The sequence below is a fragment of the Varroa destructor genome, unplaced genomic scaffold, assembly GCF_002443255.2.
Source record: "Varroa destructor unplaced genomic scaffold, Vdes_3.0 BEIS01000003.1, whole genome shotgun sequence".
Lineage (NCBI taxonomy): Eukaryota > Metazoa > Arthropoda > Arachnida > Mesostigmata > Varroidae > Varroa > Varroa destructor.
Genome location: NW_019211456.1, coordinates 7,692,606 through 7,814,501, shown reverse-complemented (window position 1 = coordinate 7,814,501; position 121,896 = coordinate 7,692,606). Strand labels below are relative to the sequence as shown.

At 44.7% G+C, this 121,896-nt stretch overlaps 1 protein-coding gene and 1 long non-coding RNA gene across 2 annotated transcripts; both read right to left on the bottom strand.

The window, feature by feature from the left end:
• Positions 1-2,254: 2,254 nt before the first annotated feature.
• LOC111247844 (homeobox protein SIX6-like) lies at positions 2,255-71,769 on the bottom strand. The gene is made up of 2 exons (XM_022799298.2): positions 68,681-71,769; positions 2,255-2,555 (listed from the first exon to the last, which is right to left on the bottom strand). The coding sequence occupies exons 1-2, from the start codon at positions 69,730-69,732 to the stop codon at positions 2,267-2,269; spliced, it is 1,341 nt and encodes a 446-aa protein (XP_022655033.1). The 5' UTR covers positions 69,733-71,769; the 3' UTR covers positions 2,255-2,266.
• Positions 71,770-80,005: 8,236 nt separating this feature from the next.
• LOC147756463 (uncharacterized) lies at positions 80,006-81,639 on the bottom strand. The gene is made up of 2 exons (XR_015324941.1): positions 81,218-81,639; positions 80,006-80,882 (listed from the first exon to the last, which is right to left on the bottom strand). It is a non-coding gene; the product is annotated as an uncharacterized LOC147756463 (long non-coding RNA).
• Between the last annotated feature and the right edge of the window lie 40,257 nt (positions 81,640-121,896).

Sequence of the window (121,896 nt, the reverse complement as noted above, 5' to 3'; positions counted from 1 at the left end):
CATAGTATACCATATGTGAATGTTTGAATGAATGTTTGGATGCATAACGGGTTGAAGAGTGCCTGAATTTTTTCGTCTCCGTGTCCGGCGTCCGTCGTCTGCTTTGCACACCCAATCGCTCAAGTCCACTCAACATTTTTTCTTCGCATGATGTTGAGACCTGATATGTACAACTAGAATACGTGTGTGTGTATATATATGTATATATACACATAATGCATTATATGCTTTGTCCAAGCGTGTGTGTTTTGCTTACTTGATTTCGTGTTTCCACTTCGACTTTTCATATAATAATGTATTCTCATCTTTCTTTGTGTGTATTTATATGCAGATGGTTACTTCCTGTGAAAAGTGCCCATGCGAGCCATTTAAAGATTATGCGACTAGAAAGTAAAACCAGAGATGTGGCCATTTTATTCACTTTATATATATATATATATATGTATTGGCATCATCACCATCACTCATTATATTTTATCATCGTTTAATATATTTGTCTCCATATAGCTTGTAATGTAATAAGCACAATTCTTTGTATCATAATAGCCATGATACAATACACACACACACACACATATATATATATTACCAATTAATGATTGACCAATCATTGAAGTACTCCATAAGAATATGCTACAGGATATTTACATTGGTGTGGCTTGATCACGCGTTTCCCTTGTATTACTTAATAATAATGTTATGATAAAGGGAGGCGCTCCGAACTTGAGTCCCTCTTGCCAACAGGATCTTTGTGTACGTCGTGGTGGATTCATTATCAACGAAAGTGTGTCGTTATTCGGTGCTAAACTGGATAACGCTCCACATCATGTCGACTACTTTTGTTGCTCCATATTGTTCTTATCAAAGAGTTACCCAAGCGGCACTTCATTTCTGTTCGGCGGCTGTCGAAGCTCTTACAGCCTTCCACGTAACACGCAAGGATAGGTTGTGCACTGGCAGAGGACTTGTTGTCGTGAAATCGTAGATTTTTCGGAGACCGTCCGTGGACTGCTGACCAGTGAAATGGACGTTGTTTACAAGGAAGCCCCGGAGGCCATCTAAACATCTTGCCCATCACTTTTCCCCGGTCTCATAGGTTTTTTTCGGCCTTCATTCAACGATGCCCCCTTCTTTGATAGAGAAAGTCTATACGCCAGATGGGTCCAGTTCGTCAAATTCTTTCTTTGGCGTTCGTACATCACATTCGCGCTGGTATCCATTGTATAGCGGAGCGAACGGTGAGTGGAAGAAGGCTTCTGTTTACATACTGGCCACTCGCGGCATGCCCTACTAGCTCTCTATGTGGCACGCGAACACGTTGCAATGAAATGCGGCGTCGTCTAATCGATTCTATATAAAGTCCACCCTATTTTAATTCGTTTTATTATTATTTCGAGCCACTTATTAATCATTACGTATGTGTGTTTATGTCCTTGAAAACAGAAACACACTACTGGAGAAGCCGATATTTATACATATGTCGAAACGAGAATGTGTGACAAAAACGAGAGTAATGAGATGGGTTAAATAAGCTGAACCGGGCCTCACTGCCCGAGTTGCATGGAATCCTTTTTGGCCAGAAACTTAGTAGTCCAACTTCGTAGCACATGTTTTCTCTTTTTCATATCTCTCATGTTACAGCATTTCGCAGCCGCGTTTGTCTCATACTCATTGCTTCGATTAAGTTCTATTGCACAATCGTTTCAGTGTCCTCCACTTTGGTAGTTTCCGAGGGCAGGACGGTCGTCTGTGGAGGGTTTGTCGAGTCTGGCGAATGCACATCCGACGATTCTGTCTTGTATTCCGTTTTGTTTGGTAGTCCCGATAGCGGACCGCCGTGGTTGACGGGCGTGATCGAGAGTGAGCTGGGCAGGAATTTGGGCGCGGGAAGGCCATGCAGGCTGTGGCCGTTGACAGCGACTGCCGCGTTGAGGCTGGTCGCTGCTGCCGTCACAGGGTGTACAGTGCCGGGGGGCATTGCGGACGGGACTGGCATACCGCCGGGTGGCGGCGGCAGTTGCATGAAGAGGTATTGCAGATATTGCTCGAACGACGGAACAAGCGAGGACGCCTCTGACGGGTTTGGGGCTGTGACCGCCCCGAAGGGTGACAGGCCCGATGGGAAGCGGGGCGTAGGTGCGAATGGGAGGCCAAGAGGCTGACCCGATAGGGAGGACAATGAACTCGGCAGAGACAGGCCGGGATGGGTGGCAGCAGGCCCAGAGGCGGGAAGACCCTGCGCAGCCGACGCAGGGCTCCCGGACCGTCAGGTGATCGGAGGCCCTCCGCCTGGATTCGGGCTAGGGCTGCGGGACGGGGCGGGCGACCCGCTCGAGCTGCTTAGCGCTCCGCACGGCGATGTTGGCCGCGACGTTGCATCGTCCATCGAACCGTCGCCCTCGCAAGAAGATAAAGCATCGTCCGCGAGAGAGGTTGCGCCGGGCAGGCCGAGGGATTCCGCCGGCGATCTTTTATTCAGCCCATTCGACGACCTCGAACCCGGACCACCGGGTAGAGAGTTGATTTGATGTTGCGAGATCTGCTGCTGGAGTAGTCTGAAAGGGTAGACCAATGGCACAATAGAATGAAAAAAAAAAAAGAGTCAAATTAGTTTGTATTTAGGTAGGCCGTACGACAAACATACCGATATGTTAAACACACGGTGTATATATATACGGATATATTAAATATAGATATATGCACACTAAACCTATGTAAACGCGTCACGCAGCTGAAGCATTAACTTCAAGTAACGTAGAAAGGGTATCACAAATGCAATATAGAAGGTTAGTAATATTCGAACTTTTCAATGCTTTTATTACCGAACCATTTATTCACTAATATCAATAGTTGATTGTTGACTAAATCACCTTCTAAACGTACAAATTCAATGTTTTTCAAACGTTTTTGACCATTGACAAACAGGTTACACATATTTCGACTTCCACTGCTGAAGTATAGAGGCTAACACCTGTGTTCGGTCAACGATCATCATAATATTTAGAGTGATTTAGTTCGTCCGTCAGAAGTAATTCGTGGCTAGAGATCATTCTTCGACTACATAAGCATAGAGCGATGCTGATACAATCAAGATTTCGATGGTCAGCCGTGTTCTTTTCTCGACCATCGAATAGCAGCAGCGTCTCACGGCGAAGTATATGCCAATAGGTCGATGCTAGAGCATCCATATAATCATTGCAACGTTTCAGCGTCAGCATCGGCAGTGACAAGACATGAAATAGGTTGCATATCTGATGATATGGCGGGGGAGTGCTGTGCTGCCGGCGTCACATCCTGCACAATCTAAATTGGACACGGCAAAAGAACAAAAAAAAAAAAAAAAAAATGGCGTCAGCAACAGCGATAACTCTACTGATTTGATGCAGTTCGTTTCTGCCATTAAAACTACTGTATATCTCAGAACACGCGAAATTGCTACGCGTTTTTGCGGCAAGCTCAGCTGATCTTTTGAATGATCTTACACACATCATGCCACTTACAACTCGGCCAGTTGTTATTACTCCTGCAGCTCTGTTGTTCGCCACTTTTTTGCGTCACTGCCTGCGTGTTTTCCGGCCCAACGTTGTCTGTTCAGTAATTGCGGCTCTAGGCCACATGAAACGCACATGTGGCGTAGTTGGTATTGCTCATTCAACTCCATACCGGTTTCGTGTAGGAAAAAAATTTTGACCTGATACCGCTGATGACTCGACCGACGGAGAAGAACACGTCGCATGGCTAACACAAAACTTTGAAGCGCAAAGATCTTTGATTGATGGATAGGATACCTCTTGTTGTAGCCTTTTTGCTGCTGCTGGGGGGGGGGGGGGGGGTGGTGCCGGTTTTCAAGAACGAACAAAAGCAGGAAAATGGAAGGGGAATTCTATGGTTATCGATTTTTCGTTTGTTGTGTTTCCCTTTTTTTTGTGAAGCTCGTTCTTTTGGACGACACATTTTTCCATTTCAGGTTTGATGGTCAACGACTCCATCCGCCATCTGATACTCGATTCAGCCAGCTTTAACTTGATCTAACAGTCTGCATAGATCAAGCCTCTACTGTTGCTGCATCAACTTATTCGTACGCAATTACCAACAAGCACGAGCGCCGCTGCTAACAAACGGCAAACGCAGATCCTCGAAATCAGTTACATATGGAGGAGGACTAGACGGGAGCAAAAAACGCGAAGCGACATCAGTGATTGCGAGACCCCCTGAACGAGGCATGTAGCGGCAGGAGTCAGTGACCCCATCCAGAGACCGCTGTTCATCTGCTTCTTTAGCGAAAAAGGAAATCCAGACCGGGACGACCCCCTAGTCTACGCAACTGTTGCAATGCTAAGCTTACCAACCTACCATTGCAAGTACCTTTACATTGCCTGCATTGACATGTATAAAACCTCGCAGAAATGCCGAAGTAACAAATTGCTAAATTAACACCATGAAGCATGGTAGATAGTGGCCGAATGCGAATCGCCAATGTGGAGCATTTACGCCAGCCCAGACACGTTTGTGGAATGAGTTTTCACAAAAGCGGCGAAAAGACACGACCAGTATTACCCCCCCCCCCCCTCTCTCTCTCTCTTTTTCTCGTACTCTTCTCGTACTCATTGCGATATGTAGCTATTTAATTATATCTAAAACGATGGCTGGCGAAATTTCCGTTGGCAGTTGTTGACTAGTTTATGTAGATTGCTACTGAAACGTTCGCGGTCAGACGATGCGTCCTACGATTGCTGCTTTGCAACCACTGACGACTGACGCTAACGTTTATGCGGGCTGGTCTTGTTCTTTCTCTACGATAACAAAGACGCCGGAACTTCATAATACATTCTCATGTTGCCACCGCCGCGTTCGACGGATTCAGTGTTTCGACTGATGTGACTATAGCTGATTGCTTGGTCATGTGAAACAGTTGGATGATGTCTCTGGACTTCCTCTTCGAAGTCGCGGACCACTCTCTTTTGCTTGCTTCATCTTGCAGTCTCCATCTCGCCGAAGGACTGACAGCACCAGCACGGCCACGGGAATCAGCGATAACAAAACGAAACAACGCTAGGCGGAGTTTCCTGGCGATTTCTGACAAACCTCTATGTACTATATAATAGCATGGACATAAAGATATGCTCAAATGTACATGAGTGTTCGTGTATGACATACTTGATAATAATAACACATTCTATTTACAAGTTCGCAAATATAAGACTGCATAAATTATCGAGCATGTAAGGTTACTTAATATTGTTCCGTTTCAGAGTTTCGACAGTGGCTTTTTGCTCTTTTCTTTCTACCACAGCTCCACAGGGTTTTGCTGGAAGACCGAAAGTTCTGAGTACGTATGCGGTAAACACACGCATACATACATACATATCTGTGTATCCATGAGGATCTATGTACAGTTGTGTGCGTGTATAATACTGTAGGTGGCCGCTGCTGATATAGAAAATATTGGCCATATAGTCCTTTAGTGAAGGCAATAGTCAACGGTCGTCGGTGCGGGCTACGGAATGCCAGACTCAGCTGCATTTGTAACAATCCAGTTCGATCAAATGGCAATTGCATATCAATGGTACGCGTAACGTTCGCAATTTGCCTAATGTACATATACCTTTCTATAAGTGCCCCTTCTGTGTCCGCTAAAGAAGAGGACGTCACTCCACTATATGATAACGGACAAGGACACGCGGAATTGCCGAATAACGTAGTGAGTCAGCGATCTGAACGTTTGCGTACAAGAAGCTTTCATCTCCGAAGCAAGCAAGATTGCTCCTGTTCGATAATCAGGTGGAGAACGCTACGCAGCCCCCCACATTATCAACGTTGGCTTACGAAACACCTACCGTTCTTCGCTGGGTTTGACTTGCGTTTCTATACAAAAGTAATGTCCTTTACATAAACGTCGCTCTGACGCTCCTGTTGGTTATGATAACGATCCCTGGTAAAACACTAGATAAATCCATAATACAGGTAGGCTCAAACAACGTACAGGCATATGGCAACCTGCCAGCATTGGATTATACGATCAATCTCAGTGGCACTCGTAGTTCGTGAGAAAATATTCCATTTGAGATTTTCTACATGGAACAGCAAAGGTAATCATGTGTAACTATTGCACAAAAAAGGTGGAGAATATTATTACATTCGTTTTATATACATTTCTTTGAAGAAGCAACATGGTAATAATCGATAATATATTACTACTGAGTGATCATAATTTTTTGAGCGAAGTGTTCCCGAACTATCGAAAATACAAATATGATTTCGCTGGCCCACTTAAACTAAACGTGATTAACTTAGACAAACATGCAATCTTTCAAACGCACAGCTAGTTACCTGCCAACGTTTCCATACCTGTGCTAGCAGTAACCAACAAAAACCTTTGTCACTCATCCCTACCACAAGGGTCGCCGGTTCAAATAAACAGCATGTGTCTATATGAACCATTTATACTCGTTCATTGACTCATCAAATACTGGTCATGGAGCGTAAGTTGCTTGTGGGCATTTCGGTTCCGAGAAGTAATCCTTCACCGACGCCCTCGTTCGGTACTTCGCCAATGGGATAGACATCGCTGCCAAAGTAAAAAGAGACAGTACGAAAGCTCTCATCTAGCCACCGCTATGAGTTCTAGAGAGGCAAGCTCTTCCATACGCATAGCACAAACGTATCCAACTTCATCATCGTCATTTCTATTCATCCCGGTCGGCTCCTCAATCCTGACCCGTTCGTGCTTCACCCCTCTCGTTTCGCGGACCACTTCTTCACCACCACGAGCAAACTCCCACGCGGGACTCTCCCGTTCGTTCACTCGCCTTCCCGACCGCTTGCCCGCCCGTTCTCTATGTGTAATATGTTCTTGAGTGTCGCTCTGCGGTATCGGCTAAACCGCAAGAAGCAAATCTGCCACGACTTGAACAATACAATATACTGTTATAAGCAATCGATTGAGCTTGCTAGTCTACCATAGCCATGCGGTATTGAACTTAGTTCGGTGTGGTCTTTTGCCTTTTGATAGCAGCAAATCCGATGTGCTCCATCTAGTGAGGTAGTCTTGAAATTTTCTCATATGAGTGATGACCCCTCGCTTCCCGATAGAGAAGACGAAGCGCAGGACTTACCTCAAGAAAAAATAACCACCTATATCACTCTCCTATATATTATCTCTAACCAATGTAACTGTCGCTCATCATGACAGCGAAACCGGAACGAAGTAACTTGTAGGTAATGAGCGAACAAAAGAAACACTGCTATCTATACGCTCACATGCAAACTCTGAAACATAGCAGAGCCCCAAATGTGCAATGGCCAGTCACCTATAAAAATACCGTAATACCCGGCGATCACGGTTTCCGTAATTCCGTACGCACTCATCGAGTAGAAGTCCAAATGTAGAAGGGCAAATGATGTACATTGAAAATCAGGGGCGATTAGAGCTAAAATAACAAACTAATTTATCGCCAGTGTTGCTGTGCAATCAATTTGATCGACTAAAAACCATTATCCACAAATCAAGCTACCGCTTTCGATCATGCTATCCGTATCAGCCCCTTTGACAATCGTCAGTACCGCCATTCGGCTGTTTTTTTGTCGTATATGTATCACTGAGTAGAAAGTGGGTACGAACTCGTTTGTTGGTATTTCATCGCACTATCTACAATGTGATGAGTTGTATTTAGTGCAGTTTAGATGCTAAGTTGAAGCAGTAAATCCTAACAGCGGACACAGCGTCCATGCAATGGTTGAGTCTTTGAGGGGGATTTTAAGGGATCAGGCGGCTGCATCCTTCCTCTGTCTCTCTCCGTCTTGCTAAGAGTGTTGTTCGCTTGTCGACGTTACTTTAGCCCGGCCTCACAACCTGAGCCTGACCCAGCAGCGAACGGTCAGTGCAGGAACGGATCATTTCCGTTTCCGCTTTTCACGCTTCCGCCGTTTTGAAATAGTGCGCACAATAGCGCGATCTTCGCACCCTTCAAGAGCCCTTTCCTGCTTACTGTCTACCAAGCAGAGAACCTCGGTTGATTTTCCTTTAACTAACTATAGCTCTTAGCTATAACTGTTTTTAAGATTGTTGAGCTGCTTGGATTTATTTTTCGTCAGTTTTTTTAATACAACATCGTAAAACTAAACTTGCCTCGAAGTATAAAGCGCTCTTGCGTAATGCAGTCGCTTTGACATGTTCCAGATGATGCTGGAAGGAATGGCAAATTCCTCGTCTTTACATCATCTGCCTGTTTGTTCACTCTTAGATGACTCATTACAATCCCAAATATGTACTGTCACGGTCGCTTTAGCATAAGCCCCTGTCTTTGTATACTATACACATATGTTTATTTGTTTATATTCATACGCAACTGTGTCGATGGACTCTGAGGTTTTTGTTTCCATCTTACATTCTCAGTTTTCCTCGGTCTTTATCTTCATAAAGGCATTTAGTTTTCCTTGTTTCTAGGTGGTAACAGAAGTCACCCCCGCGTCCGAGATGCTCGGGCCCCAAAACGCTAGGCCCAATTTCACACCAGCGACCTATCTTGCTATATATAATATGTGCTTAGCATTGGGCACCAGCCTTTGTGAGGGTGGGCCAAATTCACTAGTATGTCGTACGTATGCTTCGAGTACTTCTCTGATTCTGGGCGTCCGGACGTTTTGTGTGTAATTTTATAGATAAGCCGCGGCCGCCGTCGTCGTTGTTGTTTCGGGTCCAGGTGCCGTCGCCGACGCAGCTGCAGTGTCAGACTATTTTATATAGCATACAACGTAAAGACTACAGCTCCTGAAAGATGTGCACGCTACATCATTGTTGTTTAGCTCGTGCAGAAGCACGTGAAGCTATACTCCTTTGTTGGAGGTTACAACTACATTCAGGTACGATCAGTTCTTTCTCAGGGAGCTGCCCGGCTGACCAGTCGGTAGCGCGAGCTCGCGCATTACTCGAAGAACTGACGATAACGACGGGACAGACAACAGCCACAACAACAACAACAACAACTGCGACAGTCACAAGCGGCCGATAGAACGGCCCTTTAAATCATTACGCTGGGAAAAGAGCCACCTGGGTAGGCCCCGCCCTCCTCAAGCTCTCTCTTAGGTTGGGAGCGGGGATCTGTGCTGTACTTGAGTTTCGCGCGATTCACAAACTGTAAGACCACAAGCACAGATCGACAGAGCTGTACCATCAGTGGGTCAGATAAACGGGGAGCAAGACCGCAGCAAAACCGATTGGGAATCAAAGAACCCACACCGACGCCTGCCGCGCTATTCTTCCCTTCGTCCGCTACGCGTTCCGAGGTGGCTAAATAAGTTTGGCGCTCTTCACTCATATATATATATATATATATATATATATATATATATATATATATATATATATGAGTGGAGATGGGAGAAAGAACCGACATCTAGACGTAGCTAGGTTCGTCCTAGCTGCGATGGCTTATCTGCCTGACGGAGTGCTTATTCGGGGCACCGCATGCGCTTGCCGCAGATAAAGGCGGTGATTACGCTGGTGGCAACGACAGCAGTGGAAACTAGATACTTAATCGCCAATTAGAAGAAGGCGTGGTATTGCGCGATCGTTGTGTTACAGATCGTATGCGCTGGGGTTGAAGAAGCACCTGGCGCTTCAGCAGTCCTCGGCGGTGATCGACATTGTTTTCCATTTGGCAGAATTGGTTTCATCAATTTGATCCCTTCAAATCATTTTGCCCCTCGGAACCCTGTTGTATTTACACGCCGCATACAAACAAAATGTATTGCTGCTATTGAAATGGCGGGTATTTTTGCCGGTGAGCGAATTTACGTTGTACAACGCGGAAAAGAAGTCTGGGACACGGACGATATTTGCCGATATTTTGAATGGGTATTTCATCATAAAAATAAATTTGTACCATTGCGCCACTGTGGAATCAAGTCCGGAACGCGTGCCTTTCCTGATCACTGGCGTTTTCTCCGGTAGATTGCGATAAGTAGCAATTCATATATATATACACCTATCAACAATTAAGCACTAATACAAAGTGTTTTGAGAGCGTTATCGTACTGTATAGGAAGATAGTGTAGCGGCTTAAGACGAATCTATTTGAAACTTCAATTCGGATACGAGCATACTTCAAACTCGATTGCACGATGGCACACTTCCTGACCTGGACATCGTAGATTTGCTTCCCTTCCCGCTCGTCCTGTCTCTTATCGTCAGTCGAAGGTGGACGCATCGATTTACCAGCGAGAAGTACATCGACTTGGTAGACCTAAGCAACTATGTAATCATACGACAATCAACGGGGAAAGGTGAGCAACGAACGCTTTCATTTAGGTGCCACGCTATCGACTTCGATGGGAGCAGATTATTGGCGGTAGTTGCTCGCCCAGCTCAAATCGATCCTTCGAACGAACTCGAATTGACTTGTAGCGAGCAGGAGTAACAATCGGCACTCTTTGCTAGCGATCTCTGGTCCACTCACGTTTAGCAAAGACGATCTAAATATTATATACGCTGCGGCTAAGTGACACGTTCCGCTATGTTCCCAACGAGCATCTCTCGCACTGTCACATTAGTTTACAATTTACCTATAATACCCGATACACGGTGCAGCCCCTATGGCAGCGCGTAGAAACGCGACCTGCGCGCCACCTGCTCATTCAATCGGATAACACTTGCCCCTCTGACATAAGCTAAGTAAGTACCAACTGACAACTCATCGTAGCCGAAATGTATGACGAAAGTTGATTAGTCTGAACTCTCAGGCCACTTGTTCATGCTTTGAAAGTAGGTGTGCAGGTACACCATACACCGTATTACATACGCATGGATACACAGATGGTGACTGGCAGGTGTTGGAGGTAACACTAAACAGAATATCCATCAGAGGGCCGTTTTCCATCCTGTCGCTACTGGCTACATACATATGCTACACGAAGCGATATGAAGAGGTGCGAAGCTCTCCATTGTTAAGACAGCTTTACAGATCTGAATGTGACGCTTGAGAAATGCTAAGATGTGGCGAGGACCAGTATATTCTTTATTTATTCATTTATTGGCAGTAAAGAAGCCATATTTAGGTCATTAAAACCTGATGTTTAAGGCTATTCGATCGATGTCGATGAAAACAGCGTCGTTCCGAAACAGCCGCTGAAGAGTATAACAGTGACAATTTGGCACGAGTACATACACGAGCAGACACGAAAAACAGCGACCGATCTTAGCATCGTGTTATTATTTCATCGCATTACGGTCGAACGCTCAGACTAAACAACTGCCTCGTAATTGGAGTCGGCATGGGGCATTTCTATTAAGTGATTAATCATACCATCTAAAAGATTTTCTCTAGCCGTACTGATCATGCCATAAACTTCACCTGTGACATTTACATCATTGATGGAATCTCGTAACGTTAGTCAGTGCCGGAATTCGTATATGTGTACGTGAAATGCACGTATATTTAGCTACAAGCAATCACGATTAAGTCCCTTTGCCCCTTACACCATATTTTTTCCCCTCGTCACCAACGTCTATTCACCGAGATATAGGTTAGGCTCGTAATCTCTAGAAGAAGCCCACAGCTAGCTAATCCTCGCACCCAGCGCCCTCGTGCCTAGTTGCATTCGTGCATTACAACTACTCATACAGCGGCCGAGCTGATATTGCAGAGATCTGTGATCCGCGACTACCATCCGCGATGCGATGGGAAAGGAACTGCGCTCGTTCCCTCCGTGTGTTCTATATCTATACGGAGCTGTGTTGCAGTGCGCACACACTCCACATGACAATGGAACGGACGCACATATTTGCTATTGACTTCGCGTAGTGATGTGCCCTTCTCCACATGTAGGCGCGTTTGAGGGCGCGAACGACACTCGAGGTCACGAATGGGATGGAACGCATTGCTCATGAGAAGCCATCATCCCTAACCTCATATCCACGCGTATGTCTTAGCTCTTGATCCTGCGCAACTGTGGCCGGGCGACCCTGCGCGACGTCCACACATGACTACGACTCATTGAACTTGCACGCGCACACAAAGAGAGGGCATCTTGTCTAAGAGGCCAGCTACAAATATCATAGACAGGCAGGAGTGAGAAGATTGATATATGGATTCGTCTCCGGAGCGTCGCAGCAGATCATCCAGATAACATCACAGTAATGCTTCTGCAATAAGCCGCAGGTTATTTTGTTCGACGGGCTCACTGGATCGCGAGCACCATTGAACCCTGCGCAAGTAAGACTCACTGCACGCTGTAGGATATGACAGCGCAAGGGACTCAGATCTTAGAATCCCAGATTTGATAGAAATCGAATTCACGAGGTACCAGCCGGTGGGAGATGTCACGTGACAGAGGATTTTTTGGCCAAAAAAAAAAGTCTAATTTCGATATTTGTACTTTTTTGCAGAATCTATAGCGTTCAGACAGTGTTTGACTAGCTGCAAAGTAATGTTGCAGTAGGCGATACGTTTCGCATGTGGTTTGCCCCCGTGCTGATCCCACTGCTGTGGTTGGCCAGCCTCTTTTTCTCGAGTACAGCGAGTTCTGCGTACGCACGTTGACCGGTAATCCACTCGGTGAGGCACGGCTAGACTTGGCGTTATGTATCGACTTCCTTATTATTTTTATTGGTCCCGGGTTATAGCTTTGCATACATAGTCGTTGGTTTATAACAGAGCAGCATATACGCCCACCGTCTGTCATTCTAGGCTTGGCTATTGGCATACGGTTGCTTCTCGCAATTCGCCCGGGCAGTTAGTTACTGGCCAAACCACCCACTGTTGCAACTTAACTACAATATCATTCCTTCCAACTGCTCAAGCTACCGTTACACGTGCTTTTCACAGTCTGCGTCTCGAAAAAGAGATAATTGTATGGCAAAAAAACAGGGAGAAGCAAGAACAAACGTATAATATGGGCAGCACGACCTATAATAGTATTATGACAACTCAACTAACCCGAGATTATCGGAGCCCTGATTTACCTTCTCTCGCCCCTGCTACCACGTCCACCGCCGCTCCATGCAGTCACTGGAGATTGTGATTTAGTTATTCCATGTATTCGTCCATTATTTGCTAATACGCTCACGGTTGACTCTTAATATATATGTTGCAATGATTTATCGCCCTATACTTATTTCAAAGACGGCCGTAGTTAAAAGTTATCTGGGCCATATACGCAATAAATAACACGGTTGCTGCGTGCATAATCAGCCACTATATAACAAGAAAATTTTATTCTATCGTAGCTGCTCATTTTGTCGTCTTCTTTTCAACATAGCATATTTAATCCATAGCATTTTGTACGTATATTCCCGGATCATGCAATGGTAACGTATTTGCCTACTAATATTAGGGATGGATTAGGACATTGGTTCGAATCCATGCGTAGACAGGCTTCATTCCGTGCTAGGAGTCAGAGGTCTGGAGCAATGACTAGCGGTTTCATAACCCGATGTAACATTTATTTACTTTGTAAATATAGTTTTTCATTATAGATTGTCGAAACACCTCCGTCACAACCGAGACGGAGGAAATGGAGCTCACGAGTCAGCAACAGATTCACGTTGCATCAGCGCTTCCTCATAAGATAAATAGAAGCACTATCCTCAACCGAAGTACGACCGTCGCAGATATGCAAATGATTCAGGCCCTTTCGAGATCGCGTTTGATAATCTCATTGTCACATCTAAGTCAGAAATTCGTTGCAACTGAAAGATTTCCCCGAAAAGGCGGTTCAAGCATACTCAGCTCGCTTATTTCATAGGTAACTTCCTGCGTTGTGTTGTCTAGGCCCATCTTGTCTCAAGACTCTAAACTCGTACGTTACCGCGATCTTTACGGTAAGTGGTAAGGGTGACTGATTAGTGTCGAGAAATCTGGGTCCGCTTCTGGAAGTATCAGATAGAAAGTGCGAACGCAAAAATAGTGCACCATGCACACAGAGGCATTGTTCAGTATTTGCTCTCATAATAAGTACAGGAAGCATCCATACCAGTCTTTACCCCAGACGATATAGCTCAATTCATAATCTACCGATGCAATACGCTGACGAATGGCAAATGTGTGTATCGTCATGAAAAGTAGAAACAAAAAAAACCGGCTATCACTTCACGAAAACCGGTAACGATTATGCAAAAAGGTTGTATATTTTCGATTTTCTAGAGAAGTCATCTTTTTGCTAAAAGTGGATCTAAACAACAACTGACCTAATATGGTCATCCATAGCTTAAAATATGATTTTGCGATAAGCGCCACGATTTACAGAGGAAGTCTGTCGTCCGTTTGCCCCGTCCAATCACGATCGTCGACAGAGAGGCTTATGGCAGCTTGATAATAGTCCATAGCATCTGAAAAGCGTGTAACAGCGTCCTCGCCAATGAGTACGATACAGGGCCTATACAAAGTGGTACCCAGCTCGTTTCGTATAACACCAATAGAACAAGATTTAGTGGGCGGGCCTTTCGCGGCTTTCGGCAAGTGTAGCCCCCGTACAAACGATGGCTGCCATTGTTGTTCTATAGACGATAATCGAGATGACATAAAAGGCGTAAATACACGATTTGGCATGAACAACACCCGTAGGTACGCGTAACTGACGAAAGATCGACAACTCGCTACTGCCGGTACTTTACAATCGTCAACAGCACAACTACAGGCGACAAAGGCTCAAAGAAGTCGTCCACAATGGCGAAAAAGGTGCGAATAGGACCAACGGGCATAGTAGCGCATTAGGTCGAGCGACAGAACACCCACGTACATCGAACTAGTGTTCACACACACGCCCACTTATGTATGTAACTATCTGTGCATAAACACTGAAAAGGCTACTGATTTCACTAACCCAAAAATAATCAGAAGTGGCAGTCACGTCCTGATACATTATAAAAAAAGCTCTGAATGTTACGGTGAATCTAATTCATTTTGGTTGAATGGCCCGCATTTTCAATCGCCGTAAACGGTATTTTTTTCTTAGTAAGGGCTAACAATTTTTCCTCTGTTGTATTTGTTTTCCAGGTAGTCTCTTCTAGCGTTAGGGAAAACTATATTATAACCAAAGGTGTCATTTCTCTATTCCCAATGTATCGTAAGAAACTACCTGCTAGCCTGCTTTAGTAAGTAACTCCGTCAGCCATCGATAAAAGGCAATAGCCCATCGATAACTATACGTGATGGTGGTAACAGTAGATGGTAGACCATACTGGGCGACCTAAAGCAGGTGAACGGTGTTGATACACATTATTTTGTCACAATGATTTTGGTACATTCATTTATACAATGACATCAGCGATGATGAATAGATATATGCGTCGAATAGGACTGTCTCATGGGGCACGGGCGACAGTATGCCTCGGTCAGAAAGAAGCATTCGCTCACGCCACATAACAGCGGCGGCGGCAGCGTCGAGTCAAGAGATAATAGAAGGCTGGTCACATCACGACAGACGCTTGCCGCGGATATCTTATCTATGATATCTACGTATACTGTAGCCAGTCGTGCGTTATGAAACCGCCAGCCCCCCTGAGCGAAGGCTTCCGTACGAAACGGGATGGCGGAACGAAGTGTGCGTATTGCACCGAAGAGGATGATAATTATGAAAATTGTGTAAGCACATCCATTAGACGGACTTCCTCGCATACATAGACAGACGAACGGCCAGATATAATAATAATAATACATAGGACAATTTGATTCGGGCGCCGTGCCCACTGTGCAGTATGGAAGGCACTGCGCTAGTCCAGCAGTAACCGATTGGTCAATGTTCCGTCTGCGGCGTCACGCCTCTTCCGGACCGCCACATGCGTTTCTTCGTCGGGGGTCCACCACTAGCGGCAGTTAGTGGTGGCTTACGTTTGATAGAAGATTATTATGGATGGCAGTAATGATGACGGCGATAGCCGCTAGCGTATATAACTAGCATACCATTATTGATAACGATTTTATGTGGAGCGTCCATAACACAATACGTTGTTAGATTAACAACCACAAAAGTGGTAGGTCTTGCAGCAATCCAACGTTCGTTCAATTTCATACTAGGTACTGTGATCAGTAAAAGTGCCACTTACACAAGCGACCGCGTAGCCTCCGATTATTGACGAAAATAATCAGACAGACAAATAAGTGAAGATAAACTTTTTCAAATTTTGCCGTCATTTCGACTAATTACTATGTAGCGTACGCTCCCGTTAGCATTATTTCGTCTTCCTTTTGTCAACGTTTGACAATAGCAATGTTCCCTAAAAGCTTAGAACATTGTTCGGAAGTGCCGACACCGCATACAATTTGTTTTTCCTGCGGCCGATATATGTTTGCTAGCTGTTGCGACTATTAACCATTGTTAAGTAATAGTTTACCCAATCAGGCAACGCATGGACTGCCTATAACGCACGAAACAAGCATCTAGTATCCAGCCTCACCAGCGTCTCAGGACTGAACCATTGCAGAACCGCGTCGTTCCTCGTTTCAGTCACATCGACTTGTCGAGACTGCGGGGCCAAGCGTATCTGTCGACGGGATATATGCAGAAACGTCAGCATGAAGATTTTGGCGGCATTTACGCGTCGCTGCGCCAGATGAAAAGGCAGCAAACTTGAGTATCGTCGGTGCTATCAGAAAGAAATGGGTCGTAACAGAAGCGTTACTATACTTCACTATACGTAGTTTTCTATGGAACGTTCACTGAGATCAACTAGTTACGACAAGCGAGAACAGATGAGTTGCGATTGGCGCGCATGCACCAATAGACAGCGGGTACATATTTATACGCACGTACGTATAGAGCAGTAGTTATAACAGTACGAGACATTGGTGAATCACAGGCAGGTTAACGAAGACGCTGCAGGCCTCGTTCGCGACGACGCCGACCACAATGAACCAGCCGTCAGCGCACCGGGCGGAGGACAACGAGATGCATATCGCACTAAGTGCTCCTGAGCACGCATGCCGTTCCTGATGTTGCGATGAGTGACGCAGAAGACATGGTGGCAGTGGCAGCAGCCGTTAGCGCCGCCGCTTCAGGCCTGAACGAATATGGTGAAGCTCTGACGCACTGAAAACCAGGCAGATTCGTCGCTCTTAGCAGCATAGAGCCAAAAGTTCGCTGTAGCATGGAAGCACTTATAAGGGATACGCATACTGACGGCACACACGGGCAACGGACCAACATCCAGATCGGCCACAGCCAAAACGACAGCAATCGCATTAGTCGGAACGGACGAAAGATAATACGATATGGTAAAGGAAAAGCAACAGCCTGAGAAAAAGAAGAACGACACGACCAACAGTGATTTGCAGGGTGCAGCTGGAGTTCGATGTCTGCCAAAATAGTCTGCCTTCAGGCTGGTACAAACCTAAAAGGTTGCTCAATGGAAAAGAGGACCTGTTAAGTGGTCGTTTGCTGTCATAAGATGAAGCTCGGTGACGCTGCTTCTACTGCTCAAGTAAACGCTGACGTCCCCAACATTTTCAGTCTCCCTGCGTTTAGAAAACCTGGGTGGCCTCAACGATCTGATCTCGATTGTACAACAAGCCACCGATCGACAGGAAGAACGGTTAGATGGAAGCCTCCTGAAGCGAAGGCAGTGTGTGATTGTGATCTCCAGATTGCTGAGGCTCAAAGACGATGTACCGCCAATGACACCCTAGCTAGATAATCTCGCAAGATTTCAAGGAAATATTCTGCTTGATTTTAAGCAACGATGGACTCATAGACACCCTACATTACTGCACTTGCGCAGGTTATTTTCTTCATGTTTGATATTGATACGCTAAAAAAAAACTAAGAGAAGACTGAAGAACTCTCACCTTACTTTGCAGATTTTATATCGATTAACTCGCTTAATGCTAAATTTTTCTCGGCGGTCATGCGCTGGTTAGACAATGACTCTATGTGATTTTTGCTCTATTTCTTTTACCATACTCTCAGCTTTATTGGCTATGCGTATTATATGAATATCTGCTGTGTTTTTTCAAGCACTACATGATCGGTTTATTTACTACACGGTTTGATTTCTGCTCATGATCACTAGCACACTGACGCTGTGATTCTGGGGAAGCCCGAAGCACCCCCTCTACATTCACATTATGGGGCATAGTGGACGGTCCAACAAACAGATAACAACTTGAACAGAACGCTTTCGAAAGTTCCGCTTACCAGTCCGCTTGCTCGTTCTATGCGCTTTTCGACGAATTACTGGACCCGCTTGTAGCTATTATTGTTGAATTGCTAGCAGCTGATTCAGGTTACCGTAATAATTCTAGCGCTATGATAGTTTGCTCCTACTGCTAAGGCGCAATATCTATGTAGGGCCTAGTACCGCTCACTTATATTGCCGGTAATCGCCGAAATGATCTTTGATGAATTTTTTTGATCAAAAGGTTCACAAGCCATTCCTCTCTTCTGACGCTGGCACTTATAGCCACAATGGCGTCTCGGACATCGTGTGTGACTGTATCGTCATCAGCGTCATAGAAAAAAAAAAAAAGGGAGATGCGCTTCGCTTGTTGACGAGCATTGCGTTGATTCAGATTCAGTCCAGAACCCCACTACCTTTACTCTAGTCCCGTTTTCCCCTCTCTCGCCCTTTACGCAGTACTTCTACATTATTACCTTATGTTAAATGGAATGATCCTTTACATTGGAATGCTAATTAATACCATTATGTTTATTATTATGAGCATTGTAAATGAATTATGTATCAGTGCAGACATGCTTAAGTAATAATAATAGTACTTTATAATGATAATGTTGGCTTAAGTGTCGCTTCCGCTATATAAATTCAAAGAAAGAGTGTTATGCACACTTTATATGCTGCGTATACATGAAGTAATACCCTATCATGAAAGCGCGCTGGTCACGATCAATTCCTTGTGATTCCTTCTCTCAGAATTTCCTCGTCTGATATTAGTAAGAATGCTGGTACTGCTAGATACTGATCATCTCCAAAGTGAGCATCTAAAAGGGCGTCGATTTGCAACACCAACAACTTCGCGCTGCATTAAATCATTTCACCTTCATGGCGTATATGGAAGCACCGATCACTCCCGCCCTACCTGGCGTGTCGTTTTCCCTCGTCTTCCTTTGTTATTAGCCTAGTTCACGCGTCCATATACTCTACTGTACTATATACGAGCGTATATGTATATTGCCTGTTTTAATCCCTCGTCCCTTCTTTTCCTGTCTACGAAACTCATTTGTATCGCGGTCGAAGAAACGAGCTTGTCGTTCATTCGCTGGCTCGCTTACTCGTTCTTATACCTATCGCATAGTTATAGTATAGTATACATACATGTATCTATGTACGTATGTGTGTGTGCGGCTATATGTGTGAGTCCGTGTACAGTTCTCACAACGGCAAGAACATTTATTCTCGATGATGGCCTTCCTTGATCGTTCGAGTACCCGTCAGATACGCCCCCCCCCCCCCCCCCCCCCAGCATTCAGGGCAATGCACGGTGTTTCCTCATATACTCTAGTTTTGCCTCAACGAAAGGAAAACAAAGAAAGGGAGGTATCGTTTCAGATAGCGTTTAGCACGAGATCGCTACAATTTCACGACCCGCCTGCCAGTTCGTAGGAAATCGCTCCTTGAAATATAGTGGGCATATCGGGTGCTATGTGCACCTATAAAGCTTGGCCCGACGCTGGACGTCCGTTGACTAAGCAAGCTCGCTTTCTCCCTCGAACGAATGGTTTCAGTGGACGGAACTGCTGTCAAGCTCTTCTCAAGACCATTGCTGGCGGGACCGAAGGCGTGCATACTCTATATAGAATGTGCGTGTGTCAATGTTCGTATAGAGTTCGTTCCTTGCGGCTAAGTCCGCCGCCTATTTCTACCCTGCGAGCGTCATATGAGCAGCAAAGGCGCCATGAAGATACCCTGTATGTCGGCCTGTACGTTAGTCGAACAACATGGTTCATGTCCAACAACAATTATCTTGCCGGAGGCGAAGAATTGGTGAAGGTGTTCAGTGACTTTTTTTCCTATCGCTGCAGAACATCTCGGGCATTTCGAAAAGTAAAGAATCGCACAATTTCTACAAGCCAGTATGGCTCCTCTCTAACTACTCTGACGTTAGGTACAGGCAAAAAAAGTTCCAAATGAATGTAGCATGATATGTTAATTATGGTTACATAGTCGTTACGGCTATCTTGGCCAGTGGCCAGTTGCGAAGGCGGCGGCGGCGGCGGCGGCGGCTCCTTAAATTAGTCCTACCATATACGACTAATGGGATATGATCGCACGAAGGCTTTTGTATGGTTTAAGGGTTTTAGTTGTAGCTGGTTGTCCGTCGCTTCTTTAGTCATACATAGCTAGAGCTTGTGATCGCGCCCCGAACATACGCCTGCAAACAGTTATCAATCAGCGACAGCTGGCTTCATTATTTAGAATCGTCCACAGATCAGATTTAACTTATCGTTTACAGTCTGTTAGGTTACCCATAGTTATTGATAACTACGTATGTAGTCAATTTTAACTTATTTGGCCAGCGTATGATAACGACAGGCTAAAATCAGGACAAAAGCGCACTGAACATGCGGCTAAAAAAGCAGCAACGAAAACCTATAGAAGCGACATGGTTGTTTGGCGTTCCTCCTTTCAGCTAAATACCCTGACAACACCTCTTTGCTGTTCTGAATAAAGGGTATCCACATTGTATTACATGTAAACAATAATTTTCTGATCATTTCGAATGTCGCAAAGCCGATAGTAAGTTTTGCCTTAAGCGTTCAATGGGTTTGATACTATCGAAAAGCTCAGTCAAGCATCGCCAGAAAGTATGACGAAACTATACATATATTATGAACGAACTAAATATGTAATGCCTTTATCATCAAAGACCAACGGCGTGTGTTGATTTGATGAAGAGATTTGTCGGGACTGTAACAATAAAATGAAAAAGGTATTGAACGTGGCCGGACACTGCACCGTCCTCTAGCTCCAACTGTTTCCAACTGTTAGATTTGTCAGGGGACTTCGATAATTTGACTGAGATTCCTTTACTAATTTATTCAAGTGCCTAGAATCAATTAGGGGGGTCCATGTTGAGTCGCCCAGAAACATGTCTACTTATTTACTTGGTTGTTTACATAAGATTAGCATCTGATAGCGTTTGTTTTTGCCGTTTACGCCATAGGCGTTATAAGACATTTATAGTCTTTGCGGGACTGTCCAGGTGTGAGGACAGACTCCGTTATATACGATTACGTAAGCGCCGCCCATTTGTATAAGCAACATGTTTAGGACTTCAGGCCAAAGGTATTTGTCCGCACTCGACCGCCCGCATCACGTGACGCTTGGCCGGCTATTCACTCGCCACTGGGCATTCGTACCCCTGCCGCTACGGATTTCGTTGGCAGTATTTGTGAATGCCGCCACTGCCTGCATGTCCTCCGAGCGAATGCATAGATTAAAAATGTCGCCAAACACAAATACTACGATACAACCACAAGGCACACAATATGTCCGCAAGAATGAGTAGCTATAGCAGTAGTTAAACATTGAAATAAAATAAAAGTGGGTAGAAGAAAACAATCAGTGAAAGAAAAAAACGAAGGGAAGTCGTTGCGTTGGTACGTTACAAAGTGAAACCTTTAAATATGCACGGTGACAAGCACCATGTGAGGTGAGGATAAGACGCCTATACCCGCATCGTACTTCTACCGGCACAATCGCATCCTCTGTCGGCGCGACTGTTTATGTCCCTTCAGCATCAGCAGCTACTAAACGCTTCCATTGATAGATAATATGAGCTACCATGGGAAGCCGTGGGTAGGGGGTAGATGCTTCAAATTATACATACTCTTCTTGTTCATCGTGTTCTTTTCGCGCCTCGATCTGCCTTCCTTCGCTATCCTTCCTTGCTGTTTCAATCGTCACCATCCTTGTTGCTTTCCCCTACTAAGTCAATATACACAATCAACAACACACATAGACACCCAGAACACTTACTATAAGGGCATTGTGTTCATGTACTTACACTTCGCTTAACAACGAGCCGAGAATCTTTCCGTGCGTGGTGCGCCGTGATTATTTTTACCGACGATAAAAGCTATGACGAGCTGCTGCGTATCAGAGTATACTTTATAGGAAGCTTCATTTGCAACTGCTGGCTCATAGTGTAACCTGTATGTGTCACTCGTACTGGATGCAGGAAACTCTTCCAAACAATAGCAAAATCAGCGTCTTCAGACACCTCGGACGATCGTCCATCGTGTCGTCACGCGAAACAAATTTTGCGTGCGTTGAAGGTAAGGCATCTGTTTTTTCGCGGTTAGATCCAAAACAAGGAACGCATCGATAATACGGCTAATGATCGAGCGACACTAGCGGGCAGGTACCCAAAGTAGTACCTGTGAAGACTGCATTAATAGGTCACCCGACCAATCAAGATGGCGATTTTAACGAAATTGCTTGTATCAGTTGATGATTTAACAACAGCGACGATGGTGATCCAGGGACGTGATAACAGATCCGAACATGTGCTTGTGTGTTTGCCTAGCACCATGCTACTGATAGACCGCTGATAATCGAAGCTGAAAGGTGTTCAACGATGTTCCGAGTACTCGGGGGTGCTGAACTATGTACGCGGGGGTTTCGATGTGTTCTCTAACATGATTTAAGGACGTCCGCCGAGGGTGGCCAGTTGACGTACATGTCCTTTTAATGATCTTTGTCACTATGGGCATTATCATAGTCATCATTCTTTGTTTGATTAACATCACTCACTCGCTCAGCTACTCGATCATAGGGCCGCACAGATGCCTTTGAGCGGAGCTGCAAATGCTAAAATGAATAATTGCTTCGTCGAATGTGAAGTGCTGTCTTGCTTTAACTGGCGGTCGGCAGTAGCAGGTGAGATGAGGTCAACCGAAGTCGAAGAAGTGAGAATCGGCTATGAGGGCTTATCACACGTAACCTTCAAAAGGACCACCGAAGACGTTGTTTACGCAAATCTAGCACACACATTAGACAATATTCAAATAAATATGGACGAACAATTTGAATATCCTTCGTTAATAATCCTAACTTGAGGCCAGAATCTAACTTCGATTCAACTCGTAGGAAAATATAAGCTAAAATTTGCTGGTCGTAGTAATAAAGTGAAGGGCTCAACAGCGATATAACTAATAAACCTTGTTCCCATATCAAATGTGCTAGCATTTACGTTTTCTATGTATTTCTGCTAATATTACAGACCAGGTAAACTGTGCTGATTAAATCTCGGTCCTGTACAATTTGTGTGTATCACCAGGACACATATATGTGCTATTAACACTTTCTGCTGTCTTGTTCAGTTTATCAGCTGTAGTCACATCAGTCAGCTTGCTTTTGTAGTCCTGCAGCCCTCGTTTCGACGCCACTCCCTTTTACTGTTTCTGAGCTAATGTAAATAATAGAGTAGTCTCGTCATTGCCGTTGTTGTCGCCGTTAATGCTGTTAATATAATCAGTAGAAACGGATCATTGACTTTTAATGCTGGCGCTGTCGACATGTTTGTTGCTAGTACCATTCCGTTCTTTTAGGCTTCTCTACAGTGCGATAACTTAAAACGATGGGTGGTAAAGGTAAGTGGGCACACACACCCGTTACGCTTCCAGTTACGCACTCACGGCGATGGGGGCGGCGTAAGCCTCTGCGGCCGCCGTTTGTAATGGCGGATACCAACTAATACGAGCGGGGGGCAGCATCAACGGTAGCGCCAATGGCTATGCTAGAAGTCGACAGACGGAAAGCTACGAGGTATTCCTTTTTGCCATCAACAGTAGTGGGAGCTTGTTGTTAGACTAAGCAATGTATAATGCCACACGACGTTTCTGCTGCAGCGACAACCACGATGGCTGAGTTCTTGTTCTCCGCGCCTGCAGCGCGCAATCATTCGCCACAAAAAAAACTCCTAGGAGTCGTAAAACAAGCGACATTTGTTTTACGACTTGTTTTTTGTCCTATACCGCACGTATGTCGGATAGCTGTGCGATATAGGACAGCATATGCGCAAGGAACGGCCAGCGTATCACATGTTCCGCCAAGGATTGCGTCCGACCACTATCAAACTTGTACAGTAACTAGAATTGATGCGTATTCAAATATTCTACGCTTGCCGTCTAAATAAGCGTAAAGTTCAGTGTCGGCGCACGAGAGTCTAGATGCGTATCACTATAATAGTGGCTATCATACAATACAGCCAGCTACAAGGAACGTGTGAACTAACAGCCGTTCAGTCTATAGACAATGTAACAATTAAACATGCATTCGCTGCTATTTTATCCTACAGCTAGTTAACTGGGGTGCCTACATCGACGGCAAACAGAGCTCGACGAGGACAGGAAAAATGTATTGTTATTCTAAGTGAAACTGTATAATACTCGCGCAAGGAATACGAAATAGCTAGAAACTGATAAAGGCTATTTGCAAAGAACCCTGTTATAAAATACTGTTATTTCGAAACATGGCGAGACAATTCAATGTTTACCGGACAGCACGAACTGTCATTAAATGTCCATCCGTTCTTTTTCATTGTGGGGTGCTCGCGTCACTTGCATGAGCTACCGCGGTCCTGCTAAATATAGGCTTTGCGACGATTTCACCATTGTGTTGTGATCAGACAACGATTAGCACAATCGATGATGATGGGAAGCCGTGATGTCAATGGGGCAAATAAATAATGCCTCTGTATTCGAGATCGGTTTTTTGCTGCATATATCTATGGTGTTATTGCGAATAAACAAAATTGCTCCGCACAATCATGACGCGATAAAAAATATGACCAGACGAAAAACCCCGATTAGCTTCTGATACGTTTCAATGGTTTTGCAGTATTAGCAGCCTTGTGCTCGCTCGAAGACTGCGGACGTTTTCAGTATAAAATATATTTGTTTTACCTCATCGTTTCAACACGTTTCGTATAATAAAAAAGATACGCGAATCGAACCTTGCTATTACGTACACACACATATAATTGTATTGGCATCATTAAACAGTAGCGCTGTCTTTCATTTTCTCCTATATAACGAACGGCTCGGAGTGGCGATTGAGTTTTCAGTTTCGCTCGCTGCTCAGTTGCCGATGCTGCTAACAGAATGGCAGCCAATACCGGCAAGCAGTACTGGTGAGTGTGTTAACACAGAAAAAGATACAGAAGAAGACAGCGGCGAACGAGAGACGTGCAGACGTCTACGGCAACGACGGAATGCCTGCTGCTCACGGTCCAATAACAAAGTTGTTCGACAATTGTCGAGGAACGCTCCGATCCGATGTAAAAGACGGACGCAGGAGCGCGAAATCACTTGTTAGCGTGCTCTAAGATCTCGTCTCGTTTTGCGGTGTCAATGGCGACAGTAGCGACGCTAACAGCGATCGTAGCGACGCTAACAGCGATCGTAGCGACGCTAACAGCGATCGTAGCGACTCGGGAGGTTTCACAGACGCCAGCCACAGGCTGATTCGACCAGTAGAAATGCAACCGTATTACAGTCATTATATACTACTGCAAACGTTACATCGGCTATTAGAGATGAGTAGCTATTAATAGCGCAAAGGTACAGTAAAAAGGTCGAGCGAATGCCCTTGTAGCAAGGATTGTTAACGATTAAGCATTCCACTAGAGACTACTAATCTAATATTCGCGTCCCAACATCAAATTTAGTTAACAAGGATTAAGGTGTTCAGAAAAAATAATGCTATACGAATTTTGCCTGAATCCATGTCGAATGTCACACCATTGTAGGAGATGTATATTTCATATTACGAAAGTAGCGTACTAACGATCTGTTCTAAGCTGCCTGTCCCTAATTTTCCGTTAATCATATTATCAACAAACTGCTTTTTTTAAGAACTGTCTTCTGTTCAGAGAGAAGCCATCAGATATCAATGAGGTGGTAAACACTTCTATCTGCATGTGCTCTCTGCTCTTGAAGTCGGTATTTACTACGTTTTGTTCTCCCAAGTGAGCAGATGTTTTCAAAATTTTCAGCATATGCCAAAGCTGTACAGCCCATTAAGGTACACTGTTTATAAGACGCACACGTACTTATATACAGACACTGCATGCACTACTCGTAGTTCAGAGGAAGTGGCAAGCTCGCGTCGGCAAGCAATCGCTTGTGCCATTGTGACAGCTCAAGAATTGAAGAGGGTTGAGGATAGCTTCGGCTCGCTCGGGTGCGAGAAACCGGGTTTGTAAAGGGCAGAGGCGCCTGTCGTGCCATTTCAAACATCTGACATCCGCCATCATCTCTCGCCTTCCACGCCTTCATGTCGCTCAAGTCACACAGGTTAGGTCAAGTGAAGTCCCAAAAGCTTTTCCTCTTTTCCAGCTCCCTGAAGCATCATGCTGCTCTTCAGAAAAAGAAGAGTACCAACCTTCCCTACTCAATGATCTTATCTACCCTATAGAAAAAGTCCATATTTTGACAACGTTTGAACTCTCAACCTTGGCCATTCTTGTCGGTTTGATCCCCGCTATAGCCCTCCATCTATATGCTACGGCGCTAGCTCACTAGGAATTCGATGAAGTGGTGACAGAGCCGCTATTGTAGACAATGAAGAGATAGTTGTTCCTCGCAATGTGTAATTGGTCCTTGTCGATTGAAGGATTCAGCAACCTTTTCAGCCAGCGTAGCTATTTCGCGCGTTATACGCAGTAGTTATGGAGAGAAAGAGCAATACATCTGTAGCATATGCAAGCACGCACACAAATACACACGCGCTCATTATGGGCCGGACGAATTTTGAACAGGTTGACAACCTTGCGGAGCTCCGAACTAGGTCCCTTCATGTTTTAACGATTACTGCCATCATCCTACCAACCTGTAAAAGCTAGCCTAGGATGAAGGAAGGGTCGGCTATTCAATCGTTGATCACGAGCTTCTCAAGTCTTCGCGAATTCGTCCGAAAGCAATAAAGAAAGCCGACGCAGGCAACAGAGAGGGAAGTATATGCTGTGCAAAGCGCAATAGTGGTACCACTTCGTCTTGTTTGCGGAGGGACAATGTGAGTCTGTTCCTTGGCACATCGTCCTTTCGCGACCGCGAGAGACACTTGCCATTACTCCCTCGCAAGTGTGCTTTGCAGGAAGGGAGAAGCGAATGCACGGGGCACGATGATCGCGGCAATTTGACACATTGTTACGACATCGCCACCCCACTGTTCATCATGTCGGTGTTGGGGGCTCTGCCTTAGGGAAACAACAAGAAGGAAGCTGCCTGGAGAGAGAAGATAGCCTGAACAAAACGCTTCTACCAAAGAGGAAGACGTAATGGGTAATAGCAAACGACAACCTCACTGGCCCGAGAAAACAGCGGGCCCGTGCAGTGGGGTGTCTGGGAGGGTTCAGGTATTGCGACCATAGTGGGCGCAATTGTGGACGTGACGCAGAAACAGAGACAGCCTCGCCCCTGCTAACCTCGCTAGACCTTGGCCTCCTGAAACACCCGGAAAACCTAAACGGAACACGATTTCAGTAGATGTGTCGATTGGTAACGAGTGTAAAAATGGTCAGTCAAACAAAACACTAGTCTTTCGCGTCGTATCATATTATGTTTAATATTAGAATACCGATGAAGTTCAGTAGTAATCATGTGTTTGCATCGAGTTTCACCTTTCAGATTACTGAGTTATATTTGTTGATGATATACTAGATCAAGACTATCTAGTGCAGATGCCAAGATGCCGCCATGTTACGTGCATCTTGAGCTTAGATTATCTGAAGACCGATTCTCGCATGCTACGCTCATGGACGCATATAAGTAACTGCCATAAAAAGGTAAATACAGTACCATTTTGTGTGGCCTCTCGTAAAAACGATTTCATTTCAACGACTGCAATTGTTTTTGTGGCATTTGAGGGTAATAACAATGGCAAGACCAATGTTATCGTTATAGAATTTTGCTGCATACAAATAGCAGACGATGCTTTCAGTGTATTTTGCATGCAACGCTAGAAAACTGCAACACCTTTGGACAGTGTCAATAATGTAGGCATGTTTACCAAACGACAAAAGTCCTTTGAAGGCTTTTAGACTCCTGGACTACATTCGCTGTTAAATGGAGACTCCTGAGCTCCTATAGCGATATCTAGTGAATAATCGCCCATGGGCTTGATTCAACCTGTCCTATTTCTCGTTGGCGGGCAACAGGGTCGCGGGAGGTGGCCCAATGTTCACTCCTGGCTTGTCGTGGTCGGTGCAGCGACCTGCTAGTACTTTAAGGCAACGCGGGAGCTAGATTGAAGGTTGGAGAAATTCGTGCACACGGCTGCTGCCTCGAGCGAAGCCGTTCCATGAACTGGGATGTCAAAGCCAGGGGCGATGATGTCGTCGAGTTTAAAAGGATTTCAACTAACTCGTAAGCATACGCGTCCAGACACACATACACACGCTCACACAAACTGCTAGCCGCCCTTTTGTCCGAGTCGGCAACTGCGTACCTATTTGCCTACGACACAGGTCGCTGGCACCGTCATCACGACCACCAAGGCGAGCCGCGAAATGAGAGACGAAAGCATGACACGACAACGGAACATCAACCAGCCTGTACACAAAGGCAGGTAACTTGTCCGCTCTCTATCGCTTCTCATTAAAATTCATTCGTTCCTCATCCATAAGATGAGGTCGACATTACATGCGCCAGCGGCGGCGACAGACCCAAATTGGTCTGACCTCCCCTCGAACAGGGGAAGAATTGAAAGTCAGATATAGAAGGGCACGGGGCGGTCGACCGCAGATCGCACGATGCTCACCGAGAACAGGCTGTCCTCTCTTTAGCCTGTGGGGTTGTTGCAACTTGTTAGTCGGGAGTCGGAAGCGGCCAAATAGAAAGGAGGCTACCTCACATGGTTAGCGTGCACTATTTATTGTAAGCGTCTTGGGTGCACCACATACATTGTAGGTCAACAGGCGATGGAGCGGGGAGAAGTTCGTTGACAAGCGTGGACAAGCTTCGTACCCCGTTTGGCTTTATCCCAGTGCACTGCGACAACTACCCGGTGACACGGTGGAATAATAATCTTAATATACTTTTAATATACAGAGTCCGTAAATTGAGTTAGTAGAGTCGAAAATCCGTATGCCCCAGGTACGATCGACCTATAACAGTACGAAATACAGATACGCTTGTACCTATTGAAAACCAAAGAAGGCCATGGAATATACCGTATAATATTAAAACCTTATACATGGCCAGTATCATGTCAGAGATAGTTTTCCAAGAAATTGGCATTTTGTATTTGGTTCCCCTATTTTGGCTGCGTACAATAAAAAATGTAGTTACTATACGTTTTCGTTCGCCTAAAACAAAATATATAGTTCCATCATTATAACCCGGCATCACCCATGCCGACTCGGTTTAAGGTGATCTGATATCAGACCTAAAATCCATTTATACATGCAACGAATACATAGGTGTAAAAGATATCACTTCATGGGTTATACGAATACATAAAAAATACGGTCTCATGGAAAGTAACGGACGCCAGAAAAGCCACTGGGTCATATTTATACGATACGGCGACAATATATAAGCCGAGTATACAGGTAACAGTTATTTATAAACAAACCTCCATCTTGTAAGCAAAATTTTGCGCAAGCCCACATGGTGACATGTACAACCACTCACCTTTGTTTCCGTATCAAAAAATTATAACCTGCATCTTTTGTGGACATTTATTTGTGCCGATTCAATGGTGGTTATGTATTGTGTCTGCCTGCAGTATAAATAGCGATTCTACAAACCTTTACAACGCAAATCAGTAAAATCGTAGTAGTCTGCAATCGATCCGGTGACCAGGTGCCAATGGGGTAGCGATGGTGTGATTCACGTCGTCGGCATCATCGTCAGGGTCACTGCTACCAGCGTTGCCCCTTCAACTTAGCACTCAGGCTACAACAAACGGGCGTCTTTATGACCGTGTTTGACGCCTCGTTGCTGCAGCAGCGGAACGAGCTTTTTTGTCTGCTCTGCTCTGTATATATATATTGTATTCAACGCGGCCATGTTCATCACGCGTTGTCTATTACCAAGTCGTCTTTACTTTAGTGTTTGACAACATTGTCATTAGCGACATCTGTACTGCTCATGGTATAATGTCTTGGATAGCAGGAAAAAGATGATAGCGCCTAGTCTCTTCGTGGCGCGGATTCAACGTCTCATTCTACAGAAGATTCTCGTTTCGGTCTTCGTCGAATGAAACCGTCAGCCGCCGAAGCGAATCTTGTCCCCATCACTCACCACTATTCTTGCGGTATCTTATCGCGTACGTTGAATGCAGCCAACTATACAACTAGCAAAATCCTTATATATCGGTGACGGCCTAACTGGTGACTGTGACACTGTGCTAGAGACGGTGCGAAAAATGAATGGGAAAAATCAAGAGGAATAAAGAAGGATACCGATCACGAAAATATGGGGTGCTTTGTTCGAAGTTTGGAGGGGTTGTGCCCTTGTCTCAGTTGATTAGCTACACAGTTTTACCAGTCTATCGCGAACTAGTTAAGTGATCGCTTTTGAGCGATCAGACCCCTACAACAGCGGCCGCCGGTTGGGTCGCGTTCTTTCACCGGACACTCTTACTGCAACGCTCCTTGCCTCTGTCGAGCAGTCCGTTGGGTATTGCAGTAGGTGCAGCAGCAGCAGTAACAGCATGAACTACAATGTAGGCATTTTGTTCAACAAGGTTTGACGCTGTCAGCAACAGCAACATGTCAGATCGTTTCTCAGGTCGAGACCAGAGAGGTAAAATAGAGCCGAAAGACAACTAAAGCCAGATGGATACACCGCGTCGCCTCGTCGCGCATGCTACTATTTTGTTCGCATGTCGTTAGCCATTAGTGAAGACCGTACGCCGAAGACGCAACGATGGATACACGACGACCAAGGAAGAGAGATGCTATCGCTGTCACCGTCGCCGCCATTACGACATTTGTTCATAGTAGCCGCCCATAAGAGTTCTGCAGCAGCAGCGGGAACAGCCAGCGTCGCCATCGCCACCAGTGGTAGGACGGCGGATTTCGCGAAAGTTAAACTCAGAAACATTTCTCTGTGGATATCGCGTCTGCTGTTGCTATACGAGGCCACGAACTCTTGAGACCTCCCGCCGTCAACGAAGACCTCGTTGAAGGTAGTACAATATATGTAGCTCGGTGCCACAATAGTAGTGCTATGTAATAACTCGGTAACAGTGGTTAAGGGATGTCGCCAGTTACTATGACTATTATATAATTCATGATCCATCATTCTTCTTGCATGCGGACTAAGATTGAATAAATCAAATGGATAACGGTTCGGCCAATCATTGTCGCTGTATTTATAATCATTACATAGATTTACAGATCCTATGCTGTTGCACTTGTGTCGGGCTTAGTTTCCACAAAAAGAGAACAGAGCTCCTATTTAGAGAGCGGGTGCATGGGTGCTCGACTCTTCACCAAAACAATTAACTAATACATCTCTATTGAAGGGCTTGTTATGGCCTGCTCGAGATGCACTCCTGAGCTCGTTCGAAAAATTCATCGACTAACGTAAACAACTCGTATCGAGTTGTGTAAGGATCGCTGGATTGATTCAAAGTCACCGCAGGCAACTACTATTTAAAAAATCCAATAAATATCTAAACAGGTGCTTACAACCTCCAGTAATTATTTCTGTTTAACTAACACATATATATATATATATATATATATATATATATATATAGTTTGTAACGATGAAAAATGCAGCATTTAATTATAATACTTCTTCTGCTATAGATATTAGCTTGACGCAAAACTTCGGGAACGCTATGCATCGTGCCACAAACATGCAGTCATCTGCACGTGTACGCTTGTATACTTTCACAGTTTGCAGAAATACCAAGAAGTGTTCAAAGCGCCGCGCGCTACAACTGAATTGCGTTAGAACATAACAAGCTTTCCCCATCTCCAGTCAACCAAGTTGAGGTTTTAATCCCCTCGCATCAGAGAGGCGGTGATGAAATCGCAAATTTCTAATGAGAGTCAGCGCGAATGAGTACGATTCAATTCAAATCGAGTTGTACGAAGACACTTTGGTGCTGCTGGTACAACTTACAAATCACATATTGCGGATTAGCATTACCGTCATACTAAGGCTTCAGTGCAGCCTAGCATTGAGCCTAATCGCAGGCAGAGCGCAACCCTGGGTCTGCATGCGGTTTAAACATCCGTAGTGATTTTGGGCTGGTATTTTTTGCTTGACAGAGAACATGCGCCAATATTTCGTCCATATGTCAATGTAAAGTGCTCAACACATATGTAATTCAGTTGCGATTTCTTTCGCTCTCTATCACAGAAGGTAACTTAGCGCCTGAATCCAGGGCCGTCCAGGACAAGTTTCTTTCAGCTGTCCACCGCTGTGAGGCGATGCTAAATACCCATTGAGGATCTACATCAGAAGAAAAAGGTATGGCCTTTATGCGTCGTTCAAAAGCCAGTGAGCAGTTACTGTGTATTACGAACAAGGTGCTTCCTCTAAGGATGTTTATGCCTAGATTTTAATCGCAGTAAAAAACGAATTTGTCAAATCATAATTGTCATAATTATCAAATAAACAACGCCTTGTAGGACACGTCGTCGTCATACAATTGGTACAGTAAATGGTTTTACCCCATGTAACTTATTTCTTCCTTGAACACTTTAAGCATTCATCGAAATTTCATCCTCTACACACAAACTAGAAGTCTTGAATATATGAATCAAATTCAGACAGCCTTTGATAGACGCTTCATTTCGTGATCAGCCGCCGCATGGCAACACACAACAGGGTAGAGGGTCCAAGACCACGTAAAGCCGTATCGATACCAATTTCGGCGACAACAACACTTAGTAATAGCACTGGCAGCTGTTATTGCTATAGTAGGTAGGCTCTGGGACAGAAAAGGCAGTTACGGAAGCAGGCGTCAATTGAAAACTTGCGTGCCTCTCGGTGCACCCGAGTTCCTGGTGCGTCTGTAAGTGCGTGTGAGAGTTTCGGCTGCACGACCAGTTCATGTTCCATGATATCGGCTGGGAATCGGCAACATTCGCCATTTGAACTTGATGCTAAGACACACGACAGCAGAAATACCGACTAGGCCACTAAGTAGGACTGCTTCTTCAATTAACTTCCTTTTCGTCTTCGTGCTCCCCGTAGCTTCTCCGGCTGAACTTCTGCATCGGACAGCGCTACCGCCACTGTTTCAGCTACTCTTGTCTGAGTGAGTTGTTGAGGCTGAACAGGGCCTGTGTTCATAACGTTTATCGGCTCTTTGTGGCCTTACAGTCAGTCGATCGACGTAATGATGAAGACAATCGAGCACATACATATGATTTGGCAGTCGCACCTGACATATATATAAGAATGATCGTTTTGACAAATCTAAATTTGGTTATCCATGAGAAAAAAATGACCCATCTGATCGACATTGAAATGTCGTGTGTTGTCGTATTGTTGAACCGTGAATAAAGTCATCATCTTCGGCGTTAGCCTTTACAAGTGGAACTTCTGCCTTAGATAGATAGGTAGCTGTTTTTGTTTAATCGCTGAAATAAGAGATGTCCTGTTTTTAATGTCCCTACAGTCGCATTGTATCAGAATTATTAAATCTGAAACCTATTTAGTTCCTTGAGAAATTGATAGTGTGTACGAGGTCGTAATTGACTTTTAACGAATATTTTGGCGTTGGGAATTTTATATCCTACCCACCAGGTCGATTAGGTCGTCAGACCCGAGGCTTTCAACTACTGACATTTGATTTATTCAACTCGCTTTTGAAAAATCGACAGCTACAGTTTCTTAATAGAGGAACGGTGAAATAGTCAAGACGAGGTTAGAGAAAAACGTAGAGCTGGATTCGGTATCAACTTGAAGTTCGGCCGACAATGGCAAGCTCCGACCATTGTCATACCATCGTAATCGGATAGCAGTCGCTCAGCGGGTAATGCTGGCTCACCAGGCGACCAGCTAACTCGTTCGGAAATTCGAAAAGGCCGAAACCATTAGTTTTGATTCCTACCAAAAAGGAATAATTATTATTTTGGCCATTGACCAGTGTTCATTCGTTTCTTATTACAGTGCGTGCGTCACCGTACGACTTCACCGTTCCAATGCGAATGCTTCAATAATATCTCTGCTGAGATCATATAGAGCCAGTAGTGAGCAAATATAATAATCATTGATACCCCCATCAATTGGTAGTCGTGATCCGGCACGTTATCGTATGCCTATACTTCCTTATCTTATGATACGATCCCCCCGATTCGTACGGTATTTACTATGCGCTGCCAGGGCACGCTCTGGATTAACGATCGGGCGATAGGTTCAACCGGGGACATATAATAATAAACTGAGTCGTTTTGGATTTGGTTCGCGCTTCCCCTCAGCAACTGGCAGCATCAACGAAAGAAGATGGTATAGAATGATGGTTTGTTGTCCATTGACAAGAATCCCCTTGTTTTCTGGGCTGCAGGCGGAACTGCCTAACGGCCTTAGCCCAGCTGATGAATTGCCCGCCATCAAGAAGTCGCCGATCCCGTTGGCGTGCCGAAGTCAATTAGCACTCTATTTGGTTAGGACGTCTGACTGACGAGAATTCTTTCGAATTTGGTTTATTTCGGTTTGGCATACGTCGATATGAGTAAGGACCATTGCAAACGTCCAGTGATACGATAGTGCTCACGATTAGTTATTGCAGGCTCTGATTGTTATCGTCTATCCCTAGTGGACTGCGCCGGCAAATATCTACGTTTTTCTTAGACGTACACAAGAAGAACACAGAGTAACAAAGGTATAGCTTCATTGCTGTTCGCACCATCAGCTGATGTTCGTTTCTGGATTTCCCGTCGCAGTGCAACCCGGCAGAATAATTTACTTGGTCAATCTATCTGGAAGTTACCAACGGACGAACAGAGACGACAAGCTGAGAAAGGTCAAACCGCTCAAACGTTTAAAGTAAATGCATCAGATCCATCCGACCTGAACTTACATTGAGCGAAAATTTTCCTAGCTTGGTCTGTGTGTCTTCATGAAGCCCACGTTGACCATTTACCTATTCCATATGAGATGATTTCGGAAAGCGACGACCGCTTGCTGGAGACAGACAGAACATGGATGACGTCGTCAGCCAAGAACAGATTAACCAGCTGCTGCCGTTGTTCTTAGCGATGAGCCGGGATGAAGTACGGTGTCGGAATTATACCGGAGTCAGACGATGAAACAAAGTCGACACGAGATCAGGCAGCGCGATGAATGTGTAATAGACTATTGTAATTGTCAATTCGTTCGCCAGACCGCTTTCAGCCGCCGGCCAGAGAAGCGACAGCGGAGCAAGCTCGATACGCTGTTGTTGCAGTTCGAAAAGAGAGCGATGCCGTTGAACAAGCAAGTGGACCTCGCGTGCTGGGAACCGAACTGTCGAGTCGCGGTGCATAGGCGCGATTGGCGAACTTTGCGAGACGCCGCGTGCAGACGCACACAAAACAGAGTAGGGTAGAACAGTCAGTCAGTCAGTCAGTCAGTCAGTCAGTCAGTCAGTCCTGATTGCCGGGATCACACAAGTAGTCAGTCACATTCAGCAGAACAGCAACGATCAGGCTCCGTACATACATATATAATGCATAGTACAAGAAGGCAAGCAAGTCAACGAGATTGGACGGGGGACATGTAAAGGATCTGAGGTCATCTTATTTACCTCACTGTTTCAAACGGGTACTTGATGATAAAGTGACATAAGACAAGCAATAAAACGTAGTTAGCGGACCTGTCGACAGCATCGCAAGCTAGACTCAGTTGAAGATACTTGTCAGAAAAAAAACGGCTCGATATCACCGGCCAGTCACTGGAGGGATCGAAATCTACATTGTTGATGTCACTACAGCGCGGATGGGCGGATCACCAACGAGATGCTATCATTAGAAGATTAGAAGAAAATTAGGATCCGATCGTTGGTAACGGGAGACACTCGACTGCCAGGAATTTCAACTATTGCTACAATAATTACTTAATAGATCCCGTCAAACAATATTTGCATTATACTTGTTCTGTCGCACAAAACCACACCTTTGTACTGGCCAACACAGAAGCCTATTCTCGGTCTTACGTTTGACGATATGCATGTATACACAGGACGAAAAATTGCTCACTTGACCTGCGACAAGAGCCGACCCTGGTGTGGCCTAATGGTAGGAGTTCTCGTCGTTGTAAACGGAAAAGCGAATGCAAATATTATTATTGGTAGTGGACGAAACGTCTCGGACTGGCAGGTAGGGTGCATGCCATCTATGTTTCGCCTAAGAGTTGGGCGTACTCCTGACCCGGGCCTCGACAGCGCGTCTGGCCTAAGTTTTCGAGACAGCCGCGTAGTGCACACATCGAGTCTCTACTTCAGAGAGACGCGATTCACCTAAGTCGATGTCTGCTTATTTTTGGTGATCTGTGACCCAGGCTTCAAAAATCCAGGGAGCCATATTACGATGACATTGGAGAAGCCTACAACTAGGCCGTACTAGACCGAGCCGTTGATGCTGAACGAGTGACTAGACGAGAGTGGCATGGCGTACGAACGATGTGACAAAAGATATCTAGGTTCAACCTGCTTCACTACGCTGGTACATCAAACAACAATCAGCTTTCAACTTTCGCTACCGCGAGAGATCAGTAGAGTACCCTTACACTGGTAAAGAAACCTAGGGGAGACTGCTGCCACTGGCCATTGAGGTTTCAGGGACAAAAACCGTCAGGCCAAAAGCAGCGAGAAGGTGCTTCCAGAAGCAAGAAAGTAGCGCACTGTGTTTTGACAATGTGGTGAGGATTAAACGCCACCTATGGCAGGCAAGCCAGAGCTTTCAACCTGCTTGTTTTCGGTCGGGAAGAAGGTCTTGATCGATATATATCAGTGGCCGACATTCAGTCACTTCCTGACGGAACTAGCTTTGAGTTTATCCTGAGAATACAGTAAAAAGTTGGAAAAGCATAGCTTGCAACGTTCAAGGTAATTTCCAGTCAACTGATTCGATAATTACGGGGTAATTACTAATAGGAAATGTTATTATTGTTGTTGTCCTCTAGATATCGCATTTGGCCGATTTACCCAGCGCACCTTATTCGAGCGGGTAGACGAAGTGACTAAACAATTATTACGTCAAGATATAATGCCTCCATTTTGATTTTTCTTTTTTGATATTTATAGTAGTTTGCCAGTATCTGCAGACCTCTCATATATATCGATGGTGCTCTTTGTTGTACACAAACTGTATGTGTACGTTTCTATTACTAGGATACCTACAAACATTGACGATAAACACATTGTCCCTCAATCGCAGTCAATTTGCTCCTCAACAAGCGGAAGATCAACAGCGATCAGAAGGCGAGAGCTTGAGGTTCAACAGTTACCACTGACTAGTCTTAGTTCTTCTCCCGTATCGGCTGTGAATGCTACTACTTATATTCTGGCTTGATCCGTCGACGATTCGGACACATGTTCAGAGGCACGAGTGTCATCACCGTTGTGATTGCTGTTTCTAGACAAATAAGGAAGAGTAGGGTGAGATGACAGGCACATGTTAGTGCCCTTCAACACAGTCCTCTACACCGGCTGTGGGACCTATGAGAAAGGCATACGTATATAGAGATCGATGATGGAACCAGGCCAAGATACTGCCCCTTGGCGCATATAGCTAGCTGGATGTCGGATATTTTGAACTCCATAAATGTGAATGATTTACGGTGCGCAACTATTCTGTTACGGTTCTTGTATTGTTCATGCCCAAATGCATTGGCCTTCAAGACCACCCGATAGTCGAAAGACGTTCGAGACTTGCAATGGCTACCCCTATACTATACCACGTACATACCAATACGCCCTTCAGTGCATCAAGTAGCGTTTCTATAGAGCCGCACTCATCATCTACCTGAGTACATCAGCGCGCACATTTGGATAGCAATAGAAACCAGTCGCTAACAGCGGCAAAAGCAGTTGGAGAAGCATGCAGCGGGTATTTGGGTCGGAGATGGAAGAGAACGTAAAACTAAGTGGATGGAGCCCAACTGAGCGAAGCGCTCTCCAACCATTGCTAAGAGAAGATCGCCTGCGCTACTCTATACGCCACTTCAGCGTGCGGGAGCCGACACAGATACACTATTGGAGGACTGGCAGCAAGGACATCGGCTGTGCGACATCCATCACTCAATAATAGAGTTTAGCAACAGTTCAGCCACAGTACTTGATCGCAAACAGCGAATCTTCACGGGGGGACGACGACGACGACGATAAAGGGGGGTCTATGTATACAAGTTTACATGTCTGTAAAGCAGTAGTATTAGCAGCAGTGACTGTGATGGACATATTTACTTAACTTGAAACAATTATATCTTATAGCCATGTAGAAAGGACATGTAAAACAGTGACATACGGGTGGCTTTGATTGAAGCACGGCTACACGTTCAAAACTCAGAACTTCAGATAAAAACCTATGCTCCGCGGAGGCAGCCGGAATTTTAAGGATGGCCCAATTCAACCAAATTATCAATACATAAATCTCGAGACAACTATACGATTTCCATAGCGATAAGTACGACGGCGACAGTTTTCGATGGTGGCAATTTTCAGATGCAATTGTTGATATCTTTGAATAGATAACATAAACAGCTCATAAGCGCTTTTTTTTTACCTGTGAGGAAAAAAAAGGGAGAAAAAGAAAAATGTCGTTTAGGTTGAAATACTCCGTTCGTTAGACGAACATATCATACGACAAAAAAGGTAAGCCTTCTCTCAGAGAGGTGAATTTCTGGCACAGAACCGTATGGTGATTGTTGTTGGTTGAAAAGTTTAAACGAAGCCGAAAGGGAAGGTGCAGGTAATTTTTAACCTCGTGAAGACTTGCGAATAACCATAGCTGATACGTATGCCGTGGGGAAAGGTCAGTATAGCGAAGCCAGGCCCACAAATGAATTAGGCCAGAGTGTGCACTATTAGGATTCTTATGATCTATCCAACATTCGACAGTGGATGAACAAGAGCTGATTAGGTGGATAAACGGGACAATTATATTGTTATTGACAGACGGGAATAGCGTAGCGATGTCGAGAAAAAGAAAAGATGAGATAGATGCTAAAAGTATTCGTTGAAGAGAGACACCGACCACGAAGTCTTCGGGGTTTATTATGACGTATCTACATATTTACACTAGCAAATTGGAAAAACAAGCCAAATTCAAGTTCTCTAAAGCCGTCCGGCCTTTAACATACTATGCAACCGCAGTTGGTCTCTGAGTACTCCTCAGGGACCAACTGTGCTTGAGCCACACAATGCGACTGTGGATCGTTCGACCAAAAGGGTTAAAGAAGAGACTAAAGTTTTCGGAAAGCGGCCACAAGCTATCGCAGACAGAGGAGTGAAGGACAGGTACTTGATTGTAACGGGATTAAGTATACGATGCCAAACGTCGTTAAATTATCCAATACACTTTTTTTCAAAGCACCCATCTAAAAGAAAAATGCCAGTGCAATTTAAACGCACTATAGTGTTTCTCATAGTGTTTCTCACTAAAGGAGCCCTTCACAGAGCTATAAGGGGTTAAAGAAATCTAGTCGTACACTGTACCTGGCTTCCTCCATCAGAGTGACACACTTCGTGAAACTTTCGCTCATCGGTGCTGAGTTGATCGAAACATACAGCTTTGCCTCGGACGCTGGGGGCCTACCGCTGGAACTAACCGCTACAATGCAACGGCAGTACACTCCCTCGTGGGTCGTTAATCTCATTGCGACCATTCGTCTGTCTAAAAGCCCCCCACCTAGCGTCCGCCCACCCGCTCGCGCAAAGACATCAAAACTCCCACGCGGAAGCTATTCAAACATCATCTTTCTTTGGCCCCTTTAGCCAATGCTATCGTCCCAAACTATAGCATTTCTTTTGTTGATATATCTATCTACAATTATGCTGTACTTTTGCTTTGTACTGTTCAAGTGTTATGCGTTCCAGAAGCCTAAGTTACACCTTCGTAGCACCTTCCGTTTTCGAGTAACATGCTTTAAACACGACCGGCTCGATGTGCAACCGATGAAGTAGGGGCAACACGTGCTGTTGATAGACTACAACACTCTAAACCAATAAGTGAGCAATATGGGAGGTCAGTCTCACGGCCGCAACATCATGTATACGTTACATGTAGGCCGATAGAGAAGTGGTAGTAGGACGTAGATCGAAGTCAGTGAAGCTCGAAGCTGAAGAATAGACGAGGTCAGGCTACCGATGCTAAGCTCGGGATAGCCTATCATCAAGGCTGTTGAATTGTTTAGGCCAGTAGCAGTTACCAGTGTGCCTGAAGCCTGCATAGGTTCATCTGGTTCGTGCCGGCGTGTTGGGCGTTCACTTTAGTATGACATAGCCGGATAGCTAGCACAATCCCATCGATGGTGACAATGTTTTATTGTAACTTCGAACGCAAACATAGCCTTGTCTTTTTTTTAGCTTTGTTCATTGATGCTCGTTGCAGAACGAGTGTGTTCTTGGTAGAGGCAGCTCTCGACTGCGCGTTTCCGCTCTATTCTCCTGGGCCGCTGTAAAAGGGGCAGCGAGCGAGAGTTCGTCGTTACTGCTGCACAGCGAGCGGGAGGAAGGGACAATCGCGAGCGAAGTGCCCGTTTGCTTCTTTGTGACCGAAGTGAAGTAAGCCCTTATCTAGAATCGAGCAGGTCTACTTTGCTCTGGTAACCTTCGCAACGGTTACTTCTGCGCCCAGCCCAAACAACTGCCGTCTGCCCAGCGTTGACGACATTCTCTGACACTGGTTAACCAAGTTAGTCGGTAGCAACGGGGGCGGAGGCACCAGCCTGAGGTTTTCCCTCCATGTCGGTAGAGATCAATGCACAGGCTGATAAAGGTAAAGAAAGACTACATTAGAGCCATCCGCAGTCATGTCTATTTTATCATTCTGTACGATTGGTTTTCTGTGCCAATCTAGCGCCGCATAATTATATTGGCTTTCCTAAAATTGGGTTGTCCTGTTTGCACAATCCAACGAGCCGACAAAAACAAATTTACCTGCCTCGGTGTTCTTGCGCAATGGCTATTTGTTAATGCGGCGCGGTTGTTGTCGAGTCACAATTAGCTGTAAGACGAGCGATATGTACAGGAGACTAAGAGAACGAGTGGGCCAGTGCAATGATAGGTTGCACGATAACATTTCTATGTTGTTGAGTAAACGCTACACTTGCCATAGCATTAGGTTGCAACGGGAACTAGGCGTTACTGACCTCCAGCACAAAACGAATTGCTTTTGTTTCCAGTTTCTAGCGCTTAAGGTTAGTCGTTCGTATATACGTCATCTACGGACCCCCAGGGGACTTTGTTTATTGTGACAATATCAGCGTGACTGTTGGCGTTTCTCTACTCTACCTGGTTCTGCTGTACGTCTGTGTGCGTGCGTCAAGGGGAGAGGAAGAAAGAGCAGGTTCCTTTTTCGTAAAGTGCCGACGCAGCGGGTGCGGCTATGTGCATTGAATGATGAAAAATTTTCTTTGCGTTTCCTGGGATTCGGTACGCCATCAGCTACGCCGGCGACTCACAGATTTTGAAGCGACTACACCTTCGATAGCGGCAGCGTAATTTCTAATACTGATGTGACCACTTGTTGATAGCTGTCCTGAATCAAGATATACCATGTGGCGTGCGCTTATTGCTTCTGAAATAGAGACGTCACCCTAGCCATCATTGTTCCGCGATCAGGCTTATGAACCAGCGCGAGCTCTGTCGTCCCCTTTATCGACGAATCCGCCATCGTCGTACCAATCGACTGTTAGCCGCATGCAAGGAGCGCGGGAGCGACCGTGTTTGAGAAGATAACGCTGTTACGTTCAATTTCTCTTTGTCTTTCGATGTATTTTCGCATACGCCATCCTCTGTATGTATATATAGATTGACGCTGTATTCGTATTTTTGCCGTTGGCCACTTGTAACGACGACGGCGGCGGCGGCGGCGGCGGCGTCGGCAGCGGCAGCAGTCGATAGTCAGTTTCTCTATCTGTCGGTACGTTCACCTATCTGCTCAATCTATTTCTTTTCTGCTGCTGTTGCTCTATCCCCGCTTGAATTTGGAGTCAAGTGGTGACGTCGTCGCTTTGTACGCTGTTGTGGCCATACGCAGTTGACGCCAAGGTTAGCCTTCTATGACTTCTTTTTCCGTTGCTGCTGCTGCTGCCGCTGCCGCCGCCGCCGCCGCCGCCGCTGCTAGCGCCATCGTGTTCCGCAGAACCGCGCCGAAGTACTAATGGTAGTTGTTGTAGTACATAGTTGTGGCATATCTATAGTGCCCCTCTGTTTCGGTCTCGTGTTGGCGTTTATCTCTGTCTTCGAATACACTGACTGATCTACACTGACCGGTCTGCGGTTAATACTTCGCCTATACCCAGATCCAGCATTATACTCCACTCCACTTCTGTTCCACCCTACTGTTCTCTGTGTACAAATGTTTCACTCGGCCGAACTAAACCGAATTCGCCCCTCGTTTTAGCTTCATCACCGTCGGCTTCGTTGCTTATTGCTCATTCGAGATGTACTTGCTGCTGTTGCTTTTGATGCTAGCTCTCTTTCTGACGTCCAACCGCAAACGATGCCGCATAACCGGCCAGCGTGAGCTTTCTCACTCCATGTTCGAGCCTTATTATCGATATCTGTCGGTCCGGTGCCTGCCAGGGTCAGTTCAAGCCCTGATTGTATTGGGCGATCCATAGACTCGTTCGCTGACTGGCTAGCTAGCTCTACTGGATAGCTCCTCATCGCGCGCGGCTCCCTAATAATAAATCACGCCACAAGGGGTCGTACCAATCACTCCCATGACGTTTCGGCGCGCTGCCTACGATCGATCTCTTCCCATCCTCACATTCGCTTCCAACGAGAAGGACGAAGAGGTAACAAACTACCAGCACTATAACGATGACGTGCGATTCCAACTGGCCCTAGTCGTCTCTTGGACCAACAGTTACCAGCCACCTCGGTAAGTGTACCTGCTTTTGCCCAACTAATCGATGGTTCGGCAGGGCAATGGAACTGGAGCGCTTTAGACCGTGCCGGATCAGTTGACCGGGGGTTCTAGGACCTTCTTTGATGCTCATCGACGCGACTGAGCACAGTGCACGGGCGAACTTACAGCGAACGATGCCACCTCGCCCCTTGGGCGAGTTTGCCCCCTTCTTAAGAGAGAGCTAGAGCACTAGAATCTGACGTAACAACACGGGCGTTGCGGCATGCAGCAACAAGCTGTTATTGGCCGTATCGTTTCGAGCAGCAGGTAGGTAGGTAGATAGGCAGGGCTAGACAGGGAGAGAAAAGGACGATTAAGACATCCCAATGTTCTGACAGGGCCAAACAGCTTTATCAACTGCGAATTGACCAGCGCCAATAGGAGTCCTACTGAGATCATGAGTTTGCGCAGCAAGTGAAAATAGGAGTTACGTTTCGTGTTCGTTGACGCAGCCGGCCAATGGATTCCTGCCGCCGTAGCTGTGGCATTCTTTAACGGGACAACATTTCCTTGTGAGCGTTCAATGCGAGCCTAGTAATGAATAAAGCTGTTCAAAGGTCAAACATGCCCATTACCAATAACTACAGCAGAGACTCGAAAAGTTTCACAGCTTCTCATTGTACACTAAAATGGCTTAACCTCTCTATTCTATATTAACCATGTTGAGCTTGTAGGGGCTGTACACTCACTCCGAGCATGTACATAATTCAATATATGAAATCTGTTGATGGGACGTCAACCGTCATGCGAGTGAACCTTTTACCGTCTGTCTCGCCGCATGTCGCAACGAGGACCGGTAGCGGTCTCAAGTTCAAGTTTAAGGCCGTTAGGTGCGCGGTCAGCTAAAGCTAGAAGACAAGTAAAGCCATAAAAGCCTAGAAACAGGTCCAAATATTTCATCGTCACCACCATTGTAGCCATGAGCGTTTCGTCGTCATCTCCACGATCGAAACGAGAGGCTTCATATTGCACGGAGGGCACGTGGGGAAGGGGCGAGGAAGGAGGCTGTTACTCTTACAGTTTAAGACGAAACTCGAGATCGAGTTTCGTCCTTTTTTTCTTTTTTAGGAAACATCCTAAAAGCAAACCTACCTTTCTTTGTCCAATGACGACTATCTACTCAGCGATGATTCAGCAGTTCTAAGTTATTTCTTTTTAACTAGACAGAGAGAGACAGACACATATGCCTATCTATTCTACCTATATATACATATACACATACATACATATATATATATATATATGTATAGGTGCTGGCGAAGAAGTAGGAAAATGAATGGGTACTGAACAGCAGAAGCAGCAGTAATTTTTTCGGGTCTCCCAAATCGAATTAGCATTTCGTCAACGAAGATCATTCAGCAATTCAACACAAAGACTTCATCTTCTCGAATACTTCATCGTGAGTCGAAGTTGTCGTTATGATTGTGATCGGGACTAGGCAAGCGACCTGTGCCGGGAGGGATCTTTCATCGTTTCATTGCATCATTATATAAAACCATATTCTAGCCATTAGAGACATCTATTAGGAGTGAACTACTGTTGGACCGAAAGATCCTTCTGATCTGATAATATAGTTATAATATTCGCTTAATTTTTACCTCGTGTGTCGTGTTTTGGCGATACGATGTAAGTGGGATTAAAGAGTTAGTGTGATTTGGTTTATCAAATGTTCTCCATCTTCCATTAGACAATCGTCTAAAGATAAATAGCTAAAAAATCGCCGTTTTATCAACAACCTCAATAGGTTTTCACTGAATATAAGCATGTGGCACCCCTTGAATTGTCCTCTGCCTGCCTACTATTGTGGATTCGAATTTATGCCCTGGTGCATTTTCGTATCCAACGATGAAACTCGTTGCTCTTATCGATGGATGACGTTGGGACAGCTGAGACATTCTGACGTAACAGCCTTCAAAGGTACCTGCTTTCCTTAGTCTGAGGATTGCACAACGACAGAAAAACGACAATGGTTCCCGCTACTAACGGTGGGCAAGATCTACCAATAATACAATAAGAATTAAATCTGCTCTCAGAGAAAGGTCCTCAGGCAATTGCTTGCTTATTCGTTGGTTGGCTGATAACCGGGGTCTAGTAATCGATTACTCCGCTATGCCAAAGATTATGATATTGCGTTAGCGTATTGTGTAGTAATCGAACTATTGATCTCTCTCATTTCTGTCCTTAGTCCGCTTCAACATGATAATCGTCATCTTCACAACCACAAAAAAATCTGATTTTTACCAATTTCCATTTTCCTTTTACTTTGGCTCGTTTTGTTACAAAGTTTGTAGTGGTTTAGGCTGCTGCACACGGCAAAATCGAGTTTTCGTCGTATACGGAAAGATGTGCATGGCATAAACGATTGATTTAAATGGCATCATCGCAGTGAGCGCCACTCACTGAGACATATTGAGACGCGAAGGGCGTAGCTGTGCAAGTTGAATATATTTGTAGTGGCCAAAGGCGTTAGGCAGGCTTCATATGGAACTAGAGAAAGCTGACTTAGAAAAATCAGGCGCTAGCAATCGGCACGGAAACGTGCTCGCACGAAATCCCTCACATGAGATACGCGCAGTACATTACATATGTATATGTACATTGGTACAGATATATTGCTTCATTCGCTGTCCAAAGAGATTCATCTCGCTTATTACACAATAATGAAACGGCGCACTGAGAAGTTTCATTCATGTAAACGAAACGAGCGAAAGTAAAAAGCAAGAGGGGATTGGGAAAGGGGGAGTATAGACGCAAAACCTCAAGCTTTCTTTTGCGTTTCGGGTGAATCGCAATGCTTCATTCCTCACTTCTGTTCTTCAGCCTTTTTTTTTTCACTGTCAAGCAAAACACAAACAACGAATCAAACCCGCGACTGTGCTAGTGGGGAGGCCACAACGATTGGGGAAGAGTGTACATCGGCACGCTACAAACATAATCCTACCCGATAGAGTGAGGAATACGGCAGCGTCCTCATGAGACGATTTCACAACAGGTAGAATATCTAAAGTGATCCGCCATCATTCGGAGTTGGCTTCGAAACGAAAAATGGCGACGGCAGGAAAACAAAAAGAAGTTCACAGAAAGAAATAGGCGGGGTCTTTGCATCGTTATCGTCGCACTTCCCTCTGGAGCCCTGATCGGCTCAACGGCGCGAAGAAGTCGCGTCTGTCGCAGAAGCCAATAAAGCCATTGCTAGCAACGCTCTCGACATCGTCTTCTCCTATAACTATTGCTTACCATTACTAAATAGCGCTACGACAAACGTATGCGAGTGGGTCGAGAGGTGTGCGTACCGAAAAACGTAATCGAATGCTGCGTTACTCAGACGATCGGGATTCGTTGCTGGCTTCGAGTCTCGCGCCCTTGATCATTCGCCTGTCTTGTCCCGGCAAAATCTCATCGAATTCTGCCCTCATCTATCCATTGAAGACTTACACGTCGCGTAACAGATGATATTACGGTGCATGCCACTTTCACAGCTGCAGTAGTTACGCGAGTCGAATACCTTCAGTTGGCCTTCTGCCATATATATATATATATATATATATGAACGTAATCTTAATCGAAATAGTTTCATCCCCTCCCTTCCGTTCGCTCACCCCATCGGCTACATTCGCGGATCATTTTAAGCGTTCATGGCTCCCTCGTCTGCTACGCGTTAGTGACAAACTTTTCTGATGCTTGTAGTGAATGGCTCTATTCAGAATTTGGTGTGATGAAGGTTGGAGAGATATGCAAGTAATATGTGGCCAGATTTAGACCGAATATTAAGGAAAAAAAAATTAAAGGAATTGCTCGGAACGAGGACTATGTAACTGACTTGTCGAATTTTACTTGCATTTTTCATCGTTGTCACAAATAGGACCTTATAAGAGAAAAGCTTCATGACAACTTAAGCAAATAATCACAAAGTGTCGTGCCTAAAAGATCTGAATGATCTATCATTATGCCCAACGTTGGGTCAAACCGACGAAACGGCCAAAAAAGTCTGAAGTAGCTAAACTTACTTTGTCGTAACAAGTGTCGGGACTAAGTGCTGCAATGGCATAACGAATATAACAAAAAGCAGTTACTACGCGTTTCTTAATTATTTAGCGGGCACACCCCTGTCCGATAGATCGATAGTCAGATCGTTCAATACGTTTCTCTGTTTACTGGTTTTCGTGCCATCACGTTATCAAATAGCTAAAAAAACATTACTTCCACATGTCGTCATTGGGTTCACTTTCTTGTTACTGCCGATAACAGTAATAACAATGTTTTCTCCTATTTAATGGCAATGGAAGCGCAGCATCGGCAACGATAGCCGTCATTACCATGATGAGATTCTGATCACAGCCTTTTCAAGCAATTGAATTCTATTTGTACTGACTAAATCACAGATATACGCCCCCCGATAACACACGCCAGCATCCCTAGCTCAACCTAGTAGGTTTTCTCTCGTTTGCAAGGGAGATAGAGACCCGCCCTCAACTGACCATGCAGTCAAATAAGCGTTTTTCCATCGGTTTTTAACATGTACGGATGAATGTGTTTCCTATTGCAACAGCAACAGCAAAACGGCAGCGTATTCTCCGCCGTTATGCCGCTGGCGCCGAAACACCTCTTTCGATTTGGGACGACGATTACGTCAAGCATTTGACTGATGCATAGATGGATTGTTAGTTGAATATATAGATGCACGGAGCCGACGGCCAGCAGCAGCAGCAGCAGTAGTAGTAGTAGTAGTAGTACGGCCCAACGGTAAGATGCTGCCGCCAGTTATCTTCGCTCTTGCTGTTGCTAGCACAGGCGGTCGAACACCTTGTAGACGCCCACCTACTTGACTCTAATTTTTGGCTTTCATCGGTCAGCGTCGCGTCTCTGCTTCGGATAACAGGGAGGGTTGTGTTTTCGCCGATGGTGGCGACGCTGTGGTGGTGGACGGCGAAGCCCATGAAGACCGCCCACCTCTAGTTCACCTAGCGGCTGGTCATGAGTCACATTAGAACAACAGAAGGCCAAGCGCTACCAGTTGGGTTGGATTGTGCCCAGTGCAGAGACAGATAAACACATCGACTAGCTGACTACTGACTATTGTCATGAAGATGAAGGAGATGGACGGCAACAATGAAAAAAAAGGATCGAACAAATGAATACCAACATTTATACACAGATATAGCGTCGACAGGAAGGGGATTATTAAGCACTACGTGCTGCGAACCAGCCCAATAATGCTTTATGATATATATATATATATGTATAAGTATAATTGAGATGCTATTACTACCATCAGTTTAGCAAGCTGCGTGCTCCAACAGTGGTTAACAGTTTGTTACTGACGGAACGCGAGCATGTGCGTTACATTCTTACGATTAAGCACATAGAATTCATTACTTTCCCATCTGAATAATTTTATACAGTAGAAATGTTAGAAACAACTTTCACAGACAACAAACGCTTTTTGTTATTTTCAGGGCCTTCTAATAGCGCCAAGAGCAATAGAGCCTTACCTGAATTCAACACCTAATGAGATGTTTCCTCACTGATTAATGTAAAAATATTGAATATAAGGGTGAATCCAGTACGTTCGTAAAATAAATATATATCCTTTTTTTTTTTTATTGAAGCATATTACTATGCAAGCTTGTTTTATAGTGTATACGACAGTCCCTTGGCATACCCTGAGCCGTTGTTTGACAGAAAGTTGATGTAAGTCGTCATAATCATGTGCACTTTCGTCGTGCGTTCAAGTGCACGGAACATGGCGAAAGCGTCATACTTCATTTATGCATATATTTAGGCATCTTTGACTCATTCGAATTGTCCCATCTCGATGGTTCAGCCTCATTGTGGGTTAATTTAGTACTGTATTATAACCTATGTGCATAAGTTCATAGGTCTGCATGCATGTGTTGAAACCGTGACCTCCATGGACCACGTCGGTCGCCACACACCAGCGGCATGCTGCTATACAAATTGAATGGGATAAAATGCCTTCATATAAAGCAGGCATAAATATAACACAAGAATTGGTCACATTAACGGGACACGTACATATCTAGACCCGCACAAGCCCACGCTTTCGATTTATCGATCATACCTTTTTTCAGTTTGACACTAGAGACGAGGCAGGACTCGTCCCTTTGATCAACGATCCAGGATAGACCTCTTGTAGCCCTCAACGTTCAAGGTGATACTCGAAAGGGATTACTATTGATCGTTAGAAGCAATCATTTTGTCTGACCCGATCTGCTTCTGCTGCTAAAGTTGTTGACCGAAATGGCCGGCAGTGACGACCGTGTCAGTCTGCGGCATGTAGCAGGATATTCAGACCCTCAGTAAAAGTCGGCAGACGACCCTGCCACCAACAGGCCAAAAGTATTCATTTACTATTTGACGCCTCCTTTTGAATGTTAGTCAAAACATAATCTTTTTGTTGTTCGGTTGGTGCAGATAGATGTTTCACGATTATATGCCGACATCGCCTAATTATAACTTGTCCAATATATTTTGACGCAACATAAATGGGGACCTTATAACGCGATCCGCCAACGCAAGTTTAAACAAGAGCGAACAAAAGAAGAACACAAAGATGATCCAGATCATTTCTGAGTGGCGTAAGATGCGTCTAAATTTCTGATTATGAGGTATATTTGTCCCGAAACGCTAAAGTAAACCACTGCGGGGTAAATCATAGCTATTCGGCAAATTTCAATAAATAATAATGCTCTACTAAATGATCGCTCCATTATTATAGGTACCACTGTTATTATGATTTAATAAGACGTGCTACGGATGCATCAAATAAGTTTCCTAATACGTTTAGCGTTCCTGGGACACCTATAGTGTTGATTTAACTTGGAATTGCTAGATCAAAGGACGATAAGTTCGGATCGGACTCTTTGGTTCGCTTTACCCAGTTTTCGTAATGTGCACTTCGCCCAGTTCCGTTAACGGCCCAATCTCGACTCCTAGTGGTATTCAGTAGCACCGCTACTACTATCACCACTTTTACACCAGCAGTCTACTTATCGGAAGACAAATTATATTTGCTTCGCTCAGTCGGCAGCAGATTCCTTTGGTCCTTTCTCCGTCTCCTTTTTCCTCTTTTCTCCTGAAAAGATTTGTCATCTCACGAGCGTATCGTACCAAAGTGCTCTGCCAGCAATTGATCTATTTAAACCTAGGTAGGCTTTGTGACTTCACCGGTCCTGCAGAATGCTACCATTTCAATATGGCCATGACACCTTTTGTGTACGTGTACCCATCTCTTGTTACGGAGGAGGAAAAGGCCTATCCTCCCGCCCGTTGTGGAACAAAGCGCGCTACGTCTCGCTTGGTTGCATGTCCGTCTACCTGCCTAGCTAGCTCGATGTACAATAAAGGCGGGGGTGGAGGAGATAGTGGTGGTGGAAGACAGGATGGACGCAGCTGACGCGCAGTGTTCGATTCCGGTCGACCGGTCCGTAGTTGTGGATGTGCTATGCCTTAAGTGCTCCACTTCCGGCCCGCCCTTTTTTTTGATAGCAATGATATGCCCCCACGCCTCGGCTGCTTCCAGCTCTCGTAGTTCCCTGCGGAGCGCCAAACCAACTTCGCTTAAAAGTCACACGTGTGTGACCTGGCCTGTATGGCTGCTTCTTTTTGCTTGTAGGAAACGGCCGTGGAAGATGTGAGCAGCTACCAAGGCGTAGCAGCATTCGATGGCCGTGAATAGATCGATAAAGCAATAGGGATCTAGATATACTTTCTCCATGCATCCCTGCAGCCTAAGCCGATACTACACTCATATATTCGCATAACACTAGCACTTCTGTCACGGATCAAGAAACGGTCACTGATTGGAAATTAGATCTCGATGAGCCTGCAGCTTTCAGTAGGAAGTCGACTTAAAGACTACGCTTACGTTTGTTGCGTGAACTAACGTCTACGACTAACAGCTTGTATATGCACTGAACGGAATTATGAAGCTTACGTAGGCAAACATAGACAATTTAACGAGCTGAACTAGAAAAGACGCGTTGTCTTTTAAATTTTTTTTTAAGTACTAACGTAGAGATCTTGTTGGTCATCGTTTGTCGTGCTTAGTTCGACGTTGTTAGTTCGTGCGCGCATCTCGTTGGCGCCTGATTTAAGTTGTTGTCGATTTTCGTTCTCCCTCGCGGTAGCTTCGGCGAGATACGCCAGTATCACGTTATCAAAGAACAATCAACTAGTCCCGTTGACAGGAACGGTATGACCCTTTCACCGTTGTCCTAGCTCCTTGTATATATATCCAAGCATTGCGTGGCATCATGGACACAATTCGTGTAAAATGATCGAATTAGCAGAAGCTAGCTTTAATAATTACTGCTAAATCTTCAGCAATTTGGTCGCGCATTTAGCCAACGTGCTCGTCGCCCCTAGCACCTACTCGTTCCCTAAATAAAGGAGCTCTCTAATCTACTTGGCTGTAGTGAGTGTCGTTGGACATTTTCGAATCTCTCACTTGTACTGATGGCATGAGGTTTAATTTTTTAATCGAAAAGCCCCCAGATATAGTGTCGTTTCAGGACAGGGTCGACCTGTCAAAGCTAGTCTGTTGGGCCATATGGCTAGGTAGATGAATCAAAACGTTTGCCTACTTAGTATGATTATGCGCATCCCATCTCCGCATAACACATGCCACCTGCGTAGAATTACTGTTTTTCAGCATTTAGCGCCCCCTTCGGTGCCAGCCAGCGAGACTTGTCTTTGACATATGATGTTACAGCTGGCAACAGATACGACACGTCTACTCTATGCTGATACAGATGTCAGAACATGTATAGCCATATATCGCCCTGACTATTGCTTCAATAATTCGATGAATTTATGCTCCGTGGGCCGTCGCCAACTCGTTATGCCACAGCCAGCAGCATTTTCTATTTTACCGACCGATCTGGCGGTAAATGGTAGTGGTTTGGGCGGTAGATATGGGTGCGGCCGATCCCACTTCGATTGTGTTTCGTTAACTAGACGCGCGTATCGAGAGCCGACTGGCAGAAGGCAGGATCGGTTAATGTCCGTGGACGCGGGGCTACGCCAAAGGCACTGGCGAACTTCTGCTTTCTAGAGAATATAATTGGCTATAAGAACTCGACGCAGACGTTGACTGTGGCGTGCCATGATAAATTCATGCATACGTGTAATAATAGTAAATGACGAGACTGCCGTTGTCAGTCTGCACGTTTTCTGAGCCGCTGCTTACTACTCAACACCTTTCTATCTCGGTGTTCTCTGACGTAATGTTCGACGGTATCGAATTGTGTCAATATGATATAGTTACGCCTGTAAACGGTTAACGCCAATAAATTTTTGTCGGATCTTCTCTGCCCGCTAAGAGTGATTCGATGGGCCAAGCTTCTGAGACGTAAACAAACAAAAATAGCACGGCTTGTTGCGCGCATATGTGCTAGCTTTCGTCATACTGACGCTATCGAAATTCATCATGCTCTATTAGCAATTCAGGAAATCAGGAACAAGGAATATATAGTGAAATCCGCCTGTAGAAAATGCGTTTTTTTCCACTTAATTCTTTTTCGGATTAATAAATGGCACTCAAATGAACAGCTAGCGAAGAAAAAACCCAACAAAGGGATATCCAAAAAAAAAAGGTAATAACCACGAAGCCATAAAACCATACATAATATTGCTGGTCGTAGGTTACGGTATCTGCTTGGTCCTAAATGCATACGACTAAAAATGTACCCCTCCCAAAGTTCACGGATAACCTAGTCAACAATGTTTCGTGTGTCAACGGCATTGCTAGTCTGCTTGCTGCAGACACTTGGCAAGCCCTAGGCACCGACCCATCCCACCCTCGACGAAACCGATAAAATTAAAATGTTTGCCAAGAATAAAAGCTCCTTCACAAACGACATGAGCAATGACCCAGCGACGACCGGACCCCAAGACGCTGGTCGCATCATTCGAAGAAAACACGTTTTGACCGCTTTTCCAATTTCAAAATATGATGTTTATGTATATATACCGGCATGAGATAGATTAAGTGGGTAAATGGATGGTTACTGCGAATAAATGAACGTATTCAAGATATTTCAAGAGATAAACATGGTATTACTAATGCAGATGGAAGGTAATGTTCTTTTCGTATACGATTGCGGCGTAGTACTCGTGCGTGCGTCTTATTTACATGGCCTAGTTCTTCACTCATTTGTTTTTTTCTTTAGTGCTGAAGAGTAAAGTGAATTAGCACGCAGAGCCTGGATCAAAACATTCAGGCTCTGCGTGCTATATGCTGATCTTGATCTTAATCGTTCACCGCAATCATTTCTATGCACGTGAAGTCTGAGGTCGATCAGTAAATTCTTAGTTTTTGTTTGTCTATAAACAAATTCCAAGTTATATCATATAGCGTTGAAAGTTGTTACTGCACGTGAAAATATTAACAGTTCGTAATACAATAAACACAAATCACCGGGTGTTACTACTAGAATCTTCTCCGACAAGCGTATGTCATACAAACGTAAATATAAGCAATAGCAGCGTACGAATGATGACAGAGCCCGGCACGTTACGCCGACGACAGCAGTAAAAATCGGCATAAAATAAAGAGCCACAATGTGGGTATCGTACGCAGTGGTCGACTGAGTGTAAATACGTAAACGTCGTCGTACAGCTGCCGTAGCTGCAGCAAAAAAAAGCCGGATCAAGTCCCAAATGCCGAAACAAATACCTTAGACTGTACACAGCAACGCATGATTGGAGGTGCTATTGCGGTGATCAAACTGTTGTCTCTATGAGAGCCTGTTTCTTTTTCAACTCGTCGCCGGCCCCGATGCTGATGATCGTCCCGTCCAATGCGTTCGTACATTGTACGACGAACAGACACCGATCGCATTACGAGAAATAAAATAATGAAAAATTGCCGCCATTGATTTTTGTTCCAGTGCATCGTGCAAACGCCAAAAAGCCGAGACAGACGAAACATTCGGCAGAGCTAGAAACAACATCAGTGAAGATCAGAATGAATTGGGAAAAGGCCAATCGTCTGTTTGTGGCAATGGCACGTAAATGAGCATCAACAGCGGCAGCAACGACGATTCTCCTGATGTACGCGGCTGAGGGTAACCTCGGACGAGTGCACGGTCGTAATCAAAACGACTGCCTCCTCCTCTATCAGATCCTCGGCCATTTGTAATTCTTCGAAACAGTGAAGTGGTTTCCCTCCTCCGATAGTTGTGTCTAGTCTAGTAGACCATTGGGGGCTTGCCAGACAGGCGCTACATTCAATTTTCGACAGCTCACACTTAATCAAGTACCAGTCGGTCCAGGGTATTAGAAGTAACCTAGAGGGTGAGCATCGCTGAACCGTCTACCTGCGGCATTCGTTGTAAACCAGCCGTGGTACGTGTACGAAGGTCTAAATTTTCCTATGTATATATACCATTATGACGTCCGGTTCGCGGCGGACGTGGCATCACGGCAGAAATAACAAGATTAAGTGCACGTATTTGTAGTTACGCCGCCGACGATGTCCTTTCAAAGCCTTTCATATAGCGTTGGACGCGACGGATGTAAACGGTCTGTTTGTTTCCCCCAGAGCATCTCAAACATTCGACTTTATTGACTATGGCGAAGTCTAGCGGTCAACGTTGATAAGTGGCTTATAAGTCGCTGAAAAATAGCTCGTAAGCTATAAGCCGTCATCTTCGATACATGAAGGTGTCTACGTTCTCTGTTTTCTATGGCCTATATGAATCTGCTATCTTGTTCCTTAGAATATAGTGATACCAGCGCGAGCAACCCTGACGCTGCGCACTGCCGCTACCATCTCCGGCTGATTCAGTTTTGTTTTTTGGGGAGAAGGGGATTCCAAGGGAACTGACGCAATTTGCGGTGGTGGCTAGCCGCTGCGGTTTACGAGAGACCCGAATTGTGATTGATCGAATACAAGATGAATTTAAAGCTCTCCCGCAGCGTGCAGACCTGCAAGAATATACGGCCGAGAACCAGCCAGGCACAGTGATAGACAGAGAGAACGTCCTACTGAACAACATACGACTAGCAGCATGACCACCTTCATTGAATATAGCGTGACTTAGTCGCGCGAAACACTTTCAATGTGGTGTATTGAGTTTTTAAAAGCCCTCACTTAGATCCAGTACGCAGAAGTACGCTTTGAAGGGAGAACGATCAGTTCAGGAGGGGGCAGTAGAAGGCAGTTACCTCATGCATATATAGTACACCCGGTAGTAATAGGCCATAGAGGTACGATGTAGACAATAGTAGACTCATGTTGCATAAATGTACACTAACAATGTCTCTCGTGAGATACTTAATTCGTTAAGTGAATGCTTTCAACCCGCTAGCAAAGACAATGAACGATGCTGGAGTATTTCGCAGACGCTGTGATTCATTAATTTCAGGACGCCGATAGACAAACGAACCGTTCGGTGTTTGTTTCAAAAAAAGATACTTTGTCGCACTGGGGCAATTTGTGCGCTATTTCCATCAAGATTCTTGTTATTTGCTATCTTACATCTACATGTACATTTAGGGGCAGGACCTGTATGTTTCAGATAGAATTGCCAGACACGCCTGCAGCGTGTGTCTTGCAACAGTACGTGTATGCACAGATCATGTATCATCGCACACACGACTGTACGTATGCGGATAGACGATATGACTGTATATATTATAGTGCCTATCTATCTGTTTAGTTTTAGCTGCGATGATCGGTAGCAGCTTACAATCAATAACGGTTTATTGTCAGTTTGGAATAGAATCGAGTTTGTGTGGAAGCCTACTATCATTTTCAAGATCAGCTGTGCTATTTCCTCGTGTTCCTCGCCGTATCCTACGCTTTTTTTCAATGGCGTTTGTTTAGCGGCACAATTTTCTCGGCATCTGAATATCTATATCTGTCCACTTGTCAAACAGGCGTCATCATATTAACTGTACATCTAGTCCGTATTGTCGTAGTCTTTGCGTTTCATTGATATTCCCCACACCGGCAAAGTTTTGCACACATGTATAAGTCCATATGTACGTACATATATAATTGCGTCTGAAGGGTTTTCTGAAGTCACTTTGTCGATATTTCGTTATTGTGACCTTCTTCTTCTTCTTTTGCGTTTGTTCGTTGAACAGTTTTTTTAAGCTTTCAAACATAGATCTGTGAGTGTTTGTGGTTCGTGTGCGTGTGTGTGTGTGTGTGTGTGTGTGTGTGTGTGTGCGTGTGTGTGTGTGTGTACGCAGTCGTGTGTTCCTGCCTCTGTCCGTTAATCTATCTGATCTCTACATTATACTACAATCATATTTATAAACAGGCTACAAAAACTGTGACGTAAACTGAGCGGTCAATGGAAAGCGCCAAGGACTTCATTGCCATTTTGTTGACCCCTCGAAGGCTCTCGACTTTCAGGACGCATCCAACCGCTTTCCTTCAACGCTAAACACCACGGCATCCAATGTACTTGTCGGCCGGTGAAATTCACCCTTGTCGATTCGCGTAACGTCTTTTGCGTCCGTCGACGCTGTCTTGCGTTCGACAGCCGACGATTCGTTCTGTCAGTTGCTCACGTCCATACTTTTTGCATCCTGTTTTGATACAGCAGGAAGACGCCTACCGAAACATTTGAAACTTTTGTTTACTCAGGCGGCGATAGTGGCAGTGATGATTTTGGCAATGGCGAAGCTACGTTATTCGGCGGCAGCTTTAGCATCAGTATCCGCGTGTCGTTGCTCAAGTGGTGCTGCTGTTGGTTTTGAAAGTTAGCGGCATGAACGAGAGGAACATCCGTGGCAGCGGCAACGATGGCGCCGGCGGTGCCGTTGAAAGTGAAGAGTGAGTAAGTGGCATCAGATAACTCTATTTCTGTTACTTCTGAAGTACAAGATAGTCGAAATAAATAGCCCGGCACAGCAGTTTGACAAATAGACTGATGAAGGAAATTTCAGATTAGATTTAACGGAGGCGCACTCGATGGCCCATGTTTGATGGTATTGATCTACGTACGAATTTGTACCATACGTGTTTGTATACACATATGCGTTTACGTTGTAGATCCTCCCACCTTTAAGACGACGACGATGAGGGGGCTGTCAGCAGTAAAAGCAATGGTCGACCAATGGCTCGTTTTAGATTCGATTGTATATTTTGTAATAATTATTTTAATAATTTCCATAATTTGTATTACTGGACTTACGTGTCAGCAACGCTTTCATCGCGTCGCGGTCCGGCGTTTGGCATTTAGGTTCTTTTGCTGATAGCATTATTATTGTTACATTATTGGAAACAAGCGTCGACGTAGTTATAGACGGGATGAAGTTATGAACGCGCGTCCAATTAAGACAGCCATTAGAATGCAAGCAAAACGATACGTGATATCATTCTTACTGGTTAAACCGATCGTTGCTGGAGCCCCGTAATGCAGATACCGCAACAAGAACGCTCGCTTTATAGCACTGGGTATACTAGAATGACATTATCACCAGGCGCCAGTGAGTGAGTGAGTGTGCGAGCTAGCGGGCCATCATGTAAAAGAACGAGAAAGGACACGGGCGTGATTGTGAAAATGCCGATGACAGAATGAAAGTCCGTCTCGTTCGATCGTTGTCCCATTGCAGAATTAGCAATAAGGCAAGAGGCGGCAGAAAAAAGCACGCCGAAATACACAAGTACTATTGGCGTGCACAAGTGGATTGACGGCTGAACCAACGTGCAGAAGTGGCCGTCGCTGCTACTGGGAAATGGCATTGATGCCGCAAAAGTCAAAGAACAGAAAGAAGAGAGAAAAGCAAATTTGCGCCAGGAAACTGAAGGGGAATAAGATGAGGATAAAAAAAGAACGAAGGCAAATGAACGCATGAAAAAGTTTCGAAGAGCAACCAGCCGGCCAAGTGCCCGAGCGTAAGAGTTGTTACTGTCGTTGTCGATATAATATTTGAATGGTACCACTACAGCGTAATTCTGATATTTTTTTCTAATGGTGCCAGCGGCAGTTGCCGTTGGGGCTGCAGAAGCTGTAGGAGCCGAAGTACTATTTTGATTATTTTAGGGCACTAAACCCATAGCAGACGCACGCAGGAAAATGTAATGCAAGAAAGACAACGTATCCCTGCCACGATGGGGAAGAGGCCATTGATTGCAACGATAGCGTCAGTAAGCCATTACTCGGAGGACGAACAGCAGCTACTTACCCCGAAGTACCTTGGCGATTTATTGCCATTGTACTTCGGGGCGATAATTGCCCTTAGCGCATCGTATCCTTTGAACGGTCGATGTTCGACCCTGTCGGACGCTGCAGATGCTTCGTCGTTGTTGTCGTCATGACGAAGGTGTCATCGTCTTCAATCTAGAAGATGCACGTCTTCCATAGGATTTTGCGAAAAGAAATTTACGAGATTCGTCTATACCAATCCGTGCATATTTACAAATGCATACTGGCTTACGGGAATACCGCAAAATGTTACATATCGCAGCGCAACGACACCAGGGCGTCTAAGGTACACAATTATAAACGAGTTGAGACACTCGACATTCCTATGGCATGCTAACCTACGCTGAGGGAAAAAAGTGAAGAAGAGATTAAACGCTGCCTCATAAGGACTATTCCCAAAAGCCGTTTATCGGCTTACGGCGTCCTGAAGTAACGTTTTATCAATCTGTACAAGAAGTATTATTTGAGAGAAGTTGAATCTGTTAGAATATATTCCTTTGAACAACAGTAACACACGACCAAATCGATTCTGTGTTCTCCTTTGCCATGCAAACGGGTATCTTTGTTACTATAATGTCATCAGAAAAGATGGTCAACAATACCAAGACAAATCTAAAGCGGATGGATTATGTTTCTGTGTGTATTCACAGCCGACTGAGCCCCTTCTAGATGGGTGAGCAATCGGAAAATTCAGAAACGACAGAAAGATCGTAAAATTACTGTTGCATTTTGTGCGTTTCTCATCCCGGCTGAGCGATGGAACGTCATCATTTTCAGCTGATGATCGAGCTCAAACGTCAACGGTAGCTCACGCGATTTGCACCTACAAATTGTAGCAGATAAGCGTCCGAAAACTTCATTTCGTATTGTCAACAGAAGCTATAGAAGACTAGCAGAAGCATACTATGTACTTATTCGATCCGTCTAAGAGTTTTCCTAGTCAATAGCTGTGTCACACCCCTTCTTATTTCAGTCCTCCATATATTTCCCGTTGTTCCTTCAACACTAACTTGTCCATTGATCTATATTTAAGAAGCACAAAAATATGTCGAGGTCGATGATGAGCTCGATTAAGTGTGCGTGCATACGGTGTCCGCTCGGTGATATATACGCCTCCAAGTAACGCATTGCCACAGGACCTCTGCTGCACGTTTTACCCACGAAGATGTGATGTGTGCTGGTTCCCACGAGTTTCAGCGCCAACGATTTTAGCAGTACCAATAAGAATGTAAGGAGTCGTCTGTCTCAAACGAGTCCTCACATCATCCCTGCTTCGGAGGCGGGAACGAATTGAAAGATTCATTGTCGGGGCAGGAATGGCCGACCACAGCTCTTAATCTGCATACGATGCGACGAGATAATACAACGTCATTTCATTTCTTCTTCTTTATTAATATTAACGCTTAAAACACGCTGAAGGCGCCACGGCTGCCGCGGTAAGTGCGCACGCGAGCCCCTATTTGTCTGAGCTCCGATAGGACCCGAAGGCTGGGTAAGAGGCTATAGGAGTAAAACTATTAACCTATGAGGTCGCCATTTTTATGCAAAATACAGGTAATAGTATTCGGCTGAAGAGCGGTTCGAAGAGATCCTTGTTGATTTCAAAGACTCGTCCAGATACTACAGGCAAGCAAATTGTACATATTACGTAGGCGTAAATAGAGTAAATCACCATAATTGATCCCATCCGTAAACGAAATTTATCGGCGCGTTTTTTTCGACATGGATACGCATTGTGACACTATGGCTCCACGTTTGAACGCTATAGATTTTCACCTAACGGAATATCTGTATGGTAAATTGCAACGATAACAGCAGTGTCGAGCGTCAGTTTACTATGACGAGTACCTATGCCTAACCTATGGCATGTATTTGAATACGAATTGGTGTCAGCATCCGTGGCGTCGAGCTTGCATTGAACAATGAACCAGCGCCATCCGGCTTGTCCACTTCGAACGGTGGCTGCTACTGGAAACAGGTCAGACTATTTTCTCCCCTGCGATATCACGCTGACTTGTTAGTTTTAAGAGCTTTTTGGGGTTTCCACTTGAAGATTAGGAGCCACGTTGAGCTTGATTAAATCCTCGAAACAAACTGATCGCTTATGCTATTGCCGCTCGTATACGGGTCGCTTCTGCCAATTATCCTCGAGTGATGTTGAAACTACCGAAAGCTACATAGACAGAGTCATTGTCACGACTTCTATACCATTGCTATTGGTCCGGTGTTTTTACCATATAGCCATTGTTGTCGTAAGTAGCAAGGTTATTTTGTACTTCATACCTGGAAGGGTACTCGAATGGCAAGCACTCGTATACAGTCGATGATCGCCAATGGTCGATTCATAGACATCGTTGTAGAACATGTATACGCTATTGTATTGCCGTCTGTATAGGCAAGGCCTGACAGAAAGCACTCGAGTGCATGGAAGCGAGCTATCTGTGTATCTACCTAGCTAGCTTTTACTGTTACTGCCTGCACTGCTGCCTACGTTCCTGCACAAAAGCAACAGTGAGATAGAACGGAAGAAACTATGCTAGTCTCTTCAGAAGGAGAGAGAGCAAGTGAAGTCTGACGACTAAGTCGACTGAGCGCTGTCTGCCTCTTAACCGCCTGTTTCGTTCACTCCACTGAGTGAAGTACTTAAGTACGTGTTATTCGTTAGCCGAGAAGTAGCTCGTGGTGGTTGTAATGTAGCGGCGGCGGCGGCGGCGGCGGCCGCAACCGTCTTCTCCTCACAGCCGTGATCCTACCCGAAGGCAGTGCAAACAAGAGGTGCTAGAAGCTAGTGGACGGTCATCGGACTAGCAGTCGTCAAAGCAATAGTTTCAGCGTTCAATTGTCGCTGCAGACGAGTTTGCTGGGCCATAGCACTGTATCAATGTGAGTGCGTATGCTCTAATCGGTGAGGAGGAGCGTACCAGTTGTAGCGGCGTTAGTGTCTATCGTTGGCGGCGATTGTATGTATGTATGTATGTAATTGAGTGGCTTGTACTCGTCTGCTAACACTGTCGTATTCCCTACACTCCCCTGTGCTATTTAAACGACATCCGGATTAGGCTGACGACGGCAGCGACGATTCGAAAGGCGGCCGCGGGAATTATTGTCTGACCGATTCAAGATTATCGACACCCGACCAGTAGTAAATGCAGCGGCGAGAAACGCGCAAATCTACCGTACTGTATCAAAGTGCGTCGCATAGGATAGCGCAGAATGTACCGCTGCACTCGTTTTAAACGGCTGTCGTTCGCCGGTTGATGAGCAGATCAAGCGGCGATGATTATCATCATCATCGCTACCTTGAAGGACGACAAAGGAGAAGGGGTGCCACAACGACCGAGGCGGGTGCATTACTGCATTATACTCTACAAAACTAGTAAACACTACTGTTAATAGTTTAGAGGATTCGACGAACACATCCACTCGGGCGCACAAATACACACGAATCCTACGATGTGCCTTAACATAGATCCTAGAAAGGTGTAGTGACTGGGTGCGCAGAAGGACGATCATCGGACAGCCTTTTGCTGCGGAACGCTACAGTCAAGCCTCTGCCCGTTTTTTGAATCCAAACCTATATAACGCTACGACAATTACTTGCTGTAAAGAAAATACTTCATGTCGCTTAGTCTTCCTAGATACGGTTTCAGTAGCAAGACGTGCGAGCGGATCATTTTAGACTACACTCTTCACGGTCAAAACAGCCTCACTCAAGATCTCACTCGTTGCTGGCCTGCCTCAGTCGCCGGTTCGGTGTTGAACTCGAGGTGTGGATTTCAGAGATCATTGTTGCTATCTGAGGTGTGAACGCGATCAGCAATATGTATTCTAGTACTGCTAGCAATAGTGTACGTGGTGGCAGCTAATGTAAATGGTGCCGTATTTATCGGCCTAAATCCCCTTCGACCGGCAAAGGATAGACGTCCCCCTTCTCTTGTTAACGATAGCCTGAACAGATACATCGGTAACACCCCAATAACCTGGAGTGTAGATGGGATCATCTCGCGGTAGAGTAAATACCCTACCGGGCCGAAAGTGATACCCTTGGCTAGCTGGTTGGGTCAAATGCATTTTCACACCGTCCATGTCGATGTGTTGCGATTAAATTGCAGTAAATACTGTGCCAGGAACAGGGGGTTTCATGCATGCTTTGCATTGTATAGTAGAACTTTACGGACAATGAAGGCCTTGAGAATCGATACGCTCATATAGCTAATTGATCGTTATTATTGCTAACGCAAAAATACAGATATCTAAAACGATCCACGATACGAACAGATCAATTTAGACTCTTGGCTTAGGCTTGTGTCTACCGTACTAGGGTAGAGTATCGTTTACTGTTTACCATACAATCCTTTCCTTGACACTCTTCAACATCACAATTAGTTCCCTGCCAGAACATGTACTAGCCTTTTGACAATCAAACATCTGGATAGTTGGCCTGCTGTCAAGCTGACCAACGAGTAGACATTAACTCGTAATTATCTTACTTGTTAAGTATCTTACTTGTAAAGGCGGCACATTGAACGATAACAATTGCAATAATAATAAGCAGGACCTTAAATGGCCGGCGAGCGCTAGGTGACCGGGGCACTGTTAAGCTCGCCAAATTTAGTGATGATAGTAATGGCTGTGATGGGCCATTGCAGACGGTCGTATATTCAGTGCACTACTGCTACGGAATGCCGTACGCGTGCTAATATTTCGATTCATCCGTGCCAGTCTCTCTGGACACCGCTGTTGAGAGGCTGCCGCGACTATCAGGAATCTCTGCTGTCCAGCGACGACAGACAGACAGTAGACAATTTGCAGTAATATCAGTAGGAGTAAAGGTAAGTAAAATAGCATCACTAACGGCGAAAATAGTAACTACGTGTACGCGTGCACACACGTGCCCAGAGAGAAAGGGACGAGTGTTGATAGGCACGGCAGTATGATGCATACACGGAGCACAGAAAAGCTAGAAACAAGCTGGCGAACCTGTTCCGTTTTAGGAAGGAAACGCGTGTGCTGACGTGCCGTCCTAGTAATGGCCGCGTTGTTTCCAGCGGCCAGGTCAGCTAATGGAACTCGTTGATGAATAGGGCAAACACCTGCTTTTTGTTAGCACACTTCTTTTTAGTAAACTGTTTTTGGAAGAAAGTTCAGCGAGTGTAACAAGACGTAATTTAACGTTTTTGATTCAAACTCGGTTGATATTTAAGAATGTGTTTCGGACCGATTGGAGGCTGTTGGTAATTTTTTAGTTTCTACAATGGGCGATATTTTCGTATTGTTCGCGTTAGTAGTGCGGGGATCTAGCCTGCTTCTTCGTTCACTGATCTGCTTTTCGCTTGCCAAACAGAACAGCCAGCTTACCGCGACAATGCAGCAGACCTGGTCTGTAAAATAATTCATGACAGCTGCGTCACGCAATGGTCTTTTTTCCGCGTAAAACTGTGACACCAACGACTGCTGGGGGGGGGGGGGGGGGATCTAGTATGGAACTCATGGAACCGTAAAGATCTGCACCATCTAGAGCTGATCACATACACTTCATGGAATTCCTCTATTATCGCTATGTCAGATCAACGCTTAACGAACCTCTTCGAGTAGCGCTAGGCCCGAATGGCTGTGACTACCGTACTGTACCAAGATGGCGCTCACAGCCATTTTGGAATCATATTTTAATATAGTTCTAATTATCAGGCAAAATTCGTTTCCTAAATTGACTTGTCATGATAATCGGCTGAACCACAAGAGTATATGACGTGTAAGTCGAAGCGACAGTTGTCCAGTTGTGGGCTCGAGGCGAGGGATGGCGACCCATGTCAAATGGGCTAGCAAGTAAACCTCGCAGCGTCGTTGTGCGATTGAACTGATCGGTTAAATTGTATGTGTGACTGGATCACTATATAGGCAGAAATACGACTAGACATTTTCCAGGAGCTCCCGTGTCCCTTTGAGAGCTTCAACAGCTACTGTATATGAGACAGTAAGAGCATGACATAATCGTCTGAACGAATAGAATCAATGATATAGCAGCCACTGTGACGTTTGGCGTAGTCAGGTAAAATAGTTGACCTGCCTGCCTCTCTGTCTTCTAGCGATTCGTACATATAATCTGTAATGATCAACCTATGGCAGCACCAGGGATAGCTCCACGCAAAAGCGCAATTACAGACGGAGCTGTGCATATCACTCACGACCGCTAACAAAGATTTTCGTTTGCCAAGCGCCCACAACGAAGGCGTTTCCTTCATTCACCCTTCGGTTAAATATAACAAAGCTGTTACAAACACATTGAATTAAATTTGTAAGTCATCTCATGCTCATTTCTCTATTTGATGTATTTTATTTTGACCCGAAGGAGCGATGAAGACAGGTGATTGCGGTAGCTTGAGACCGAGTGGAGCCGGACACCGCTACTGAAGGAATTGGCCGTCTTTTTAGAATATTTTGTGCTTGTGAAGTCCATATTGCAATCGATGAAAAGTTTGGCAAGGCTTTTTGTCCTGGTAGATAATTATTAACAAGTGATAGAAATCAAATCCTGTTTGGATTTTTAGTGTTTTCGCCATTTCTATCAATAGAGTTGAATATTTAGTGATAATGATAATGATATGTCGTTTTGATATAATGAGACATTCCGACATAATGGCAGAACGTATGACAGCATCAATACAAGTTTTCTGTGTTCAAGAATTTTGTAAAGAAAAACTTGTAGGTAAAAAGTGATAAGGTTTTTCATTTCTTGAAAACATCCTTGTGTTCTTGGGCTGTGTTTTTTTCCTTACGAAGGCTGTGTTCATCTGTGGCCAGTTGTGGCCGGCCGGCCGGCCGGCCGGCGTTCGCCGCTAGTTGTGAGTGCAATGGCTGACAGGTAAACAGCAGGCCTTTTGTCGGTGCCGGGTTTGGGACAAAAGCCTGTTCTTTCTTTGCTCATTCCCCTATTACTGCTGTTGCGGCTATTATACTTTGTATGACACTCACTTGACCGATCAGCGGTGTTGTCGTTCGTAAGCCAGCAAATAATTTACAGCATAGGTTGGTTAACGGCAGCACGGATTACGATGTCGGCAGTCATGATTTGTGAGCATAGACTCTAGTGGAAATCACGCCATCTTGAAATCAAACCACTCCGCCGACGTCACACGCCATAGGCCACCACAGAATAACGAGTTTAGCCAGTAGTACACACTGACTACGTGAGCCGCTGACACTGAGTAAGCGACCGGTACGCGCTGACGCTCTTTTGTACGCATTTCTGCCCACGAAGAGTGTTCGCACTCTAACCGGCACTCGCGCAGAGCTCAGCTAGAAAAGCTAGCCCGGTCATAATACATGAATGTTAAACGAGAACTAATTGCCGACAGAAGCGCTAATAGGCACGGTAATCGCAATCATCAGGAAAAGAGCGTACGGTGTAGAATATGCCCCCAAGAATCGTTTGTTGTTAGGACCTGTTTGTCTTCAGAGATCTGTACCATTCTACCACCATCTGTACTTTGCTTAAGTCCGTAGGAGTTATTCATGGCCACTGAAGAATGTCTTTGCCAACACACACTTCCCTCTTGTACGATGTTTCTGTTAATATAATATAAACATGTTACTTTTGTTCCTTCGCACATATGCATATGTTCATGTCATAACGGCAGTAGTAACCTTTTGTATCGTCATACGGCGGGAGATCAAGATGAAGGACACCAATTCAGCCAGCAACTGACATGAATGCGCACCTTTCGTGAGATCCGACCGAACACCCAAATCTGCCCGACCATGATTCACTGTAGACGGGCTCAGCGATGTATGATGAGTTTTTGTCATCACGACGATAACAACAATACCAGACGCAGAAGACAAATCGGAGTACCTAAACAAAAATCTGATGAAGCTTTTGATCATCATCCTTTATCGTATCGTTTGTGGCAGCGGCCGCCAGCCGTGGCCACCGTTCATATGTGTATGCCTGAAAAACACCTGAACTGCAATTGCACAGATCAGAAGTTGATCGTCGCTGTCTTCGTCATTTTTGCTGCTGTTGAATAAATGCATTCACGTGAGTATGCCTTGCTTACCAAACACTGTGTGACTAGGCGTGCCCAAACCCAGAGATGCGTCTTTTTCGAGGACGTATGCATGTGACAAATAATGACAGTGGTTACTGGTCACAGGAGACGCAGGATGCTCAAATTGCTTACTGTTTGTATGTACAATTACGATCATCACCGTTGTCACAAATGTTAACCACGCCACCAAATCGTACGGTCCACCTCCACACAGTGCACCATGTGCTTGCTACGACCAGACAGGCACAGGTCGTCCGACCAACTGGTGTTCAGCCCGGATCCCCCGTTGAACGAGGAGGTGGGGTCGAGGTGAGCGTCGTGTAACAAGTATCGATAGCACCTCAAGTTCTACCGTTGAAAAAGAACGACAAATAACCACCTTAGAACCGCACGACGAGATCACCTTATGATTGTTTGAAGCAGAATCTAGTAGAACGGATGATAATAGGACAAGCAAATCACACCGGATCGAGAACTGATGAAGAAAAAAAGGCGTGAAAAACTCGACCCGTCCTATTATTCGTGCTGCCACTGAGGTACCTCGCCGCTGCCATCGACAGACGGCTATGTATAACTGTCCGAATGTGCTAACCTACGATTGTACCTGTGTGAGTGCTTTTCGTCAATATTCATAGATTTGCTATCTAGGTTTCCCGATTATTCTTTGGGCATCTTACTAGCTTGCTGATGGAGCACGGACTTTTTGCTCAGCGGTTTATTTAGCTTGTGTCGTTAACCGCGAGCCTTCAGACATGTTTGAAATTCTGGCGAATCTGGCCACCTAGTCAGCAGCCCCGTTCCTCCTGTATCAGAATGCAACAATAGCGACAATGTTTGCCTTTCATTTTTTGAGCAGCTGTAAGATGATTACTTTATATCAGCTTAATGCCCCTTCACGAGCATGCAAACTCCAATAGCTTTTGCTGTTAGCAGTTTGATTATTAATAGGTCTGCACTATAGTTCGAATAAAGAAGATGTGAGTCCAAAGCGTAGATGCGCCTTCACTTACTGCATGTCCAGTCGAGGCCCATATATAAACGGCTGGGCAAAAAAAAAACTATCTGATATTATTAAAAAATGAGTCCTCTTCTTGAACGATTTCAGCGCCGCATTTTTGACTATTTGACAAACTGACCATTGAAATCAATACTTGAAGCATATAGTAGTCCAATAGAGCTATTCTCACATTCACGTCGTGATGGTCGTTCGTGCTTTTCGTGGCTTTTTACTATCTGCTATGGACCCATATTTAATAACCACGTAAGGTTGCGAAAAAAACCCTACTCGAAGTCGCTTCGGCCTTAAAGAAACGTCTCGGTCCACAGATTCGTCAAATTTCGAAAGCTCTATCTGAGATAGGTATTTGCCATTTGTTAGTAGCCAGCCGTTGAACTCTCTGTCGCTTTGCTTGGTCGGCTGGTGTAGACTTGCGATTTTAGGCTGTACCGCCCATCAAACGGACAAAGTATGACTGGATCAAGCCTAATAAAACAGTTAAATGTATGGCCTTTACCGTCTACGTCCCTATGCTTCTGTGTTCGTAAAAGTTCAGTGAATGTTGGTACTGTCTGACATAGACTTACGGACGGTGGGGAAACTTGCGAGATAGTACTCCGCCTTTCAGAGAGCCGAGGACAAGCATGCGCTGAAGAGATGCTATCTATCTTTAGCTTTCAGATAGTACGCTGTCTGGTCGCCATATCGCTCAGGCCGAATCGCATTCGAGAGACAGGGAAACGGACAGAGAGGATATCCTGTGTGGGCCATGCTGATAGCAGACATATTGTGCAGACATTTTGTGTCGACAATGCCGACCAACCAAATCGAATAGCATTAGTAGGAAAAAAAAAGAACTTCGATCCGCGATGCATCTATACGTTATTGTACAAACATATCGTTGATTTGATATCTTTTCATCACCAGTACTAACTACAGCTGCTGCTGCTGCTGCTACCAGTATGGATAACCAACGAATTGGACGATGCCATTATGAATGGACGGTGGTGCTTTCAACAAAAAGGCGACGACAACCAAAAAGTCTCAGAGCGAACAACAACAGCGATGGCGGAGGTGGATCTAAATAAAATAAGATAAGAGTCTATACGAACGGGAATAGTGAAAACATTGTCTATTGCAATAGAAATGATGATGCCGTTCTAAATCAGCCGATGCCGATTCAGTCGTTTGCTGTTGTTGGGCTTTACATACACAGGTCATCATGGTATCTTTGCCGTACCAAATCGAGCAGTCGTTATGCGGGGAAGATCTATAGGGCCCAATACATGAGTTTACCTTTGTTTATAGAAGCGTTCTGTAATGAAGTTTAGATCCAGAACCTTCAATATACGATGCCACTCGTGCATGTACAGTCACATTCTGTCGTTAAACAGACAGCGGTTATCGTATCATTCTAGCCAATTGTCCATTGTGGGGAATGTATTATAAACTGTTTTTTCTTACCTGTTCTTAGCTGCGGCTGCTCGGTCTCGTTGTCTTCGGTTCTTGAACCAGTTGCCGACCTGAGTGGGGGTTAGACCGGTGGCTTGCGCCAGCTCCCGTTTCTTGCCGGGATTTGGGTACGGGTCCTGGAGGTACCATTCGCGCAAGAGGCTGCGCGTACGCTCCTTGAAGCAGTGCGTTTTCTGCTCCCCGTCCCAGATTGTGCGCGGCAGTGGGAACTTCTTGCGCACGCGGTACTTGTCCACGGGCCCCAGGGGCCTGCCGCGCAGCTTCTCTGCTTCCTGGTAATGTGCCTCTAGCCACATTGCCTGCAGCTTCGCGTGCGACGACTTGGTGAAGCGGTGGCTCTCGAGGATCGCGTACAGTTCGCGGAAATTGCCCGCATGGAAGGCAACGAGCGCTCGGGCGCGCAGGACCGCCTCGTCTCGCTGCAGTTCGGCGCAGTTCGGATGCGCGACGGGCAGCGACCAGAGGAATCGAGCTAGGCGTTCGAGATCGCCACTCTCCTCCAGCGTTTCGCACACCGCTGCCACTTGTGACACCGAGAAATTGAGCGTTGGCAGGCCAGCGGAGGCCGGGGAGCCTCGTGAGCCAGGCGAGCCGGGCGCACTCGGCGTGCCGCTTGGTACTGAGCCGGTGCTGCTTCCGCCGTTATTGCTTGCGTTGCTATTATTGTTACTGTTGTTGCTGTTGTTGTTATTGTTACTGTTAGTACTTTGCCTTAACGGCGTCTGTTGCGAAGGCGGCTGGGTTAGGCCCCCGGCTGAGCCCCCGCTAGGGGCCCCGGGGGCCGCGCTGGGCGGCGAGGCGGGCGCTAAAGGGGGCGTTGTCGTCGTCGTATGCGAGTGGGCGTTTAGGGCCGCGAGGGCCAGCTGCGCGGCGGACCCCTGTAGGGCCGCGCACATCATTGCGTTCACGTTGGCCAGGTTCACTCCGTTAACGCTCAGGCCCGGGGAAAGGCCTGCGGGCCCTAGACCTGGATGCACCCCAGGAGAGAGCACGAGCCCACCGGGTGTCAGGCCTGCCCGGGTAGGACTCCGGGGAGGTTCCATTGACACTGATGAAACCGGGAACGGGTTCGGAAGCAGTTCTTCTTGACAAACAGATGTTGTTCAGTAGTTTTAGTTAGGGTCCGCTTGAAGTCTCGTTACAGAATAATGATTGAACGAGATATGGATGGTGAAAAAGGGTTCGTTAACGATGATGATAAAATCAATTATGAAGCCTGAAGGTCTACGTAGGAGGGTAGTCCTGAGATTAGTAGTCGCACGATTTCTAGCTGGTTGTGGATACAAGTTGTCAACACACAATCGCACCTCTTACTCTCTTTTAATTTTACCCCAACAGCACTGAAAACACATAGACACTGTTTTCTGAGTACAGAAACAGAACGAAATATAAAAAAAAAAAAAAAAAAAGGTGAAGAAAAACGAACTATTGAAAACCCTTTGCAGCACTCAGCGGGGGGCACACGAAAGGCTACCCACCGCAACGTAACAACTGATATCACACACTGATCCGCACTAGTCCATCAGGTCGGGCATGTTCTCTGATTCTGAAACTCGTGAAACACATCTTAACTTGAATTCAATGCTACTGCTGTAGCTTCCTTTAAACACCTCCAGTCCAACTCTCCCTAGCTGACGTCAGCGACTGGAAAATACGCTGGAGGTTGTCGATGGCTCACGAATATTGAGGATGTAAAAAGGACTTGCGTGAGAATTTCGGGTGCGGATCGACATGCGATCTCAGGAAACGCCTCGAATTTCCTTATTCGTTGAATGTTCGTTCATACGTCGATGTTAAACAGTTAAGAAAACGGCGTAAAAGGTTGCTTAACTGCTACGATAGCCGTCGTCACTGGGATAGTTGAACTGCCTTCGTAGTTCGTATAGCAGTGGTCTGCTTACGGCAATGAATCATTGGTATAACCTTACATATACACACCGCTATCAATAACCGATATGACACAACGATACCATATACTTATCACTAGTACTGGTCAGCAGGATCACTGGGCAGGACAGCTGCGGGAGCGGCGGCAGCAGCAGCAGCAGCAGCAGCAGCATCAACAGCATCGGCATGGTGTCATCAAATAGTAGCCGTTGCAGCAACAGCACCCGGACTATACCATTCTGTGTTCTTGCGAAATTAACAACGACTACGACGATCACGATATCGTGCGTCGCGGCCAGAGGATATCTGTTCGTCGACCCAATCAGATGGACGTCAATTAAATCGAGCATTCACACCAACACACATATACACTCGCCCAATGACTGAGCAGAAACACGTTGCCGTCACGTCATTAACGTTAAAGCCGCTATCGAAGTGGCAAGCATTTAGTGCGGTGTCTAGTCCTTCAGTACGTCCCGTCCTTTGCTATCTAATTCACGCTGCTGTGGTACGTGCTGGCGTAGCAGCTGGGTATTCGCGTAAAGTTTTTGCCAACGGCGTCCCTCCAGTGAGCAGCACCACAACTGGGGCCCTCTGTCAAGCTAACGCGACACTTTTTCAGTGTAACTTCGGGCGAGGACAGTTGCAGTTACATGTCGTCATTGCTACTTTACAAGCGGTACGTTTCTACGCAGGAAGCAATCCGCCGTTGTTGTTTCCACTCCGAAGTGACCTATTCTCTGAGTGTCTTCGTACCACTGATGCTTGTCGTGGTATCATTGGTTTGTTTCCTCGTCGTCGAATGAAGACAGAAACAAATCAGCGGGGGCGGCAGTGATTGAAGTGCCGTTGCTGTTGTTGCCGTCGCGTTTGTCGTCCTGCCGTGCTAGTTGTTCTAGTTGCTGCTGCTGCCCGTGGCGGAGCGGCTGCAGTGGCCCGGCGGCGCCAGCGACCAGCGGTGAAATGGAGCCCCATGAAAACTATCTCCCAACAGAGACAGTTCAGCCGGCAGCTCAACAGCAGCAGCGGCCGTAGCGGGCCAGCTAAAGCAGAGGCAGCAGCAGCAGCTAGGCTCTCCCCAGCGGCAGCAGCACAAGCAGCAACCCAGTCAGTCCGCCCGTCAATTCTTTCGTTCGCTGGCTGGCTGATGCGTACGGCTGTTGCTTGCCTGCCTCTCTGTGTGCCTGCGTTCGCCTCGCCGCTTGCTAGCGAGAACGAGAGGATGGTCTTCTTGGCTGCTGCCGTTGCTGTAGCGGTCGTCTATCGGTGGTAGTGATGGCGGCGTTCGTGGTCGCCGCAGCAGCGGCGACGGCGGCGGCGGCGGCGGCGACTGCTGCGGCACCAGCGGCAGTAGCAGCAGCAGGCCGTTCGGCTCGGCTCAGCCTAACTTAGCTTGACTACGAACGTGCGAGCGACGCCGGCTGGGGGACGAACGATCCCTTCTCTCCTCTCCTTCAGAATGCGGCCGGTCGGACGGCCGACTGGTGCCTTCCTTTCCTCCAGCGGCAGCAGCAGCAAAAGCAGCGGTCGTATTCGTTGTAATAGCAGTAGTGAGTAGCAGTCGGTTCTGAGTCTGCGGACAGTGAGTCGACCAAAGCAGTTGGACCCGTTACAATCGGACAGGACGGCAGTGGCAGCAGCACAACACGGCCTCTTCCCGAACACCGCAACGTCTCAGCCCGAAGTAGTGGGCCTTCTCGAGCTGAAACACGGAGGAGAGAAGCGGACAAAACGGTGCCGTGCCCCGACTATAGCTAGCAGTCGAATCGAGTCCCAAGTTCTCTCGGCCTCTGTTCCTACTCGGCGGGCATAGAATCGCGCAACCCCCCCCCCCCCCCCGCCTGCCGTTAGTAGTGCTATTGCAGCGCCAATCGCCCAACCAAGGAATCCAATACACACTCACGCGCAGGCAGGCAGGCAGGCAGGCAGACCGACCGACCGACCGACCGAATGATCCAGGGCGAGCTGGCAGGAAGAAACAAGGCGGCGGACGCCGTCTCACTCCACGTCTCATGCACACGGACAGACACACTCAGCAGTCCGAGGGATGGGGGGGATAAGGGGGATAAAACAGCATTAAAGACACAGCAATCCGATAGGCCGACCATGATAGCTACATCCTGAGCCCGCCCAGACGGACGCCGCCAATCGCCGCCCTTAAGCAAGCTCCGCCCGAACCGCTGCGCCGGCCAGGAGAAAGGGAGATGACATAGGCGGCACAGAGCTGCAGCAGAATAGCTGAGACGCAGATAGTACAACCCGAAGTCTAACAGTCACATGCACACACACACACACACACATGTACACAGGCATATACAACAGAGCGATGCACGCATACAGCCGGACAGGCCGAAGGAGCCTTGAGCCGACTAGTGAGCAGGGACCAGCCGTACCGATAAAGCGTCGAGAGTGGGGTGGCGGATGGCAGGCAGGATCGACGAGGGGAACAACGGTGCCGCTGTCTGCAACTGGATCGGTCGTGGGACGACGATGCTGGAAGCGTTGGGACAACGTTCATACACCCGCTCACTCATATAGATAGATAGATAGACAGACCCATACAGGTCGCGGCGGCGGCTGCCGCGGCCGCACTACAACCGCGCACCCGGGCATAGGCTTGGTCGCTCACCCGCACGCAGAGGTCCAGTTACAGACTCGCATAGTGACACTGACGAAAGAGCCTGCTTTCATCCTCCACCCAACACCCGCAGCATTCTCTCAGAGAACAACCTCCACGACAGGACGCTGTTGCCATTCCTCTAGTGCTTCATTGGCATGCTTTCCCTTTGGCTCTTGGGCAAAAACCGCAACGCGGATCTTATGCTATCCAGCGCTGGTGCTATTGTACAGCGTTGCTTGCAACTGCACAGCCATTATCAGACATCGGCCTATTCGTGTGAAGAAGGTCGTTTGACGAGTGGAAAATAGATTGCGTTGGGTGTTTTGCCGACGGGGCATTGACGTTGCTTGTCAATATGTTTAAGAACGATGCCAAATCAGATTTTAGATGAGCTCGGGATGTGAAGCCGTGTCTGCTGTGTCGATTAGGCACAACTAGTTGACACTCTAAGCAGACCGTTGTTGGTGGAATAAGGCGTTTTAGTGGCTTGTGCTCGTTGGCCTGCATAGCCCGGACCTGCCAGATCCGTGATTCCGTCTGCAACGTGTCCTGATATTCTTCGCAGAATACACAGCGCACTAAGGTATATTGGCGCGACTCCAACCGGTGTCTTCAACTAAAGTAAACAGACGTAGGAAGATGGCGTCATATTGTGTCCGATTGTAGCATAGATGTTAATAAAGCAACACGTTTATTAATAAAGTTTACGCTAGAATAAACAGTATAGCCCACTATCATGCGAATTCACCAGGCTATAAATAACCACATGTACGAAAGACTAAAATAACTACGAGATACAAACTGGCAGAGCAAACGGGAAATAACGTCCTTTGTTCTCCACCAAGCGATTGCCTGCTTTGGGGGCTTTCTGCTGTGATCCCGTTCATAAGAAAGCGGGTCTTTAATATAGAATTTAAGGTTTTTTTAATAGATAGGTGGATATATGCTCGCAGCAGTCTCACTTTATTCTGGAATCACGTAAGATGATTATTATGGCTTAGGTATCGAACTAGCAATCCTATTGCCAGTACAGTTGAGGACCAAATAGGCCATCTATTTAGGTAACCTAGATAATGCACGAATACTGCGGACATGGATAAATGTGTACCTTGAAAATAAGCAAATGTCACTAATGCAAATAAACGATTTCAGATCCAATTCGATTATTTACACTATTGTTGAATCGTATACATCGCAGAAGAAAATGTTCCTCGATTGAAGTCCATAAGGGGTGTTTGCAAATTTCCGTTAATTAAGCTTTCAATCAACCTGTTCAGTTGAGGTGACTTATGTGGGATGGATTTCAAATATAATTCGCGACGAAATGTACTGAGAAAGCCGGTAAATTAATTTCTACTGCTGCAGGTGTTACAGCTCTACAACCCAAAAATGTCTTCTCATAAATCACATAAGTTATGTGGCCTAATTTGTCTGACTGTACTAACACCTGCCTACCTAGGCCAGTCGTACCATATATTCCAGTGCATACATGTGGCTATAAAATGAAAACGAAACTTTTTTTTTTTTGAAGAAAGATTGCCACGACCGACAGAGCGCTAGAGTCAAAGAACTTCTAAGGTCTTTTCTAAGAGAAGGGGTACAAAACTAGGCAACGGATGAGTGGTACAAGGAAAGAATAGCGTAGCTGGAGAGAAATTGCGGCAGGCAGGAGTCGCGAGCCATCGCATAAGAGAAAGCTGCCGGGTCGGTTAGGGCGAAAGGGGCATGATGTTTCGTGTCCTGACGTCTGCCTACGACTCATCCCCCTCTGCCTTAGGCAACGTGCGATCGATTTCCTCGCAAGAAGACCCAAAAGCGTTGTGAATACTGCTAGGCAACAGCAGCAGCTGCAGTGACAGCAACCTGTCTGGATATTCCCGAGACTGCCAGTAACCCCCATACCGAGTTTTAAACCCCTTAGCCCCAGCTTGGAGGCGGGTCCAAATAGCCAATAACAGAACGAAATGGTTAGCACAAGAAGTGCAGTCTACGAAGCAACACTGCAGAAAACAGCCGAACTCAAAAATTCGAAAAAAAATTCGACTTTTAATACTTTCATCTTCGCCATTCAACGTAGAAGATGCGTGTATAATTTAATAGCACAAATCATAGCGTACATAAAGAAGGCAGTTTTCTTTTGATTTCGAGACATTTTTATAAGAGTAGAGGTGCGTTTTTTTTTCGCTGAGTATCATTATTGGTGCATAGAGTCGTCCTCGTGGCAGCACGTGGTTCTGACCTGCTAATGAACTAGTCGAACGTATATCCTTTTCATAGTACGAGAGCTGAAGCTTCACAAACGCAATATCTGCACTAAGGGCAGGTTTTAAGGAATAACATTCGATGGTACCTTTTTACAAAAATTGTATTATAGGACATCCGATGTCATTTTCCTGTTGTAGCGTAAGTTAGCAGACGCTCTTTGAAGAACCTACATATTCATTTCAAGCTATGCGACGTGTATATACACATCTTGCTGGAGCTATATGTCTACCTAACATATCGTTCATGTTCCACCCCCGAAATCGTTTACGCGTGTGCCACTGGCGCCATCTCTTCTCGGAAACATCCAAACACAAAGACGCTAATGTTTTCATACAGTTTAAGCTATTAACTTGCTCCATGACGACTGCAGGTAGAAACGTAAGTGTGCGAAGTGCAACCGAGGTAATTACTTGTGCCTTCTGATTAACAGAAGGCGCGACTTTTCAGCGACCGCTGGTGCCGCTATGGCTGTCCAGGTGCGCGGGCAGAGAACGTGCCCCGTTATTTTGCGATAGCCTTCAAGCTACATTTCTACATTGAACGATCGCAGGCGTCGGTTAGGATGAGCTCGCTACCTCTCTGCTACTGCAGTGTAACCCTGATATATATATGCATAGATGATAGCAACGCGCATCCGCACTTTAATAAACTATATATGACTTTCTCACACGTTCTTATTGTCTCGTCGTGAAGCCTCGACGTTTGTGGAGCAGCTGACAAATCGTCTCGTCGTTAGCATAGTTGAACCGGTCGGACTGGGCGGTAACGAAATTTGGTTACAAGCTGCCAAAAAAATCTTTGCGAGTTTACATCACTCTATTCATCTACATCAACGTAAACAACACAGCATCACTTAACGGTCAGCGAACGGTGAAGCTTAGCCCCGCTTAGCCTCAAGATGCCCAAAGAAAAGATGGCACTATCTATCCATGATTAGGAACCAGCCTACATTATTGTAGGATTCATCCAGTACACATAGAAAATAGGAACAAAAACAGGATTTTCTGCAGCTTCTCCCAAGATTTCCGAAGCACGTACAATTCAACTGACGGTCCGACGAGGGATCGAGCACCCTGAGCTAATGGGACGACAAACAGGCCCACTGGTCGGTGGACCGATCCGTGACGTTGTCGATCAGCGCGATAAAGCGAGAGTTGACGACCAAATCCCCTAGAAATCGTGAAGAAAAAGAAAACGAAGACCACCCAGGATGTCGGTCCTCGAACAACTTATGTTTGATGACCGCGCCACTGCAAGTATCCTTATGGTAATTGTTGTGGTTTTTATTATTATCGGTCGTGTTGTTATTGTTGCTGCTGCTGCTGGGGCTGGGATATGGTCGTTGTTGTCGGCGAGTTCCCAGCGCTCGTTCGATGATGGCGATGAGCGTGATGCCAATGGATAAGACGTCGAAAGTTGAAATTAAATGTTGGACCCCGGTAGTCAGCTCGTGAAGTACCGCCCTGTGTGCAATCACTCGGCTGAAGCGAGTAGCTGGCGAGAAACTCTTCATCATACAATGATAGAAGGATCGTCGGGTGCTGCGAGCTCGGAGCACTGGATGGCTTCGTTTTAAGCGACAGGGAAATGAAGCGGTAGAGCCCGAGAGCCACGGGAACGTGGGCTGATTTAGTGCATTGCATGATGCTAGTAGCCCATCGGAAACTGTGACAAACACGTATTAGTTATCGTTATCGAGCGTGTCAGATAGGAAGGTTTACCTTTATTAGAGATGATGTATGGGTAGCCTGAAAACGGAGGGGAATGCGACTTGTATGAAGGGAGAGTGAATACCACACGTATTTAGTTAAGTTTGAGGGTCTGTTTATGATCGCGTGGGGGAATTCTTGAGTTGGTACTATGTTGGGTATCATATATTTAAGTGGATCTTCCTTCTCTTGGGTGAAAACTTTCTACGACGTCTATAGATTTCTAGTTAAACGTGCTTACGCACTTTAACTCCATTCACGTTACGTAAAGAGCTTGTCGATATTGCATATAAAATTGTAACCTTTAGCTATCAAACTTACCGTTTGTGCAGCTTACCTCGAGACTTCTAAGTTACACGAAGGTTCTTCACGCGACCCTAATACCGTACAGGTCTGCCTGTATTCTAACTGACGTTAAAGAATCAATGGCCAAACACGACCAATTTTGTATCTCTGACATGTAAACCATTAAAAAATATTCCCATGTTATGATAGTTGAATCTTTATTAAAGTTCATCTGCACTATGATTGAATGTTGTGTTCAATCTTAATGGCCAATTTGTCCAAGTAAGTTCATTTTTCAGCTATTGATCAAGTTAGGTCTTCAATCGTTTTGAAGTTCTAAGCTGATTTCATTTTATTGAAAGCGTCACAAACAACGAACAGAATAAAATAACGAGGTAGTGGATATGGACAGAATATTTACGTTCCAATCAACTATCACCATGCTCAGTTTCCTTCCACCGCCTCCTCCTAGACTAAGCAGAGGATTAACGAAAATTTTTGAAAAACACATTTGACTCGTTTATGATGCCAAGAGACTACAAAAACACTGCCGGAATTGGCGTCGCGTTTGGCGTCAATACCATCACCGACGGCACGACTAGACCACACCTAGATGGATATTTCATAGATGTACAACCATCTTATCGATAGATACATGCATTTATGACATATTCATAGTGTCAAAAATAAATAGAAGAAAAAGGAAAGCGATTCGAGCTAAGGAAAGTTTTTCAAATGTCTTGTAAGTTGTACTTATTTGTTGACTTCTATTTGTTGACACTTCGACCCGCGTCTTTGAAATGACCTCTGAAATGAAGTTCAAGTACACCGTAACTCGGTTCCATCCGTCTTGCAAGGTCGTCTTAAGCACGTATCGCGTGTATTTAGTTTTATGTATACCATCATCGTTTAAGATACGCCGCACAGACTGCTGCTGCCGTTGCTTACAGGACGCGTCGCAATGTACCTGCCGCGGGTCAGCGGGCGGCGTGAACGTTCGCAAGCGCGTCATACAAAGTTGGTGATTGTTCCATATGTATGTATGTATATATAAACGTGTCCGTTTTAGACCGTCTCGCATGAGATCGACGCGCATACATTAGCTAAACATTTTGGCTGCGTGTAATAGTGCGGACTTCGGTGCGTCTATGGGACGGTTTTTGTTGATGCCTGTCTGCACAGGGCCTTCTGGCCATCGCTGCGGGTCAATTGCAATCGCGAAAATACCCTCGTGGTCCACATAAATAATACCTTTGCCACAAGGCTGTATGATACGTACATTGCTTGAGCACTCACCACTCACTCTACGTACCTATATAGATTCGTCAACAGCACACTATTTTATAAGAGCGTTTTTGTTCTAACACTCCGGCAAATGAGCCGCTCGTCATCTACTTTACGATTAGATATAATCACTATAGCAAATAAAATGTTAGCCTACGATAAGCGGCAAAAAAACACTGATATTACATTACGTGACCCAGCAACGAATGCAGCAAAGACGTTATTGTTTGGGCGTGCAACTTTCAAATGTCGTAAAGTGATAAGGAAGGAACACAGAAGAATATTATTTCCAAAATTACTATTTGGGATAGATAGGCTTTACGAGTCAATAGATTATTATTAGTTTACCTAGAAGTAGAATTTGCACAGATAAATCTCAGTAGCAACGACAACGATCGGTATACAATTAACTGGACCCCTTGTAAAGATTTTCAGATCATACGGAAGGATACAGGTTTGGCGGAACAGTCGATTCTCGATAATTCTTCTTCATTATGATAACATCACTCAGAATCATGGACATCGTTCATCAGCCTTTCTAGCTATTTTATGGATAAGTGCGGATGACTAGAACACCTCTAAATCAAACGTGACCCGAATAGCGTGTACCGTCTGTAAGTCAAAGATTATGAAGATTCAATTTGAGTCAAGCACTCAATAACAATAATTAGTATTTTCCACTTGTTTTCATATGGCGTATAAACACGACGGGAGGATTTTTTTTTGTTTTGTCAAAACGATAAAATTTGACGCAGCTTAAACGTGTCTGTTGGCGCGAAAATGTATGAAATCAAAAACTCGATATGCGTACTCGTCGGGGGCGACGGGGTTGAATGTAGCACGATAGATGCTATAGTTTTCGTTGTGTTTGAGAGTGACGCCTATATGAAGCTAGTTAGACGACAGACCCCCCAAATTAAGCAGACAGAGCATTCTAATATACGTGAAGTGGACGTTAGCTGTACTTTTCATACAGATCCGCTTTTTTAGGGCGCAAACGTATAAAATAGACAATACGTCCTCGTTTCGGGTCGCCTCGTTTCGTACCTAGTAAATAGCCGAATGCTGACAAATGGTTATCTTCTTAGCGGGGTTATAGCAGTTCGTTTCAACGCTGCAGCGATCTCGTACCACATCAGGAGGCTCCTGAGGATATCTTCTAAATATAGGTATGATATTAAAAGGAGACACTGTAGTTTGTGCCTAGTTTTATGGTGAAACAATTGCGTATAACGTATGTTGACAGTTACTAATGGGGCAATAATGTAACATCAACTCGTCCATGACCTTTAATAACCACCATCGCAATACTGCATGTACGTATAACATACGATACTAGCACCGTATTATAGCACACCGATTGGGCTAAAACTCCTTAAAAAATTCGAAAAATCTCCAGACCTTTTGCGAAGTCTTCATGTTTACATCTGCTGAACAAAACAAAAGAAAATATATAAAACTTTGTTTACCTGTGCAACAAAGGGCGCTTTAATACTAGTTCGTAATAGTAATACTATGATATAATGTCGTAACAACAACTACCAGGATCATTCGAATGCTGTTGTGTATGCTGGAGATATCAGCGTGTGGGATTGAGTCAAGTCGGACGAGTAAACTGATACTAAAAGGGGCACAAAATGTATCATGAAATAGCTAATGGACCATCTGTGCGGTTAGTGCCAAGGCCAAATGTTCACTTAGCTTCTATTAGTCATTTTCAGATTACCTGTCGTTCATCGGCAGTTTTAAACGAGTACCTCATGGATAAGACATCGTAATCTTACTGATCGATTTTCTCTTGACATTTGATTCTCAGATATACTATTTACCTATCCTGGTCCACTATTCCCACCCCCTAACAGATCGTCTCAATGGCATCTACTGGGCCGCCATAGGGCATATTGCTTAACTACTCTCTGTGACGCGCTGTTCACTCATCGCCTCGCTACATCAGCGACATCCGAAAGCAACGCCCTATGTCTTGCAAATGACTCTGCCATCGGGCTCTGGAATCAGAACAGCGACGAAACAACTACGGGATCACAACGGCACGGCTGTTACTGGTGGCGCCATCTGTGGTGGATCGACGAACTGGCGGTTCGCGCGGGAGCGCATCCGGCCGATAAAGGTGCCTTCATGTCAACTTAGGTAAAACGCACATGATACAGAATTGCTGATAATTATAGTTAGCAACAGATAACAGACAATGACCCGTCATATTCTCGAAGAATGTCATAATCTACCATGTGTGCTAACATTTATACATGAGCTTTGGCGGACAAAATAACGCTGTGCAGACAACCTCTAGTGAGATAAATAGGAAACAGAAAAATAGAACGTTATTAAAGTATAATTTAGATATCACGAATGACAAAGTGTGAATAAAACAGTCACTATGTAATCAGATCATCATCATCATCATCATCATCGTGCGATTAAAAATACAGTGAAAGCATACGTATCATTGCAATATATTACCTCCAAATTTAAACCTGTCGCGTCGTTAATTGCAAACGGCTCTCTTGTGGCCAAGATTCGCTAAGTCTCCGTAATATTGCTGGGGCTGGAGTAAACACATGTTCCCATGGATCCCGGCTTCCAGAACTGTACAACTGTGGATTCGGTGCCTGCACGCGTTCCTTCCATGATCCTGTCCTCTAGAAGGAAGCTGAAGGTGGTGTTATCCGTTTATACAGAGGGATTTTTATAAGAGGGTAATTAATTCATTAGTCTCTTTATGGTATATAGACGAATCCGTAGATTTGCAATAGCCCTTAGGGTGCCATAGGGTTTCCAAGCTTTTACCCTTTATAGTCATCAATTGGCTCAGAGATAAGCCTAGTTGAAGTAGGTAACCGGAGGATGTTCGAACCCAAACTGCATAGTTTTACGAGGTACAGCTCCAGATAGAAAATGCTGGTCGAAACCCCGTACAACTACGGAAATACCTTAAATAAGGGCTGGCCCACCAGCAAGGCTTGCATATTCCAAGAAGGAGTAAAAAAAGAATGAATTAAAGGACAAGTTTAATTAATTAGGTAACAAGATAAATGTTGTATAGGTAATTCTGCAAAAATTAAAAAAAAAAATGTTCAGATTTGGACAGAATTAGCCTATGTGCATATTTAATTTTTTATGCACATAAATTAGCAGATACCTTTTGTTTGCCCCAGGACCTAGCATGTAACAATGCAATAAAAGACTCTACGAGTTATACAAATACGATTGTCGATAAAATCTGTGTTGGCCTATTTGCGTTATTTGTGCATGTCCGTTTGATGTAGTGCGTCAGTCAAGCAATGCCACATTGACCCTAACTAACAGCATATAATAAACATTACTGCCAGTCTGAAAGTGTATTTCAATTTAGTTTTTTTAAGGACCCAATTCATCTTGATCCTTCATAACTTCCCTACGGTGTAACAATAATAACCTAGCATGTGTAATCCATATAGACTTTTTACTGACGACCCAGAGAATCAAAGGCCCTTCAAACGGAGAGAAAAATTACTGTTTATGAGACGCTTAGGAGTTCTGTTGCCCCAACCTAATTTTAGTTCGCAAATAATAAATAAACCGGTGTTGCTAGCCACGCTCCTCAAACAGTCAAACAGTCAAATTATCGACTCGGGACCGAACCCCGCACTTATCGGCCCCAGCTAAATAGACATTGCTCTGTTCGACTCGATCCAATATACGTGGACGTCTGACATCATCAACAGAAACCTTCCGATCACTATTATTGGACTGTCTGATCTTCAGACATAGTGTGCGATATTTCAGTTTTACGTTACTGCTAACGTTAGCTGGATCGCTTCCGAGGAAAATTTCTGAAAATGTATCTCAATAGTGAGATATTGAACGGGATCATAACATGCTTTCGAATGTTTAAAGTATTAGAATATACTGCCCATGATATTTTCGCGCAATTTCCCAAATTATACGGGACGAGTAATGCATTTTTGAGGCTTTCTCTTCAAAAAAACACAGGTTTATGTCTACCTGGAGCCTGGTTTTCGGTACAACTATTGCCTAATGGTAATGTCTCAAATAGTTCTGATAATGGGGTTAAAAAAATAGTCACTTAACTTATGAAATGTACCCTTCAATGATCGTACAATTTCTGACTGTGTGGCCGAGATTTGTTTTTAATTGAAAACAAAAAGAAATCTCAGATCGAAAGCAGTTAGAAAGCTAGAGGAACATTTAGTCTATTTCCAGTTCAGGTACTCATTTTCCCTGTCTGGATTGCTTTTTAATTTCAGGATCCGCACAGTTAGTGGAACATAATACATCCGAATCCATACAGAGTATTACGATGTTAAATAGGTACTGATTGACGCCATTAGGGACTGGTTAATGCTGGGCAAGATTTGTATTGTAAGTTGGTTTAGCGGTTTAACTTTCGCTTGAGACAAGTAATCATAACTGAGGTTGTCAATGAGGTACACTAGGTGCCAGTAGAATTAAAGAGAAATCATTTTCGTTATAAGTTTCTTCATGAGTACCATTATAGTATCGTCCTGTAAGAAGCCTTCTCACAGCACGATACTGTAATGGTATAAACAAGGAACTGAGAACAAGGAATGATAAACACAAGGAACGTTAAATACTATTTAAATTCTTCGCAATTCCTCCTTCTTATCCTGGAATTCTTTTGACGTCCGCTACTCGTAAAGTACGTCGTTTCCTGATACGTTTGAATAAAGAAATGCTACGCGCTGTTTAATATGTCGCTGTGAAGCGTGCCATTAACGTGCCCTGCACTTTTTCGTATGGCCAAAATTACGACTAGTGTAAATGGCCTAAGAAATACGGCTTGAAATAGGTTCATGTAGGTATCATTGCGTAAACGCAATAGACGGTTCAACGCTTTACTTTTGTTTAATGCAATTGTACAGAAAAAGCTCGTCACTATCCGCTCAGTCAGTAAGCTTAATTTCAAGCCACAAGGACCAATTAAATTTAATCATTAAATCCCTGCGCAATGATAGCAAGACCCGTCAGGTATTTCCAGAATACTGCTACGATCTATTAGGAGAATGCACAAAAAATAATTTAAATAAGCATCCCCATGCTTAAATATCGGTTTTAGCCTCTAAGTAAATATACCTTTTTAATAATAGACATTATTTTTACAGTTCTCTTTACGCAGTGGATCGGTATTTTCCCGCGTCGACAAACTCAGTCATTTCATACTCCATTTTTCTATTACATAAAGCGCTCCTGTTCACAATCGCTCTATAGAAGACAAGCGTGGTCGCGTCTGCGGCGCCGTTCAGTGACTGGTGGCCTTCTAGTCAATACTGTTGACGTTAACGCTTGTACTAGCAACAGTAGCAACGACGTGCCGGCGCTGCTATGTCTACAGACGCACGCGCGTGTTTGTGTTCGCATCTGTTCCTATATACGACAAATATATACACAAATCCATATTACTTCTTAATCTGCTGCGTAGAGGATTGTTTGCGAGAAAGAAACAAAAAAGATGGTAATAATTTTTGTTCGTAAATGGCCGCCGTCTCGCTTGGCCAGCCCGTGTGATTGTCGATTTTGGAGAAGCAGTCATCGAGGTAACCGCGCAGGAGAAATGTCAGCGTATTCCTGCAGCAGCGCTGGCGGCTGTCGAAGTCCTTCATGACGTTGTTGGAAGAGCAGACAGCATAGTCAGACCAACACGTTTTTACCCTCGGAGCCAGCGAACAATATGCATTTGGGCTACGGAGTTCGACGCTAATACGAATGTTTGCATGGCCGGCAACGTCTGATGGCACAAAATCCGACAACAGCGGAAAGGCAAATTACAGATTCCAAAACGATTTGACCACAATTATAGTAAATTATATGTTTTGAGAAGTAAGAACTACCAGCGAGTAAGGTAGAACCTTCGTATAGAAATAATCATGGTAATCGTAATAGAGTGTATTAATATTTGCAGAACGCAATAATAGATATGCTTCTGTTTCACTGATTCGAAGAACTTCAGGGGAATATATAAAAAAAAGTTGTCGACTTTGCCTATGCACATATAATCAACTACGCTCGTTGAAGTTAACCGTTTTCTAATGGCTCGATATAGGCGTATTCGCCATGTTTTCATATTTTAAAAACACACGCGCACAACTCTTCAAGTCCGTTAATTTTTCCAATCTAACCTAAAGCCTAGTTCAGATCTAGTCGGCCTGAGCCCGTCTCTCTGCTAAGGCTTGCTAATACATTGCAGCTTCCTTGTTGTGGTTTGCCGTCATTCGGTTTCAGCTTCGACTGGTTCTATGGGTTTACTTGAGTTTTTCAGTTGTCTTCGTTCGGATAGTCTACGATTGCATCTTGATCGTTTTTTTAATTATAAAGCGCATGTCCCACACCACATATGTACGTACCACCTTCCGCATGTAACAGTATGAAAGAAACTACGTGCAATTTTTCTGACTAACAGTAACACTTGCGCCGTTGACGGAATGCTTGGCACAACAGGGAAGGGCTATTGTGTCCCTTATCTGTCTGCGTTCAGTTAGATGGAAGGTGTTATTTGAACGCACACAATTCAGGCCATTGTACGGCAGTAGAAATGAACAAATCGGTATTAGAACGTTGCGATATAGATGTTTCGAAGCTCAAGTAGCTTGCTATACAGACAGACCTAAGCTTCAAGTGTTTTTATAGCTAAGTCAAGTCCAATGCGAAATGTATGGGTCTCTTACAAGGGGCCGGTGGAAACTCCTATGATGACTAACGGCTGATGTATTTGGGGGCTGTTGAGGTCGAATGGAGGCAGGGCAAACAATTTGACATGCGTCAAACAAGTTAACATTTAGGTATAATAAAGCATTTCTGTTGTTACTGCTCAGTAACACCTTCAATCAGAAATCGTTATTATTTTATTGAAATTGGTGTATGCGTAGGTGGTTTTAAGAGTTGAACCACCTACCCGCACGTTAGTTCGTAATGAGAAAGATGCCATCTCTAAATTCTTACTGCCAAGCTCTGATTTTCGATATCTGCCATCCTACGGCCGCCGTTATTGTGGTACAATGCTTGAAAACATGTACAGACCTACATCTGCATCTGCACACCTACAAGTGTTGTCCAAAGTCTCGCACCCAACCGCCAATATAGCATATTGCCACGCGGTGGCCTGGTATAGTAAGTAAAGAACCTGTCCAAATCTCGGCAGCTTCGTAGGCCGTAGTGCACATAAAAACGTTTTTGCGAGTGGGACGTACGCTTCGAATAGCGTTCTCTAATAGGGGCTGTTCGAGGAGAAATTGATGTTGGATCTCAGCGTCGGGGTCGAAAAGACGGGGGTTTCCGGCCGGCTGGTCTAGTAATTAGCCTGACAAGAACCCCAATGTCTCTCAAGGGCTCCCGGCTCTTCAAGTGCTCTTTTCCGCCTCGAGTAGTGCTGACACGTCACGGCATTCTTCGTTGAAGCATGATCTTAAAGAGAGGACCACGCTCTTTTGGTCCTTCTTTACTATCTCGCCTAATCCAACGCGTCCCAGGACATGTCGACTACAGCAGAGGCATGATTGGGGCAGGCGCGCTAGCCGAGTCGCGTCTTTAACTACGCGTACAGGTCATCTACATTGCAGATTGGCCGTTACTCCTGAATGCATGGCGACACCCGAGACATTGCAACACACACACCCCACACATAGCCACCTACATACACGTCTATATGCACGCATTCTTAGAGAAGACAGGGGGATCAGCCGATAGACAAACGCGCTCATACACAGCTGCTGCTACTATTTCTGCCAGCAGTAGCACCTTTGCAAAGAAGAAAGAGCCGCTCCCCTTTCTTGTTTGGCGTTTGTAACTGCGACTTTCGTTTGTCCAGCAGTGCTTGTTACCACACAACCTCGACACTCTTTCAGTAACCTGCTCTCCTTTCTGGGTCTTTGCCTGTCGTTTCTCGCGGTACATTGAGAAGACACGTCTGCGGCTGCGTAACACAGCTTTGTGTCTTATTCTCATCGACGCAAAAGAGTAACAGGTCTCGCCCTGTTCTTTCTCGCTTCCGCGCATTTTATATCCACTACATTCAGCTTGACATGCTTACTCGACCACAGCGGCGGGGAGTTTCCACTCATTGTGCGAAAAGTCCATTGCTAACAACGCAATCCCCCTGCCGCCATCATCATATGCCTAAGAGTCAATCCGGGCGCTGCCGTATACTCATCGGGGGAGAGAGACGACGAAAAAATGCGTAAGAGACACGCACGCCGTGGCAGTGTTAACTAGGTCCGTCCATTCGCGCTTGACCGGATTTCCACCCAGCGGCCCGACCCCCATCTGTGAAAGCCCGCTAAAGTCCCACAAATCCCAAGTTGAATGTATGTACCTTTTATTAGCTGATGTTATTCTGACGCTCTGAGAAAAAGGAGGAAAGAGAGCTAAATAAAGAGGGACGGCGGTATTAGCTCGTCTTGGACAGCGTCACAAAACGACCAGCTGCAGGTGCCGAGCTTGTAAGGCGTAAAGCTACTAGTTGATTATTTATTCGTATTTGCCTAGTAAGGGCACGAGGAGCAGTGTTTCCCCACTGAGCTCGTGGCGAGCGACGACCAAACGTTGCGCGCTTGTTGGGACTAGCACGACGCTTTGACGGTGCTGGAACTGACTGGGAAACGAGATGCGGAGGAAGAAGCCAGAGAAGTGGGCTTCGTTAGCGATGCGCTGATGATGAAAGCACAAGTCGGAGAATAGCAGAAAGACACTATTTTCTATGTAGCTAGACTACTTAACATGTGTATACGAAGTAAGATTAAATCCTGTGCGATTTTTATTACGCACGAGTAAGTAGGAATACTTAAATAGGAAACTGGACACAGTGGGGGTACCTGGAGGATTTGGAAAACGAGCGAAACGCGATCAAACGTTTCCGGTAAACTATATTTTAGATGTTGTGTGATAAATGCAAGCTGGCGTTGGTAGAGTTGTTAACCATTCTGTACACAATGGGACTACTCACAAAATAGTCGCTTGAGTTAGTCACATCTGCGTTGTAGTTGATAATAACGTAAAGAATAGGCTTTTGAGTGAAAGAGAACCAACTTGAGCCTGTTTGTCCCTGCTCGTGTTTTTTGGGTGAGGCATTAGGTAAAGGGTTTTATGGCCTTTATAGTATCCGTTAAAAATCTGAAGACTTTAGATCCTTAGCAATTTTTTAGTAGTTTTGTAACATGATAATTAAAATTTAGAAATAGCTTAAGAACTAGCATGTTATCAGCCAGAGATGTTGCATGGGGCGGCGGCTGTAGAATTATCGAATACCACATTTCCTTTCTGCGCTATTTAATTAGACAAAAATCTACACTCTTCCGATGCCAGAAATCAAGTTTCAACTCGTCACAAAGGTTTCCGACTTATCGACTTTATTTTCTCTCAGTATCCCCCATAACCTATTCAATATAGGAAACAGACGTCGTAGAGCCTTGTAACCTTCCCTAAATAGCTTTTCGCCCTTGACCCAACATTGGCTCCTGGCCTTCTCTCGATTTATGACAACGCCGTATGATTTGTCATGCAGAATTCACAATGGCAACACAACGATGATATTGCGTGCGCAAAACATGAAGACATATGGGAAGACCCAATTATAATAGGTCTCTTACAATGAGTAGATATGTTCCGCTTGACATAAACGGGTATATGACGAATGGTGCGCACATAGATGGGAATGTATTATTTAACCGAGAAGGTACTACGAAAAGTTCTGCTTAGTTTTCAGAAGTTCATCAGTGATCAGATATTCTCCTCGAGTTGTTGGCGCCATGTCACTTCCCTCTCAGGCGAGACTCCGAACTTGCTCATTACCAGAAGTCTTAACAGCTCAGCTGCAATTGTTTTGACATCTCCATAATTTGACTCATCTGTCTCAGGGACTTTTTCCCTATGTTCCCTATTTTGAAGGATTTCCCCTTGATCGCTACACTCCGGGGTTCCAGACCTATGACTTATGTGGCGCCTTCATGCGCGATATCTCCATATACTGACTGAAGCAGCGTCGTTAAAAATCGCCCACTGAAGACATCATTGATGGCGTAGGGTTGTGCATACATGCGAACGCGGCTTCTACGATCTATGTTGTATTGTTTGGGGAATTTGGCGTGCACGCGTTATGGCAACACGAGTCCAGCGCTATTCCTAGTCTATGCATTGAACTAAGTATAGAAGGTGATATCAGGCTGAAATGAAAAAGTCGAGGTACCAATGGAGTCCGTATGATGTACCTCCTAAAGAAGTGTATCTCCGTTGGGGTATTCATCTAACTCCTATATCCCGATTATGACAGTAGTCAGGTAGCGGCACACTCGACGCCCTGCGTCAGTGACAAGTTGCGCCTTTCGTTACAATCGTTGCTCGAACGGGAGCTGGCGAAGGGCGCACGCGTCACGAGAGCGTCACGTGTCCTGACTAGTGGAAGGCGGTAGAGACTATAGAGCGACAGCGGTCAGCTTCGCCCTTGTTTCCTTAACTGAATCAAATTATCCTCCAGTTTGTCACAAAATCGTGTCCCGTTGCCATTATCATGTGGATCAGTAATAACATTCCATTGAATGGTAGTACAAACGTGTGATACTAACTCAAGACACAAAATAACCTACGATGTCTATCAAGTATTGATCTCACAATTTCAGACGTACGTTTTTCGCGTACATGTTGGTCAACATTTGAAGGAACTTTTCGATTGCTGACAATTTTTTCCGAGAACACGTTTCATAATGATCTCACCATGTACGACGGGTTTGCGGTTCTCGTAGATGTAGCACAGATATTGTTATCCAGTAGTGCTCCTTAGCTGAGAACAACTAGGCGTCCGTTCATATTGACCAGTCGTGGAAGTTACCCCTTTCCACTACTTGCGTTTGACACCCACCTAACGTACCATGCATCTAAATAAACTCAGGAAGAAGCGGCAACGGTTACATTTTCAGATGGAAATTTTTAGGAAACTATGAAAACATTTATTTAGCGTCATTTATTCTCTCTACATGTTACTATATTTGTCTATGCATTAAGCATGGAATAAGTTCGCTGTGCAAATCAGGCTTTCAGTAGGATTCACTGTCTCCGCCTTAAAGTTGTTGATCCAACAGTGTCACGTGCTTAGTGCTCACCCGCTGCCCGCTGCCAGGGAATCACCGACCGCTGGCCGCCTTACGAGGAAGCGCTTTGAAAGGTACACGCAAGGACCCAACCGGTCTTCTCAGTCACGTGCCCACTATTAACAGCACAGCAACAACGTACAGCTGACACACTTTTTCACTCCCCTTCAGCAGAGGTTAAACTGGAGTCTTGTTCGTACATATCGTCTATCAGTGTTGTTTATGTTGAATAGGCTTCAACGTGCAGCTTCTAGCCTAGCTTGTATTATGCGAAAATTTGCAAAAGTTCTTCTCCACCGTCGTTCACAAACGTCGTTCAAGTGTCGACAACAAATAGTCACTTTACACTATCTTCACCTCATGAAACGCTTAAAAGTAAAGAAAGTTATGTGTTGCTATTGATTACTATGAATGGTATAGGGACCCGTAATATGGTTCACACTAGGCTATACAATGGGAAAAGTAGTGTCATCGATGACTGCCTGTGTGAAAATGCGAGCGACCGATTTAGGCAGACATAATGACTCCATATACAATCCCTCATTGTCATGTAGAAATTCAATTTTTGTTCTGGGTAGCAGTGCGCGAAGCAGCCTATAGTGGAGGTGTACAGAGAGGTGTTCGAGACTACCACGCCCCAGGGTTTTGCGACAAACTGAATGATGCTGCTTTGAAAAAGCTATTTCTAAAAAGACGGCTTCAAACCTAGTCAACCTTGACTCAATTTGAATGAGAGTAGCAAAGCGTACGTAACCCAATAGAATCATCTGCCCATTACGGAAGCCGCTCCATCGAGAGCCTCATATATCTCTTACAATTCTACATACATACACAATATATATACCGGTGCTAGCCCCAAAATTCACTCTCCTTACTAGGCCCTCTTGTCTAGGGCTCTACGTATGGAATATGGCGTCACACAGTGGTGAGACGGGGCAAATGTGGCGAGATAGTCTTGGCGCCACTCAAAGGAACTGGCCGTTGCTTCGATCGGCGAATCAATGCCCCTCCGCATCATAGGCCGCCACATCAGACAGCTGAATGCGTCAACAAACCAATTATGCATCACGCACACCTCACATCACGTAGTCTCTGAAAGGTCGAATGGGCGGGCGTGAAACCTAGACCTTGCCTAGTTATCCATTCTATCCCGGCGTCACGTAGACCAGATGATGCCTTCATGCAGAGTGGACGGGGTGGGAGGATGGAGAGCAAAAGCACCACATCAATCAGGCTGCGCTATAGGAGTCAGCTGTACTATGGATTATTACACAATCGTAGCTGCAATATTGATCATGTTGTCAATTCTCGCTCGCATCGGTCAACAGCGTCCTGTTGCTGAACCACCTCAACTAAACCAGTTATCATTGTATCGTCGCCGCCTTGCCAAAATGTGCCAATGCCGCAGCCTTCTACAATTGAACAAATAACAACAAACGAGCAAATAAGCGCCAGAGTAACAAACGCACCGTTCACTTCTTCTTCCACTTACTGTCTCCGCATGTCCGGCGAAGCTGAAGGCACGTCGTTTCGCTTTATTGGTGCAATGGGGCGTGTGATCGAAATCACACGACTGCATTCGTGTCTACTGGTATGTGCTTCATCTGTTCAAGTGGGCGCGATAGTGGGCGCACCTAGATCGATGTGTACGAATACATTTGTATAAGTGTATCTAAGAGATAAAGGGGAGGGAATACTGTAGGGTACTGCTCTATGTAGCTAGACGAACTGGAAGTATATGACGAGATGGTCAAACGGCGAAACAGAAAGAGGTTTCCGAAAGAGGTCCACCCAACTGGAAAAGCAAGTAGTAGTGCTAGGCGGTAGTAAGGGGACGATTCGAACTCCACTCACGTTGCACTCGTACTCCGAGGAGCTAGTTTAAATGGCGGCTGTTCGACGATTACGTGTTTGCTTCGCTCGGTCAGTTGTTTGGTGCCTCTATTGCAGTCAAGATCGTTGTCTGGCCTTTTTTTTCATCTATTGTAGTGGCTCAAAGGTGAGAGGTGCGTCTGGCGCGCGAAACAATCAGCGAGAAAATATAACTTCAGAGGTTGTGAGAATACTAATCAGCCAAGATTTTAGCTTCTGCATGCGATGGCTATGCACGACTGTTCCATTATTGGAAGGGTTATATCATTTGGCCAACAAGGCCCTGGACGTGATAGTCAGGCGTGTATCGGTTATGCTGTGATCATTATTTGTCGGTGGCGAAACAAAGGTAGCGGACGACCTGCCACGTCCTAAGAGAAACAACAGTTAGTTTGCATGGAGACTCCTCAGAGACCCCATTGCTAAAGTAGACGGGTGCAGAAATTGACTATCCAGGCCGCAGCAAGATGTTTGTTACTCACGTAAGCTGCATTGGCGTGTAGTAGGACGTAATACTGACAGTCTCGTAGTTGCTAAATAGCTAGATTTTTGCTAACATCAATGATGGGTATTGGCTTATGTACTTAAATCACATATTATCTATGCTATGTCTTGCCTTAAATGGGATTACTACGATTATGTAAGGATACTATTCCCTAGAGCGGGCTAGAAGGAAGTTCATCGGGTCCCTGTTTATGCCCTATAAAGTTAAGTATTCCGTATAATATAGTATATAAGTAGAATAATCCAGATGAAATACACTCATATTCTATGATAGAATTTTAATGGAAGCACTTTGTCTTTACATTAGAACGTATTTATCCTATTTATTTATTTCGTTTCGCTTTTTTTAGTAAAATCCTATGTGCTAACGTTACTATTTTTAAGGTCTAAAACTGGAGCTGTACCTTCCAATTGAAGGCACCTTGAGCTGCATGCTATTCCTAAAGAAATCATTTTTTAGTGGAGGAACGATTGCTGGCAGAGATTAAAAATGTCTCGCGATCATTGTAAAATATCAGACAGGAATGCGGACGTGTATTTGTGTTTTGATCTATCGTATACGAACGAACTTCGCGACCGGGGAGCTCCATTCTCTATCAATGAGTCGCAATCAAACGCCACGAATATCGGGAGCTGTGAAACTACCCACATCGTAACGTCCCGTATACGTTCCCTCCTGAATACGGAATGCAATGGCTGCAAGATGCATAGAGACGCAAAATGGAGTGGCTAAAGGCCCCGTAAGTATTTTATAATTGTTTGCTGCTACAACTGCTGATCACAACAAAGCTGATCTCTTTATCCCCTGCAATTAGTTGAACTAGTCACTAGATGTACTACTATCGTGACCGTAACTTATAGTGCCAGGCAAAAGAACAAATTTGTGAGCCTCAGTCAGCTTTATTAAAAAGAAAACTTAAAAAGATACTTTATTAAAAAGGAAAAACAAAAGCAAATTAAAATATTTTTCTGTCGAAGATCAAAGCTGTTATCATATCATATCATCAGATGTTTCGCGTGGAATCCGCTGCTCGTCGACGCCGATAAATTATGAACATCTATATCTATAACATTCTCTAGCTCGCTTACTAATTTTTCCCCGAACTATTTGTCGGTTGCCGTCGCATTACCTAGCGAAGACGTGGCACCAGAGCTGCCCTGTTTGTTTCGCAGTGGTGGGTCGCTGGGTCTTGTAGTTATCCTGTAGTTAGCTCAGCAAGATAATGATTATATCTCCATAAAGCCTGTATGAGCAGCACGCCAGTGATACGTACGGCCGAGGCGAGATCAGAGCCGGTTCAGAATGTTTCAACGCGTCTCAAAATTTAACAACGCTAGAAGCACAAAAGCTCCACGGGAGTTCCTAGTTGTTCTTTACGTCGGCGGTCGCGAGCTGCGGCTTTGTCTTTACGGCTATATTTCGGTTACGGCACGCGCTCCGTAAGTTCCACGTGGATCTGGCGGGCCTAGTGGCGTCAGCAGAAATAGCGCCCGACCGCGACACTGTAAACGAGCACAACACAGCAGTCAGGCATCTGAAATGGCCGACTAAGGCCTGGCCGTACAGCGTAGAGAAGTACCGCCGACTCTTCGAACAGTCGATAGCTGCTCAGTTTATCTTGCTGTAGCGTCATCGTCATGACACACGGACGCACGCTCGCAGAAAGATGCATTATTGTTGACAAACAGCAGCAGCAGCAGCAGCAGCAGCAGCGAGTGTTCCTCCCTCAGGCCTTGTTCTTTCTGCTGCGTCTGCCGCATCTGTGCATGCGCTGAGCGTCGGCGCGCCGACGCGCCGCCCGTAAAATTGACGCGAGTGAAGCTTAATTTTCTCTCTACCCTATAACCCCCCTCCCCCTGCCCGGTTTCTCTTGGTGCTTTTGCTTGTCCTTCCCGTGGAAGAGGAAATCAGAAATCTGTTTGGTGCCACTGTCGGTCACCGTAGCTTGACCGACCACTCATTATTTTCGTGTTATTTTTTTTTCTTTACTGCCGTTGTTAGTGCCATCGGCTCGACAAAATAATAGCGGTACCGGTGGCAATGGTGGTTGGTGCGGGCTTTTGCTATTAGATTTTGTGTTCTTTGTCTGCTCCCGCGTCTGTCCTTCGTTCGCTTGGACCATTCAGCACCGTGTTTTGCTATTGAATTTTATTTTTTCAGTCGTTTTACAATGCTAAACTTGCCATCATCGCTAACACTCATCCGTGAATCTCCCAGGTGAACGCCGCGTAAAAATGTGGCTAGCGCAAAGAGCTCTGGTTCCATTGGGCCACGGAAACAACGAATGTCAAAGCGTTCAGGAACGCTTGAGTCGATCGTTACTTCCGTTGTCCGTTCAGTGGTGACGGTGCCAGTGACGACGCGCACGGATCGCTTATCAGCGATAGAGTGTCGCCCGACGACGCACTCGCTCGAAAAAATATACAGAATGAAACTCGTTTATAACAGGAGCAACAACATTGTTACTATTAGCCATAGGCACCACGCGAAGTCGTGGTGTACATCGCAAGTAATTTATAGCGAAAATAACCCGAATCAATCGCACAATGGCTTTCAGCGTCACAAATGAACAATTGTGAACGAGCAAATGTTGATCGAATAAACTGAACCAAAAAAAAATATATATACATAGAGAGAGCTGGGGGGTAGCCAGTTACCATCCGACGGCAGTGTTATCGGTCGTCTAATAACTGGCCGTGGTAGGTTAACTTTACAGTTCTGCCGATGTTAACCCATCGTTTGCCGTACTGGTTGTTTAGGCAGATTGTGTGCGTTGAAAGCTTTTTAAAAGAAAATTGATTTTTCGAAGAACAATCAAGCTATAATTATCGGAGCCCCTCTCTTTGACGTTAGCTTATGACTATTGTTCGTACGATGAGTACCTTATACTTCACATCGATTAAACACCTGCAGTTCTTCATAAAATTGCGTTAGAAAATTAAGAAATATCGCCTGTGGGGTTCAATTTTGACGTGTTACCCATAGCTGATTTTGAAAAAAATCGGAATCAAGTCGATCACATACTGATGTGCTCAGTACCGTTTTAAAAATATAACCTAAAGTGAAATACTTAAGGCTCACCAAGGCTACGTCTGGTTCGAAGCCAGTTAACGTCGCCCAGAGGTAATTTTTTCCCCTATTCTGAAGGCAGTTCCTGTACTGACCAACGAAGTAACGATCAGCGTTAGACCTTAGAAATTCGTGTTTATATAGTAATATAATTAACCGAAGCGATTTATGTAGCTTATCACTTTCGACAGAATCAATTTTATCAACATGGCAAAGCGTACAAGGAGGTGATTCCACCACGGCCGACTCACTTGTTTGTAGCCATTTAGTCGTACGCGTCCATCCTATTTATAATCAAATAATTTTTTTAATTCACGAACAAAAATTGGCGCACTTTGTATGTTCTTTCATGCTTTTCCCCCTCTTTCCCGGGTGCGGGCCGTAAAAAAAGGTCACCAAGTTTCTATCCCTGCAACATTCCGTTGTCTCTTTAGTACTTAAGACAAAGTAGCTATTAGATTCGTTCACGACGCCAACGGAGACTTCGAATTATGAATTAACTGACACAGCCCTTTGTCGTAAAGTTGATCGGCGACAGTCGTATTTTCAGTAAATTCATCCATTGCCGTCTCACCGTAAACAATTTCTCTATGGCAGTCGTCTACAGCGCCCTGTAATCGTTGTGCGAACTCTATCCCTTTCGGGTACTACCGCACTTACGGTACACCGTTCATCGCTTCTTAAGGTTTTCGGCAGCGGGGTACAAACAGGAGTTGCACTAACGTAAATGTGGGTCCATACGGATTACGGTATCAGTCCTAAAAGCCTTACGTAGCAAATTATTTTACGTTCGATGTATACGAACGGGCAGAGTGTTTGGCTCGAACTAATATCGGCTGAAAACCGAGTAGACCCGAATGGCTTTGTTCAGTGGTCGTCAAAGGAATATAGGTTTTTTTTTGACATCCATTGGTAACAAAAAGAGAAGAGTTCGTACAGATTGACAAGAAGAAGAAGAAAGTGGAAGGCAAGAAGGATACGATCAATTTGACTTGGGTTTATTCTTCGCTGCTAAAGATGAAAGTTATCAAACATTATTATTAACAAGCACTATCTCTATAATTTCACTACCTTATAATCTGAGACATGAAGAACGTTAAACAGCTACTGCACCGTATTTATTCAACTAAAAAGTGTAACCGACATATTGTAGAACAGTGAAAGAAGCTTGGCTATTACTTTTTCATACTATTTAATTTCATTCATGCTATGTTATTTAGGGCTCTTCCGCTACCTCCGCATCATGGAACAGGACGAATCTTCGAGCAGCTGGTTACGGTATACTAAGCCCTTGTTTATAAAATCTTCTCAACGACTGCGTGTGACAACACTCAGTCCTATTAGAGTGCACACATATTGTTTATATCTACACCTTTAGGAATATATATACCGCTAAACTGAAACAAGCGGGTGGCTTCGGTTACCCGAGTTTCGACATGAACCAACGAACTTGCAACATGTCTTCGATGAAGATAACCGGAGTGGCACCGATGCCTGTTCAATCCCCAGTTGCTGAATCCTACAAGCCAACAAACAGACCTATCATGCGCCTGCACGACGGCACTGTACAGAACCTAAAACATGAAAGTGAAATCCAATCCTTGTAAGTGATGCAGGGTTTGCGCTGACGAATAGAACCAGTCGCTGTGTCTTTCTAGTTCGTTTTTGTGTGCGTCTCTGTGTATATATGCATAAAGATTCCGTAAATGACACTCGTTAAAATAGCATAGGTATGACTCTCAGCATCGATGAAAGACACGTAGGTCGGGACGGTGCAACGCAACCCACCAGCCCAAGATAGGGCCCATATGTCGTCGCTGTCGTCTGATCACGGGCCCGCACGCTGGGCGCTAAGCGCCTCCCATCACCGAGTGCGCCAGGCAAACTCCGCCCAAGGCAAAGTACGGCTTTATCTCCTGTATATGTGTAGAGCTGGTAGAGCCCACACCTCATACCTCATATCGGACTCGTCTGCTAAGAGCCGAGAACAGGCTCGCACTTGAAGTCGCAATGTAGTTAGAAGAGGTGTGGTGAATCGTTGCTCCCGAGAGCAGGGGACTGCCGACGGGTGACCGGGGGGAGCAGGGGGAGAGAGAGAGAGAGAGAGAGGCGAGAAATGCAACGCCAACAACCACTTCTCTGGCTAAGCTTCGTGATGTGGGCTTACGCCACGGCTAGTACCAGTCATAATCAAGAATTGCCTATGATGGAGTCAAGCGACGCCGACAGCGGGCGCCGGAACCGACAAAGTCAGTCCTCTTCTCTCAAGAGGCCGCGATACCGAGTGAGAGAGGCGAGAAATAGCTGGGGTCGAGAATGGGCACCGGACGATCGCTGTCGCGCGCGAAGGTGTTCGACCTGACACTGACAAACCACCAATTGAATTGTGCGCTGGTATACAATCTCCAAGGCTTTTACAAAAAAAAGCCCTACCGATCCATCGTGGAGCACCGCGATAGAGCACGAGTAAACTCAACAAATCCGTGTGTGGCCGCAAGTGGAACATCTCACAGGGAGATATGGAAGTATGGAACGCTGAAGTAGGCTGAGAAAGCGCGACGCATTGAGCGAGCACATACTACTGCACCAATGCATGCTTATATCAACATTCAAGGTTTCTGCGCTAGAAAAGGCAGTAGCGTTTCAGTATGCAGCCTGAGCCTAAAATAACACTGATGAAGCATTTTAATGTCCTTGCAATAACAAATGAACGATTCTAATGTACGAACCCAAACAGCAGTCAGTATTCTGGGACAGAGGGGCTAGATCACAATAGTTCAAGTAAAAAAAAAAACAGTCTCCGTCCATCCATTGCCGTAAATAATCTGTTAAGCACTGGCTTTAAACAACAATTAGCCCGGGGTAAGTACGGTGTGTACACAATACGCATCATCAACAGATATTGCTTCCAGGCAGGACAATTTATAAAGCAATTTTGATCAAGTGAAAACTAGAGAGAAAAAAATAAAGAAAATTACTAAAGAGAAAGGATCTGTTTTAGTCATTCTATCCATGAACGTTCGGAGGAGTAACTTCTAATGATAACTACTTTGCCAATCAGTCGGTACATTTGCATTTCATGGATTTGTTTAGTGACAAGTTGGATGGCTCAACACATAAAACGAAAAAAAAAAATGTCGTAAATAATCCTACCATAATGAAATCTAGTATATGTGCAGAACAACAACATACTATAATTGTTAAAAGTCATAGATGGTCGCGATATTTACAGGACTGGATAAAGTGTGGAATAGCCTTAAGGAACTTAAGGCAAAAGGAGCCATTATATGACATATTAGCAATAATAAAATTATGCAAGAGGAAAGGTCGAAAACTGATTGGTGCCAGTAAACTTTCTATGCCTATTCCAGTTTAGATGGAGTTTCTCAATAACACTTCACGACTCAAGCAGAACAGTTGTAAATGTTAATTAGCTCTAACCTAACCATTGCACAGTTACTTTTGCAGTACCTAATTGCAAACCTATATCAACTGTCAGATCACAGCACAGACACGGAAAGCTATATCATTTGAGTGATTATATTTTAAATTGGCCCATAGCATCTTACAAACAAATGGTTTCGGTAAGTAAGTTAAGGTAAAATGACGATGATGAACTTGCAGATACAAAAACAAAAATTCTAACCCGCCGATTTGCGATTTAGGAATGGCGCAGTTTCACAGAAACTCTCTACAACTTACATTGTCCCAATAGCGAATACCTCCCACCTCTTATCACTGGCCCTCTATTGTCTTTTATCTTTCATTGTTTTGACGCCGTTTTTACCCAAATGTTCATCCAGGAACTGGGCCACAGCCAAACCTTGTCCTTTCTCTCCCAACTCTAGCGTTATTCAGAGGCTTTACTTCCGTTTTGCACGCTTTGCTCTTAGGTACATCGTTTTGTACACTGCAGCTGCTCACGTACCGTTCATTGTAACCTCCCGTTGCCGCTTACCAGCAGCGGCCCTATGTCCTGTCTCATTCTCACCCCGCTAACCACAGGTGGCTTACTGCACTGCTGCTCATTCGGCTTTACCGGTTTTGTCCTTTTCGTCCTTTTTCTTCAACGCACTTCATGCACTTTGCTTCATGAACACAGAATGTGTAGCTGCTGTCGTCGTGGTTGTTGTTATCGCTACAAAGCTGCCGCAGAGGCAACCCGAGAACCTCGTGTTTCACATGGGGCCAAGGGTCCAAACTCTTTAAGGGCACTGATGAGGACTCCTTGTGGCTGGCGTAAAGTAGGGAACACCATGATGAACAGCCGTATATAGCAAACTGTGTGTCGTTCTACTTACTGGACTTTGGCCTTAGCTTAAGGGGTTTCCAACACGGGAGTAGTTCCTAAATTTCTTCCTTGAGTGTGGACCGGTCCGCTTCTTGAGGAGACGCTGCACGCCATTCGCTATTCAACACCTCGAACCACGCCACGCAGCGGACGCATAGTGGTGCGTACCTCTTACCTCATAAAAACGCTCGTGAAAGACAAAAATGAGGTGCTTACCTGCCACAAAGCGATCAGCATAGGCGTGATGGTTCACTATATTGTTGTAATGGCTGATGCTTGAACTTGATGAACCTTATGTCCATATGAAAGCATAGGGGACCAGCACATCATCAACAGCAAATGCCACGTTGTTGATGAGTTATATATGCTAGCACTGCAAAAAAAAAAAACGAAGTTGTCCGTTAAAAATGTTCATTGTATGAATGACGCCTAGCAAAGAAGTGTAGTAAAAATGCTATAAGTGCGTTATTATGAAGTCTACCTGTTTTATAATAAAAAAAAAATGAAAGGATACGAAAATAAACAATGATATAAACATGGCTACGATTCATCCATTCGCGCGACGCACTCAGTGTGTTCAAAAAAGTAACCAGAACAACGGAATAGTATTCCAGCACACGTGTGCGTAAAAAGTGCGCAAGCAGTGTTGTAAACAACGAGTACTCGGATAATCTCTATAGATGGCGGTGAAGATACTAGATCTTCTGAATTCTGTGGGATAAACATAATATGATTATTGATTTCTATTTATTATTAGTCTAACGTAAATTTAACTACCCTTTCGAAAGAAAGAAATTGCCGCACTAGTCCTACTTTTTGCTTCTCCTAAAAAAAAAAAACTATTCAGAAAATTTAATGGTATAGACGTCTGCTGGTAGTGACACCTTGGCAGTAGGGAGACACGGTAGAAACCGTGTTTCTTCTCATATAACCAACCATAACGTAAACGAAAAAAATAAGAGTTGTATGATATTAATGAGTAAGTATTGACCTCACCCGGGACCGATTTTTCTCTGCAACATTTTAGTGGTAAATCTATGTCCTATGTTGCTTTATACGTCTTAAATCGAAAATATTACTATTTTAGTTGGTTGCACAACCGTTTTTACCATTTAACTACCGCTGTTCATTATATTTCTTAAAGTGATTTTTAACACCGATATCTTTAAAATGGAGCAGTCTTGACGAAAACGACACGTGAAAATGTGAGGAGCTTTTTCTTAAATTAGAGAACGTCTTCTCGAGAATGAAGTTGAAAGACGTTTCAGATCAAAGGTTACAGAGGTTTCGAGTTCAACACAGTAAGCGCAAAATCAGGTTGACAAGGATTTGTCTGATGCTCTGCCGTAGACTCGGACATGTTTGCTTCAGGAAATCGTTGAAAACTTCTAGTGCATATCGGGGTTATTACATGGGTCGCTTTTGTTAGGTGGTACTGTAGGCGGTGAATATATTTGCGTCCAATTTCGAGAATTGGGGTCAGTTCCATTTTACCATAGCGGAATAACAACAAAAGCTCAATGCTGGCATAATAACGGCTTGCAATAGAACGGAATAATTGACCCAGGAGTATAGGACCTGCCATGGGCCCACAGTGCTGAATAACTACAATAGGATAATAGGGGTGGTCCAACACGGTAATGGAGCAATTGCAACGAGTTCGGGTTCAAAACTTGGGTTCAAGCCGAGAAGGTCAAAATAGCTTTAGACAAAATTGGGAAAAGTAACCAGATAAAACTGGGTCGCGTCCAATGACAAATAAATAGGTTCATAGGCCTTAGCGTCCATAGCTAAAAGTGGGCCGATGTCGTCCGTGTGTGGGGCAGGCCATTATCGCAAAGATCGAGTGTTGACGCCCACTGGGTCCAGATACTGTCGATTAAGCGCTCCGTATAATAGAACGGAAGAATCCTGAACCTTAGTGAGCGAAGGGTGACCATTTCCTTTCGAGGTCAGATAACAAAAGAGAAACGTTTATACTGATTGGGTCCACTTCTGCTTGCGGAAACGACGTCGACTGAATAGAAAATTACGAAAGTCTGTTCAATCACTGTGACGTCCCTCACCTTCCCATTTCCAGTCTTAAGGCATCAGAGTGAACGTTACTCAGATGGGATTAGTAAAGACGACCGCCTATAAGGCATTTGACTTCATATGTATAACGCTTTAAAGAATAGCGTCGGAAATTCAACAAGTAGTGGAAAATTGCATGGTCTTTCTATAGTTAAAGGTGTATTCTCTTGGTGAACAGTGCGCCCCTCCTACATTAAGCGAGAATTTCGGTTTCGCCTTAAGCATTCAGCCTAACAATCAAAATCTGTGAGTACAGAATCCATTCATTTTAAAACGTCGTCCAATGCGGAGCTATACATTCACCTTGAAGTACTGCACGAAGAGTAACAAAGGGTCTTGGTTGGAAAACATCACCATCGGACGTCGCAATGTTTACTGCAATAGATTTACATTACGAATTCGTATTCTTTTTGATTGGGTTAATGTTCTCTATGCAGGCCACGCGTGCATGATGTCGTTGAGGCGCGTGAGTTCAGTTCCGAATAAAATACGAGAAATCTACAGTATGGCATCATTCATAAAAGATTGCAAATTATTTCAACTTGAACAGTCAGTCTAGCATACAGAAGGGCCAGTAGTTTATTCAATTAAATGTTAAAGTCAATTTTAGTAAGACCTTCTGTTATCCTGTTTGAATGATTATTTTAGTACTCAAAATCCTGAGGTAAATCGCTATGATAAAGTAGCCAAACCTTCCAACGACAGTTGCTGTATTAAAGTGTTTGTTGACGTTTTTGTATCTGCGCCGCTACGACAAGACTTTTTCGTATACCTCTACAGTGTTTAATGCACGGGTGTACAATATTATCATTCTAGCTACTGCTCGATTACGTTCTCCCAGAGGGGAGTGCTTAAAGATACATCCTTATGCCCCTGCAGCCGGTGCCGCCGGTCGGGACACTTTGCTTAGTCGATCTCCCGTTATGTCTTACTGACTCGGTAGATAGATCTCTATTTTCCTTCATTCGCTGTTCTCTGCCCACTTCCATGGAGAGGATATGGAGAAAGGGGCGCATTTCGTAGTCGATCCCGTCTACTTCCCGAGGGCCAAGCTTCCTGTTTAAGTCCCTCCACTCAATCTAGATGTGGTCTTTGCCTGCGCTTTCCTCCCGGTAGTAGAACAGTCAGAGCAAATGATGGGCGGGTGGCCTATTCTTCCGTATTGCTTCGTCGCCTCGAAGACCTCTGCATTCTGCACCCTCGTAAGGCCATCATTTTCCTCGCTTACGCCCCGGCCGACTTCAACCTTAGTCGACACTTCCACCCGATGCACCTAAAAGAATCATGTAGTGCGACTGCACACCCGACTTGTCTCTTGCTCTACCTTTGGGCCCCTATTCAATTCCTTTGTATCTCACTCGTCGATGGTGCCCACACCCTGTGCCCCTTAACTTTCCTCGCCTATTCCCTCGTTCTTTGGCAACCCCGCAGCGCGGCTGCTAGTACTGTCTCTGAGAGCCAGACTGTGCCATGTCAGTTTTCTTCCTTAGCCCAATACCCAAGTTGGTTGCCTCGCAAAACCCCACTTGCTCCGATTTCGCAACTGAGCTGACGGTCGCCTTTGTCGTCTGCTCGATCTGCTCATGCGCCCCCTCAGCTTGTGGTCCCAAATCGGACAAAGTCGACTGCTGGTTGGCCCGATGCCCCCCGCTGCGCCAATCCCTGTGACTCAGAATTACCCACCCACTTTCCCTGCTCTCCGAGCAGTTGCTATCCTTCCCATGAAAACCGTTGTCTGTCCAAGCTGTGTAGAGAAGAAAAAGTGAATGGAGATGGGGAAAACCTCATACGACCTGGGACTAGTCGCTCTACCCCACGTCTGTCGTCGGACAGAGACGTTATATTCCCTTGCAATAGACCGGCCTGTGAGTCCTTATAATATATCTCCCGTTCATCTAAGCTTACATAGCGACATGCCGCAGCTAAACGACATAATCGGTATCCCAATCGCTGTGGTTTACTTAACACAAGAGCATTACATGTCCTTATCTTCCCGAATATCTCCCACAGTTACATAAACGTACGTTTGTGCAATCGATTTTCAATGAAAAATATTACAAAAGCATATCGATATTTTGTTCACTTTTATCACCCTTGACCTTCTTAGAACGAATTCCGGCAATTGTTAGTCAATAGTATTTTTCTATAGAGTTTTGTTCTTCTTCAGTCGAAATTAACTTTTCCGTTAGAGGAATGCCCTGTCATCTCCACCAGCCCATTGACAAACCCATTTTTCAGAGCATATTACCTTGGCTGAAATGCATAGCTCATTTTCAGGGACAAATTCAAAGTATGGCAGACGTCAAGAAGAACTTCTAGCCAGCTCGTTTATTATTAGGTTAACGGTAACAAATATTCCCTCGTGATTGTAGGCTAAAATTAATTTTATTGGTGATCTGGCCTAGTTAATAATTGTTCCTTATAGGGGTTACCGTTAGGTAGACTCTGATCGATCTGTAGAGATAGTAGTTTTGAGTCCGACTTCTATGTGAAGCAATACAACGTCAATAACAGTCTTAAATGAAGGTCAATAATATGCCTAATGATAGTCTTAATAGTCTTTGAAAAAACTATCTTGAACACCATCAGCATAACGTGATTCTACCGACACGACCCAGACTTTCTCGGTAGATAGATTTCTATTTATAGAAGGGAGAGAGCTTACCGACATTGATTTGTTCAGCGTTGATTTTTTAATTTCTAAAAAAATTTAAGGTGGCCAGCCTATAGAGCGGAAATTATAGAACTAGTCTTGTGAATAATGGCACCGGGATCAATGTATACTCCCCTAGATAAATTAAAAAGGACAAGGCCTGGTCAAATAATCTTTTGCCAGCAATAGTACATGACCTATAATTACAGTAGTGATGATTTGCTTGCGCAATCTAGGTCCTTACCAGTGTCGTCGTCGTCTCTTTTTAGTTTGGAGGCATCTAGACGTTTGGACACGCAGACATCTTTTAAATGTACGTTAGAGTATCTAGTACGGTTGAGAACAGTCCTTTTTCTCTAAACCGTTATCCCTTACCTCACTCTAGATGTGTATCTTAGATAAAACCCTTGAACCTGTGGAGCGGGTTTGTATAATAGCTTTACATTTAGGCTTTATCCAATCCATATATCATCACATTATCATTGTTACGTAGTCCATAGTGCACTCTCGAAGGTGACTAACATCGAATGCCACAGTGCTGGTTCGTGAAAACCGATTACGAGATCGGCCTTTTTTTGCCTTGGTCCTTGCTAGAAGTAATTCGCGGATAGGACTATTTCTTTGCTAGAATTTTGAATCAGTTCGCTACGCGTCTGACTGTCTAGCGAAGCTCAATCAGATTCTATCTGTCAAACGCGTTAGGATCGTAATTGCGGACGATGATGAGCTTCTCTGCGCCAATGACATCGTATTTGTACAGTTCAGAAAATCCCGATCGTCCTTTTTTACAAAGATAGTGTACTTTCGAGCAGAGCAAATATAGTTTCCTCTTCAGCAATGAAAGGCTATAGTAATAGTTTATCTATGAATTAATGACCCTAGTGGCACTTCGAATTTTACTAAAAAAGAGCTGCGTAGCATAACCTAAAGCTGCGAATCTTCGTAGCGCTTCTCACTGAAGATCGAGCACGCATCAATAATGAACGACGGCCGATTTAAACAAACTCAACTCGTAGACAAAAATATCGCGCATCAGAGTCGTAGTTGTTATTGTTTGCGAAAATAAGTTTATTCTATTCTATTTCGGATTTGTATGTCTGATTAATCTATTGCGCTCTGTTCTTATATCGATTCAAAATGGTTTATAGTCTCAAGCGAAGTAAGTGCAAGATAGCATTACTTCGCAATACTCACCTCCATACTCGTCTTCGTATACTCGATCTCGCGCTCCCTCTCTAAGCGAAAACAGCGGCGACGAGTGAGCGAGCGGGCAATCCCTGTTGCGGGGTAAGGCTGGTGACTGAGTGTCCGTGTGTGTGTAAAGAAAGTTGAATTTGGGGGACCGATAGGGGATGGGGATCTCGGTCTGTATGAAGCGATGGGTGTACACTACCTCGGACGAACAAGACAATCGCAAGCTCCGCCCTATGAGTTGCCATAGCAACGCAAAGCTAAAGCCGACATTGGACGCGTATTACAGAAAGGCATAGACCGCTCCCGAAGACATCCGACACCCAATCCGGCTTCCGATCAGCCTCCATTCCTGGTCTGACCCGCACGCCAGCCGGCTGGGTAGAGTCGGTATATCAGGGAAAAACTGGCCTGAGTACCTGGTTCGCCATTGGCAACACAATATATAGATGGCATGCAATGCAATGGAAGCTCCTGTATGCATGAAAGTTGAGGGTCCTCGTCTAAACTAGGCGTGCATAGTAAAGCTTTGGAACAAGACTTCGCTACATGTACACTTGTACCTGTATATGTAAGAAGAGTCTGCTACCCCTCTACGAGGCGACCTGCCTGTCGTTAGCGTATAGAACAGATACGGCTAGCTGTTACTAATTAAACATTCACTAGCTCTTACTACTACTACTACTACTACTACTACTGGTTGAGGCTGATCAAATGAAAATTTAAAAAAAAAAAGCTATGTTCATAGCAGAAACGTATCTGCAGCCTACATAAATATATTTTCATTTTTTTTTCTTTTCCAGAAAATGGCCGTCAGATAAACTGAAAAACATGACTTAACTTCAACTTGAACGGAAGTACCGTAATCCGATTAACAAACATAGTCTTACACGGCTGCATAAGTAACCAAGTTATTTGCTAAATTAACCCGTTTAGATCCTTATATCCAACAATTACACGCTACTAATAAAGCGAGTTCCTAAGACGCCTAAAGCAGAGAAGGGACCGGTGGGCAGCGTTGAGTGTGTAATCATTTCCACTTGGCAGATCCATTAATCGACTTCATTCAAAGATAACAGTTCCACGATAGTAAGGAGCCCTTTGAATGGCAGTTGTTCTAATAGAAGGCTCGTTTTTGAGCTCGAAGTAATAGACATCAATTACTTCAGTGCACAGATATGACAGAGGAACACGGCTGATTACTGCGATCAGCTGGTTATGCTCGAGGCCTTTGCAGGTATGGGAATCGTTCAAGTACTTAACAACTTCCGAGAACTGGAGAGATTCAGTAGACCCAACGCGCGGTCGGTTATTTTTCAGCGCTGACCTCATCGTCCACCCACTCAGTAATGTCGGCCAGTTGACGGCTTAATATCGCTTCGGGCGTGCTGATTGCATATTCTACATGCTACTTGAAAATTAAGTTGATACTTCAGTTCTATACTCTTTATGTAGCACTACTTCAAACCAATTGTGCATATGGTACCTGCAAGAAGAAGCGATATCAAGTAGTTCTCAGTAATAACAGACACACGTCCGCAACTTGAAGAGCTCATCCGTCCATTATCGGCACGTTCACCAGCATCGTCATCGTTGTAACTTCTACACAGCGTCCAATATGTGCACTCTTGAAGATCAAGAGCAGTTACACATAATACCACTTGAACTTCCTAGTTATTGCGACAGTATGGTTTATTTTGGTTAGACTTACGGCCTAGAGCATGTATAGAGATATATCGTTTCTAAGACGAATTTCATTGTTCGGTCCATGTAATTTACTCACTGTTTAATCGTCGTTAAAAAAAAAAATACTCGGAAACTCTGTCGCTGTCGGCGGGCAGTAAGTTGACGTAGATTCTAATAATGCGGTATCACGGGCTTCATTGCCCATTGCCGAGGAATCGGTATTGAGGGGTGTCGTGCCCTATAAACAATCCCTTTTTTAACCAGCAACATAATTCGCGGTGCAATCATCGAACGCTGATCGAGCTGTTGAGTGACAATTTTTTCACGTGAATCTTTTGGGGTTTTTCCAACGAGACATAGAGTCTTTCATACTTTGCCGGCCTCAAGTGATGCTGCATATCGATTCCTCGAATAACAAATGACAAACAGTGCGTTCGCGCTGGAGGAACTAGAAGTTCTTTAATTCTCGAAAATTATTTGAGGCTAGATTGAATGCCCTGTAGCTGTATCGGGAATCAGCTTTTCGATCAATTGACGTCCTAATCGTGCCCTAAATCTCACCCACAGAAGGATGATCGTCTCACGGCGGTGATGAAAAACAATATTCTTATACGTATTTGTGGTAGTTAGGTCCATTTAGACCTCGACCGTTCGTCGGACCGCTTGACGATTCGCTCCTAACTCGTAGATTGCTTGATGAGTCCTTTGTTTTCACACCTAAACCCTAAGAATCTCTACAGAATGGGGAGGGTTCCGTCGGAGTGGATCTAGAAGCTTCGTTAATTTCTGACATCGCCTCGTTTTGCCGATCTTCTTCGGAGGCGCGCATGCAAGGCGAACCGGCACCGTCAATCCTAAAAATATTATCTCATTCTGATCTTGAGCATTTGTCGTCCATGGTCAATCGTGTTTTCGACTGCATTTTCATTTCGCAAACTTGGCGGTTGTAGGGGCAGGAAGAAGCGCAGCGACACCGACGACAACAACAATAGTCCATCTGTATTTGTTTAATTGTCACCGTAACCCGATAAGCAGAACGGGCGAAGTAAGAGCTAGAGATGAAGAATCGGCCAAACGAACTCGAGCAGTTTTAGAGAACTAGCGTCCTAGTTCCTAGGGACGACAGCGGACGATGTAATGGGTGTTCGATATCAGCTGCTGTTAGTCTACGCCACAGAAACTATCGACCTGTTGGTGGGTGATCGATACCCGAGGCATGAAGGTTGCTTCAATACAAATGGATCACAGCTGCGATTCCGGTGAAATAGTCTTGAACGCACCGATAGGCCCCTTAGTATTGCACGATAGGCCCTAACTTGTCCGACAGAGAAAACTCTACGAGATCGACACTGCCGTTGTTATTAACTCGCGTCGTTCCAGCTATTGCTCACACGTAGAACTGTGTGGGCGGCTTGTTTAGAATAACTAAACGTTTCGATCTAGTTCTAGATGTCTGATTAAGTGTATGCATTGTATAATTTCTTCCAGCCCACGAACATGTAATGTTTTAATATGGTCTCGTAAGAAGATTAGAGAAAAAGCTGTTGGCTTTGCACGACGACCAAGATAATTAGTTTGATACTGCTCGGACGATTGTGGACTAGTCGGCCCATAAGTGTGAAATTTACAGTGTCAAAGATGCCATAGTATGTTTAACATGTACTTCTCTGTGTAGAACCCAATAAAACACAGAATAAAATAACATATTTTTTGACTTGCCTAAATGTCGTTATATCACGCATTGTTAATGGGTGGGCTTCCCGGGGTGAGATTAGTAGAAGCTGTTTACCAGACGAAATATAAGTTTTCAATTCATGTTCATACGGAAAATACGGAGCATATCGTTGCTCTTATGGTTCGACTGTATCGGAAACGTTTTTTAAGGTAGTGTTTTTTGCTCAACCTCCTTTGATGTGCTTTCATTAAAATTATATGTTTAAGGCTTCAGAAACAGGTAACTTACGACTCTGTCCACAATTAGCAATGTACGAGCCGCCACCTTTGCGGTGATTTTTCTGCATGAAGTGGTATTTCCTATTTCTATGAACGGAAAATGATCGGTTTGGAGATGTGGTTATATAAATAAGCTAAACAGTTTATGGCTAACGATGTCAAGCATTGTTTACTGCCTGCATAACTTGTGCCTGTTGGATTAGAAGTTCTTTTAAATGTACTTAGAACAAGACTAACATAGAGCGTCAACGAAGAATTAAAGTGTTTCGTCAGCTGCTCTGAGACGACGAGCGTATTCTTTGCGAACACGATAATTCTAACAAGCTAGAAAGGATTACTCTAAAGAACAGCATCTTCCTTCCAATCCTACTATCCGGTAGACACTAACCCAGGCCTTATCACTGTTTTTTTTTTTGTTTTTATATTCGACTCATAGACATTTCGACGGCACTGTTACTTTTCTCTACGAACATGTGCAACACACATGGCTAACACTTGCTGGTACAGACGACCGCTGAGACAGCCTATCTAAACGCAGTAATCCAAAAATCTGTTGGTTTTATAATAGAATCCGAGGATTACTCTCAGGTGTTTAGTCTTATGCAGCGTCCGTTCGCCTGAGCAGGATGCTGTTCGTTGGTTTCCATTGCAGGTTTAGCCCATTTATCGATACTGCCTTTATTCCGCTTAGCTGGGCTATTAGAAGAGAAGTATTTATGCTTTTCAGTAACGATAAGGATATGATAATTTCCAAGTGATTTCTTCAAGATCAATACAACAGAGTTATGCTATTGAGAATAAAGACCAGAGCTCACTATCGAAAAGTGCTCCATCACAGCGTCTAACTAATCGTGTAAATGCCGGACCTCGAAACCTCTGAGAAATTTCTATATAACATCAACATGACCTGTGATAGCTGACGAGCCCTTGAAGGCTACTAAGGGCTTGCGCAATACGACACCAGGGGGCGCATTCTGGATGGTGTTAGCTTTCTAATTCAATATTGGAATGAATCAAAAAGGACGGTAGCCTATCTTGTCAACCAGAATGACACTGAACAAAAACACCTTGTGAAGTTCTTTCGCTTGCGCACAGATATCTATTGTGGGTCTCTTAAAACCTTTACGCGTTCAGCCGGCCTTGCTTCGCGAAGGATAATACAATGACAGGACAAGATGGGAATCGAATACAGGCCCAAATGGATCAGGACGTACAAATATACACGCCCTGTTGTTATATTGAACTGCCCACTAACTACGCGATTCTGTGCCTCCATTCAGAACTCAATGAGGTAACAGTACTCCCGAAATTCGTCCTGCTCCAAACACTTAACCCCACGAATTATCATCGAGATCAAAGCCTTACAGAAAATCGACGAAGGTGCTTATGATGATGGTTGAAGGTGACAGAGCTAACATTGCGCGGGTCTGTCTGTATCTTCATGCGGGGATAGCTCTTCATAAAAGACTCTTGAGGCTGAACATAAACGAACTGCAATAAACACCTAGAATAACCCATAGTTAGTCACGCCTCCATTGTGTCTACTTTTGTTTACCTAGTGTTAGTTGAAATCGATTGAATTCGAAGTGCATCATCCTCGTTTACGATGCAAGAAAAGTGGGGCCATTTCGTGGAACCCCGAACTCCATCACTAGGCCCGCGAACATTTTATGCAGGGATGGTCGAAAATGAAAATGCTATACTAGAAGATATACATATCGCGGTGCCCTATGTAGCCTCACGCCTCACGCTGTGGCATTATTCTGATTGTATTGCCTCCGCAGATTGAGCGCTATCTCGTTGCCTGATCTGGTTAGCGTTACAAAATGAACCCGTTCTAAAATCGGAACGTGCAAGGCGACTGGATAGGAGAAAAGGCGTGGTTGATAATTCCATTTTTCAATTAAAAGGACTATAAAGTCTAAAGCTATACTTTTGCTTACCAGAACAAAAGACCTTCACTTATTATATTATGTTTTTGCGAAGCTTCTCTGTCAATCGTTTGTTCGATAAACAGCGCCGGTGGAGCTCGAGAGAAAGTACGACAAAAAAAAAGCCACGATGCCATTATGACAGATTTTGCACAATGTTGGTTATTGTCTCCATTAATAAGGTAACTTCAACTAGTAAAACTTCAGTTAAATAAATAATAACTTCAATTTAAAAAAAAAAACACATTAAAGCTAATTCATGCATCAGCTGTACAAGGCCGTGTCCAGTTAAAGTTTCCTGAAGCTTATTATTCATTACTTCTGTTTTCTACTTCATCAATGATGCGTATACGCTCTCTTCAGGATGTGTACAGACAGGACAAATTAAGAATCTGTTATAACTGGAAATATCATACTTTACGTCGAAGATTGTTTTTGGACCCTTTTGAGACCTTCAGAACTTTTTGCGTTTTCTGATGTGCGTTTCTGGTGCGCCTGATGAGTAAAAACTCATATTGACCCTAAATTTTTAATAAATAAAGTTGGGCAGCTATTATAAAAACGAGTTCAGCAATTGCGAAAACAAAAGTCGGTTATGTTTTATATAATGATTTGTATATAATAGGAGGCTGCAGAGAACCACAAGGATAATGCTGATTTGACGCTGACTCCGACGGCTGTATTCGCGAAGGATATAGATTGCTGCAGAATCGCTGATATACACGCGTTGTCTAAATGCAGGCCCCCGTTTTGATTCGACGCCCCAAGACATTTATATGACCGTCCGATCGTACATATGCCTACATTCTTAGATGTGCACCCCCGCTTCGGCTTTTCTTACCTAATAAACAGCAGTTGAGTCTCCCTCTGTAGCATTTAACTTGACGCTCCCCTCTCCTCTCTCTCTATCGTTTCACATTGTCTCCGTCTTCTGCGTACCCCCCCACCCCAACAAGATCGGCCTAGTAACTTCGGAAGATATGACCGGCCATTTCCAGTAGGGTGAAGGGTCACACGTACACGACAGCCCGATAAACAGTAACGCTTAAACCGTTAACTTTTTTAGCCCCAAAGCGTGCATCAACGGCTAAAACGCTGCTGCTACATGCATTTCTACTTCTCCTGAATTACTTCTCCCTTCTCCTAGTCAATTTTTCAACTTAGTTCTAGTATACAAAAAAAAAACTAAACACTGAGTGAACTAAAGCTCTATGAAAAGCTGTCAATGGTCACACGAGAGCTGATGTCAGGATGAGGCTGGGTTGCTTTTTTGTTTGGATCAATGTTGATTATTTCGTTGATTTCGTTGGATTGGTCGAATCGATTCTTTTATTCGATTGACGTGTTTCTCTCCTTATGATGACGTTATCTCCTCCTTCTTCTCTTTCCTTCTCCTTTTTGTCCTCCTTATTCTTTTCGTACATACTCCTTTTGCTAGCCTTGTCGATGTTGTCAAAGGATTTCGATCTGATTTCGCTTTCGATCGTTTATAATAGAACAGCGTCATGTGGCGTAGTCGGATGAAGTGTTTCCCCATTTTGCCGCTGTCGCCGCGGCCCCCGCCCCCGACGAGACATCAAACAGCGCTTGATCCAGTCATCAACCGTACGCCATGTTGAACTGTGGCGGCAGGGAACGCTCGGCGATCGTTTTGACGGCTTCGACAACATCATGCTATATTACACGCACAAGGCGAAGTAGGCTAGACCCAAATGGCAGGACAAGCACGACTAAGCAATAGAAACGGAGGCAGCACTAAAGTCCGAATAAACAAGATGTAAGTTTATATTTTGAAAAGTTTCGCCTATCGAGGCGTCAACTGATGGTTACGATGACGATGATGATGCGATGGGTGACGTGTCGGTTGTCTATATTGTGCGAGGATCTCGCCAGCGGTAACGTGGTGCCGAGTCGTATTGTGGGAATGTTTTGTTTCGGGGAAACACGTCGGTTGTCCGTCGAGCCAGTTGATCCCCCCCCCCCCCTCGCACAGCCTATTGCTTATGAGTGGAGGCAGCAGAGCCCATCACTGCCGTTTGCTGTCGTTGCATGTCGAAGTTGACTCGACTCATTTTGCGGTTGTTTTTACTGTAATTTGTTGGTCCTGCGCGTTTTTGTTGCTACATCTGCCGCCGCGGCAACGAGTTCCTCAGTCTGGCTTTTTCTTAGACTGAATCTCGTCGCTGGCCCAGTCACTTACTCATCTTGATCCCCGTCCTTTGATCATTTGCGTTTCTGCGGATCGGCCTGTTCATAGCAGCGCGAGCGAGCGATCGCAGGATATGGAAGAAGCAGGACGAGGGAGCTGTGCCTGCTCGGCCTGCGACTTGCCGGGCGGACCGGTTGGTTACGACGTGTTCTCCATGGTCCCGTGTTGTTCGTTCAGCTTGTCAGCGTTTCAATCGATCACAAGAGGATAAACAACAAGAAGAAGTTGCTGGAAACTTAATAACGGAAACCTTTCGAGCAACGGTTACCAAAAAGCAGTACCAGCAGCAGCAACGGCGACGGCAACGGTAACAACAACAACAACAACGACGACGACGACATCACCGAGAGTATGACATTATAGCGAGTGATGGTTGAATGCTGACTATTCATATTTTGTGCTTATGTGTGCATCTCATATCCTTCTCGTTCAAATCGTTCGTTGTATCTTCAGAGTCGGCAATGCGCTTCGCCACCATCATCGTTCTAAGACCCCCGGCTGCTTTCCTTGTTTTTCTTTTTCTTGCTGTTTCATCGGCGTCATTGTCGTTCTTTTTTTCTGAGTAATCTGTCGAGTATCCGCCATCTTTGCTCATTTTTGACCTTTGTCGGCTCACATAAACTGGGTCAAACTGTACGTTCTATTAATCGGATGATCTCTCATTTTCTCTCTATTTAACTGTCCATCGCCGCCGCAGACGCTGATGTTGCTACTCGATGCTTGTGACGAATGCAGGATCGTAGCGAAGAACGACCAAGAAATGCTGATAGAGAAAGAGCGACATGACTAATGGTCCTGCTTCAATCATATAGTTAACGCCGTAGCAATTGGTCACTGTCAATCCAAGCGGACGCTGCCCTTGACGATGTTTTAGGATTGACAAGGGGATTGGGGCAAAGACCAAACTAAACCAGATATGAGAAAGAGTTTAAAATACCCTTTTGAAGGACGATGGAGCGGCTATGATCGGCTGGTAAACAGTACAAATACAGTAGGTATGCGTGATTTATCGGACCTTTGATTAGGCGCCCGGCCATGAGCCTGTTAACCTTGCTTTCCAGGAGACCGAAAACTATTTGGCGAACCATAGCATCACATTCTTTCGTTTTTGTACGGTCGATGATATTAAATCAACAAAAATCTTCCTTATCAGTAATTCATGCAGTTGATACTACGATTTCAGATCGGCCCATTTGCTATGCGCGCTCCTGTGTCAACTGAACCAGATCTGCCAGACACTTTTGAGCTGTCCTCCTATAGTTTATAAAATAAGAAAATCATCCTGGTAGGGTTTCAATCGCGTCACAGGACTTATGAACTTCCGACCTATCTTCAAAATCATGAGAAAATTTTGAATTGCCCAGTGGGTTCAAAACAATTTGAAAGGCTCATAAGCGCTATATTTTATGTAACTGTTTTTACTGTTTGTTATGTTCGTATGCACTTTTGCTTTCGTTTCTACGGTACTCGATGACGATTGTGACAAGCACGAAGTCTAGAAATGTTTTCATACAAAACAAAGGAAATGCATATCTTAAAAACGGTACGAATATGGCCAGCAGCTAGTCTACGCGTAGAGGGGTATAACGGCCTTATATCTTATGAAGATCCGATTTCTGTGCTTACGGTGCTATGCTCGTAAGCCTTCCCGGTCCATTCTCAGAATAGATTTGACGAGATATGTCGTCTTTTGATTCGTCCTAAGCCAAGGTCTCCTTTCGATTCGATAATCCCGACTTTCTTCTGCTCATTTCTGGGAAGCCAAGTGGAGCTCTCGATGAAGGCTTCCATCCATATAGCGATGCATGAAATGGTCGACAAATCAACTAGCTGCTTTTGTGTATCATCTATTGTCACAGTTTGTCATATTCCGCTTTATGACACAGAACCTTCTTTGCAGTTGAACCCAGACACATAGACTCGCACACTCCGACACGAACATGGACCAAAATCACGTTGATAGGTCTACAGAATGCACAGAATTGAGCCCAATCGTTGCAATGATGTGTGTAGAGTGTTAGGCTGTCACCCGCACCTAGGGGTGCGCCCTACCCCTACAGAAAACCCTCTTCGCCTAAAAGCAGTGGCTAAAATATCCAATAATATTTTCACTAAACCCTTTGGGCCGTTAAGAGCGATAGATTACAGTGGGGCTCTCAGACCTTCGAAAGAAGACGATGAGGTGTACGCCACTCTCCGAGATATACCCGTGGGGGTTCAATGGCGTGTATGAGTGTGGTTGTTTGTCCATTGCCTTTCCCAAGGGGCAACTAATGTTTCATAGCAAACAGAGTGAACGTGTGCAATACAAAGAACACGTCATGTCGCTAGCAGCGACTCTGTGGAAACACGTTTGCGAGTTCGGCCACTCACGCATATGCTCATGAAGACAGAGATATATATATGAACGAAGATTCAGCAAGCCAACCCTAAGGTAACAGACAGGGACTTCTTGTGCTGGCTATTCAATATTGTGACACTCGACATGGCGACGACAATGAATCTTATCCGATGCGGGCAAGCCCTACGAGTTTCCTTATGTACAGACCTACTTCGGATATAATGCGACATGCATGTTGTTAGTGGATTGGTTGGTTCTGTGCTCTTTGTAGCCAATGGTGCCAAATGGTAATTTGCAAACGTGATTACCGGACTCATGCTGAGCTTCGCCATTACAAACGCTGCCATTGTTATTGCTGCTACTGCCGCTGCTAGCCTCACCGAGACGTCCGTACCCTAGTCGCCAGTTGGCGAAGTGATAAAGCATCATTTCAGCTGTCAGAACTGTTTACCTGCTTCCTACATGTATCAACAATTTGTCATGTGCAAAATCACAACTGATAATATGCTTTTTCTTCCCAGGAAATTGAACAATTCGAAGGGTTTTACGTGGTGAAGAGGTTACGAAGGTGAGGTTCTACGACCTACGATCATGAAGTGTATTAAATGATTTCATCGTACAAAAGGTACTGTGAACCGTAGAACGTCAGCTGTTGCAGGCTATTGCCACTGTTAGCCCAATATTTTACCAACTGGAAATTATTTCCTTCAAATTACTTTCATTCTTTTGGTCGACCTACTTCTACGGTAGCGGAAAGAGGATCTATGGTAATACCTGTCTACTCCTGCCAAGTGTGCTTCTCAATGGGCGCACTCTGGACAATTTCGTTTCCCAGTTGGTATCACTGTAGTTTCTGTACGATATAAATGGTCGGTAACTTAACAATTAACTTATCGTTTACCGTAGTTTGATGCTGAATAGAATCGAGGTGTCTGTCGGGTATCCCTAGTAAGGCTTATTCTCTCAAGATATAACATGCCATGAGACCAGCAGAAATCACTAAACGTCTTTGAGGATTGGTTTAGAAGGTCAAAACTGAAGCAAAAAACGTCACAAACGGTAACGGAATCTTTTCGGCAAGGCTTTTGCTTTTATTTAGGAAATGCGACCCTTAAATCCTAAACCAAAGTGTAATTTTCTCTGTTTCATTAATGAATGTCCCATAGTCGGACAGGCCAGGCAACTATCTTTATGTTATATAAATATACAGGCGTTCAGTATGCGCATGTACGTGCGCGTGCCTATACCGAGTTAGCATATAGCAATTGCACTGAAACCAAATATTTTGAGAACTAATCGTACACATGCAGAAAACCTCTGTCGTTTCCCGCTTTCTGCGCATTTAGCCGTAAGATGCCGTCGTGTTTATATAGGGATTTTCGTTGATGCATTTGTGTAATGTGTGCGTTATCGCGATAAAGGATTGAGCTCGCGAATCCTTCGAGCTGCAGGCTTGGCCGATGATACTCGAGTCCTGCGCTTTATCCTTGCGACGACCCATTTGTCACAGACCTAGCAGCAATGCTGTGCTAATATTGATTCGATTTTGATCAAACAAGACAGCACAACGGGCGTCGTAATACCCACAAGACCGGGCTCGATGCCTTAGTCTATAGAACAGGTCAAGGGGCGAATGCGGACATGAGCGATTCCTGCGATTAGTGGTATTATTATTAATGTTGTACGAGGAATATTTTGTGCTCTTTTGCACGGAGGATAAGACTGAGATATGCCTGCAAGCTATTCATGAGCAGTTTTACGCTACACATCCTATATATGTTTAACATCACGGAATCGTTTGACCCGGAAACTTGCATACCGTTTGGCTACCGATAGGAAAGTTCGTTCTGTGCAACGTTTCAGATTTACCCAAAGTATAGCTGAAATGTCGATGTCTAAAAAACTAAGCATACCGAACAGCTGCAGGAACAAAGGCAAAGAAACAGTCACATTTTGAGCAACGAACGTTATGTAGACTAACTTACGTCTAATTTTAATCTTAACCCAGACTCGCACATTGCCCTGCCCAGTTTGCACAGCGTGAGCTAGATAGATGCGTACATAGACCGGACTCATAAGTAATATCATAGCAGCTAGCAATGATGAAGAGCAGTTCAGGCGACCTACGATTTACCGCGTGGAATACATCTAGTACAATACGTTCAACGTCTAGAATGCATTTATTTCACATGTATCGCGTACCCATGTACCACGGTATCGCATGGTGGGGTGTCGTCACTTGCTCTAGCCATCACTGCCGTAAGCAGTCGTTGTTTTACTTGATTGAGTCCCATTTCTTACGGTGATTGTGTGTCGCAGCTATATGCAATACAGGGCCAGATTTGTCTGAGTACCCTGTCGGTTACAACTGATAGGTTCATTTTTTCTGAGCTTGAAAGACTGAAGCTCACGTCATCAATTCAGTTCGGTAATTCAACGCTATGCACATTTTCAAAGCGAAAGAACAGAAGATACGTAGCATCTGATAGAACGAGTACGGCTACCCCACAAAAATTCTGTCCGTAGGGGCACAACAGGAAGATGTGCGGAATTATACAAGTTGTTGCGAATCCTTCAAGAAAGGGGCTTTGTGTTACAGTGGCATCAAAAGAGTAATCGCACGGGGGCAGATAATCTTCAATGCTTCCATTGTATTCATAACCTGTCGATGTGAGGGTCTGTCTATAGCTTTATATTCGATTGCTTGACTGCATTGGCTGTCACTGTTATCGTATTGCTGTTGTTCATTCCTCAGTCGACGTTCTTTACCAACGCTGCGATGGTGCTACAAATCTCATACGAAGCCGGTAACTCTGACTTATCGCATCTGACAAGTCCAAGACAATGGCTAACAAAATGTCGCCATTTTAGCGGCCTATATATTAGAAATGCGCACCTATATACATATGGAAAATGGCTTTGTTGTATTTGGTGAAAAATCCCTTATATCCAATTAGCCAGTCGATTACCTTCGTTTGAATTCAGCTCGTATTCACTCATTCAGAAGGAGGAAAATTTTATACGTTAGGTCACCAAATATCGGTTCAGAAGTACGCATGCATTGAGGCATACCGTCCGAAAAAAACAATTGAATTAGCTTCTGACGAACTATCATCGCGAGCTCAAACCTTAAATTGTAAAGTTGATGGCATAAACACAGACCACATGATTATTTTGTCTTTTAAATTTTTACGCGGGCTATTTCTATGAAATCTCTAAAAATAAGCCTCTTAAAAATTATAACCGTTAAACGATACTTAGCGTTCATATATTTTCGATTGTGACGATGCAGCGGTAACGGGATTGCTGGATAAAGTTAGAAGCATTTAGCAAGGCAGTCGAAGTTCAAAAGCGGGTGCAGACCCACTTTGTTTCATGCTGGGAATCTGCCTAACGACAGGATCTGACAGTCAAAACTTATTACTGATCTTCACATCGGTCCTGTACCATTCTGACACAACTACCGGCTGAACTTTCTTTTGTAAGTTCTCGAAAAATGAATAATTGTGATCTCGGGAGGGAGAGGACAGGAGCGAAGCAGATATTTGACAAATTCGGGAGGACCGCTGCAATGCCACCAAGATAGTGCAAAACGGCGTCCATCAATGCTTCCCCTACAGAGTTTGGTGTCCACTACGTTAACTGCTTCCCTGGTCGCCAACCGGCTCCACGTAGTAGATAAAACTGCCGATCTACACACAAACGATAAACAAGACCGGACTACTTAACGCGGTTTCTATGCGGGAACAAGTAGACAAAACGTTGTTTGAACGCTATGAAGATATTCTTATCTTTTGTAACATGAAGGACTGTTTTCATGTAGATAATCGATTTTATATATACATATAGCGTTGATGCAGTGAGGACTGTCTTGTGAATACGTATGATTAAATTAGCCGGCACGATTCCTTCCTAAAGCCTGGTTGGAGGTTGGTAGGAAACATCAGTGCAACGATGAATGCGGGCCACGGGCCGCATCACGAGCTCGACATGGAACCCAATTTGTTTTAGCATTCACCCTAGCTAGATCCTAGGATATGTACTTAGAAATCTTACTGTTTCTTATTTAGAAAAAAATGTTGATGGCAAGCAAAAGTATCACGTACGCAACGTAGAATGACGAAATCCACTATCGAAAGACCTCCGCCATTTCCTGGATGAAGGACCAAAAAGAATGGCCCTGTATTGGCAGTATTAATAGAGCTGGTCTGTTACTACATTAGTTTATTGAGATTAATGTATTGTATATGATCGTATCCTTTCAATGATTGTTTTAATTTATTTGTCAATGATTATTTCGGTATCGCATTATGAATAGACTGAAAACTATAGATGCCAAAGCAGTATAATTATAAATATAATTATTAGAGCGTACTTACTATCTTAATGCTTCGGTTCTAGTTGTATTTCGTTATCTAAGAGAAGCTGTAGCGCTAGCTTCCGCCATAGGGTAAAACGGCTTGCCTTTAAATTTTTTGAAAGTCCGAGGACGTCTTGACCGTAAGCACCTCGTCTTCCAGTCCAAAGGTACGTTTCCCGTTTGTGCGGCATGCTTTGCTGTGTAGCACGAAATGGCCATCTGAGAAGCTTTCCGAGCAGAACGGAAAGAAAGGCGTCCAACAGCGCAGCGGAGCTCTCAGATGAAATTCATTCACCTGAAGAGCGTTCAAGTCGTATTTATTATTCAATAGAATATTTTTCCGAGTTATCCTAGAAGCGATTTTTTCCCCACTCCTTTTTTAGCTATCTGCAAGTTAGAACATCTGTGCGTGCAAGTCGGAAACGATGCCACAGTGAACCCGCTAATGCCGATACCGTATGAACCTATCGAGAGGTTTGCCACTTTGATGAGTCTGGCGACGGGTCTAATATGCGTTGAAGTGCTTGTCAAACTTTATTATCCAGGCCTAACGCTTCCGAAGGCATACGAACGTTAGCGCAGCCCTCAGGACACAGAATATTCCAAGCCCCCCGCTACGTGTCCTAGCGGACTGTGCACCTTATGTTCGGTAAGATGGCCTGAACCCCAGTGTTGGTCTTTCAGGCAGAGTCGGAACCCTTAACGTTTCTTTCTGAAGTCCTCTCGGCATCCTCTCTTTGCAGTTTGACAAATGAAGCTGTCACCCATTCAAGGGCTCCAAGTTGCTTAGAGGGCTTGAGTGTACGACATCCGGGTTTCCATTGATTAGAGTGACGACGTCAAAATAAACTACTGATTTCTAAAGATGCTAGCTTGACACATCAATGCAGCAGAAAACCAAACGGCCATAAAACTACGATATTCGCTCATCTTGTTGAGATCGTGCGCATACGCAAATGTCTCCATTCCACAAAAGGATCGAATATTTTCGTGCATCAATAGACAAACAGTTTTGCAGGCTGGCTTTCTTCTAACGACAGCAAAATACCTCGAGTTTAGCCACGATCCGGCTCGAAAGATTCCCAATAGTGCCTTTACAACACACAGACTCTCAAGAACCAGTAGTCAGAAGCTCCAGCATAATGGGATAAAGTAGTACTATCCCAGATGTAAAATCATTCGGGCATCGAACCCTACTGTAAAGCAGCAAAGTCGTACAGGTAAAGGAATAATAGCTGCTTTCTGCAATCATATTTGAAGTAAGTACTTCAAGTAAGAGAGAGCCTTAACCGAAAAAACTAGAAGTTGTACCGGAAATAGTTCTCTTTGGTTGACTTTAGAACGCCTCTTCATGGACAATCATGACAGTGGTTTTCGCCAATTTTGTGCGCACGATTATTCATCTCCTTCAATGGCGACAAGCGACGTTTATGTTTATGACGTTTATCTCTCATGTCATCCTTTCAAGGGCTCGAGAGTGATTAACTGACTGTGGGGTTAATTGGAGTTCAAAGACTCTGTGTTAGAAAACAGAATTGAAGTGAAGCATGCTTGAGTATAATAGAAGCTCTTCGACTGACAGTAGCGCATACTTCACTTATGAAGTGTTTGAAAGATATTCTAAGGAGTACGCGTATCATTATGAATCATTTGGGCTGATTTCTGTTGTTCTGCTTTCCGTTCGATACCGAAAACGACTGCTAGCAAGTCAAAATAAGCTAGGGAGGCAATGCTAATGTGTAGATATATTCTTGTGAAGTACAGAGAACCAGCCGCTTAAGTCACTTGAGTATATCTACGTCAGATTATTTGGCTACACTCAAAAAAAATCAAAGTCTTGACTTGCCCAAAATAACAGTATTCGAAAGGTAAATGAATAATACCGTCCAAGAGAGCGCTTTCCGCAGTTCGG

Bases quoted from the DNA above. Each gene is read 5' to 3' on its own strand.
- LOC111247844 (XM_022799298.2), bottom strand. From the start codon at position 69,732: ATGGAACCTCCCCGGAGTCCTACCCGGGCAGGCCTGACACCCGGTGGG. The intron at 2,556-68,680 runs GTAAGAAAAAAC...CTACCCTTTCAG, and splicing joins GCAGCCGCAGCTAAGAACAG to ACTACTCCAGCAGCAGATCT.